Source organism: Lepus europaeus, chromosome 15, assembly GCF_033115175.1.
Source record: "Lepus europaeus isolate LE1 chromosome 15, mLepTim1.pri, whole genome shotgun sequence".
Classification (NCBI taxonomy): Eukaryota; Metazoa; Chordata; class Mammalia; order Lagomorpha; family Leporidae; genus Lepus; species Lepus europaeus.
Window position 1 is genome coordinate 19,318,519 of NC_084841.1, and position 144,179 is coordinate 19,462,697.

Here is a 144,179-nt window from a genome sequence, read left to right on the forward strand (position 1 = left end):
GTGACAAATCTTGATGAATGATTGTCCTGTGACTTTGGGTGTATAACAGTAATTCTCTCACTGAGATGTTACAGGAATTGAATGAGTTCACATCTATTGATAAAAGAATCCTTTGTTCAAAATTCAACAATTAAACAAGGCAATTTTCTACACTAACAGAATATGGAATAAAAACCATACTACCATCTTAATAGATATACTGAAAGCATCTGACAAAAGTCAAAACCCCTTTATGACCTAGGGGTGAAAGGAAATATTATGAGAAAGAACACCCATGAAAACCTATACCAAACTCTGTCTTTGATGGCCCACCAACTCCCAAACATGAGGACAAGGCAAAGATGTCTTCTCCCATTACTTCTGCTTGAGGTTTTAGACAAGGCAAAAAGGAAAAGAGTAACAACTTCATTTATATTAAAGTGAAAGAAGAAAATCTTGATTTCTACAGAAAACTTGCTGGTCTTAAATTAAGCACTAGTGACTAAGAAAACAAACCTAAATACACCAATTAATTAATCTAGTACGAATACAGATTGAAATCCATATTTAAAAGTTTGTTTCTATATAAACTATAAATTATTAAAAATAAAAATTAAAAATACCATTCATTATAATAGCATAAAATTTAGAAAAAAACTTTACAGTAAAAATGATAAACTAATTGCAATAAAAATTAAAATTAAGTAAGGAGGAGTTAAAAGGAAGTCTTAAATAAATGGAATGATAGATCATGTCATGTATTTAAAGATCCAATATTGGCTCTGTTTGCTTGTGTTTTGATTTTTAATAGCAGCTTTCCACCTTCTACTTATTTTCATTTTTTTGAAAGGCAGAGAGGGTTACAGACATACAGAGACAGGCTGAGATCTCCTATCTGCTGGTTCATTTCTCAGATGCCAGCAAAAGCTAGAGCTGGGCCAAGCCCAAGCTAGAAGCCTAGAATTCAATCAGAGTCTCCACCATGAGTAGCAGGGACAAAAAATTTGTGGGAAGACAAGTAAATATCTATTTACTCCAGAAATATATGTAAACCTACACTATCAATTAATTTTTTGTACATGTACAATGCTATCTTTTAAACAAATGTGTATGTGAATGAGGAAAATTAGTCTATATACCTAATTCAAAACATAATGAATTGGAGGGGTTAATAGATCTTGATATAAATGTTTAACTATAATGCTTTAAGAAGCTTTGCAGAGTAATTATATAACCCCTAAGTAGGTAAATATTTCTTAAGCAAGAAACAAAAATCATCAGAAATGAATGAAAAAATTGACAAATTATACTTTGTCAGAATTGTAAATTTCTCTTCAAAATATATTATTGATAAAATGAAAGAGAAAGTCAAAATTGACAGAAAACACTTAACATATATATGACTGTCAAAAGACTTCTATTGAGAATGTGTGTGTATCCTACAATTCAATAATAAAAATAACACAATTTATAAAATGTGCAAAAGACTTCTGAATCACAAGAAAGAATTCACAAAATCATTTCTCACCATGGAATGTTAATTGAAGCATCAAGAAAATTGTTTCCTACTGCCTTTTAAAAATGTTTAAAATTGGGGCCAGCGCTGTGGCGCAGCTGGTTAAAGCCCTGGCCTGAAGCACTGGCATCCCATATGGGCGCCTGTTCTAGTCTCGTCTGCTCCTCTTCTGATCCAGCTCTCTGCTATGGCCTGGAATAGCAGTAAAAGATGGCCCAAATCCTTGGGCCCCTACACCTACATGGGAGACCAGGAAGAAGCCCCTGGCTCCTGGCTTAGGATCTGAGCAGCTCAGGCCGTTATGGCCACCTGGGGAGTAAACCAGTGGATCGAAGACCTCTCTCCCTCTATCTCTACCTCTCTCTCTGTAACTCTTTCAAATAAATAAAACAAATCTTTAAAAAAGTGTTTAAAATTGATTTGATATTTATTTGTAAGCAAAGATTCAGAGAAAGCCCACAAATCCACTTACTGATTTACTTCCCAAATGCTCACAACAGATCAGGCTAGTCTGGGTAATTACAGATGCTGTGAATTCCATCTGTGTGTCCCACATGCGTGGCAGGCGCCCAAGTACTTGAACCATCACCTGCTGCCTTCCATGATGTAGGCTAGCAAGCACCCAGATGGGAAGTTGAGCTTGCTTTCAAACCCAGGCACTCCAGCACATTTGGGATGCGGGTGCACTCAGTGGAGTTTCAACCTGTGCACACTTCTACTGACTTTTATGACAGAAATAAAGTCTTACAGTACAAAAGATACCAAGCTTGTGAGCAATTAGATCTCATGTATGTCTCTGTTGGGGATGAAAAATATTGCAATCACAACAGAACACATTCCGGTAGTTTCTTATAATATTTAAACAAGACCTGTGCCATTACCCATCCATCCCAATCCTCAAATCATATGATGCAGCAATTACTCTCAAAAAACTATTCACTATAAAAGAAGCTTCATTAATCACAATCTAAGGTGGGAAAGGACACTGACATCCAGTAACAGGTAATGGATAAAGATTTTGTCATTCAAAAGTAATTCACATGTATAAATAAAAAATTACAAAAACTGGTATTTGCAATGACATGAATAAATTTCAAAACCTTTATGCTAAGTGAAAGAAACCAGTTATAAGACAGTTATACATGATGCAATTCTATTTATATCAGCTCTAGAAAGGCAAAACTAATTGATGGTTATGGAATCAGAAATGCGTTTTGCACTGGGGAGACCAGGGAGTGTGGATTTACTGAAATGAGACCAGAGGAACATATTGCAGTAATAGACGTGTTCTGTAAGTCAGCTGCAGGGGTGATTACACACTATACATACTTGTCAAAATCCAGCAGATTCTATACTTAAATTATAACTTATTAAAAAATAGTATACCCTAAAGAAAAATAATCTATTAAGTCTATGACTGTGTTGCTATAACAAAAAGCTGGTACAATGAAGTATTATGTGAAAAACTATGTATAAAATATTTATATAGTAGACAGGTATATATTAACATGCATCCATATAAAATTTTTATACATACATATGGTAGCATTGTAAGTATATATTGTGTTATACATATTTGGATTTGCATGTGTGTATATGTGTATTGTTGTGACATGTAAATATTTCTCTCTGGACACACTAATATCTTAAAATATCTTCAAGAACAAGGAAGAAAACAAAATACTTAAATGCATTCTTAAGTCTCATGTGTTTTGCTATTTAACTGCATGTTAAAAAGTTTGATTATTCACATATTCAAACATATGGAAAGGTTCATTAACATATTTAAATGTTATATCCATTATTCTCCCATACCTAAGTCAGTCCTGCCTAATATATATAATTTAAAGCATATTTTTAACATTATGGTGATTTTACTTGTAAAGGTAATTTTCAAAAAGATACATTTGCTTTATCACTCTCAAAATTACTATTTTAAGCATTGATTTTTATGTTCTTCATTATAATAACATAAGAAACCTGTTTTTCTTTCTTGTATGAGGACCCTAAAATAGTCAAAATAATTGTAATCTTAATCATAAAGATATTTAAGTGTATATAACTCTTTACTTATTGTTTTTTCTTCTATTGAAAAGTAAGAATTGACTAATTTTATCATTTATGTTTCTTTTCCTACAATAATCTCCTTTTCTGAGATAGTTGAGAGTTAAGAGCCAAGATATAACACAATGAACTTTAAAGTTAAGACTTGATCCAGCATCCAAGTTGTTGTTCAAATGGCCAGCATACTTCAGCTCCCAAGCTCCTCTCTGAACCTCTAAAACAAAGAGTGAGATTGAAGGAACAGGGCTTAGCAAGTACTACTGAATTCCTAAGACTGTGCAGGAATATACTCCCTGGAGAGCCCATGTGGGAGGAATAAAAGGAATGGAGCTCAACTTTGAACAATCACTTCCTTGGAGTGGGAAAAGACGAAAGGCCACACTAAGAGACAGAGCGTAGGCTAGGGAACTTATATTTTCTGTGCCTCTTTCCTTAGCAAATCGACCAAGAAAGAGATTTGCTTATTCACTGGCTCATTGAAGACAAGAAAACACACCAATGGGAATAACAAAATAAGTGTAGGAGAGCTCTGGAATTCATATGAATAGGAGGGAACCAGTAATGTGCGAAGCACCATACATCACTGTCTTCCCTCTCATTATTCCTGTTGCCTCTCCCAGCACCTTGTATGGGGGGAATGCCAATTGCAATGGAGGGTTATAGGCTAGGGATCAAAAAAGATGTTGAGAAATTATTTTAGGTCATAGAAAAGCAAGGAAAATAGATGTCAAGGCCTTCCTCCCTAACTAAAAAAGTGTTGGTTCAGACTTCAAAACAGCTTATTTGTTGGTTAGAAAACATGGGAGTGAGTTACAATGAGTTATGCCTAAATAAACTGTAAATGATTTGAAAACATCAACATGTGTCACATGAGTGATAATATTTTTTCATAAAATCTTTATAAGTTAAACTTTTCAAATATATACATAAGAATGTAGATTTAGTGTGAATGTTAGCTTTGTGGAAATACACATATCAGTGCTCTGCTTAGTTCTGAAAACCAGAGTCAGATTGCAGCTGGTATCTTACAGACTTTCGATAAGTGTTTTTAAAATTAATACATGGATGTTGAGAATTTTTTCATATATTTTCTGGCAATTATATTTCTTATTTTGAGAACTGTCAGTTGAGGATTTTTGCCTGTTTTTTAACTGGAATTTTTATTGTTGTTATTCTTGAGATTTCTGAGTTGCTGACATATTCTGGATACTTATGCTTTGCCAGATAAGTAGCTTGCAAATATTTTTTCTGTATTCCATTGGATGTCTCTTCAAATTATTGCTTGTTTACTTTGATGTGCAGAAGCTTCTGAGTTGTCTAGCTTTGCTTTTGTTGCCTGTGCTTAACCAAAAAGTCATCACCTACACCAATGCTTTAGATAAAAGCTTGTGTGTATCAGTTTTGCTGCAAATATAGTACTTTACTAAACTTTGCTTTAAATCTTTGTCAAGAAAATTTTTAGGAATGAAATACTATTATAATTTTAATGATCCATGACTATTTTAAAATGTATTGTAAATATGAGTGAGGTTGAACATCTTTTCATTGTCTTATTGTTTATAGTCTTTGCCTATATTCCTGCGGGACCATGGTCTTTTGCGTTTATTTGTTGACTTCTTCATTTAGTGGAGCATTAAATCTTTGACTATAAAGTAAATTAAAAAATAAGCTATCTCACTCTTGGAGGCAACAAATGTTGGTTCAAAAACTTGGGTTCCTGCCACTCATGTGAGAGACTAGGATTGAGTTCCTGACACCTAGCTCTGACCTGGTCCAACTGTAAGTCTTGAGTGCATTTGGGATATTAACCAACCTATCATATATATCTCTCCCATCTCTCTATCCTCTCTCTCCTTCTCACTCTGCCTTTAAAATAAATAATTTAAAAAATATTAATATAGTAAAAGTTTATTTGGGTCAATACTGTTTTATTAAACCACATTATGAAAAATATACTTGCCATTGTAGCTTTAAATAAAACCAGAACTATGGTACGATTTTGGCTACAAGGGATAAAACTGAGGCTTGCACTTTCACTCTTCTTCCAGCCTCAGTTAGATATCAAACGGAGCAAGTTAGGTATCAAATACATCAGACAGAGCAAATAAAACACACACAGACTATCTTTGCCTCTGTACCCATAGGTCTACAGCAGGAAGGGAGAAGTGTTATTTGCAAGTGGTAACATTTTTGTGGCATTCTCCATTTCTCAGTAATGATGATAGTATGGAAATTGTGTAAATGAGACAAAAGTAGACTTCAGAGGTTCCTTAACCCATAGCACCAGCTTCAGAAAGGTAGCTTTAAAGAGAGTAGGAACAGAAGTGAGAGAACTGGAGAAACATTTCCCTGGAGTAAAAGATAATAAATAAGCAAGGGAAAAAGAAATAGAATGGTGGAAGATTAAGTATCCTATAGAAATGAAGCCAAAACAAGACTCATTAACCTCTCATCTTTACCCACTGCAGCCAACATCAGCAAGACCATGATTACATACAATTCAGTGAAATGCTAGATATGCTCTTGAACTTGTAACCCTGTGCAGGCAGGAAAATAGCCCCAAAGACATAAACATTCCACTGTGTGAAGATTGTGCATGTTTCATTACATTACGAAAGAGTTAAAGATTAAGTGAAACTAAGGTTGCAAATCAGTTCAACTTAACTTAAGGAAATTAGTCCAGACTTTCTGTACAAGTTCAGTGTAACTAAAAAGTCCTCAGTAGTGAAAGAGGAAAGCAAAAGAGTAAAGGGAATGTGATGTGAGAGACCCAGTCTGGTCATGGGAGGTGTAAAAATTTGAAGGGGCCAACACTGAAGGAGTTAGGAGGCCTTTGCGGCCTTAAAAAAGCAAGGAACAGACTATCCGTTAGATATCAGAATGTCTGGAGGACTTGTGAACTTTCTCCCAGTGGGACTAGCATCAGATTTCTGAACTACTGCACTGTAAGATAATAAAACATTTCTGTTTCATGCCATTGAGCTTGTGGTAACTTCAAACTAACAGAAAATAATTATATGCAATGTGAATATGATAGATATGACCAACAAATGCTATACAGAGCTCTGATGAAAAAACAGAATGCAAATCAGTATCATTCAGCAATGATTTCTGTACATCCCAAACACACACATACATACATGTACACATCCTTGAACACACATACACACATGCACAAAGCATAAGTAAACTTTATTGCAGTCAATTAAATATGCAAAATAATGCCAGCACCGCTGCTCACTAGGCTAGGTACTCCGGGTTCTAGTCCCGGTTGGGGCGCCGGTTCTGTCCCGGTTGCTCCTTTTCCAGTCCACCTCTCTGCTGTGGCCCAGGAGTGCAGTGGAGGATGGCCCAAGTGCTTGGGCCCTGCACCTGCATGGGAAACCAGGTGGAAGCACCTGGCTCCTGGCTTCGGATCGGTGCAGCACGCTGGCCGTGGCGGCCATTTGGGAGGGTGAACCAGCAGAAGGAAGACCTTTCTCTCTGTCTCTCTCTCTCTCACTGTCTAACTCTGCCTGTCAAAAATAAATAAATAAATGAATATCCAAAATAAGATTTTAAAAGATAACAGAGTCCCTTAGAAACAATTCACAAAAAAATAGGACACATAGATCAAAATTGGAATACATGAACAGAGACTAGACTGGAACCAGGAAGGTAAATAACAAGAAAATAGAACATCAGAATCAATGAAACACAAAGTTTTCAAATGATCATAGAATAGAAATATAATAGATTAAATTTATAAGAAGATAAAACAGTAATGGGAAATCTAAATGAAATAAGGGAAGAAATAAAATGGTTCAAAAGTAAAAGCAGTTGAAATTAAATACAGCCTAAGAAGGTCGGATATTCATATAGGTGGGGACTTTGAAATCAATGAGAATTAGGGAAATGTTTAGCAAAAAATAATAGTAAGATGTAATACATTTAATGATATGACAGAATGAAACAAGATCACAGGCCTAATATATACATTATGCACATCAACTTCCTCCAGGGAAACAGAAATAATGGGTGATATAATATATGAAGACACTTCAAAATAGTTTGTGGAAAAATGGAAATAAAATATAAATTTATTGGGGCTGGTGCTATGGGGTAGTGGGTAAAGAGGCCGCCTGCAGCACAGGCATCCCATATGGGCACCGGTTTGAAACACAGCTACTCCACTTCCGATGCAGTTCCCTGCTAAATGTGCCTGGAAGGCAGCCTAAGATGGCCCGAGTGCTTGGACCACTGAAGCCATATGGGACACCCTGATGAAGCTCATGGCTTTGGCTTGGCCCAGCCAGCCTTGGCCTTTGTAGCCATTTGAGGAGTAAAACAGAGGATGGAAGATGGAAGATCTCTCTCTCTCTCTCTCTCTCTCTCTCTCTCTCCCTCTCCCTCTCCCTCTCCCTCTCTCTCTCTTTGCCTTTGCCTGTCCTTCTCTGTAACTCTGACCTTCAAATAAATAAATAAATCTTTAAAAATTTATTTTGGGATAAGATATTTTGAAAACCATGTATACTTTTATTCATAAAATATATTTTATGAGCTTTAAACTTGTATTTTTTAATTTTAATTTTATTTGAAATTCAGGGTTGGAGGAGAGACAGAGAGAAAGTGTATAGGGATTTGCTCACATGATAATGGAGGCAGAGAAATTTTTACAGTTGGCCATAAACAACGTGGGGAACCAGGAAAGCTGTTGATTTAACTTTAGTTTGAAGGCGTGAGACAGAGAAGGATCAGCGTCTGGGACCAAATAGAAGCGAACTCGTACTTTGTCTGCCTTCTTGTTCTGTTCAGGCCGGTTGTGGATTGAATTCTGCCTGCCCACATGGATGAGGGCAACCTGCTTTACTCAGTCTATCAATACAGATGCTAATCTCTTCCAGAATTCTTTCCCAGACACACTAAGAAATAGTGTTTCATAGCTATCTGTGCATCCAGTTAATTGACCATCAGTGTATTAGCATTATGTTCTGGCAAATATAAAAGATGCACCAAATACGTAGAAGAAATGGGAAAGAAAGATCAAAAGAAAGATCAAATAATTCTTGTATATAAAAATAGATAATGTCCCAAGGGTACTATTAATATTGTTATTTCAGAAAGAAAAACATTATCTAAGAAAAAAAAGTGCTGTATACAATATACAAATACAACAAGATCCATTATAATAAGCTAATAAATATTTCTGAACATTAAACATGATTTAAAATGCAATATAGACATATCAATAAAAGAAATATGGTAAATTAACAAATATATTTGCTATAATCTTAGCAACAATATACCCAATGTAATACTAAGATTATAGCAAATATATTTGCTAATATGTATAGATGTTTATATATCTTTATACATAGTAATTATGACATAAAACAGTACAAGAAGTTTAACTTACCTTCTCAATATTTTGAAAGTGGCACATAACAGATATTAAATACTGTCTTTGCATTAGTCAAAAGTTATATGATTTGGTCAAATGTTGAAAAGAATGACAAGACTCAAAGAGTTTATAGCCACAGAAGAACTTTGTAACAGGCAAAGTATACAATACAGACTTTTCCTCCCATCCTTGGGAGGCCCCTTTGTTGATATCTCAAACAATCACAAGCATGCATGCATGGTAGTTCAGCAACAGGAAATCCAATTTCTCACAATGCAAGTCCCTATGATAAGCTAGTCATACAGAGACTTGGATAGACTTGGATAGATTTGACCTTGAAATTCCCTTCCAGGCCGGCGCCACGGCTCAATAGGCTAATCCTCCGCCTTGCGGCACCGGCACACCGGGTTCTAGTCCCGGTCGGGGCACCAGTCCTGTCCCGGTTGCCCCTCTTCCAGGCCAGCTCTCTGCTGTAGCCAGGGAGTACAGTGGAGGATGGCCCAAGTGCTTGGGCCCTGCACCCCATGGGAGACCAGGAGAAGCACCTGGCCCCTGCCATCGGATCAGCGCAGTGCGCCGGCCGCAGCGTGCCAGCCGTGGTGGCCATTGGAGGGTGAACCAATGGCAAAAAGAAGACCTTTCTCTCTGTCTCTCTCTCACTATCCACTCTGTCTGTCAAAAATAAATAAATAAATTAAAAAAAAAAAGAAATTCCCTTCCAAGCACACATCCTCCCCAGAAACCAGGTGCAAAGCATGAATCCAATTGCTATTCTTTAACAATTCTGATAGACTGCTATACTGAAATAACTCCCCAGCAATGGTTACAAGAACATTTTTTATTTTTAGTTGTTGAATTCTAAGTATTGGTGACAACAGGTTAGTTCTAAGGATACACATAAGGTAAATCTAAAACAACAAATGCTAACCCCATGCATTCAAAAAAACCGCATAAAATGTTTAGTCATGTTCATAAAAGATTTGCTAAATAAATGTAATAAAAAGGCTAACAACAAAGGATGAAAAAAACATGCAAATCAAAATGTTAAGAAAGCAGAAGCCATCTTGATAACAGACAGGTAAATTTATTCATAAAAACATGAAACAAATAAGAAATGATAACAATTCTGAAATAGTTTGTAATAAAAAAGGAACCGTTATGAATGGCTAGGTATATATTATATATACCTATATATTATATATTATATAAACAGAATAATTGTTTATATAATACAGAAAGTGCAGAAGATGCAAACAGAAAGAATCATACTACTGATAGGGGATTTTAATATTCCATTCTAATTACAATACTGTTCAAGTATCACAATAGCAAATAAGAATATAGACAATAGGTGGATAAGGAGAATAAAATTTTTGGAAAATATTAAGTTAGTGTCTATTATAAAGAGCATACAGGAATATATTATTATTCTAATTATTGTAAATTTGACTTATTGCAAGGTAACAATTTACCAAATTTTTCTACCTGTCATCAAAAGGTAGTATTCACTACTCTTTGAACTTAAAAAAGCGTATCATCTTCCCCCACTTTCTGGCTTAAGTCAGATTTATTTAAAGAACTTTACTCTATAAATTAAGATTGAATGGTATCAAAATCAAATTTCATACTTTTTTTTTTTTTTAATTTTTTGACAGGCAGAGTGGACAGTGAGAGAGAGACAGAGAGAAAGGTCTTCCTTTTGCTGTTGATTCACCCTCCAATGGCCGCCGCGGTAGGCGCGGTGAGGCCGGCGCATCGCACTGATGCGATGGCAGGAGCCAGGTGCTTCTCCTGGTCTCCCATGGGGTGCAGGGCCCAAGGACTTGGGCCATCCTCCACTGCACTCCCTGGCCACAGCAGAGAGCTGGCCTGGAAGAGGGGCAACCGGGACAGGACTGGTGCCCCGACCGGGACTAGAACCCGGTGTGCCGGCGCCGCAAGGCGGAGGACTAGCCTGTTGAGCCACGGCGCCGGCCATTTAAAGAACAGATCACTTGGCCGGCCCTGTGGGCCTCTTAACTTACAAGGCCTAAAGCCCAACAGATTATTATCAAGCCCCTTCTATCAGGTTCTATTTGCCTCTCAATCAGAAAAATTACTTGTAGCTTAGACAGCACCTTTCTTAGCTCCTCTAATAATGACTCTGTCCTTTGTTCTAGGCCCTGTCTAGTGCACTTGGGCCTCATTCCTTTGTAATCATAACCTCTACTCTACCACCAATGGCTCTACTCCCAACCTGTGTGTACTGATGGTCCTCTTCCCCACTTCATGCTGTATAATTGTTCAAACCTGGTAAATGCCACTCTTAGGATCATTGGTTACTATCCTCACTCTGTCTTTTATGACCTTATCTAAATATGATCAGAGTCGGCAAACTTGGAAGGCTTCCATAGCCTTGGCAACTCATGACGACAGCCTAGGATGGTTACTAGCGCCATAAACTAGAGTGTCAATTTGTTGGGTCAACAACAGGAGCCACTGTGCACTTGCTCCTCATGTGGGATCTCTGTCCTTAATGTGCTGTACATTTTGATTTAATGCTATAACTAGTACCCGAACAGTATGTTTCACTTTGTGTTTCTATGTGGGTGCAAACTGTTGAAATCTTTATACTAAATTGATCTTCTGTATATAAAGAGAATTGAAAATGAATCTTGATGCAAATGGAAGGGGAGAGGGAGCGGGAGAGGGGAGGGTTGCGGGTGGGAGGGAAGTTATGGGAGGGGGAAGCCATTGTAATCCATAAGGTGTACACTGGAAATTTATATTCATTAAATAAAAGTTAAAAAAAATTTCATACTAAAAATAAATAACTTAAAATCCATAAAGCTGCAGTGTTTGAGTTATAGTATATGTGAGGATAAGAATAAATTATATGCAATCTTCTTTCAGATATTTTATACTGCTTCCTCAAATCTATTCATGTCTGCTGAAGAAGTGCTTCTGTTTTTTTTTTTTCTTTCTTTCTCCTATCTAGTATTTTGTTTAATTTCTCCAAGTTTGTAGCGCCACCAAGCAATATCTTTCCGTCATAAAATATAATCTTTCTGGCTCCTTTTCCCTCATCTCTAATACTTTCATTACATATAACCCAGAGTAGTGGTAGGGAAAATTGTATCATCAGCATTCTTGAACAAAATTATTTTGTTCTGTCAGTTGGAAAAGGAATTCTAACTTTGAAAAGTAGGAAATATGTTAAATTTCTTCCAACTCATTTATAAATATTATAATTTTTTAAAAAAATCCTAGCATGCAAAAGAAAATAAAACAAGGCTATATATTGGTCTTATAAACACAAAGTATCTTTTAAAAATGTCAACAAGTAACCATCCTCCTTGATCTGATTTCAAGTTGGGCTACTCCCACATCCCCTTGTTTTTCTTTTGCATTGATATGGTTGTAGCTATCCATTAAAAAAAAAAAAGTAATCTTAATACCATTAGATTAATTTGTAAAGTTCTTGATTTGAGATGGAATAAAGCTGAGAGCTCCATACTCATAGTTTCAACCTGCCCAAGAAATTCTATCTCCAAATATGTTTTTTGGTGATTTCTTTATCATCATTGCATCATCCTCTACCATTGTAACAAGGTCTGCCCATTAGTCACCATCTTCCCCAAGGTTCTTCTGTCACATAATGGGTTAATTTCCTCGAATGATACAGGGCTGATTAAGACCCTCATTTCTGGGGACAGGTGAACTGTGTTTAACTCAAGCTCTGATTATTATAATAATTGTAATTTCAGAAAAGTAATTTAAATCCATTATATTGTTTCTCCACATGCCAATTTAAAAAATAATAGTATTGATTTATTTTCTCTGGTAGTGGTAGTAGGTATTATCTGCGGAAAAGCTTGTTGTTATTTTTCGTAAATAAAATGAAAATCTCACCAGACAACAGTATTACTCTAGACCTCTTACTGGTTTTGTTCAAGGGCATCTGCAAATCTAATGAAAGTAAACTGTTATTTGCATGGACTTAGCTGGCAGTAGGAACGGAATGAGATTCAAGAGTTACCTTATATTGCAGACAAAATTGGGAACTCAAAGGACTATACAGTGTTTCAGTGTAAACGTGAAATTAAAGCAAGTCTGCTCCTATTTTTCTCCATACCTATGAAAAGATTGCAGGAACGATTCCCTTGATCCTGACAAGGACAGACAATAGGGAAGCAAACAGTCACATTTGAGAAGCGATGGTGTGAGGCTGTTCACATGGATTTACGCCTGAGTTACATCACCTTGATAGTTAATTAAAAAAAAAAAAAAAAAAGTCTTGAGTCCCGAACTAAGCTAAAAGTTTTTTTCTTTTTCTTTTTTTTTTTTTTGACGAATGCAAATTCATGGAAGAAATAAATGGAGAAATGCCTCTTCATTTTAACCCTTAGCCATTCCTATAAATACTCTTTCAAAGGCAATACTTACCCTCATAATCTTAGATAAATCTTAAGAAAACAGAGTTTTGAACAGGAATCAGCAGAAACTACAAAAACAGATTCTAAGAGGCTCTATCTATTGATGTCATGCAAATCCCCCTGTCATGAGAAGTACATAGGTTAGCTGCTGAGTAGTTGTTGATGTCAAAATGAGGAACAGTAAACACAAACTACAATTAAAACAGATGCATGTGTTCTTAAGAGAGTAGTTACTGTATCTCTTATAGATTACTGGGATTTGGAAGTGTTTTATATTATTACAGGCAAAATATAACTCATACTTGTACACTCTCAAACACCTTGACACACTATAAGAGGTGACAAGAAACACTAATAAACATAGGCAGGGAAATCATCACAATCTTTTTTTTAAATGCTTTGAAATTAATTTATATCTACTTATAAGGCAGAGCAAGATACATATACATATATATATATATATATATATATATATATATATATAGAGAGAGAGAGAGAGAGAGAGAGAGAGTTAGAGATAGATTTCCCACTGATTCTTTATTCTCCAAACACCCAAGACAGATGACAGCCAGGGCTGCCCCAGTTCAAAGCAAGCCAGGGCGGGCAGTGCTGTGGTGCAATGGGTTAAATCCCTGGCCTGCAGTTCCAGCATCCCAAATGGGCACCAGTTCAAATTTTGGCTTCTGCACTTCCAATCCAGCTCTCTCTGATATGGCAAGCAGTAGAAGATGGCCCAAGTCCTTGGGGCCCTGCACCTGTGTGAGAGACGCAAAAGAAGCTCCTGACTCCTGGCTTCGGATCAGCTCAGCTCTGGCTTTGGGGCCATTTGGGGAGTGAATCATCAGACGGAAGACCTCTCTGGCTCTACCTTGTTCTGTAACTCTGTCTTTCACATAAATAAAATAAATCTAAATAAATAAATAAATAAATAAAAGCAAGCCAGGAACCAGGAATTCCATGTGGGTCATTCACATGGGTGGCAAGGGCCCAAGCACTTGAGCTATTATATCTTTCCTCCCAGGATGCATTGGCAGGAATCTACATCAGAAGCAGAGCATCAGGATTTGAACCAACACTCCAATATATGATGTTGGGGTCCAGACGACAGCTTAAATCCACAGCACCACAGACCCACCGCATCATAATCCTCAGAAAAATTTGAAGAGGAGTTCAAATAGTTTAAAAGTTAAACAAGCTAAAGGGCCTGCATTGTGGCATAGTGGGTTAAGTCTTGGCTTCAAGCACCACCATTTCATAAGGGCACTAATTTGAGCCCCGGATGATGTTCCACTTCCTATCCAACTCCCTGCTAAGACACCTAGGAAAGCAGCAGAGAATGGTCTAAGTCTTTGGGCCTTTGCGACTAAATGGAGTTCCAGACCCCTGGATTTGGCATGGACCAGCCCCCACCTTTGCAGCCATTTTGGGGGTAAACTAGTAGGTGGGAGATTCTCTCTCTTTTTCTCTCTCTGTCTCCATGGTGTGCATGTGTATGTGTCTGTGTGTATGTGTCTGTGTGCATATGTCTATGCCTCTCTCTAATTCTATCTTTGGAAGAAATAAATAAATAAAGTTTCAAAACAATGGAAAATTCCCTCAAAATATTTTTGACCTAAGAATCAAGTTCACTGCATAGCACTACTATTTTGTTATGATGATGATTAAAATTAAAAAAAAAAAGAAACCTACTTAGTGGACACTCAATTTGGGCAGGGGAATTAAGTTTTCTTTTCTTTTTCTTTTAAAAAATGTATTTATTTGATTGGCAGAGAGAGAGATCCATACACCAAATGGCCAGGACCAAGGCAGTAGCTGGAAGCCAGGAACTGAATCAGGTTTCCCACATGGGTAGTAGGATCTCAGTTACCTTGGCCAACACTAGTGCTTCCCAGGGTCTGTATTAGCAGGAAGCTGGACTCATGTGCCAGAGCTGGATATCAAACCTAGGTGTTCTGATAAAGGATTTGGGCATCTTAACTGCTACCTGCAATGCTAGGCCAAATACCTGTCCAAGGTACCTTCTTAAACACTTTTGTGGCCGGCGCTGTGGCGTAGCAGGTAGAGCAACTGCTTGCAGTGCCAGCATCCCATATGGGCAACAGAAAAAATCTGGCTGCTCCACTTCTGATCCAGCTCCCTGCTATGGCTTGGGAAAGCAGTAGAGGATGGCCCAAGTCCTTGGACCCCTGTACCTGTATGGGAGACCCAGAAGCAACTTCTGGCTCCTGGCTTCAGATCGGTCCAGCTCTGGCTAATGCAGCCATCTGGGGAGTGAACCAGAGGATAGAAGACCTCTCTCTCTGTTTTCTGGCTTTCTATAACACTGCCTTTCAAATAAACAAATACATCTTTTAAAAATAATAAAAAATAAGCATTTTATTTGTACTCATCAGTATATAATTCTAATTCATCAACCAACATAAAGTTCTAAATATGTCCATATGCATTATAATTTTAGCTTTCCCAATTAAAGTAATCTCAAGCTATACTAGAAAAAATTTCCTTGTATGCTAATTATATTTGTCAATCTGTGTTTATCCATAGTCATTGTGAGTGGACATATAATCCTCATCATTAGAAGATATGTAAGTCATTTTTTCCTGTTCTTATTTCTTATTCAGTTAATTTTAATTAGCTGTGACAGCTATATTATTTGCGTGGTACAAATACTATCTTTTTAAAATGAAAAATTTCATTATCCATAACAATACTGCTGATAGATATCTTATTGTTATTATTCTAGGATGTCAAGATTGATTATTTTATTCTTCTCAATATTAGGGTCGCGTCTAAAAATACTGGACTATAACTGAGTCATTTTTCCTTTTTAGCTCCACTGAGTACTCCCAGAAGCACTTGGACGATTTTATTTAAGCTCACTCTTCCTGAAGTCGCTTCATATGTACATTGGAGATAATAATAATACTTACCTCGTAGGGTCATTGTGTCGATAAATGTGTGCCCTCCAAATAATCCAAACATATGTCATACAAATAAATATGTTCCATCACCACCAGCATCATCATCACCACCATCATCTAATTTCTTAATCTTTATTGCTATCATAAATCAGATACTCTTAAGAATCTCTGTATAACTTTTCCAAGCATATATATTAAATGTATGATTCATCATTGACATTGTATATAACTGCCTATCATTAAAATGGTGCATCGTTACATTTTAAGTGATTTGAAGAATAATAACCTTTGTGTTTGTCTTTATTTTTCTTACTATTTCATCAACATTGAAGAATGTATGATAATGAATTTGTCAAGGCACAAAGCAGATTATGTTCAGTATTCCATATTATAAGCAATGCATGGGTATTTTATTATCTTATGCAGCAAAGTTAAAGACATAATAAGTTTTTTCTTTAAATAACTTAAATCATTCACTTGCCAATATAAAAAAACCTGAAATTAAATTTCACTTTTCCTATTCCTGTCTCAAAAACAAAGTTTATAAAAGTACATCAAGATTGTGTTTCCTTCCATCCAGTCATCCCATGCTGTCTGCCCAGGCTATCACTTGTGGGAAGATGATGTAAGAAAATTTCAGTATATAGCTGGCATAATTGTGCATAGCTGCTGTCAAAAATTCCTAGGCAGAGACTGTCATCTTAAAAGGTTACTGTGACATTTCTAGAATATGCTTTTTCAAATATGAATGAAACATGCTGCCTTTTTTGTTGAGGGTGGGGAAGGCATGGAACCTGACATTTTCTGCACTGCCAAAATTAGAAAACAAAGTATTGGAATGCCAAGATTAATCAATCACCCAACGAGTATTTATGTAATACCTACTTAGGTGTCCAGTGCACTGTGGGAACTTGCGCTTTATCAGGTCTTCGTATTTCACCCAGTATAAGCTAAACTCAAGGAGTTACTTTTCATCTAAATTACGTGAACCCTGGAAGAAGGTGTAAATTGTACTTACACTCTGGATGAGTATTTTTTTTTGCTCCATGTTATTACACATGGTATAAAATTCTGACTACATTAAGTTTAACTCTTCATAGATATGGAAGTAAGAAACTTTAATGATGTAGTTAAGTTGTTAAATAATGTCAAACAGATGACTTTGTAATGCCAAAGTCCTATTCTTATACAAGTACATGAAATGTCAGCAGATTTAACTTTTTTTTTAACAAAGGTGCATTGATATTAATATCACTTAGGAAATTAAAATTATTTAGGAAATATTTCTTTAAGCTGTATGAAGAGTGGAAATAAAGACAAAAATGGGATAAAGGCAAATTATAAAGCAATGATAGATTTTAAACATTGTGAAAGAATTTTTTGAAAATCCTTTTGATTACGAGAGGAGAAAGGCCAAGATCATGGCCAGAGTCTTGGGCTGCCTTCTAAATATTTCACATTATGTAGGAGGTTTTCTCAGATAGATTTGGGAGCGAAATTGCTGTACTATCCTTCCTGTGGAGTTGAAAATGTCATGCTCCACATTCAAGATAATTCCACAGCTGGAAAAATTCCACAGTCTGCTTTCCATTTTTCTGTTATGCTCTTGTCCATCTTTAATCCTTTCCTATTTTTGTCATATAACAAGGAATATCTATAGTGATACTTTATGCATACTTTAACATAGTCAATTTTATAATTAAAATAGAAAATAAAATTTAAAACCATCTTTGTCTTTACTTTTTTTTTTTTTTACTTTTGTTAAGAATATCTAAGCAATTTAGATATGTGTTTGGTTGGGGAATCTGTACCAAATCCTCTAGATTTGATAAGTATAAAATGTTATTGTTAAGTATTAGTTATCTTTGGAATTTTTGGAGAAATCCAGAGTTATGTTAGGTGGTCACAAGAATTAAAATGGTAACTAAAATCCTCCTATCAACAAACTAATACTGAGCTGAAGTTCAAGGTGCTGAAGTTGGATGGAGATGCTAACCCTGAAGAGAAATTTGGAAATAACCCTGCAGCCAAGGGGGATTCAAGGATATTACTGACAAATAGAAAACATGATGCTTTTTTTTTTCTGTACAAAGATCATAATCTGGTTTATTGGGAGGTAGGAGGATCAATGGAATTGTAGGTATTTAGTGAGGAAAGAGAAGCTTGGAGATGGTTAACATTGGCAATTGCCCAAGTGAAATATGTAAGATGTTTAATCACAAAAAGAGCACTCCCACACACTGTAGTACTTTGCGCTCTATTGCTTATTAATCCTGGTACTACTGAGATATTAGCACACTGGAAAATCTAGCATTACGACTAAAGAGAATGTCTTTGAAGTTCATGGCAAAAAAACTGACATAGTATGACTCAATGATGGCAACGGAAATTGCAAATCAACAATAGGCAGACTAAAGCATTTACCTTGGAAGATTCTAGAGAAAAAGAAAATTTAACAATAATATGAGCCTATATGTATATTAGTAAACAAGAAAACTAGGACCCCTACTAATTAGTTTTCTTAAAGAGAATTTTAGGGAACCTAATTTGGATGACATTAGTGATTAATGTTATGATCTTTTAATAAAAAAGATAAAACATAAATGATAGAGCACATTAATGTCACTTTAAAATATCTAAATGAATATAATCAAAAACTTTAAGAATTTTAATTTCTAATTTAATATTAATAAAACTTCTTGAAAATTTTAAAACTAACTTGTCACCAAAAGTATATTATATTTTGAATCACAGTATAATATGCATAAGACATACCTTTTCTCTTTTCTGTTGTTCATTGATTTTACTTTTAATAAATAACCTCTAAGATATTGAGAATTGTTCCCTTCTTTGCTTCAACATAGATAATCAAACTCTTCTGATTTCTTACACTTTGTTCTTTTATTAGCCTGTCTTCGGTATACATTAATGGATTCTTAGAAAAAGAGAAGTTAGTAAAACTACAAGTTAATGTACTCAGATGCATCACTTGGCCTTGTAATGTGATTGTACTTTCAACCAGACCACATGGGTCATTTTTCTTTTGTAATTAGGTGAGCCAAAGCATCTGTCCTCAGAATGATGTGGACCGTCAGCCTGGATGTTGGAAAATATTATCATTCAAAAAGAATGAAATATTTAATCTTTCATTAAGAATACATCAATATTGCACCCTGACTTGTTCTGAAGTATGTTTTTTATTTATTTATTTTTGCTAATAAGAGACCACATAAATCTATGGTATTATTTAATACGTATGCAGCAGGGAATGTGACTTCTAGCCCATGCCCAAGGAAGTGCTCCCTTTATAAATAAATCATGCTGTGGAGAAACAAGGAATTAGTGGCAGCTGGCTTTCTTGATTCTCAGGAATTTTTGATAATTAACAGCCAGTAATTTTATTTTTTAACTTTTTTTGCTATCCTTTGAATCATTCATTGACAGAAAAACAGACTTTGTTACAAATAAATAGGTAACGCATTTTCTAAAACTTGACATAATTGCAATGCTGTATCTTAATGGAATATTCAGCATCATTACTGTCATCACTAGGCATTTTCAGAGTCACCACAGGAGGTAAGTGTATTTTCCATTAAAGGATTATTTCTGTCTGAAATCTGTCTGAACTATTATTGCCTATAAGCCTCAATAGCACAAATATCATACAAAAATGAGAAAATGCTTTTTTCTTTCAGATATTATTTTAGTGAACATGAACAAAATGGAATAACAGAATTGCTGGCGTCTTTAGCATAAGAATGTAATGTTTTAAATTTCTTTGAATGATACATTTTTAAAATGTTTGTTTAATTTTATTTGAAAGGCAAAGTGGTAGAGAGCAAGAATAACAAAAGCAGAGAGAAAAGGAAATATTGTCCTCCCCTTGTTCACTCTTCAAAGGCCTGCAATACTGTGGGATGAGTCAGGCTGAAGTTAGGAGCCAGGAACACCTTCTAGGTCTCCCACAAGGATGACAGAGACTTGTGTACCTGATCCTTCATCTGCTGACTCCCAGGGCGCACATCAACAGGAAGTTGGACTAGAAGTAGGGGTACATCTCAAGCATTCTGATAGGGAGGCAGGTGGCCCAAGTGGAGGTCTAACCTGGGGTTCCACAATACCCCCCAAAATAACGTTGAGTGGTGTGGAAATAACTATTTCTTTTAAAATGAATATTTTATGTCACAATCACAGCCTAAGAAGGCTCACAGGAGAAATGATTCTTACATAAATCATACAGACGTGGTTAGAAGTTTCCATATTAATTCTAGTGATTTCAGGTTCTTACTGTATTTAATGTAATTTAATATGAAGATATTTAGGTCATGAAGGGCATTTTTCTTCCTAGAGGGGAATAAAAGAGAAGCTGGAGATAAAGTAGTTGTAAAAACTGGTTTATTTTTAAAAATAAATACAAAAATATAAATATAAAACATTAGCAGATAGAATTTGCTGAAATGAAATTGCACAAACGTTTTTGTATACCAGGTTGCATATCACACCTACTAACACCACATGTACTTTTTTGTTTAATTTAATGTACAGAACAGGATATACCTTAAAATTTGTCTTCACCTTTGTAAAAGCTTTATTCGCAAGGGCAGGGTGTGTATCTAACAGAAGCGGCTTGTTTGTGAGGTTGCTTAAGGGAAAACTATCCTGTTCATGTTTCTGAAATCATCCTTTATTTACTAAGATGGACAACACTGAAATTTCCATAGCTTTGGCTCTTGGAAGTGATTAAATAAAATGTCGTATATATCCCATGAGACATCCTACAGGAAAGAATTAATGGAATTAATGAGCAAATTAAGAAGTCGATGGGAAAAAAAAAATTGTGCTGAGTGGCAGGAAAATTCTCCCGGATATCAAACGCTGTGAAGTGGAGACGGTGTCCTAAGGTTCCTAGCTCGCCTGGGCGGGGACCGGCTCGCGGGGTTAGGAGTCTTTGTCGCTCTCCCCGCCACCGTACATCTCCGCCAGCTTGTTGAACCGGGGGCCCCATTCCCGGAGGTAATCATAGTTCTGGTCTCCTTCGGTGGTCCCTGACTCCAAGGAGCTCAGGGAGTCGGCGATGGAGTCGTTGCCCTCGTAGGCGTAGGTGGCCAGCGAGTCGTAGGGCGGCGCGCTGGGGTCCAGGTCGTGCTCCTTGAGCCGCTCGGTGATGAAATCCCGCACGTCCGTGTTCTCGGGGGCCGTGGGCGTCCTGCGGGGCAGGAAGAGCGACTCCGGGACGATATCCCGCCGCAGCTTCTTGTCCTCGACGGCCGCGGGGTTCCGCAGGGTGCCGATGTCGAAGGCCTGCGTGTCCTCCTCGCCGCCGCCCTCGTCGTTGTAGCTCACGATGTTGTCTCGGATGTCCTCCTTGGACAGGATCAGCGGCTCCTTCTTCCGCTGCCGCTTCAGAGCTGCGAACAGCACGACGATCACTGGGGAAGGAAGACAGGAAGGCGCGTTACCGGGCCGAAGGCTCTGCCCGGCAGGGTCTCGGCAGGGTCTGGCCGGGGTCGGGGAGGGGGATGTGCCGGGTAAGGCGCGCACGCCTGGTGCTCAGGAGCCCCGCTTACAGGATTTTCAAGCAGCGTGGATTCCTTCTCAAACACAAGAACATGTTTTGCCTGTTTTTAAACTGTCTTCAAAGATAGTTACCGGTGATACAGAGGTTAGCTGTCGCGTGCATGACATAATGACATATTATTTAAAAAAATAATAAGAGAGGTTAGGTTCGTCTTCAAGGAAGACCTTAGGAAAGACAAGACTGGGACCAGCATTGTGGTGCAGCGGGTAGAGCCACTGCTGCCCATGCCTGCACCCCACGTGAGCACCAGTTTCGGTCCAAGCTGCTGTACTCCCGTGCAGCTTCCTGCGCCTGTGTCTGGGAAGGCACTGACCATGACCGAGAGCCTGCGACTGTGCCGCCCCCCGGGTGGGAGGCCTGCACGAAGTTCCAGGCTCCTGGTGTTGGCCTGGACCAAGCTTGGCTATTGTGGCCTTTTGGGTGTGAACCAACAGATGGAAAATCCCTCTCTTCCCCCCCCCCCCCCCCCCCGTCTCTCCCTGTTTCTCTCCTTACAAATAAATAAATAAACCTTTTTTTTTTTTTTAAAAGGACAACTATTCCTCATTTTTCACAGATTTATACAATATTAAAAGGCAACATTGTTCACAAGATGTGGAAGGTCAGTTTCCCTTAAATAGCTTTGCTGATGGACTTATATTTTTTTTCTTTTTAAAAATGAGGCCCTAATTACTCAAAAAATACTTGATTATTTAAACATGACATAGGTTTAGAAATTTCTGAGGTTTCCATGGAAATATATACCTTTCATAGACCCTCTAAATTGTTAGATCAGCTGCCAACAGAAATATATTCAAGTTACTCCATTGAATTTATTCCCAAAAGCATTTATTGGCTGAATGCAACTTAATCAAATATGACTATAAGCATAAATGTATATTGTTCAGAAAATTACCAATAAAATTAACAATAATCATAATAAGTGTAATAACTCAAATGATGGGAGTAAGTATAAAATTTATCTCATTGCATTAGGGTTTACCTCCTCTATTCACTATCACCAAAATTTTCATCCTGATCCTTTAAATTGATTTGGAGAAGCAGATGTGAATTCATTTTGATTTAAAAGGCCAGAGGAAAATATTTCTGAGTAGTTCTAGGAAGAAATACCTACATTTAGTTACTTTAGAACAACCCTTTAAAATACAAGAGAATTATCATACTATTATATCATGGGATTTAAGTTATGTTTTCTCTTTTTATTGACTTCCAATGCTCAACCGATTTATATTTAAGCTTATGTGAGATGGCAAATAAGGGACTTTTTTAATTCTTAAAAAAAAAAAAACATAAAGCTTCAGCCCACTAATAAATGTTCTTGATTTTTAAAAAAATAGACTATGACAGAGATAGGAACTCATTTATTCTTGAGGCATTTGGGAAAATATGTCATTTTATCTTGTATAATTTCATATATTCACACATCCGCAAAAATGTGTACCGAAAAGAGTTTAAAACTCAGATTGCTTATTACCTGCCAACCTGCCAAATGATTTTTACCCTGTTTTCAAAAAGCTTCTTGTTAAAACGAAAAATGAAACTTAATGAAGAATGGGATAGGAGAGGGAATAGAAGGTGGGACAGGAGTGGGGGTGGGAAGGCGGGTATGGGGGAAAGAACCACCATATTCCTAAAGTTGTACCTATGAAATTTGCATTCATTAAATAAAATCTTTTAAAAAATAAAAAAAAAGCTTCTTATAATGAGAATAATGAAAATTTACTAAGATTGGCTCCAAATCCGAGTGCATTTCTCTACTTCTTGAAATGTCACATATAGTATTTTTTTTTTTTTATTAAGATCAGAGGGTTACTCACAAAAATAGTTTTAGGTTAATGTAATCATAAGGTTTAGTTAATTTTATTTTTAATTCAAAAGCAGTTAAAAAGCAATTTCATCTAGGTTATTAAATCAACTATCAGTGTTTTGGGACAAGCAAATCAAATAAAAGGCTATTTCAGCATGGTTTCAATGAAGATATAAGATTGTGAGGCCTCCATTGATTCAAAGGGAGAAAAAAGATGGAAAACTTTAGATTGCTCTGGAAAACTGTATACACAGTGACTAGGAAGGAACCTTACTGTAAACAGTTGGAAATAATGTGTCTTGGAATATTTTGAATATTTGGAACTTTCAGCTTCATTATGTAAAAAGTGAAGATAATAATCCTACATACTACATACATTTTTTAAAATGAATGAAAGGGTTTGACAGTAATATGCTAATTAGTTTGACCAATAGTAAGATTTAATAAAAACTTGCTATCATTAATATTATTGATCTTGTTCTTACTGGAGACTTTTATTTTAAATATATACTTTAATGAATATTTTTTTCTGTATAAATATAGGTCCACAAAATAAATTTCTCTTATTTGCATTAGGTTCTATTATTAGCATATTTATTAGCTTTCCTCAAAATATTTTTTTTTGTATTTAAGGCAAATTGAATTATAAAAGTGAACTTTGTCAATTCTCATATATTCTGTTAAATGAGATCAAGTTTATTATTCTTTTGATCTCTGGAAAATTTTTGTCAGGCTTCACATTCCAGAAAAAGAGGATTTGTAATGTGTGCTTTTAAGTTTGCACATTCTCATTGTGTGAACTACATAAAACTCTTATCTACATCTCACCATTTCATTAATTTAATGGCTTATCTTATATGGGTATTTTACCTGTCAGTTATTAAAATAAAGAACTATATATAGGCCGGCGCCTCGGCTCACTAGGCTAATCCTCTGCTTGCGGCGCCAGCACACCGGGTTCTAGTCCTGGTCGGGGCGCCGGATTCTGTCCCGGTTGCTCCTCTTCCAGTCCAGCTCTCTGCTGTGGCCCAGGAAGGCAGTGGAGGATGGCCCAGGTCCTTGGGCCCTGCACCTGCATGGGAGACCAGGAGGAAGCACCTGGCTCCTGGCTTCGGATCGGCGCAGCACGCTGGCCATAGCGGCCATTTGGGGGGCAAACCAACAGAAGGAAGACCTTTCTCTCTCTCTCTCTCTCTTTCTCTCTCACTAACTCTGCCTGTCAAAAAATAAATTAAAAAATTATAAAAAGAACTATATATATATATATTCTATGATACACATAGAAAAATTTGTATAGATGAATTAGGTATAACAAATTATATAAACAGTGATGGAACATTTTAACCGATTTTTTATTATTATTGTAGATCCTAACGTCATATAAAAACTGGTCATTTTTTCAATCATGAAAAACGTTGCTATTATCTATTCTTGTCAGGGTTATTTTAAAATTTGTGATGAGCACTAAGTCATTTTATTTAACTTTATTTTATAAATATGAAAAACTGGCAGTTTTGAGATATGTTGGCTTGAAGTCTCTCTATACTCAGTCAAGTTTTTGAATTGCATTCTAACAAAAGTGACAAATTTAACACCAGGCTCATTGAGATCTGCTAATGTCCAATTTTCAGAGATGGGGCTTGAGATTTATTATGCTCCTCCAATTCTTTTAGCTCCTAGCATTCTGAATAGGCATTTGGCAAATGACCCAGAAAGAAACTGCCACAGTCTATTACCATGCCACTCAGGAAAACATAACAGACCAGCAATAATGTAAATTTGGTCCTACCACTGCTGCTTCTTCCTTCATTTGTTCATGGGGCCTAGGCTTCAAAGAAGGTTGAATCCCATCAGAACATTCATCATTATCAGAAAAAATTCCAACTATCTGTCTCAATATTGCCTGCCCCTACAGAAGTCATTCTGCATTTATTTCTTTATTTTTAAATCTTTATTTACTTATTTGAATGAGTTACTGAGAGAGAGAGGGAGAGGGAGAGGGAGAGGAAGAGGGAGAGAGGGAGAGAGAGAGAGAGAGAGAGAGTTTTCCATCGGATGGTTCACTCCCAAAATGGCCAAAATGGCCAGGGATGGGCCAGGCCGAATCAAGAGACAGAAGCTACATCTGGGTCTCCCATGTGGGTGCAGGGGCCCAAGGACTTGGGTCATATTCTGCTGATTCCCCAGTCACATCAGCAGGGAGCACTGGATCAGAAGTGGAGCAGCTGAAACTTGAACGGGCCCCATAGGGATGCTGGCCCTGCAGGAGGAGGTTTGACCTGCTATGCCACAGCTCCGGCCCAGCATTCATTTCTTACCTGTTCCATTGTTCATTTAAAATTTTGTAGTAACAGATAATTGTGTGTTTTTAATTCAGTTTATTTCTGAATGAATTCTAGGCTGCACTAAGGAAGATCGCGCTACTACTATTATTACTACTGCTGCTGCTGCTAGAAATTTTTTATATATCCTTATGCATTCTGATCAGGTAAATAATTTATTTTTTAAAGATTTATTTTATTTATTTGAAAGACAGAATTCCAGAGAGAGAGAGAGAGAGAGAGAGAGAGAGAGAGGTCCTCCATCCACTGGTTCACTCCCCAGATGGCCACAACGGCTGTAGCTGCGCCTATCCGAAGCCAGGAGCCAGGAGCTTCCTCCGGGTCTCCCACATGGGTTCAGGGGCCCCAAGGACTTGGACCATCCTCCACTACTTTCTCAGGCCATAGCAGAGAGCTGGATCAGAAGAGGAGCAGCCAGGACTAGAACTGACACCCACGTGGGATGCCAGTGCCTCAGGCCAGGGCTTTAACCTGCTGCACCACAGTGCCGACCCCAGGTAAGATATTTTAGTAAATAATATTTCATGGCTGGTTCATGTCTGTCTTAAAACTTGTGGTTAAGTTAGGTGGAGATATTTTTTTTTTTTTTTTGACAGGCAGAGTGGACAGTAGAGAGAGACAGAGAGAAAGGTCTTCCTTTTGCCGTTGGTTCACCCTCCAATGGCCGCCGCAGTAGCGCGCTGCGGCCGGCGCACCGCGCTGATCCGATGGCAGGAGCCAGGTGCTTCTCCTGGTCTCCCATGGGGTGCAGGGCCCAAGGACTTGGGCCATCCTCCACTGCACTCCCTGGCCACAGCAGAGAGCTGGCCTGGAAGAGGGGCAACCGGGACAGGATCGGTGCCCCGACCGGGACTAGAACCCGGTGTGCCGGCGCCGCAAGGCGGAGGATTAGCCTAGTGAGCCGCGGCGCCGGCCAGGTGGAGATATTTTAATAGCAATCTTTCCTTTAATTTCCTCGTAATTTGTATTTATTTATTTGTTTGTTTGAAAGGTGGGAAGACAATGGTATCTTCTAAATGATGGTCTACTCTTCAAAAGCCCACAGTAGCCAGCTTGGACCAGGCCAAACCCAGGAGCTGTTAGGTCAGCCTTAGTCTCTCATATAGAAAAGAGAGAGAGAGAGAGAGAGAGAGGGAGAGAGAGAGAGAGAGTCTTCCATCACCTGCTGCCTCCTGGAAGCTGGAACTGGAGGCAGAGGTAGGTCTAAAACTCAGCTGAAAAGTTACCGGATATAAGTATCCCAAAGGGCATCTTAGTCACAGAGCCAAACACCTTCCCCTATTAAGCAAACTTACTTATTTAAAATCATACTAAAACATGCAGCCTGGAAGATGATACCTTTTCCTTCCAAGTGTCTTACCAAGAAGAATAATGATGCAGAGGAGAATGGCGATCAAAGCCCCAGTGCTGAGGCCGGCAGGGAGGAGCAGGGCCTCGGCGCTGCAGGACTGCATGTTTCCTTGGCTATCGCAGGCACACACTCTAATGGTCAGTGTGCCTGTGCTGCTCTGGATCGGGTAATCATTGTCTGATATCACCACAGGCAAGAGATAGGTACTGATTTCATGTCTGTTGAATCCATTTTTCCTCGTTAAAATTCTGGCAGTATTATCTAAAATAAAGTTAAAATATTACAATGGTTTGGGACAATAAATTTGTTTCATCCTACTAACCATAGCTTGACATAGATATAAAATATTTTATATAAGATTGTTATAGATTTTCCTATAAAATGTATACAATGCAATGAAAATGTAGATAAATTAGCTTGAAGAGACTCATACAATGAGTTGATTATTTTTTGAGTTTTCAGATAATTTCTAAATGATGACACTTCATAAACAAATCATTCAAAATTTTGAATTTAAAAATTTAAGACATAAAATTATACATATTTATAGAGTACTATGTGATATTTCATTACATGTATACTTTGTATGATATCCAATCAGGTTAAATATATTTATCCTTTCATTCATCAGGTGTGCATGTGTAGATAATAACATTTTGTTTTTCAGACATTATATTTCCACATCAGGAAACAAACATACAATACACATTACTCTAATACTCACAAGAAAATAAGCTTGGAAAGATTTAAGTATAGTATTTTTAAAACCCAGAATGCGGTCAAAAACATTCAAGATTTCCAATATATGACCAATAGTAAGCAAGTTAATTATCAAAGTATGTATATAACTCAAAGAATTTAGAGATGTGGAATACCTAACAGAATCCTAACAATTTAATAAAATGTAACCTCCAGTAGTCTCACGCTTTGCTATCAAGTGTTTACTTGATAAACCACTCAGAATGTTTACATGTGGGTTGTAGGATAGAAACCTTCTTCTAGTCCCATGGAACCAATATTTTATAAAAAAGGCAATGGTTGATTATTTCTTATCATCCTTGTTTATTCAGTGAAATCAGTCTTATGTGGCCAGTCTCACAAACATTTTTGAAATACTAATGGGAGAAATATACTGAAGGGAATCAGTTAACTGTGGAACTAAAAAATAAGATAGGAAAAAAGTGAAAATATCTTGAGGGCAAGATGGTTGAACGTAAACCAATAATCTTGCAAATTATTAGTGAAGCATTAACCATATCAAGTAATCATGTAAGCTAGGAAAGTATATTAGCAAAATAGCAAACACACATAAATATGTTTTTAAAATAGCACAGTCTGGATATTTTGAAATTTCAACATATCTTCCAAGAATTATTGTTACAGAAATCTTCCATTCTCAACCCTATAATGAGATAGGAAGTGAAAACATATAGGTATTTCTTAGAATCTTCTTGCCTTTTTTACTTTAACAGACTTCTGAATTCTAGGTTTACTTATAATAGTTTTGAAATATTGAGGAATCAAATGAAGTTTCACCATAAACTGACAACTCTATTTCAAAATATTTATTGAACATTTAAAAGAACAGCAAATGATAATGCTTTTTATCTATAAGTGAAAAGTGTTAAAAAGTAATGAAAAGCTCCTGTATAGGAGTATCCCAGATACAATGAATTAATTTCTAAAAAGGAAAGTTGTAATAAAATTAGATATTTGAGATGAGTGTGTAGATAAACACAAGGTTATTTTCTCAAGCAAAGTTAATACTAATATGAGTTTTATATCTTGGAATCTTCTAAAATTCACTCAATAAGAGATAGTAGTAAATTTATGTGGAAATAGCAAAATATTCCCTGGGACTTTAAACATATGTTATTTAGTGACATATGTTTACCTGAATATGAGTTGATATCTTGCTTTGGATAATTTATATAGTATCAAGAACCCTTTTCAGTATAGAAAAATGTTAAAATTTGTCAAACTTTAATGAAGGTTAGCCTTGAGTAGATTCCCCAGTAACTTTTGAAATTCCTTGCTGAGACAATACTGTTTCAAGTTTCTATTACTTTTTCCCATGTAGCTTGTTGGGATTCAGTGTTCATGTTAAGAGGAACAGAAAACATATTGAAATACAGCTCGAGGGAGGTATTGTTCCTTCAGTAATTTCAATTCAATACTGTCAGTTCAGTACCAAGGACAGCTTCAGTCAGCCCTCTAAATTTAGTAAGCCAAATTCAACAAATTAAAGCTCAAAGTTATTTTAAAACCTGAAATCAGAATTAATTGGACTTTTTTCTATTTTACATACAACTATGTGTTGATTTTTACATTCATTATTATTATAAAGGCCCAGAGCCAGAGAAAACATAGATATTTCAGAAATTTTTACATATTTGCATAATATTAATCCCAATGATATATTATTTACCAAGTAAGAGACATGTTCAACTTCTTAAAAATTGTAACTACTTATATATCTTTTTTCTAAAATGTTTTTCTGTCTTTTATGAGACTACAAGAAACAATTTTATAGACAATATAAAATTCATATATTATATAGAAAAAGAATATAACTTATCTTTGCAATAATAATTTTGCACTGAATCTCCCCACAGGCTAATGTAACTATTTCTCATCCTTCTGTCTCTTTCTCAGTGCCTCTGATTCTTTGGTGAGCCTGCTGCTGCTAAATCTCATCAAAGTTTTCATAAAAATCTCACCGAGTCATTCATTTCTCTGCTCATGTGTCCAATCTATTGTTAAAAGACCTGATTTCCTGCCTTTCTATCTTTTTTCAAGGTTCAATGTTTCTTTAGTATTAAAAAGAGACTTCTTTCACAAATTTTATTATTTTAAATTCATTAAATTGGATACTTTAAAATAAAATTCTATATTAAAGCATTAAATACCTAATGAAAACTAACTTTATAACTCACAACAATAAATTGATACATTGCATGTGTTATAGTGGCTACATTATAGGAAATTTCCAGTAAAGTCATTTAAATATTAATAAATAAGTTCTAAAATTTACCTTCATTATCCTGTACTGTGAAGTTTGGATTGACAGCAGCTAAACTGAAGAAAAATTTCTGTCCACCTAAAGGATCATCTTTGTCTACTGCACTTATCGTCTGTATTAGCTGCAGAAAAGAGAAAATATGTATTCATCAAATTTCCAGATATAATCTCTACAACAGATAATTTTTAACATCATAATTTTTGTCTAGAATTTTTTAGGAAGATGATATATTTTTTGACCTTTTGAAGAGGGAATTATTTCTATCTTTAGTTTTCTTTTTTTTTTCTTTAACTTAAGACATAACTTGGCTCCTGGTGTCTATATTATTCATATCTAGAATTCTCCTTTTAATCTAGTTTTTGCATTTCCAACTACACAAATGACAATACTAATTTTTGTAAATGTGCCATAAAGAGTTATAGTAGAAATCAGAAGTTGGCAAAAAGGAAATGAAACTAGTTCCCCTGGCCCTCTACCTAATCTATTTCATTTCAACTGGAGAAAAATTCATTTTTATCCATTCCCACTAAAATATTTTGCCACAGTTAGGAAACATACGATAAAAATTGAGTAATATCTGTACTCATTTTGAGGATATGAAAATGAAACAAAGGTAAGTCTTTTTTACTTTACCTCTTCATCAAAAATATAATTGACTGATATTTGCTCTTGGCTATTGCAATCTATCATTAACTGGAAGGGTGGTTCAGTGATCATTCTCTTGAAGTATAGAACAATGAATGTATTTTTAAGATATTTAAAGGATGGGAAAACATATCATTAAGATGTAATATGTTTTAGCTTCTTCATACGAGGATTCAGAGTTTCTGTTGATGATTAAAATATCCTTTGTTTTGGTAAAATGCACCTTTATCAGTTGCTCAGAAAGTATCTAAAGATTTTTGTACAGGAAATACAGGATGGGATATTTTTGGTTTGATGAGGGCTTAGTTGTTATTTGGTTCAATATATATTATCAGTTAGTATTTGGGTTAAGTTGGTTAGATATCATTAGGTGATAAATATAAGCAGCACCCCTCCCTACGAAGACTCCTTGGAAAAATCTATGAAATTAAAATATTATTTCCTTCCTATACACTTAAAATTATTTTTTTTGAAGAATTCTTTCTTTCTTTGAAGTCAGAGTGACAGAGGTATCAGAGTGAGAGAGAGAGAGAGAGAGATTCCATTCTCTAGTTCACTCCCCAAATAGCCACAGTGGCTGGGCCTGGTCCAGGCTGAAGCCAGGAGCCAGGAATTCCATCTGGGTCTCCCACATTGGTGGTAGGGGACCAAGTATCTGAGCAATTTCCCACTGCTTTTCCAGTTTCATTAGCAGGAAGAGCAGAGCAGACATGACTCTGATAAAGGAAGCCAGAGACATAGAGCTAAGATTAAAATTATTAAATATATTTTATTGGCTGGAGGAGTAGACATGAGTGAAGTATAATGGAAGAGCAGAAATGCAAATAGGAAAGTCTTCTTCCTTGTTTCTGGTCTCCTGTCCCTCTGAAATAGAAAAGGTTTGCAGTCAAGTAGCCTAGTTCAGCCACAGGTTAGGACTATTCATACTATGTCTTTTGCAGGTTACAAACTTTCCAAAGAGGAAAGTCTTTGGCTTAAGCTTAGGTCAGGGAACAGGAACTAGCAGGGAACAGAAGGAAGAGGGAGTGCAAATTACTTTTATTTCTATCTTCTTATGACATTGACTCACCAAATAAATGGAATTATTCCTTATGTTTCGTTGTAAGAGCTACTTAAAAAGCATTTAATTTGAAGGAGTGTTGGGTGGATTGAAATACTCCATAAAGCACACCCAGAAGTCCTAACATGATTCTGCTTTCCTAGTCAGAGTAGAGACCAAGCTAACAAATGAATTTCATGAAAGTCCAGTGAAGTTTATCCAAATAAGTGCTTTAATTATGTCAGCTATGTAGGATGCCATAACTTAGAATTCCATCAGTTAATATATAAATGTTTGTAAGCAAAAATAATTTTCAGTGAACCAATGGAAGGAAGACCTTTCTTTCTGTCTCTCTCTCTCTCTCTCTCACTGTCTATATCTCTACTTGTCAAATAAAAAAAAAAAAACTTCTATATGAGGCTACTAATATGCAATCAATTATACAAGAATTATTAATCATGTTCTTCTTACCAAGTTGATCAAGACAGACTGTTTAATTTTATAAAACTCATCTTTCATTTTATCATTTTCCTTAAATATTCTAGCTACTTTTTAAATGTCCAGAAAGTATGGAAGCCTTACTGAACCTGCTACAGTTAAAAAAAAAAAAAAAAAAAAGAAGGGTGTCCTATGAAGCAACCAGTTGAGGCCAATGTTGCTGCAGTTGGTGAAAGTTAGAGTGAGCAGAGTTAGAGCAGTGGGCAGGCAGGACGACCAGGGGCTGACTGCTACCGCAGTGCACACTATAATCAGGCACGTATACTTGTAAATGGCAGTCATTTCTTGGTGTTAGGTTTTCCCACAGTCCAACAGGTTTTCCCAGTCAAGTGAGTTGCTTTTCTAGGCGGAGCTGGAGTGTTTGCACTGCCCTTAACTTACGGACTTTCTCAGTCCACTACATACCCTGGAAAGAACCCCTCACAAAAGGGAATAAGAAACTAGGAAGATCTTTTAAAAAATTATAAATATTGAATACGTTTATAAATCATTATTGGTAATGATTTATAAATAATTACTGGTAATGAAAGGGTATCTTTTGAAAATCAAATAGGGGCCCGGCGCTGTGGTTCATTTGGCTAATCCTCCGCCTGTGGCGCCAGCATCCCATATGGGCACCGGGTTCTAGTCCAAGTTGCCCCTCTTCCAGTCCAGCTCTCTGCTGTGGCCGGGGAAGGCAGTGGAGGATGGCCCAGGTGCTTGGGCTCTGCACCCGCCTGGGAGACCAGGAGGAAGCACCTGGCTCCTGGCTTCGGATAGGCACAGTGCCGGCCGTTGCGGCCATTTCGGGGGTGAACCAACGGAAGGAAGACCTTTCTCTCTGTCTCTCTCTCTCACTGTCTGTAACTCTACCTGTCAAATAAATACATAAATCTTTAAAAAAAAAAAGAAAATCAAATAGTATAACCATAGAGGAAGCGATGCATGCAGTATTAGCAAAGTGGGCAATTTATCTCTAAAAAACCCTCAACCTATATGATGCTAAGCCTGCCAGGGAGAGGATTATTTGCAGTAGTATTTTTAGGGCAAGCACTCTTTCATTAAGAAGTAAGTTGAAGCAGCTAAGTCATTTAAATATTCCAAATTAAGCATTTCTGTAACATTTTCAATTGCAGCAGTTTTACCATTTCAAACAATAGACAGACAATTGGATTCTTGCTGGAATCTTTTAAAGGAAGAATTTGAGATATTCCATAATACAATTTACATAAAAATGTAACAATGACATTGATTTTTATAAAGAACACCAAGTGATGTCAAAACACAATACAGTTTCATGATGGCTTTTCTTTCTTTAATAAAACACATTTGATTCCCAATTATTATTTATAACATGCAGCTTCCTTCTGTGAAGATAGCACTCAAGCCAATTAAGAGCATTTCTTTCAGACATATAAGCTGAAGCTTTTCAAACAACAAAATGAGTCCATTGAGGAAAAGACTTAAAGAATTATAAACAAAGTTGATGTCGGAAGAATGTTTTAAAGAACTAAATCATTAAGCACTTTCTGAATTGCTGTACTGATGAAATGCAATGTATAAGTCCAAAGAGCAAATTCTAGTGCCATGCTTCAAAATTGTATTTTCATTTATCTGAACATTTGCTAAATGTTTTGTTGAATCCATACATTTGCTTCCAGGTATCCCCCAAATTTAATTTACCTTATCTTTAACAATTATTAATATTAACCTAGTGTCAACAGCAGGAATTCAGTAACTTGCTTTTGTTTCTTAAAGTTTTAAAGTTATGTCTCTTATTCCTCAACTCTCATAGCAATGATAAAATCTTATCTTTGCAGTAGGACTTTTAAAGGAAATATGAAACCTGGCATTTAGCTATTTAATATATTGTCAATTAAAAAAAAATAAGGCGGGCCAGTGCCTCGGCTCACTAGGCTAATCCTCAGCCTGTGGCACCGACACCCCGGGTTCTAGTCCCAGTCGGGGCGCCGGATTTTGTCTCGGTTGCTCCTCTTCCAGTCCAGCTATCTGCTGTGGCCCAGGAAGGTAGTACAGGATGACCCAAGTGCTTGAGCCCTGCACCCTTGTGGGAGACCAGGAGGAAGTACCTAGCTCCTGGCTTCAGATCAGCGCAGCGCCAGCTGTAGCGGCTATTTGGAGGGTGAACCAACGGAAGGAAGACATTTTTCTCTGTCTCTCTCTCTCACTGTCTATAACTCTCTCTGTCTCTCTCTCTCTCACTGTCTAACTCTGCCTGGCAAAAATATTTTAAAAAAATAAGTCAAGGTTTTCTAAAGTTATTGTATTATTGAGATTACATATGACATTCCTCTCAGGAATATGAAAAAGGAAATATTTAGCACACTGATAAAGTCTTCTCATGTTCAATACAAGTGATGCTCACCTGCCCAGGTCTGGCATTTTCACATACAAAAGTGTCATAAAACACAGCAAACTGTGGGGCATTGTCATTGACATCTAAAATTCTCACAAAAACAGCCACACGAGTCATTTCTTTGGGATTATCTAAGAAAAGAAGAAAAAAATTTGTTGACAAATACATTTGCACACCAGATTTAATTTATATAGGCATCTTGTAGATATTAAGTGCTGACATACAATAAGCACTGCATTCATTCAACTGACATAATGAGCAAATACAATAAAGAAAATTACTACAGAGCCTAATTAGGTAGTCATGAATTCATTTGTTATTAGACGCAAGGGTACCATTATGATTCTGGAAAATCTTTTTAAGAGCACAACACAGTTTAATTGAGTTTGTATTATATTTGTGTCCTTAATGTCCAAATACACAAAATAGGAAAATTTATTTATTAAATTCTTGTTATACGTCACTATGTCATTGACTGTTTATTATTTTGGATAAAACAGACATTTTAAATAAATTTCTAACTTACTCACTAGCTCCTAAGTGTTAGTAGCTGTATTAAAACCTACTCCACTGTCTACTTCTATCACTAAAACATACTCCAACAGCTACTCTGAATTTGCCTTTCAGATATTATTACAAATTGGGGCTGGTGGTTCCTGTTCTGGTTACTCCACTTCTGAGGTCCCTGCTAATGGCCTGTGAAAAGGAGCTGAGGATGGCTCCAGTAGTTTGGGCTTCTCCCACCGACCTGAGACTCCCTGATGAAGCTCCTGGCTCTTGGCTTTGGCATGGCCCAACACTGGCCATGGAAGACATATGGGGAGTGAACCAGGGAATGAGAGATCTCTCTGCCTCTTCCTCTCTCTCTCTAACTCTGATCTCTATGTGACTGACTTTCAAATAAATAAATAAATAAATAAATAAATAAATCTTAAATTAAGGAAATATAGGACACATGACTACTAACTTCACAAACTGATTTGAAAATATACAGTGAAATGAAAGTGTGACTACTATTAATATAGCCATTACTGGTAATATTTCAAGAATACAGGATCAATTTTGCATAAAACTTTCTTATTTCCAAATTAGCATAAAAACAAACACTATAATCATCTTTGTTACAAATGCTAAAGTTACAAGCATGAAAATTTTCACATGAAATATGCCTTTAAAATAGTTTTGAATTGTAACTTTAAAATATAAAGATCTCTTTTTTAGCTTAGCTTTTTTAATAACCCTGCATTTATCATAATTGCATTTTTCTCAATTACGTTTTTTCTGGGACCTTCTTCTGATATCTGAGGGTATTTTGACATTTCAAACTCAGTTTATATTCATCAACCTTCATGATATTAATATCTCAGTCTTTGCACATGGTTAAACCTCTGTATGAACTATGGCAATGTCAAGCTTAAGGGCAATATAAAAGGAGAAAGGAGATAATTAGCTAAAAACAAAACAAGACAAAAAATAGAGGAGCTGAGAGGCATCAGCTGCCTAATTAAATGGATTCTACCAACGTGGGTGAGGGTAGTAGCATTAACCTTTGTGAAATTTATCTGAATTTTAAATTTTACCTAATTTTCTGATACAAATTAAAACATACCATCATATACAAATAAGGAATGTATCAATTTGCAAAATAATTTATTCTCCACCTTTTGTCCATGTAATTGTACTGTTACTGAAGTAATTAAGTCAGTATTTAAAAAAAAAAAACAATATGTAATAACTGATTATCCAACAGGGTCATTTACAAGAGTAAAGCAGTACAAAGGAAGGCAGAGAGCATTTTAAATTCATTTCTAGTGTATTTATCTTGAAAGAGGAAATTTAAATATCTTCAACACTTCTGAAGTTCTACTTCAGTGTTCTTAATTCACATGTACGCAATTGTCTGGATCATATTTCCTAGTTGCTAATAAAATGTTGTATATTGTCCCCTTGCTACTATGTCATGGCAGTAAGCATCCAGGCCTGGATTCCAACTGTGTTGCTTTCATTCTCTTATTTAACAAATTTTGATTGTGTGACTGGTGAATTTACAGCACCTGAACAATATGTACCAAAGTAAGATCTCCAGTCTCACAGAGTTATTTTGGGAAATTAGTTAATTTGTAATTTGATATGTTTTTATTTATTTATTTATTTATTTTTTGACAGGCAGAGTGGATAGTGAGAGAGAGAGACAGAGAGAAAGGTCTTCCTTTTTGCCGTTGGTTCACCCTCCAATGGCCGCTGCGGCCGGCGCATCTCACTGATCCGAAGCCAGGAGCCAGGCGCTTCTCCTGGTCTCCCATGCGGGTGCAGGGCCCAATGAGTTGGGCCATCCTCCACTGCCTTCCCGGGCCATAGCAGAGAGGTGGCCTGGAAGAGGGGCAACCGGGATAGAATCCGGCGCCCTAACCGGGACTAGAACCCGGTGTGCTGGCGCCGCAAGGCAGAGGATTAGCCTGTTAAGCCACGGCGCCAGCCTTATATGTTTTTATTAAAGTGTAAGTTCAGTGATCAGTATGTATCATAATGAAATACACTGGTTGTAAACATAATTATCTTTATTGTGACTGTCATATCTTCTAGACTTCCATAAGAACTTATATATCATCTTCCCCATACAATCATTCATGCAATAAAAATATATTTTGAATGAATAGGATCTTTATTTATTTATTTTAAAATTGTTTTATTGTTTTCCAATTTTTAATTTTCATTTTTCAAAGACTCCATGTGTTTTGTGGATATAATTCTAGAACAAAAGTATATTCCCTTCCTCCCTCTCATGTTCCCTCTCCCTCCCATGTTAACCAGCTTTACCCTAATTCATTTGTGTCTGAAGATGGGTGTATTTGGAGAAAAGTCAAAAGAGGAGGAAAACAAGAGAAAAATGCTGTCCAATTATTTTCTTGCCTCTCCTATTTCTAGACAATTTTTCTAAAATACAAAGGTATGATGTTTATCTACAAATGGATCTTCCACTACCTAATTACTTGTTGCTGTGGAGAAGGGTGGGAATGTAAGTTTCCTCCATATTATACGAATATAGTCTTCAACCTTCCTATATAGTGGATAGACACAAGCACAATATTTTAATCTACTATCGTAACATAAAAATAACTCTTGTTGATAACAATTCACTTTTTAACTATGCCACATTAGCTAGAAGAGACAGAAAAGTTTCATATCTAAGAAAATGGCATTGTCAACCTCTTCCCTAACACAATATACAGATTCTCCAGCTTCTTTAAAAATAACTCAAAGCTCTTCAAATCAAAAGCTAAATTCACAGCAATGCTTGTGCTTTGTAAAGCACCAGGCCTGGAGTCACCTATACAAAATACAGTGCTTACACTAATCTTTTTAGCTGGCAGACGATGCAGCTTATATATAAATAAGAGTATAACACATTCCAAGGAAAAATCATCCTGAATAGCAGCTGGCATGCATTTCACAGCTGAATCTCCCTTGGAGGACTTCAGAGAACCCATAGAGTAGAAAAATATGGCAACAATAAAGAACCTTAAAATGTATGTCCTAAGGTGAGGCCATTCCTATGCAACACAGGCTTGTCCATACCGCCAAAAAAAGGCAACCTTAAAGCATTGTCTAGAAATCCCAGGCTTTGAAGGAAACAATTTTTCTACCTTCTTAGGGTGAGAATTTCCACTAAATAAAGACAATGGACCCCTGTAGTTATGCACTTTGCTCTGTTGTCCTCAGAATATATCACAATGATTGTAGCTAAATTTTCTGATGTGGTTTGACAATTTGCTTTTTATAAAAATGTGCTCTAAATTCCTAGATTTATTATTAAATCATTAATTATGATTAATTTCATATCTTTTATCCTTAAACTGGCAGTGAAAATATTTTAGAGAAGAAACAGTGATAACTTCACTTTCATAGTATATGAATTTTACTTTTTTAGTATAGTGAAGTGTATTATCTGCAGAAGTCTTTGCCATGTGTTGCAATACGTTGCTGTGAAATGTAGAATTAAGCAGTCAGAGCCTGGAAACACATGAGTAGGAAGCACATTTACACTTGATTCTGCCCTGCACATGGCTTAGTGTGTGACACATTTACCTTGAACTAGTGTTTAAAGTCTAATAAAAACATTCCCCTGCAAGAGGTTTCTCTCTTACTCTCAATGCATTTAGTACGCAGAACAACATAATGGGGACCTGCCTGCTTGTGGTGTGGCAGGTAGGCATTCCCGGGCAGTTGTTCCATTGATTGATTCCATTTAAAGGCCAAAAAAAAAAAAAAAATAGGTTTAGTTCTTAAGATGAAGAAGTAATTGGTTTAGCTTTTTACGGAATCGTAATTATTTCAGCTAGCTTTAGATGTTAAATTTCTCAAAGTATCTGAAATAGAAAATTTGATTTTTAGCTCATTGAGCTTGAATGAGGATCTTGAATCAGGTAGGGAGCACAAACAATGAGGATTCTGGAATGGTCAGATTGGGTCCTGCTTGGGTACCTAACCGTGGGGATACAGAGACAGATACATAAAGGAAAGCTTTCCTGAAACGAAAAATCTGTGAATCTTTCAGTTAGTCCTAAAAGGCACAGCCATGTATATGTCACTATGTGAAAACTGGATCATTTGAGGTCAATCTGTATTTCAGAGCTAGATTTAAAGAGAAAGCCCAATGCATTACCTCATCTTGAAGCATACAGTTCATTGTTGATGATCTGCCTCGCCTGACGTTATGCATCTAGAACACTTGGTGAACCAGCCCCAGTCCTTTACCACTTGTTTGTGGATTCAGCTTAATGTTTCAGATCTGGAATTCCTGGGCTTACTTTTATATCATGATTCACATTCAGTATGGGGATCAGAAACCATGAAAAGGTTTGTATATGTGTGGGCATATGACTTGAGCAGTTGTACGGGGCCTCAAACCTGAAGGGACCCACTTAATTTAATTCTGTGATCTTCTCTTCTTAAACTCCTCAGTAATTTTTTATGAACCTGATATTTTCATTTATGTAGCCAGTTTGTGAGCAAGAACTTTTGCTTCTCCTAGAATACTTATAGCTCTACCTCAATGAATAACTATAAGAAATAATGGTAAAATCTATAGCTCTGGAGAAGTTACTTAAAAATTTAAAATGATAATTTGTACATACAATGATCAGGTACATGAAGCATATTTAATGAAATAAATTTAATGAGCAATAAATCATGACATATATTTAATGTTATAAAATCTTTAAATATATGTTGAGAAAGACAAAAAGGATATAGGTACAAGAAATATATAAACATGAACACATATAAATTATATGAATAAAGTTCATCTTACTGATTTCAGCAGCTATAACAGTAAGATTGTGCCACTGAGATAGTTCACGGTCAAGTGGTTTTGATGTATAAAGGGATCCATTTCCAGAATGTATGTTAAAGATCCTGTCAAGGTCAGTATGGCGATCCAAGGAGAATCTGAGCATAGAGGGCAAAGAAAAAAACACGGCAGTATTATGGATGGTTTGCAGGAGGAAATGATGAGGTACAAAGACACACATATCACTAATAATTACAGGAAAGAAAGTAATACTGTTCTAGAGTGTAGACTGTTTCATTGATTTGTCAGATACACACACACACATCCTCTCTAAAGTGTGAACGGCCACTTTGTCTTGCATTCAAATGCTAGTCTTCTGAATGCTGTGGTATCTAAATAATTATCTATTGCCCTACACAGTCAACTAATTTTGATGTATTTGCCCACAAAATGGTTTGTATTACAGGAGATTACATTACCAATTGACTTTATTTAATGATTGAGTGTTCTACTGAAGAATTACCACATGGCTCTATTTGCAAAAGATCATTCCCAGAAGTCTTTCTCACTGAGAAAACTAGAGACAGCATTATTTTTTTTTTCAAAGAAGTAAGACATCAACTTATACTGTTGTATAAGTTATGATACTTCCTGTTATGATACTCATATACCTTTGGTTTCTTAAACATATGGATCATCTTAAAATTGATAAATTTTAACTGGAGATATTTTAAAATAAAAAAGTTTAGAATGAGTTTTATAATACATCTAAAATGCACACCTAAAGCCTATATGCATTTTTTGATATAAAATGTAGGCTGAAAATTTTTCATAGGCATTATGTTGGGTGCTACTCAAAAGGCTAACATTTGATTTATTAATCTCTTTATGTCACTGGGATCAATTACATTTTATCAAACTATATCATACCATTCACAAATAAAATCAATGTATCTCTGTATCTGAAATAATTCCCAAATTTCATTCTAAGTTGAAAAAATTATCTTATTACCAAAACACCCAACTTAGTGAATTTTTCCTCTTCCTTATAGTCAATCTTCCATGATTGTCTAAAATAAAAGCTAGTTGTTTTCTTCTATTGTAAAGTACCTACTGCCACTCATTTATACCATTTATCACATTGTATTTGGAGATTGTTTCATCTCATAATTCAAACAGAAAAAAAAGCATGAATATACCAAGAATCGCACTCTAGTAGGCACTAAGTAAATATTTGACTCTCATATTGAATCTTCTCCATAATAAACAGAAAAATCCTGGAGAAAAACATGTCAATATCCGATATAGTGACCCACAAATACCTATTATTGAAAGAAAAATGATTGAAGTTTTTGATATTTTTGGCATGTAAGTTCCCTTGCTTCTGTAGAATATGGCATAGAGTTGTAATATATAAATTAATACAAAGACACTTGCTGACATGCATCTATGACTTTGCTAAATCCTTTTCACACATGTTCTTTCTTAATTATTTCTTGTCATTCACTTTAAAAAAGTAATGGCAAAACTTGTAAGACTGTATGACATCTTGGAAATACAAAAAGATCATAGTCATTCTTTTTCAAATATAATTCAAAGTGTAATTATACTTCTTAACTCTCTATTGTCAAATATCATGTGTTAACTTTCATTTTCCTTTTTAAGTCATTTCAGTAATATACACTTTAAGTAAAGACCCTTGGTAATCACATTAACTTTTATAATATACAACATAATTTATAACATGTCCAGATTGATCTATTCCATAAATACATTACACTCATAAAGCTAGGCTTCATTATGTATATTTGGTTCATATATTTGAATATTCTAGTAAAAACTAACATCTAAGGGTATTTATGAGCACTTTCTACATCAAGTTATAAAGTCAAATTATACAACAACCTTTGTAGTGTATACTTTGTCATTATAAACGATGAAGTCATTAATTCTGCTTCATATGGTACATTTGAATGAATTCTTTCCTGCTGGTCATTGAAATTGCATCCTGATTAAGCATCTTATTTTATTTATGATTGTTTTTAAATATTCACAGATACAAATATAATTTGACATATAACAAATATGACTATGATTATAAAAATCTCTTTCATTGTATGGGAAATATCTTGATATTATGATTTAATAATGACACTTCATTTCAACATAATTCATGGAAAATATAACACTGAATTTTTTAATACCATTTTAAAATCAGAAGCACTAAATGCAGATTTATTTAGGATCTCTACTGGGGAAATGCTTGGTAAGTATTTAATGGGTAAAATTAAGCATGTTTAATGGCTATTTTAAAACTTCAAAGGAAAAAAATCCAAAGAAAGCAGCAATTTAGATAAATATACATGGGCTGGGGAAAAGGCATTTATGAGGAAGTCATGATGGTGAATTGGAGCTCTGTGTGATTAATACGGACAGATTTCCTATGCAAATATGTAACATCTGATACTGCATGTGTATAAGAAAACATACTCCTGAAAAGTACATGAATAAAATGGTATAAAATATATATGACATCACTTGAAGAAATGGTCTAGAATTTTCTAAGTTTTCCTTTCTTATTTATTTGAAAGGTAGAAAAAACACAGAATGGAAGGAGACAGAGGGCTTTCCAATCCACTGGTTCCCCAGCAGCTGAAGTGGGCGGCAGGGACCCTTCTACTTGAGCTGTCGCCTGCTGTTTCCCAGGGTGCACTCTCTCAGGAACTTGGATTTGGGAGTAGAGCACAGCTGGATCCCAGGCACTTTGATATGTGTCATCTTAATTGCCACTAAATGACCATCCCAGACCCTAGAACTTCTGATTTCATTCTAGCTATTGTTCCAGGGCACTTAAAACTGGAGACTCAGTACTTTAAGCCGCATGAATAGGAGGTCCATGAGAATGCCTTAAGAAATTTCACAAAAACCCCTTGAATGAATTCTTGACTGGATTACATGGAAACAAACCAACCTGCTGAGAATTAGGGAAACATGAAAATCCAAACATGATGGACCTGGATTAAATTAAGCACTCATTTTGATGTTGTCATTGTATACAGATATATGTATTTTTCTGCGGACAGAGCAAATGTCAAGGAAAACTTCAAACTCCCCTTAATTTCTTATGTTTATTGCATCTCATATGTTCTTTAGGCTGCCATAAGAGAAAAAAGTAAGACAAATGTGGTAAAGACTCTGATCTCTCATGAGTAGTCTAATTTTTTTAAAGATTTATGTATTTAGTTGAAAGGCAGAGTTAGAGAGAGAGACACACACACACACACAGAGAGAGAGAGAGAGAGAGAGAGAGATCTTCCATCCTCTGGTTCCTTCCCTAAATGGCCACAGCAGCAGGGATTGGGCCAGGCCAAAGCCAGGAGCCAGGAGCTTTCACCGGGTCTCCCACTTGGGTGCAGGGGCCCTAGGACTTGGACCATTCTCCTCGGGTTTCTCAGGTGCATTATCAGGGAGCTGGATTGGAAGCAGATCAGCAAGCTGGAAAGCGAACCTGCGCCTATATGGGGTGCCAGCTCTACAGACGGCAGCTTAACATGCTGCACCACAGTGCCAACTCCTCTAAATGTTTTTTGAAACAATAACAAAATACCACAGCACAAATAAACTTCCCATGTTTGATAGAGTATAAAAGGAATTTATAATCTAACATATAAGTGTTGCAGCATTATAATTATTAAGTGTTAAAGTGTCTCTCCATCTCACATATTATACAGTAACTTGAAAACACAAGTGACTTGATTGCACTGTAAATGCACAGATGACCTGTGTGTTTGATCTGCACGGGGGTCAGATCAGCAAACACTGTAAGGAGACCAGCAGATGATACAAGCCAGGTGTCTGCCTAAAAGGCATGCCCAGACTGAGCAAATACCAAAGTCTGTGCACACCCTGCCCCAACACATTCAGAGACAATCTCCTCTCAGCATTGAGCCTAGCAAATTTATATTCAACAACTGGAGTGGCTTTTGTGTCTCTCATGGCGTTAATTCATTCAGATAGAATTTCATGATCTCTGTATGTATTTCAACTTCCTTTCTTTTCCTCTTATACACAGGCATAATTACCTAATGGGACTGGAAGCGGAGTCTGGGTCCCTTGCCATTACAGTGCCAATAATGGTGCCCACTTCAATATCTTCATGAACCTCAAATAGATAGGAAGATCTGCTAAACACAGGAGGCTCATCCACATCTTCTATAGAGATTTTCACAATCGTGGTGTCTTTAAAAGGCCCCAGGTAATAAAAACGCGGATCCACATGGGTGTTTTCTGCTTCTACCTTCAGAGTGTAAAGTCTTCGACTTTCATAGTCAAGTGGCTGCATAAATAACAAATCATCCAGTTAGGGTGAGGGGAATGGGAAGACAGGATCCCCTCAAGTTTCAGTGTGATTTTAAATCCTGGTTGTTTCTGTCAGGTTGTTCATTAACTGTGATGCTTAGTGAAATAAGCCAGACCCCAAAAGACAAATATCACAGTTTTCTCTGACTTGTCATAGTTAATATATAGAGTACAAGAAAAAATGTAATGTATGTGAGTGAAATTGGCATCTTGAGATTTGACTATGTTTTATAGCCCTTGTCTATACTCCTGTGGAATAGTAGTCTTTTTACTTATTATTTGTTGAATGTTTTATTTAGTGGAAGTTAAGCCTATGATGACAAAGTAAATATATTATTGCAAACATTAAAAGGGAAAAGAAAGGAAGGAGTAGGGGGGAAGGAAGGGTGGTAAGTATCTTCATATGCTTAAAATTGCATATATGAAATATGTGAAATCTTTTCTTTATATAAATAAATTTTTAATTTTAATTAAAAATTAAATTATATATATATATATATATTCAAAGGTAATGTGAATGATCAAATAATCCTCAAACACCATTTAGGACGCAATGTTTGCCTTTACATAACAACTATGTAACATATAGAATAGGAAAAAATACTTTAATATTTATTTTAATTGACATATAATATGTAGGAAAAATTGGGATGAATATTCAAATATAACTCATAGAATGGTGCTTCATCATGAAAAATGTCCTGATGGACTGTGTTTGTGTTTGTATGCCGAAGTGTTGGCTAATGTTAAATTTTTAAAGCAAAAAATTCTGCTATTCTAAAAATTTTTATGTTGTGGCTTTTTCATTCAATGTAACAGGCTCATGTTATTGCACAAACTTTATGAAACTTGGAATACTAATATAAAACTTTGAAGAATTATATAAACATTCAAGATAAGGAACATTTTATGTAATAAAAAAGGGAAAATGTTCATAGCAATTTGATATAAATGTAGATTATGAGATAAAAAGGGGAATCTTAAATATTGATAAGAATACAGAATGAATCTAAATCAATAAAATTAATATAAAGTTCCCTCATCTCATACCTCAACTAAAAAGTGTGTTTTGTTAACAGAAATACACTGTTGATTCAGATTCCCTCAATTGTCTGTCTTATTCTGAGAAACACTACATTCTATTTGCATCATCATTACTAACAGGTATGAGAAATAAAAAGAAAGCTACTCCCCCTTTCTCGTCACTGATCGTTAAATAGCTGTGTACCTTGTGCCTTGCATCATAATCCCAGAATAGTTTTCTTGTCAACCAGTGCTTCAATCAATGGTTATTTTATGCATGACATTTCATTAGGATCTAAATTTTAATGTGCCTTTTTTTCTCATAATGACAGTACTGACTCTACAATAAAAAAGCTGGTTACCTTTAAATTGTGGCGCTGAACATATGTTAGTAGAAAAGTTTAATTTATTTAGCAGAAGGGAAAATGTGAACAATTAAATTATGTTCCAATCCATTCTGTCTCTTTTCCTAGCAACTCCAATTATTGCTTCACACATCTGGGTGGCATGCTACTTTTATGCTTCCAACTGTGATGCAATATTGCCATTATTAGCTGTTAATTATTTTTTAAAGAAAACAATGTTATTCTGGGGAGCTTTTAAAATTACTCAGAAATATAATCTTGTGTTATCTTGCCTTTTAAATTTTGTAAAACTTCTGATTTTACATTTCATTAAACATGAACAGGTGGTCCAAATAACCAAGGAGCTCTTTAGCTTCATGTCCCTGTCACTTAAGCACAATACAAATTACATGTGAACATGATAGTGATACGTCTTAGTGGATAATGCATGAGTGAATAGGATGCTGTGATATTTCTGCTCTCTGAACATTCAGATGTTTATTATATGGAAACTGAGCACCTTTTTCACAGTTATGATGCCTTCCTGTGTGTCCTTCTCAGTTATGATGTCAAACATATCAGTCCCATCACCATCGATGATGCGGTATTCCACTTCAGCGTTTTTCCCAGTGTCAGCATCCGTAGCCTTGACACTTCCAATGGCTGTGCCAACTGGGGAGGATTCAAGAACCCGAAGATGTATAGTATCTGTAAAAAAATAGATGTAAGAGAGAGAGAGACGTGGATAGAGAGATTTCACAGCAAAATATCCACAAATAAGATGTGCATGAGACAATATTATAAATCTTAAACTCAGGGCTGGCACTGTGGCATAGTAGGCTAACCCTTCACCTGCAGTGCTCGCATTCCATACAGGTGCAGGTTCTAGTCCCGGCTGCTCTTCTTCCGATCCAGCTCTCTGCTATGATCTGGGAAAGCAATGGATGATGGCTTTAGTGCTTGGGTCCCTGCACTTACGTGGGAGACCTGGAGGTTGAGGCCATTTGGGGAGTGAAGCAGTGGATGGAAGCACTTTCTCTGACCATTCCTCTGTAATTACCTCTCAAATAAATAAGCAAAATCTTTATAAAACAAAAAACCAAGCTGTATTTCATTGTCTAGAACTGGATCATGTGACTATATTAAAAAATAAATAAGTAAATAAATCTTAAACTTTACATTAGATGTTAACAGACTGAATATGCATAATATGGCTAAAATTAAATTAAGGTCTAGAAACAGGACAAAAAATGGAGCCTCAGGGAGCTTCAGTCTGTGCGTATTATTCTGAACAGTGAGGACCAACCTCTAACGGTACCAGCATTTCTATTACTAAAAATGAGCATGTTGTCATTATAATTTGTGCAGATATGCACATATGTGCATTTATACAATCACAACAAACTAAAGGATATACAGTTCTTGCTTCTGATTGAATTGTTCTTACTATGTTCTATTTATTTATCTGCTACTCTCACTTATTTCAGCTACTGGGAAAAAATATTTCAAATTCCTATGAAGTCAGCCATAATGTGTAGGAATCCCACTTCTCCTAGTGACAGCAGGAAGAATAGATGGTGTGGGAGAAATATAAAGATGCCCTTCACCGTGTCAGAGTCAAAACACTAAATTCTGGCAAACTCCCTTTCCTTCTAGAGCAAAACAAGAATTTATCGAAGCCCTCCATGTACTTAGATGTGCTTACAGCATGAACAACCTCTACTGCTAATGAGATTTATACTTTAGCACCTCATCATAAACTACATATTTCTGACAGATTAATCGACCTGAAGCACACTTCTGATTATAGCACCTGCTTGCTCATAAACCTTAAGTAATTCTCCTTAATATACATAATAAAGTCCAGACCTTTTAACTACTCCTGCCTGAGTATATCTTTCCTAACATTTTTCCTTTAGTTACTTCCATGACTTTTTCACATCAAATTGGGCTTTCCAGTTTTCTAGTCAAAATCTAATTTACTACATCATTCTATATATTTTTTCATGCCATTTCTTTCACATAGAATACTTTTCTCATTGTCCTCATATAATTATATTGTCCTTTACAGAAACAGTTAGTCATTAGCGCTGTCACGGGCTGAGTGTTTTGGGGACTAAGTCAGCCAAGAGATGCCTCAGAAGAAAGAAGACCAGCAAAACCTTGACCTCAAACATCCAGCCTCTAGAAATGTGAAGCAGTCACTTTCTCTTGTTCAAGACACGCCACCTGTGGGACCTTGTTGTGGCAGCCCTAACAAATCAATGCAAGCGTGTATGTCCATTCAGTTTTGGGAGCTATTTCCTAAGAGACATCATTAAAAGTTCCAGTCACACACCAGTTGGTCTCAGCCTTTAGTGTTCTACATGTTTCTCTCTATTTTTGGTAACACAGTATTGAAAGTAACTCTCAATGCATTTCTTGGCTTTGTCTTTTTGTCTCTCTTTGCCTTTGCTATTGCTTCTCCTTAGAATACCTGTCCCCCAGATGTTCCAATGACTCCTGTACTCAGTTCCTTCAGTCTACTCAACTATGATCCCCTGAAAAGTGTTCACCAGTAACCTAAATGGGAAATAACTTCATTGAAAATTACACTCCCAATCACTCTTCCCACAACTCACCATTGTCAGGCATTATATTATCATTTTATTAATTGTGTGTATGATGAGAAGTTAGTACAACGTAGGTACTTTGCATTTCTTAGCATTTTCTTCCCACCAGGTCACTTTGAGGGCCAAAACCTCTATATAATCTCTATATAATCCCAAAACCTCATATAATCCCAACTAATCTACCAGGTAGTATGCTTGACCAAATCCAATCAGTCCTTAGATACTCTCAGTCTACGCTGCAGCCAGTACATTTGAAAACAGGAATTTTATCAGCGTTACTCAGAAGTGCAAAATTCTTGAGTTGTTCCCATTCTATCCAAAGTGAAATTAAACATCCATAAACTGGCCTTCCATAACTTGGTACCACTGTCAAACTCTACCTTAATTTATACTCTACTACTCTAGGCTCATCCAGCACACTTTTCTTATTTTTACCTAATGCATTTTCCCTCCACATGAAAAATTTTGCTCATAATTCCTTGCTTGACAACTCCATTCTCTTCCATTTTATATAGACCTATTTCAACATGATTCTACCACAAATCATCAACTCTAGCCTGCTTACCATAAGAATTCACTTTATAGGAGTGGACCTTCCGGTAAGTGAGTTAGGTTTCCACTTGTGATGCCCACATGTAGTATCAGTTCTACTACTAGGCATTCTGCTTCCAGCTAATGAGCCTAGGAAGGCAGCAGATGATGGCCCCAAGTGTTTGGGACCCTGCCACCCACACAGAAGACCTGAATGGATTCCAGATTCCTTGCATTGGCCTGGCACAGCCTTAGCTGTCAAAACATTTGGGAAGTGAAGTAACAATGGAAGATCTCTTTTTCTCCACTTGGTGTGTCTCTCTCCCTTTCAAATAAATAAATAAAATAAGTCTTCAAAAAATGAAATCTTATAGAAGCAGTGCCTTAATTCAATGACTTATTACTGTATGATTTTAGTAAATACAAAAAAGGTATGATTGCCTCACTGGAAAAATGTACTGTTGATGGTGAGTAAAATTAATTACCTTGGTTTATAAGGTAATCTTATAAAATATGATCTCTGCTAAAGTCTTCAGGGCCATCATTATTGATTCTCAAATCTAGGGCATATAGGAAATGCAGCCATACTAGTATTTTTCAATGATTGGTTAAACAAACAAAAACGTGAATATATGAATTTTTCATTTATTTTTAACCATTTATTTATTTGAGAGGCAGAGATGCAGACAGAGAGAGGAAGAGACAAAGAGAAAGGTCTTTCATCTGCTGGTTCACTCCCCAAATGGCCAGAGCTGAGCAGATCCAAAGCCAGGAGCCAGGACCTTTCTCCAGGTCTCCCACACATATAGGAACTCAAACACTTGGGTCATCTTCCACTGCTTTCCCAGGCCACTAGCAGGGAGCTGGATTGGAAATGGAACATCTGGGGCACGAACAGGAGCCCATATGTGATGCCAGTGCCATAGGCAGAGGCTCAGCCTACTACACCACAGCACTGGCTCCTATATGAAATGTTCAACAAAACAAATTGAAATGTAAATAAAATCTCCATGTACCATCTGACATGGAGTATAAAAAGTATAAATTCTTTTTAAGCAGAAAAGAAGTATTTAATGCAATGTGATCAAGTACTAAGTTATTAGAAAAGTTTTAATGCATTTTAATAAAACAGTATCTACTAAATACCCAGACCATGCCACAATTAAAGCACATTTTTTTTTTAAAAAAAGGAGATTTATTTATTTGAAAGACAGAACTACACAGAGAGGGAAGGAGAGGCAGTGAGAGGTCTTCCATCCGCTAGTTCACTTCCCAATTGGCCACAACTGCCGGAGCTGAGACGATCCGAAGACAGGAACCAGGAGCTTCTAGCAGGTCTTCCACTCGTTTGCAGGGGCCATCTTCTACTGCTATCTCAAGACATAGCGGAGAGCTGGATCAGAAGTGGGGCAGCTGGGACTTGAACCAGTGCCCAAATGGGATGCTGGCAATGCAGGCGGTGGCTTTACCCACTACGCCACAGCACCAGCCCCAAAGCACATATTAATAGGAAAGAAATAATACCAAACCATCATATGTTTGAGAATTTTAAAAGAAGAAAATAAAAATAAATAATTTTCATATGTTTCAAATAAATAACATTTGAGGGCAAATGAAACAAAACATCTACAACTTAAAAAATACTGAAATAAAAGCATATGGTTTAGAGAAAATGACACTACATAGAGAAGATAATTTATAACCTTCCATAAGTGTATATAAATAAAGAGAAGGTGAAATTAATGTTAAACATTAAACAAATGTAAATGAAAGATATAATAACCCCACTTCCAAAGGAATAGAAGTCAATAACAAAGATAAAAATAGAAATCAATGAAGTACAATATACATTATATACATCAAAAATAAATTGAACAAAATTTTGCTTGTTTTTTAAAGACTGACAAAATAAGTATATATTTATCACAATTGTTCAGGCAAAATTTATTACTAAGAATTTAACAGAATGGAACCAGTGCTGTGGCATAGCGGGTAGAGTTGCTGCTGCAGTGCCAGCATTCCTTATGGACCTGGCTGCTCCACTTCTGATCCAACTCTCTTCTATGGCCTGGGAAAGCAATGGAAGATGGCCCAAGTCCTTGGCGTTTGCACCAACGTGGGAGACCTGGAAGAAGCTCCTGGCTTCTGCTTTCAGATCATCCCAGCTCCAGCTGTTGCTGTCATTTGGGGAATGAACCAGTGGATGGAAGACCTCTCTCTCTCTCTCTGTCTCTCTCTCTCTCTCTGTCTCTCTCTCTCTCTTTCTCTCTCTCTGCTTCTCTGTAACTCTGCTTTTCAAATCAATTAATAAATCTTTAAATAAAAAATATTTTAACAGAAAAGGAAAACAACTGCAGATAATATTGACATTAAGAAGGTGAGAGAATATTATGAACACTTATATATCAGAAAATTAAAATTTAGCTATACCGGAAAATTTCCAAAAAATAACTAAAATATACTAAAACTCACTAAAGAAGTAGTAAAATATGATTTATAATTATCCACCATTGGTGAGCACTTAACCAACAGTTAAGATGCCCGCATCTCACATCTGAATATCTGGGCTTGATTCCCTGCTCCGGCTCGTGACTTCAGGTTCCTGTTAATGCTCACTCTCTATTTCACTTTCAGCGAAGTTCCTTAATTCAGACATAGTAAAATGTTCCAGATTCATCTCATATTCTCCCTGAAGCCACCTTTGGCCTCAGAATATTTATCATTTTCACAAAATTGATCTTTGATTTTATAGCCTCTTAAAGTCAGTAAGACATACATCATTCCTGTTTATCCACACCAAGGCTACAAGTGTGATTGTATTTATAGTCTGTATTTAATACTGTCTAGGATCCACCCACATATTTTCCACACATCTATAGTTCACCACTTTGGTATTGTACTGAAATATGTGACATTTACATATATATAATGCATTATATATAATATATATAATTTATATATAATATATTATGTATGTATATATCTAAAACACTGTGTCTGTATGTGTATTTATAGTCCCCACAATTACCTAGGAACAAACAGCTCTGCACTAGGGTAGGAATGAGCTGAACCTAAGCCACGCCTGAGGACATTTTAGATTCATGGCATGGGCTCAAATAACACTGGCCATTCACATTTCCTACAGATACAGGCAACTTTAACTGCTGGGAAATAGGGATGACACTATGGCATCTGTTACAGATGGGATAAGGGATCATAAGGCAGTTGAAAAATCACTTCAGAAACAATTTATGGACAGGAAAAAAAAACCACTGAATTTATGCTACCTGAGAGAACTTTTCTTGGCTACTTTTTCTTGTATCTTTTTCCCTCGGGTACCTTTTTAAAAAAGTGAACGAAATTAATAGCTCTGCAAAAGTACATTATAGCCCAATGGGAACAGAATTGTTAATATTTGGCTCATAACACCAGAAAGGAAGAAACAATGATGGAGTTGATTGCTTTGAGATATAGAGTAACTTGTCAAATGTCTTTTGAAAAGGATATGTGTGTATATGCGTGTTGACATACATACAAATATGTATATACATGCATACACATTTACACATATACACAGGTGCATATACACATATATACATATTTTGATGTATATGCATGAGTATATAGAAAGATAAATTGGTCATCTTAACAGTTAATTGATGTTTAATATTGATTGGAATATCTCATTCATAAATACACCTGTGAAATTTCACAGTGATTCAGGTTTCCCCTGTGGGTGGCAAGATTCCAATTACTGGATCCATCACACTCCCTCTAGGGACTCTATTGACAGGCTAGAGTCAGGAGCCAGAATGGAGATTCAAATCTAGGTAGGCTAATATAGAATGTGGACATCTCAGCTGCTAGGCTAATGCCCACTCCCTATGTTAATATTTAGTACCTATTGAGACTGAAGCAGGAAAATTATCATGTTTCATTGATTTGCATTATAATGGTCCTAATAGCTTCATTGTTATAATGAAAATGATGCTCTATTTTCATCTATAGTTACTTGTTACAAAATAGAAAATCATAGCACACATACATATATCTACTTATTTTGCATAAACATTAATAAAATGTTTCAAGTATGTTCCAAATTCCTGAGAAACCACCATTAGTACTGACTCCATTCAATAAAATAGCACAGATTCCTTCTGTCAAATAATCCAAGTGACTCGAAAATAAAGTTACATGAATATATGCCATACATACACACATTTATACTTCACTTGATTATGTGGCAACTTTAGGGTTAATTTTCTCAACAAATTTCTATTCCCTGTCCTACATATACTTGCAAAATTTGACAGTGCTTTCACTGCAATTACATTTATGTTCAGAAACCATTTTTAAGATAAGATTTATTGGATGTATTTCAAAATTTAAAAGTTCACGTCTATATTTTAAATGTATGGAAGAGTAATTCACTCAGAATTCATTATTTATTTCCAAATCTTCTATATCGAATGCAAGCGTGCTAATTTTGTCAAAACGAAATTACTTTAATTGAGAGCCAGCACGTCCCTGCTTCAGGCATGTTTATCACGTAGGGCAAGCAACAGAGTGGAACTAGACAGAAGGCATAGATTGCTGAGCATACAATGACAAAGGCAATAGAGCGCCTGTCACCCTTCTTAAGTCTCATTTCTCCTTAAAAACATCTATTTGCATGCTCCTTATTTTTTAGCTTACAGTTGATGGAGCTTTAATTATGTGATATGCTTTCCTATCAATTCCAATTTATGATTGTTTTAAATTCATTCCTAGCTGTCAGATTGAATCACTTGCTTCTCTTTCAATATTTAGGGTGGGTAACTATTTCATACTGGTGAGTATGTTCTTAGCTTGACTATCCACATAAGCACAAAGACAAAATGTGTACAGGAAAGATGGAATTGCCATTTCTGTTTTGTAGTATTGTTCAAGTAAAAAGTAGTATTGTACAAGTAAAAATCCTGAAACATAATATTGCAAAGAAACCTTTCTATGAACAGACTAAAATGCACGGTGACTTAAATGACCGTGTTTTCAGACTGTCATCAATACTGTCACATAACATCTGAACTGTCATTATTAAAGATTTTAAAATTTTTTATGTATTTCTGGCTATCTGATAGTGAGACTGATATTCTATGGCACTGGTTCTATCAAACTTTAATCAATAGGACTTTTGTCATATAATATTAAAAGCATGGCCGGTTCAGGAGCATATAATCTAGTAGTTGACACCAAGTCCCACAGTGAATACTTGGGAGTTCTATTCCCAGTTGTAGCTCCTGACTCCAGCTTCCTGTCATTGCAGACCCTCGGAGGCAGTAGTGATGGCTTAAGTAATTGGGTTTCTGCCACCATGAGTTCCCAACTCCAGATCTATAACTGGCTCAGTCCTAGTTGTTATGGGTTTTTCAGAAGTGTACCACTGGATGGGAGCTATCTGTCTCTCTGCTTCTATAGAGCTTGGTACTAAAACTAGGAATAATAGATGGTTTAATATGAGTAAGAGGCTCCAGTGAAGACACGAGGTAAGCAGGTAGAAATGTGATTGGGAAGACCAGGTGTCTTCCCTAAGAATGAAAAAAGAGATAATACCAAAAATCAACCAGGAGAACACCAAGGACAAACTGCTGATCGGCAGGCATTGAGCTTGGCAACAAATAGCTGCTATTTGGTTTTGTTGGGGGTGGGGAAGAGTTTCAAAGATCTATAATTTCTGTATCCTTTGTTCCCTGCCTTTGTTTCTAGTTACATTCACTCAAGAACTTTCTACTGTTCCAAAGTTGGGGTTAAAAAAGCATCACATATATGAATCAACAAAATAATTTAACATTAGTTTAATTTTTTATTTGCTTTGTGTGTAATCTTATTGTAACATCTCTATGCTGCACATTAATCTCAAATAATACTTGCTTTAAGAAAAATGACACAATTATGCATGTTTATAAACCATTCCATTGTATAATGTTTAAAAGATGCTTTTTAATGAGCTTAACAGGAAGAAATTAAAAACAAGATAAAGCTCCTTGGAGGCAACTGTAGGGTAGTTAAGGAAATTATGCAATGCTAAATGAGCATTTAGGAGAAAGCAGAGGAGAGTTGAAAGTCACACCAGAGACTGACAAACTATCAAGGCTTTGGAATTGAAGACTCTCACCAGAGGAAAGACAGAAACTCAAATTTGAAAGCGGCAGAGACAAGATCACTAACTTAGCTTTGAGCATTTAAGTTAAATTAGAGCAAAACAAGATGCTGCACTGCTCTGCATGCAACATGCTTTAGTTTCCTGTTGATGCCATTGAGGAAGGCAACACAACATAGCCTTCAGAGAAGTCATCACGGTTTTGCAGAATCTAGGGAATCCTTTTTGATAGATTTCTTTGAAATTGTCTCCAACTTAATTGGCATATATATACATAGATACACACACACATAATTGCAATGTGTAGAAACATGAAAAGTACAGAATTGGGTGAAGTTAAGATAAATGTTAGTCATTCATAAATTTTTACACTGTAAATTTTAAAGTAGACATTCATAAAAATGTTACTTTGTACCAGAAACTCAGTCTTTTACAATGTGCTTCTCCTGTAGGTGAACAAAAACTCTGTAAAAACAGCCTCCTCCTGTCTATACATATTTGCATAATTGCATTTCTTTATTTCTATATGTACATCTACTCAGGGGTAATGTTCAAGAGGGTTCCAGAAGACACCACAATACAGAAGGACTTAGAGCCCCATTAGCAAAATGTAAATACATTAGTTAAGCATAGGCAACTTTACACTAGAATAACTAGAGGATTCTAAGTGGTTTTTGTGTTTATTTTGTGCGTTTGTGTTAGTTATTTATTTTAAAGGCAGTGATACAGAGATAGAGGGAGAGGCAGAGAGATACCTTCTGTCTGCTGGTTCACTCTCCAAATGGCCACACTAGCCAGGTAGGTCAGGCAGAAGCCAGTAGCCAGGATCTATATCTGGGGCTCCTACATGGGTTCAAGGGCCTGAGGGCTTGGGCCATCTTCTGCTGCCCTCCTAGATGCATTATCAGGGAGCTGGATCAAAAGGAGAGTAGCTGGGACCTGAATCGGCACCCACGTGGGATGCCAGTGCTGCCAACAAAAATTTCATCTGCTACATCACAGCTCCAGCCCCCAAAGTGGGTTTTTATATGACTTTCATGTACATTTCTCATAGAAAACTAATTTTATCACATATGGGAAATTGTACATTTCTCCAGGTTCTGTCATCAATATTTATCTAAGCTGAGATTTTGCTTGCCTATATTCACATCAAACTATTTGGGTCTTCAATAAGTTCATGGAAAATGTGATAATTAAATAGCTATGATGGAAGTAGAATATTTTACACCAAAGTAAGCATATTGTGAAAAAGTATAAGAGAGAGGAAGAGAGGAGGAGAGAGAGAGAGAGAGAGAGAGAGAGAGAGAGAGAGAATCTTCCATCTACCGGTTCACTAAAAGCTGAGGGTGGGCCGGGCTGGAACTGGGAGCCAAAAATTTAGTGTGGGTCTCCCAAATGGGTGTCAAGGACCCAACTATTGAAGCCACCATCTACTGCCTCCCAGGGGTCCACTTGCAGGAAGCTGCAATGAGAAACAGAACTGAGACTCAAATTGAGACTCTCTGATATGAGATGTAGGTGCCCTAAAGTATGACTGCACCACTGGGCCAAACACCTATCTCTATACTTATCTTTTGATCCTATTTTCCCACAAATATTTTGGAGTATTCCCATATGGTACATAGACCTTTCTGATCTCTCTCTAGCCATGGATATTTACATCTTCCTGCAGGTGTTACAATTCAGAGTGTACAAATTGATTTGAATTGTCTTCAAATAAACTTTAAGGTAGAAGCTCAAATGCATCTTTTAATCTATATTTTTATTTTTATCCTTCAACTCTTTTATCATCCTAGTTATAAGACCTTTGTATCATTCTCTTCAATATACTGCAGTCTCAAGTCTCTCATCTCCTTAGTATTGCTTCATACTGGTCAACTCTCTCCTGTGCAAGCAGTGCGCTTCATTGCTACCAGGATAATTACATATAATAGAGCACTAAATCTAATGCTCTAAGAAAAAAAAAATCTTAGGTAATATATGTAACATTGTATCTTTGGATCCAACCCTCTTCATGAGGCTAATACTACTCATATGTCAGTTCTCATCTCTCAAAATTTCTGCTTTAAACCCTGGGGTCCAACCAAGCCAAATTACACACATTTCACTTAGTGCCATATTTCTCCTTTTGTTCTCTCTGACTGAAATGTTCTTCTACAAGAACTCTTTGCTTTCCTACCAGGAAAACTTTTGTTTACTTTAGATGTAGCTTTAAATAATCTTGCTTTTCATGTTGGTGCCCCTCATTGTCTGTGTGTTTATTTTTCCCTGGACAATTCTGTCATCTGTTCAATCCACCAGCGTCTCCACAGACAGCAACTGCTGATTTCCTTTCTCTTTCCTTTTTTATTTTAAGATTTTATACTACATCTTGTTTAAAGTCCTATGAATAGTGCTATTAAACTGCTTTAGTTTGAAAAAAATCTTGGTTTTTCTGATCCCTTTAAATTAGAGAGTATCATTTTATGATTGGATCCTTATTTGATAATAAGACCACTAATATTGTTCTATTACTCATCAGTTACATCTGTATATACTTTATGAACATAGCACATGCATGCATTATATGCACACATACATATATACAGAGTAAGAAAAAGAGTGCAAGAGACATGAGTACAAAAGAAACTACACAGTAACAACATTTTTGTGTATGCCTATGGGAGACACTGTCTGTATACATGATCAAAATGCAAACTGTTTGCGAGCTTATCCAGTATCATGTGTCATGTTTCTCAAAATCATTACAATTATTGTTTCATAGCATACTTCTTTACACACAGCAGGAGTTTAGTCGAGGTTAAACAAATCAACAAATGTTTTACTAACATCATTTCTTTGTATTTTCCACAATTATAGACATTGTTACAATGAAGAAAAATCCTGAAAATAGTTGAGAGTACTTTGGGGATCACAATAAAAATCATACTGTATTAACCAAATTGAAGAACAGTGCCTCTTAATATATTTTAATTTTGTTCTAGACAATAACAATGGGAAAAAGAGATGTTTTAAATTTCATTTGCTCCTTTCTCATGCTGAACCATCTTCCTTAGGACATACCTGACAGTTGTTTTAGTAGAGAAGTGCTTGATAATTTTAAAATATGCAGATCAGCCTGGGGCATACATTACCTTGGATCCCCTGTAGACAAGAGGTTGACTCTATTTACAAAGTAAAAATCAGCGCTTATTAAATCAACTCTCTCTTGTACCAGGCAGGGATTGTGGTAGTCTCCAAGCTCACACAATGAACGTGTCTTAACACCCCTCCCCCCATATATATTACCTGTTTCCTTGAAAGTTTTTGTCTCATGCAAATTCAATTCATGCATTAACTGCCCAAGCAGCATGGAATGTGGAAAAAGGATTATTCATATTGGATCCTTAAGTAAACCAATAAAGAACAATGAAGTTGAAGCTTTCCTGTCTTTACATGTAATGTAGAAATATTTAAAGAATTGGTGTGCCCTGCCTGAAGTTGGCCCCTATAATCTGCGTGTAGGAAATTATGGGATTAAGTGAAGATGAGATATAGCAAGGAAGGTAGAGTTTTTGATGTAGCGCTTTTTTCTTGGTGCAGTGCCTTTTAGCAGCACGTACTTGAAAGCCAAGTAACTAGGTCCTCAACCTGCCTCTTATTTATTTCCAGCTGTACTGCCATGATCAAGTGACTTAAGTTGACATGTTTCAGGGTTTTCTTATCTAATAAAGATATCTACCTCATAGAGATATTGTGAAGATTAAATTAATATCTGTGCTATATTTTACAATGTTTGGCGCATGCTAGAACAGACTATAACTGTTATTTTCAAACTGTTGCTCTATTTATTTTGGGCCACCAGATAATTCATGTTTGAGTAATTTAGTGGGATAAATTCAGTAATTAATTAAGGACAGTCAGATAAAATAAACAAGCTTGAAGAGGTATGAAAACCCTATTTGGAGCTGTGATTTAAGAGTTGTTTACTGTTGCTTCTAAAATGACTGTAGTTGTGTATAATCCTTAGAAGAAATTGATGGAAAATATAAAGATGTAGCTTTGAAATATCAAGAAATAAAAGCCTTATTTTGTTTGTCTTATTATGTTTATGTTGTCTGATTATGTTTAACACCCAAATGCCTTCTTTTACCAATAATATATCTTAATAAAAATGTTATAAACAAGAAATTTTGTGTTAATTTTCAGAACTATTGAACAGAATATTGAAGAACTTATTTTTGTTACTTTTCTCACTAATTCTTGGGGAAAATATAGCAGAAAGTAATAAATTCATGATTTCAAATGACTTGGAATATATCCAGATGCTTCTAAGTAATACTATATCAAGGGGGCCGGCGCTGTGGCGTACAAGATTAATCCTCCGCCTGTGGCGCCAGCATCCCATATGGGCGCCGGGTTCTAGTCCCGGCTATTCCTCTTCCAGTCCAGCTCTCTGCTGTGGCCCGGGAGGGCAGTGGAGGATGGCCCAAGTGCTTGGGCCCCTGCACCTGCATGGGAGACCAGGAGGAAGCACATGGCTCCTGGCTTCGGATTGATGTAGCTCCGGCCGTTGCAGCCATTTGGGGCATGAACCAATGGAAGGAAGGCCTTTCTCTCTGTCTCTTTCTCTCTCACTAGCTGTAACTCTACCTGTCAAATAAATAAATAAAAATATTTAAAAAAAGAAATACTATTATCACATTTTCATTACTTTGATACTATCTCTCTATATGATATCTGACATACAAATGAGAAAGCCACCTCATCAGCCAATGATCTTGTGTTGGCAGCTCATTTTTTTCCATTCATTCTCTGCTAAGCTGACATTTCATAAATGCATATATGTCTGGCCTCTGAATTTCACTTGTCAACCTAAACTTGGTAGTCAGGGATAAGTATATTAGAGTATGCTTCTATAGAAGCTCTGTTTCCTGGGTGCCCATACCCAAGGTTAAGTAGAATGTTTGTCTCTGTGATAAAATGTCTGGGGAATCACCTGCTTGCATGTAAAGGGCACCCTTAGACAAATATGTTTCAACAAATGAGTATATGATTCCACTCAAGCTATTATTCACATAATATATCTAATAAAGGGCAGCCCATCTGTGGATCAGGATATTTGGCCTAAGCTTCTAAGATGCTAGGTTGCCTTTTTTTATCCTGAGGCCCTGGACTGTCCTACCCCATGGATCTCTTTCAAGAATTACAGGTAAGACCTAGGCTCCAACTAGTTGTGTAGGAACTTGACCACCTGCTTAACTGATTTTGCAAACATCTTATCCAGATCTGTACTCTCTTTCTGTATCTTTATCTCCTGTCTTTCCCTTGAATAGATTTGGGTGTCTTATCACATATCCGTCCTCTGTAATAGTAAGGCAAGGATGCTGGAACTGGCCTGGCCTCTGTAGATTAGACATCCCTAAATCACTGTCTTGGAACCAGGTAAGAACCATTATGGTAGCACATCCTTAGGAATGTTTTTCATGAAAAAGGTCATTGGGAAAAGAATCCTGTTGTTTATCATTGTTTCGCAAAGACCTACAATGATGAGCTGACAGTCATTTAATCTTTTCCTTGACCTTTTCTATGAATTCTGTTTTATTTTTAAGGTTTTAGGGAAAAGAAAGAAGGAAATGAGGTGAAAGAGACTAAAATATTCAATGAGGAAGGTCAAGCAGATAAATGGAATGTGTAGAAGTACTATGTGTCTCTAACACCAGCAAGGTGAAATGTAATTGTTCAAGGACCATTGAATGCTTGACTTGCCAAAACAGGACAATTTGCTCTAGATTCTTCATTCTTAGCTTTTTATCTTTCAAAGCTCATTCTTAGAGAAATATGTTTTTTTGAAATGAATTTATAATTTCACTTGAATTATTCTTCTCATAACATATGTAAGTTTTTTAAACCTAGACACTATTGACATATTGGCCCAGATAGTTCTTTGTCATTTCAGTCATGAGGAAGCTTAGAAGTATCCCTAGCTTCCATCCACTAGCTGCCAGTAATACTCACCAGTTAAGGTGACTGAAATGTTTTAAGACATTGCTAAATACTGACTAGTAGGGGAGTAAACTGCCAAAGAATAATTTTCCCAATAAATAAATAATTATTAATAATAATTATTAAAATAATATGGTTAACACATAAAATTTATATAAATAATTATTAAAATAATTTGAATAAATAAATAACTACACAGCAGTCAGAACAACTGAGTTTGCACTTGCCCCTGTCCTCTCCAAATGAAGGGTTTTGATGAAGCATATTAAAAAAATATTGAATATGGGTTAGTCACCATTAAAAAAAGATTAAATTCTAACCCCATTTTGTAATATTTTTTAATTATAGAGCATCACCAGCACAAATCAATATTACTGATACATAAATAAGTGATACTGATACATACATAAGTGCCAAGCATTGGGTCCATGCTTCATAGACCTTGACTAATTTTTTACTTATATCACTCCATGAGGTAGACATTGTGCCATGATGAATGAGAATGCAGTTTAATTGACTAACACCAGAAAGTTGCTAAGCGAATAAGATCATCACAGCTGTCCAATATGGCAGCCGTTAGCCAAGCCACTAAGCTCATTGAGTAAGGATGGGAAATGTAGTATGAATTGAGATTTGATATAACTCAAAAATGATTAATGTGAATATAATAAAGAAGGAACAAAGAACATTGTATGCTGATGATGTATATAAAGGTAGTATTATGTTAAAGAAAAATATATAATAAAATAAATGTCTCCTGTATCTATAACTTTTTGAATACAGCTAAGAGAAAATTTTAAATTACATATGTGACATACATTTCTTGGTTTTGTAATCTATTTACATTGGGTAGCACTGGTTTGTTTTCCATGTCCACAGTGACCCTCTTTTATTACTCTGTATATTAGTTATAAAAATAAGGAGGAAGAGGAGGAGGAGGAGGAGTAAAAGGAAGAAAATGAGAAGAAGGAAGAAGAGAAGAAGAAGAAGAAGATATATATATATATATAGACTAGTAGTGAGGTTTCCATTCTTTGTCCCATGTGAAGAGCTTCATAAACTGCAGAACTCTCTCTAAACATTGGTTATGTAATTAAATGATAGTAGAAATTAAAAACTAGTTCCCTGGATATTAGATGACTTACACATCAAATAATATTCTAATTTCCGTGACTGTTTCCACTATCAGATATGGTTGTAAATATTCACAACAGAAGGTATAATTTAGAAAACAAAAATATCTAAGTTATGTTTTCATTCATAATTTAAAAAATGAGACAAGAAGCCCTAAAGTTCTTCTACACGTATTATTCTGTGCATCTGGAGTTGGAGACAGATGACCTCCCACCTCTACTATGATAAGATTAACCTTAACATCTTTAACCTTTGCTTTCCCATTTGAAGAGTGTAGATCATAATGCTGACATAAATGAGTAGTTATGATGAAATAAGATGAACAATAGAAATGTTCCTCTTCTTTTTTATCATTGCCATTATTATTACTACAACTTTTATCATGCCAGAGCTCGTGAATAAGCCCAACAGTTGTCAATCACAGATTCCAAGTTAATAAAAGGAAAGAAGATGTTTATTGAATGAATGAATAAGAGTCACAGTAAATGAAGAAATAAGTAAAAGGAACTTTAACTGGCATAATTGTCTTTAAAATGTCCAATTCCCCATTATTTTAGAATATATTCACTTGCTTATGGATTGTTCATTTGTAAATGTACTACATTTTAGACACACATGTATATTCCTGAAAATTAAAAATATTATCACAAAACTACTGTTTTTTCATTTTAATACTTTATCAGGAAGACATTTAAGTCTATAAACAAAAAAGTAAAATTGAGGAATCTAAACTTTAATATTTATCACATTCTGAAAACTAAGGACATAGCAGTATTTATCTTTTAGGCACCATTCCTAATGACATGAAATTCTATCCCATAGGACCTTTTAGAATATAAGGAAATTTGATGAGTCTGGATGTATCTGCTCAGGGGCAATACCACCCTCTCCAGCAGGCAACTAGACATGTAGTCTATCAAATGTGTCAAAGAAAGGAAAATAAATGTATTCTTTCCATGGCCAGAAGATAATGATGCTTAACATATTTTAAACCTATTTCAAGAATGAAAGGTTAGATAAAGAATATAAATATTTTATTGTGGCTGCCATGCCACACAGAATGATAATCAATGGAGGTCTGATTAGTTTGAAAGCGTCACTTGTCCTTTCTTCTCTGGCAGAGTCCTTAATGTTTATCAAATTTTATTTTTAATTGAAAAATTTTACCCTCAGTTTAGGCTCACTTTTATTAAATTCTAAGTATAGACAAACAAATTTATTATAAATTTTTAATTGTGTTTTCCAATAAAAGAATATTTTCTTTTGCTCACTAAAGAAATAGTTTTTATATTATAGATATAGGAAAGGGTTTGGAAATAACAGATCTTTCTATGTTTTCATGAGACATGGCTGCAATATTTAATTTTATCTTTTAATAACAATATATACATGCTCATTCATTTGCATAAGACATTTTATACGTTCTAAATGAAATGATGAATCACTGACTTCTCTTTACATTTGTTTTTAATTCTAAATCTGTTGAGCTGCCCAGTGCCATTAAAGGGATCTTACTCTGCGGGAAGCGAGGAGGGTTGTCATTGACATCAGTCAGAGTGATGTTCACTGTGGTGGTTCCCGATAAGCCTCCCATCTGGCCGCCCATGTCCTTGGCCTGGATGACCACCTGGTATTGCTCCCTGTTTTCTCTGTTCATGTTTGGTAAAGCAGTCCTGATGATACCTTGGAAAAAATGCAAGCACATTTGTTATGTTCACTGAATTCTCAATTACTTGATCAAGAAGCTTACAAATAGTTTTCTTAAACTAGTAATATTTACAATTAATTTTCATCTAAAATTGTAAAGTGATTACATGATTACACGCGATAATTTATATATTATTTTTCTATCTTCAAGTAACCTCATATATCCAGTAGGGTGACCTAAATCTGTACATAAAAACATCAAAGCAGTTATATTAGCTCATTCCATTTAATGTTGAGTTCTAACATCTTTAAGCGTGGCATCATCATTCTTCATGAGTGCTAATGTTAAGGTTTTGTTCTTCTTCTCTCATCTATCCAATTCTAAAGGCCATAACAATGATTAAATTAAAAAACACTGATTCATTATTCCTGACCTGTTTCAGGCTCCACAGAGAAATAGGGCTGCCCTTGAAGTATGCTGTAAATGACTCTGGCGCTGTTCCCATATGAAGGGTCATCGGCATCTGTAGCTGTGACTTGCACCACAGAAGTACCTGAAGTATCCAAATTCAGCTTAGTTCTGCACAGTACCAGAAGGAGGAGCAAAAGCACTGGTTTTCATTGAAGACTATAATGATTTTTGGCTTTAATAATGACCTCTTAAAGAAACTTCTGTATATTATTCTGATGAAAATCTTACATATGAATGACTATTTTTGTAATATTGTTATAAGTAAATTTTTAAATGCAAATATTTGGCCAACAGTTTATTTTTATGCATGCAATAGGTAATGCTGACATAACATAATATCAGAATACAATAAATGCAGTAAGCTTATTAATGCTCATCTTTGATGTTTAAATTCATTTTCACAAAAAGGGCATATCTAGGAGTAAGTATATTCTTCTCTTCCCTTCACCACTAAATAACTCTAAAAATAATTAACATCTGTTCTAAAATAAAATTTTATGAATCGATAGATTCTAAACTTAGAAATAATCCAAGATGATCCCAAGCTCCAGGAACTGTAAAAATCTTTTTAATAAATTCATTATATTTAAAAGGGCTTTATATGTAAGGTGACTGCCAAAAGTCCTTGGGATTTACTGAAGTAAATATTAAATAACAATTTCAGAAAAATGCTTAAGAAACATAGTTTGAGAAGTTGCTATTATATAATGCTAGTCACTTCAGCCGTTTAAACAACTACACACAAATTTGAGAAGTGTTTATTCTACCTCATGCAAATATGCATGTTGAAAAATGCTTACCTTTTTTTATGCTCAAAATTCCCTGCCATTCTCTTTAATAGTAAGAAAAATTTAAAGTAGTTTTAACTTTCTTTGTCTATAAATACACCTTTATTTACATTGAACAAGAAACCCCATTTTATTAAGTATATGAGGATACTTTAAAATTTGTGGAAAAATTGAACTATAAGATAAGTTCATTTTGGCGCAAAAGAATTCTGAAATCCATGCATGTTTTTCCTAATACACATTTCCCATGAATTTTCAGAAGACCCCTTGCATAGCTCTCCTTTTTCATTCCACCTGTTCTATGGCTTCTGAACTAACTGTTTACTTCTATACAGCTTATGATTAACTGTGGGGTTTAAGATGGTTTATTTTAATAGGAGATTTAAATTTGTAGATTTTTGTATATGAAGATATGTACTAATGAATGTTTCTTAACATTGAGTAAAAATTCAGTAATGTGATTAATTCTGTTATTTGAATTACATAAATAATCCCAACAAACACTTTAGGTAAATTATGACTAGGATATATATATATATATATATATACATATATATATATATACATATATATATACATATATATACACAAACACTCTATTATATCTATGATGTTCTAAATGTAGTTATCATGTATTTGGTATCACAATTTTACTCCTATCCAAATCCGTGTAACAAAATTTTTATGTTCATATATTTTCTACTGAAGTTCTATGATATTTTCTTAATTTTTGAAGAAAGTATCTATATATATGTATCATAAGGCTTTATAAATCCATAAGAATTGTAAAATGTAATCATCTATTTTTTCCAACACATTTTTTCCTAAATGTAAAAAAAGTACACTTAGAAGCGAATCAATGCTAATTTCAATTAACTGATCCTAATCTTAATATTGTAAGAATTCTTGATAATTCCTGTTCATTCTTTGAAACCATCATAAGTCAATGGACTTACCAACAACGGACATTTCAGGAACACTAGCTGTATAAATTTCTTCTGGAAACGTTGGCTCATTGTCATTGATATCGTGGATTTTGATCACAAACTCAGACTCCGGTTCTACTGGTCTCAACGTTCTTCTGTTAATAGCTTGTGCACGTAGAGTATAGAAGGCCTTTTCCTCCCTATCAATTCTTCGTGTGGCATGAATATCACCTGTTTTTTCATCAATAATAAAAAGAGTACCAGCTCCATCTCCAGATAAAATATATTTGAGTGATCCATCTCCTTTATCTTGGTCTGAATGGAGCTGGGGAAATAAAAGAATATATATCTGTGATATTGTCTGAAGACACACAATGCCGAAGGAATTCAAAAAAGATCTGTCAAATCCCATCACTGACTGAATAATGGAGTCAGTTATCTTGGTTCTTGAAATGTGAATGGAATAAATTTTAGCACACTAATTTTATACACTTTAAACACTGGGAACAGCCTTTTGCATATTAGGGTGGTTTTTATTTTAAATAGACAAAGTATTGAAAATAAACTAATCTCTCTTCTTTGTTTTGCTTGTAAATAACCATTGTTGAGGGCAAATATCCTCATAAAGACATTTCCTATGCTGGTGTAAATACTAATGGCTCATATCTTTCTGGGTATAGAAAATTATTTTACTCTTGGGAAAGTCATATCCTATAAACCTAGTTTAATCTATTGTGTTTCACGGAATAATTAGTGGTATCTTAAGCAAAGCTATGTGTGACATACTTCCTACTTTAAGAACATCATACACCATTTTTTGTTTCTTAAAAATTATAAGTATTTTACTGAGGAACTCAGCAGGAGTATAGATAGATGTCTATAAAACACATGCCTATATATTTTAAAATTGCAAATAAAATTAGTAAACTATAAAATATGTTATAGCCACCAATGTTGTCAAATCCATCATTAAAAACTTCAAAAGACAAGCTCTGTGTGGGAGCAAAGCAGCACAGGACAAGCCAACTTCTTGGTCTCTTGAATATACCTTTAATACAACCACACTAAATCTTTCAAAATGCACATTCCATCTCAGTGCAAATGGTAGCCAAGAAGCCCAAGTGCTGTAAGTGTAACCCATGTATATTATTTTTCAACAGATGCCCAAGAGGCTAGACTGCTGGCTTATGGGTATATATAGCAGTGATTTTGATCTCTATGTGACTGAACTGGAGAAGAGACTCTCCTAAGACCTAGGAAGAATCCCAAGGATCTCTGATCAGAGAGTAATGAATAGGTTCCAAGTACAATGAGGATATTCTGGAAATAAATAAGTGGTACCAGTTAAACATATTCACCATCTCCCATGAGCTTCTTATCCTGAAGGGAGGGGTTGACCATGTAGGAACAGAGCTTGGCTTTGAAATCCCCCCCAGATTATAAATTCTTCTTTGGTTAATCCACCTAATCAACTTGCATTTTTATATGCTAGGATCACAGTTTTATTATTTACAATATAAAAATATACTTTGGGGGCTGGTATTGGAGGGCAGAAGTTAAACCACCATTTGTAATTAAGTCCCAGCTGCTTTACTTCTAATACAGCTCTCTCGGAATGCACCTTGGAAAAATGCGGAAGATGGCCTACGTGCTTGGGTCCCTGCACCCGCGTAGGAGATTCTGATGGAGTCAAAGACTCCTGGCTTCTGTATGGCCCAGCCTCTGTTTTTGCAGTCAAATTGGGAGTAAATTGGGAGGAAGATCTCTCTCTCTCTCTCTCATTTTCATCTCTGCAACTCTGCCTTTCAAATAAATAAAAAAAATATTTAAAATAACACAATTTTTAGATTTCATCATTTATTGAATGAGAAATATTTAGTATCCTGTAGGTTTTAAACTTCCATGAAGCATTTCTTATACCTGAAACATCATCACAGTCATGTATTATTTATTTAATTTTAATTTGATTTTGCAATTCTTTGCTTAAATTTTTATTTAGGTAGCTTATTTGAAAGGCAGAGAAACAGAGCAATAGAGACAGACAAGAGAGCTTCCACTAGGGCCTAGCTATAGCCAGAACACAATCCATGGGAATGCTAGGAATTTGACCACCTGCTGCCTCCCAGTTAGCACTTTAGCAAGCAACTGGAATGTGGAGTGAAACCAAAACTCAGACCCTATGTACTTTACATGTGATGAGTACATCCCAAGCATTATCTTAAATATTACAACAAATACTCATCACTATATTTAAATATTCATGTAAAATATATATCCAAATCAGAATAGACACATTGAAATGTAGCCTAGAGAATTAAAAATAGGAAACAATATACTCCAATTTTGGGAAACATCACATCTAAATAGCTTTTGTTTGTGTTCTTTAGATTACCTACATCAACACATTTTCATCTAATTAAGTGTAAGAATATCAAGCTAATTACTTCCTATTTAAAGGAGAATTTTATTTCTTTAATTGAAAGATTCTTTTCTTATGGGAACATATGTCAATGAACTTAACTGAAAATATTTTATATAGACATTAAAATATTTAAAATAAATATATTTATATGTTTATAATCTCTTGTGTTACAAATTATCTTTGGTTCTAAAAAGCAGCCTATTTTTGGATTAGTGGTTTGTAATAAACATTCAGCCATCAACTCTGGATAAAACTGTTTTCTGGATAAATAACTCATTATTGGAGATATAAGTGATAAAGAAAATCCCAAATAGAAATGTAGTTTGAGAAAAAGATAAAGAATTCAAATAAGAAACAATTTTACTGTATTTTTAGCTATTCATAAACAGTAAAGTAAGGGTAAGAAACTCAGGAAGTATCTGCCTTTAAGTAAAAAGCCCTCAGAAGTAACATATGGCTGTGTTGTCCAGGGAACCATTCTCAAAAAGTCACAAGATTGATGCTTTGTAGTAATTGAAAATGCTACAGTTGCCTGGAAACTTTCCAATTATATGCAAGTACAACACAGTGGCAATTTTCTAAGTAGTAGATCTAAGTATTATATATTTTTTATTCTGTCAGGGAATCAAAATAATTCAAGAAAAGATTATTGATTTTATCAATCATTTGTTTAGATAATTTTGTGGTTTGTAGAAGACAGTTATAATGTTTATTGTCTACTCGTTCAATAGATTTAATTGAGAAATATCTGTTTACTCTCACAAGAGCCAGGTACTTCTAATAGTAAATCAACAATTTCTTTCTGATTATGTGGAACAGAAACAGTAGGCATAAAAGTCATAAGACAGTCCCTATGCTAACCCAGAGGCATGACTGGGGATTTCTGAAGCATCAGTATCCAACCTGACAGATAAAGAATGCATAAAGTTTTGAACCCAGATAATTTTGATATTTTATGAATTTCACATCTTAGAGCAAACACATAAAATAGATTCGGGGTAGAGAATGATCTAAGGCAAGATCATTAAAACCAGCTACCGATTCTAATCAGTTAGAAAGTTTAAAAAAAAACATTGCTTGGATGGTGAGATTTTAATTTTTATAAAGCTCAGATTTTAGAATATAAATCACAGCAGGATTTTACCTTCACTTATACTGCAGAGAGTGAAAATGAAGTTTTGTAATTGGACCACATACTGTGGGAATTTCTGTTGGCTCAGAAAATTGAACATGGTCATATGGAATCAGAAACAAGGGTAGCAAGTTAGATAGATTGTGGTTTTGAGAATCAGAAAATGAAAGGATTTCTACTTTTCCTAATAGGCATATAATTAAAAGAAGAAAATTGCACCTATGAATCTGTAAGTTTTGCTATTAAGAAGCCAGATTTATCAGATATCTTTCTTGAACTACAGCTTACATTAATGGCCTTTGAAATTGCTTTTTTCTTACTGAGGGAAAGAACTGAACAGCAACATTAGAAAAAAGAGCAAAAATTACCATACTGGGGGCATGACATTAGCCTGCATTTAATGAAAGATTATCTTAAAAATATATTTGAAAAAAAATTTAAAATTAAAGAAGTACATGAAGTATTCATTATAAGGGGTGTGGCAGAAATACCAATTTTCTACATCTCCTGAGATGGAGAATTGTTTCATCCAGTAGATGAAACTGGTGGGTTATGAGAGCTGAATAATAACATTTAAATTGATGCTGATGATTTCCTAACCGTTTTAGAAAGAGACTAATGGACAACATTCTTTAAATATAATCTACTGCCTAGGTTACCTGCTTCTTTTAAAGTTTCTTTTATTTTATTTGAAAGGCAGAAAAACAGGGACTGGGGGGCTGGGCACTGAAAGCTCTCCTATCTTCAGGCTCACTCCCCAAACGTCCAGCATAGCCACCACCACTGGGCTAGGCAGAAGCTCAGAGCCATCAGCTCAGTCCAGGTCTCTACACTGCTGGAAGGGCCCTCACTACTTGAGCTATCTACCACCAATGTGTGCATTAGCAGAAAGCGGGATTGTAATCAGTGGTGGGAGGAGGTTGTGGGGGTTGAGATGGGACTCAAACCCAGGTACTCTGATATAAGATGTAGAATCCCAGTGTCTTTTTTTTTCTTGTTTTTCTTTTGTTCCTATTTATTTACTTATTTTTATAACTTTTATTTATACAAAGTGAACAAATTTCATGTATTTCATATATACAGATTTCGAAGAATAGTGATAGTACCCACTGTATTCTTCCTGCCCACTCTCCCATGTTTGCTCCAACTTCCTTTCTTATTCATTGTTTTAATTTTTACAATGACATACTGTCAGTTTATTTTGTAATCATAAGGCCAGTGTCTTAAGAGGTGGAAAAACTCACCTCTAATGTTTTTGTTTATTATTTTAATCATCTCTTTTTTGTTGTATACTTTCTCCTTTTGGCTTGGTATTATCTCCTTTCCTAATTCTTTGTGTGATACAATTTTATTTTCCATTCCTACTCATTTACTAGGTAATGATCAGAGGAATCATCTTTTTTAAGATTTATTTATTTATTTGACAGATTGAGTTTACAGTGAGAGGGAGAGACAAAGACAAAGGTCTTCCATCCACTGGTTCACTTCCCAGATGGCCGCAAGGTCAGAGCTGCACTAATGGGAAGCTAGGAGCCAGGAGCTTCTTCTGGGTCTCCGATATGGGGACAGGGAGCCAAGCACTTGGGCCATCTTCTACTGTTTTCCCAGGCCATAGCAGAGAGCTGGATTGGAAGTGAAGCAGCTGGGACTCAAGCCAGCGCTCATATGGGTTGCAGGCACTGTAAGCGGCGGATTTACCCACTACATCACAGCGCTGGCCCTAGGAGTCCATTCTTACAACTGTAGCCTCTTATTAAGCCTCCTTTTTAAAAATTTGCATATAAGATATCAGTATTTGGATTTAGTAAACATTTAATTGAACAAAACCAGCAATTTGTATTGCAGGTCATGTACCAAAAATCTTAAAACATTGACTTTGAAAAAAATACTTTTATATTGATTTGTCTTGTGCTATTTTGCTACGTGACACATTAGGTTTCCTTTAAACATAGGAAAAATATTAAATTCTTGTGGCTTTAGTTCCTCAGTAACACCTGTTCTCCGGTGTGAAACATTTGTGCCACAAATCTTTAAGAAGAATTTTATGTTAATACTGACCTTTTCCTTCCTTGAGAAAAGCCTATTAAAAATTCACAACCTTCTGTGTTCCTTGTAAATTCACAAGCAGATAAAGGACATGGCAAGATACATGACAACTAATGAAAACTGAACAACTGGCACTGCGCATTTAAAAGTCATTCTCCTATTACCTAACTTTTTATTCAAATATGTTTAATTATAAGTCATTACTATATTTTCTTATATTGAATAGCTTTAATATTCAATACTAAACAATCCATTGAATTTAAAGCAATACTTTATCCATGAATCATTTAGTGAGTGTCTGGGAATTTCAAGTATGCCTAGTTTCCAATAATTTTGTATTTTTTTTTTTTTGCCAAGCAGTCATCTTCAGGTGTTTGTGTAAAATGAAGTTTATTAAGATAACAGGAATCTTGTGACCTATCTAGTTTAAGACCATCTTCTTTTTAATAGGAAGAAATTTAGATCCATATATCATCCATCTAATGAAAGTTAGATAAGGGTTATGCTTCAGCATTGCTACTGAGCTTGTGGAAGTTTGTTTTTGTGGGCTAGGGCTGCTATAGAACGATACTGCAGATGGGAGTCTTACAATAAGCATGTGTTTATTTCTCCTGGTTCTGGGAGCTGGGAAAGCCTGAGACCAAGGTGCCCACAGATCTGGCATCTGGTGAGGACCCGCTTTCTGATTCATAGAGGCTTCCTTCACATGGCAGCACAGGCAAGGAATCTCCCGTGGGCTTCTCTGACAAGAGCACAGTTCCCATTAGTGGTGGCTCCACATTCAAATTTGCATCACCTAAAACCGTTACCATGGGGATTAGGATTTCATTGTGTGAATTTCGTACAAAGAACATTACACTGCAGCAAATTCTTATTTCACATGATCAGTTCATTTTTCTTTTCCAATTACTCACATTGAATGAAGAAATATTACAAGAAGCAATCAAAGTTCGTCCCTTCAAAGTGCAGAGAGTTTAAGAATTTGCTTCCAAAAGGAAAACAAATATAAAAGATTTTTCTTTATATTTTTACCTCTCACTAGAAGAAAATATGAAGAACAATTTAAAAAGTGTACAATTATATCCATCCATATTGCCAGTACAAAATTAAGATTCAGAAAAACTTATATTGCTTATATTTTTAGATAATTTTCCTCATTCAAAATATTGATACCATTTTATATTAATAATTATTGATATCCGGCTGCATTCCAAAATTGGGAAAACATAGTGGAGAAAATCTGAACTACATTTCAAGAATTATATTAAAGTTTGTATCGATAGAATAATTTCATGAGTGATAAATTTTGAGGAATGAATCACAAAAACCAAAGCATACACTGAGTTTTAACAATTTCTGTTTATTTTTTCATGTATTAATCTAAAATTATCAGAAATTGAGCAGGTTTTCTTACATACCATGATAATTTTATGCCCGATTTTCTTTCAAACAGCCAACATATTTTATAATTATTTAGAAAAATCCAGAATGTGGCAAATATGCTGTTCTCTTCTGTTGGCATCAACATTAGCATGCTGCTCTAATTGCTCCAGTGAGTAATATGATATCAATTGAAAAATAAATCACTAAATCAAATAACTAAATTTGCATCCAATAAAAATACTGGTGAAGACTGCCCAGCAACAGAAAGCAGCTGAAAGCTTGTTAACACCAGCAAAACCAATCTGGTCAGAAATAAATCAGTAGTTACTCATTTGGTGGGAACTGGAAAGCAAAAAAAGCAAGAAAGCTGGGAAAATGAATTGGAGCATGGGAAGTGTGCAGGGTAAGATTGTGAAGAATTCTCCAAGTACAGTTTTCTTCCACCAGGACATAAAACACATAGCAATGCATCTACCAATTTTTTACAAATCCCAGTGGAAAAATTCTTTCAAAAATAGAAATGAAGAGAACCCAAATGCCAACAGATTGTATAAACAATTATAATTAGCTTAAAATATGCCATACATATGATTAAGATGAATATGCACTTTTTGAATTATTCCTTTCTGGGACCAGACACAAGAACAGATGATTTAAATGATGAATGGGGGATCGGCGCTGTAGCACAGCTGGTTAAAGCCCTGGCCTGAAGCGCTGGCATCCCATATAGGCACCAGTTCTAGTCCCTGCTGCTCCTCAGCCAGCAACGTGGATTAACAGGCTAATCCTCTGCCTTGCGGTGCCAGCACACTGGGTTCTAGTCCCAGTTGGGGCGCCGGTTTCTATCCCGGTTGCCCCTCTTCCAGGCCAGCTCTCTGCTATGGCCCAGGAAGGCAGTGGAGGATGGCCCAAGTGCTTGGGCCCTCCACCTGCATGGGAGACCAGGAGAAGCACCTGGCTCCTGGCTTAGGATCAGCGAGATGCGCCAGCTGCAGCGGCCATTGGAGGGTGAACCAGCTGCAAAAAGGAAGACCTTTCTCTCTGTCTCTCTCTCTCTCACTATCCACTCTGCCTGTCAAAAAAAATAAAATAAAAAAAAATGTCAATCTCATCTAAGAAATAGCTTTATAACTACATTGAGACTAAAGTTTGGACAACTGGGCATCATATTTTAACAAGATTATCATGTAAAATTAATGATTACAGGTGATAAGCAGTGATATAACAAACAAAAAGGATAATGAAAAACAACTCATTTTAGAAGATTTATGTCTAATACATGGTGTTTGCTAAAGAATAAAAATTATACATGCAAAAAGGCATGATCATATGACAAATAGTACAGCAGAAAATGGAAATATAGGTAATTAACATAGATTTAGAAGACAAGTATAATATATTTGAGAGTGTAAAAGAAATATTGAAAAATATAAAATGTAAAAAAGAATCAAAAGATCTTTCAAAGATGAAATTCTATGTCTGGAATTCATAATTCAAAATAGTTTTGCAGCAGATTGAATAAAGATCCAAAATTAATCTTTTGAAAAGTAAAAAAGAAATCCCCAGATGCAATCAGATGTATAGAATATATACAAAATAAAACACAAGTAGGAAAAATAATAAATAAATGCTATCACTGGATGCTATAAAGCAGAATAACCAGTTGTAACACACATGAAATTGGATTCCCAGAAGGAAGAAATTGAGAACTTTATTTGAAAGGAAAAATGGCTTTAAATTTTTAAAACTGGCAAAAGCTATCAACCCATAAAAAATAAAGTTTGAAAATTTCCCAAAAATAATAGTAAAAGCAAACCCACAACTAATTATGTTACAGTCCAAATTTTAAAGTCAAAGATGTAGGCCGGCGCCACGGCTCAGTAGGCTAATCCTCCACCTTGCGGCGCCGGCACACCGGGTTCTAGTCCCGGTTGGGGCACCGGATTCTGTCCCGGTTGCCCCTCTTCCAGGCCAGCTCTCTGCTGTGGCCAGGGAGTGCAGTGGAGGATGGCCCAAGTTCTTGGGCCCTGCACCCGCAAGGGAGACCAGGAGAAGCACCTGGCTCCTGGCTTCGGATCAGCACCATGCGCCGGCCGCAGCGGCCATTGGAGGGTGAACCAACGGCAAAAAGGAAGACCTTTCTCTCTGTCTCTCTCTCTCACTGTCCACTCTACCTGTCAAAAAAAAAAAAAAAAAAGGCAAAGATGTAGGAATATTTTTGAGCATACTGAAAAGAAAAAACACTAACATCAAAGCAGCAAGTTTAACATTGTGAATTGTTTCTCAATAGAAATAATGAAAACCAAACACAATTGAATAACAGTGATAGACAATGACTGTGTAAAAATGGATTTTGATAGGAAGGAAATTTTAGTATGATCTTAGACAAAAACTAAGGGAATCTACTCCAAAAGGCTTATAGTAAGAGAAACACCTAAGTTCACAGGCAGAGTAAACATGGAAATGCTGAACACCATAATTCTAAATGGTAAATATAAATCATTACCAAATATCAAAAACATTAAGAGTAATGTCTTTGCTGTAGTACAGGGCAAATATAACATAGAAACTTTTCTAAATTTTCAACAAGTTTGTGAAAATGCATAGAATCCTACTTTTAAAAATATCTCTAGTATGATGCCCAATAGAAAAATTAAATTTTACTTTTAACTGATAAATAATAATCATATATATTTATAAAGTTTGATATCTGGTGGGTCAGAGTGGAAAGACTGTGCAAAGATAAACTGTGTTAAATTGGAACTGTACATTTTGTTATATACCTTTTAAGTATGATTTTATTGTTCAATACAAATTTAGCACAGTTTAGCACAGTTTATCTGTGGCATCTTTCCAGTTCCTCTCTGACTTTACCACCCACACCCTTCATCAACTCCAGACTTGCAAGTATCCCTATAATTCAAAGAAAAAAGACAACTATAATGAAATATAAAAAAATAAACAAAACAAATGGCAGAATCCAATAAATGTAAGTACTTTATTAAATTATACCAATTTTTTAAAGAAATAAAATGCAACTGAAATGAATTGTAGTTCAGGTGAATAAATCTTTGTGTGTCCTTTCACCCCTTTCCATACTTCCTTATGCATGCCACCATCGTGAGGTCAGTGTGTTTCCTTTTCTTCCATATTTTGTATTTTCACAATTTGAAGAACAGCAGTTCTCCTAAACAGAACACCACATTTGAATTACCTGTCCCACCATGAAGTCTTCGCTTTTTGGAAACTGCATGGTTACCAGGCCAGGTGTTCAAACTAATAACCTAGAAGTTATTCGTTCTTTCCCCTAGTCTACCCCTTTATTACATAAGCAAATGCTTATGATTTCAATGTATATCTCTAATCAGTTCTCACAGTGCTCACCACTACCATTAAGGCACAAATCAATGAAAGCTGCCACCTACATCCCCATATAGTCTCTCTGCTTCTGTTCTACAGAATTTAAAATGATATAGCCCCTGCCTTTCACTCTTTTTTAAAAAAAATATTTATATACAAGGGACAAATTTCATATATATACAGTTTTAAGAATATAACGATACTTCCCATAATGATACCCCCTCTCTCCCTCCTTCCCTCCTTCCTTTGTTATTTTTGTTCTAAGTTTTACAATGACATACATTAGATTTACTTTATAATCACAAGCTTAACCCTCCACTGGATAAATAATTTAACTAGTAGTAAGTAGAAAAAACACTGTTCTTCAGGAGTATGGACAAGGGCTGTAAACAACAATCAAATCTCAAAATGCCAAGTTTTCTCATAGATATTACTTTTTTTGTACTCTGTATATTAGTTACGACAAATCAGGGACAGCATGTGAGATTTGTCTTTTGGGAATTGGCTAATTTCACTAAAGCATAATGCCTTCCACCTTGACTTCATGTCTTTCCATTTTTCCTTTAACCACTAAAACCCATGCTGGGTGTCTTAGTCTTGTTTGTGTTGCTATAAAAATAGCTGAGGCTCAGAATTTTATTTTAAAAAGAGGTTTATTTAACTCAAAGTTTTGGAAACTGAAAATCCAAGAGGCAGTGCCATCTGTTCAGTCTCTAATGAAGGCCTTCATTTTCTGTCTACATCATAACATGACAAATAGAATCACATGGCAGGAGCACCACAGTACATGTGGAAGAGAGAACAAGAAAGAAGGGAGGAGCCAGGCTCACTCACTTGTGTGGGCTGGCTCTTGCGAGAATTAATCCACTCCTAACCTGAAGCCCAACCTGAAGAAACAAAACAACGTACAAGAACAAAAACCATGCTAAAACTTTGATTTGGATTGCAATGAGCTTACAAACTTTAATTGTGGAGAATGCCATTTGATCACGTTTTCAATGATCTCCATTTAGTAGAACATCTCAGTGTCCATTAATACTTTCACATTTTTATTTTCAATATTTGCCTCACTTCTACCATTTGAACTTATGAGACTCATGTTTAGGTTTCTAGGTGTTACTGTGAGTGATATTTTTCTAATGCACTGTTTTCAATGGTTATAGTCATGGTCCAGTGTCTAAAACTGCTATTCATTCTAATACTTAAAGAAAATCCACTATATAGGTGTATTACCAACCTTATCAGTTGTAATAAATATAATCAAGAAGTCTCCCACTGAACACCATTTTACAATTTTCTTGTGTTTTTAAATATCACAGAAATACAATATATCTTCAGTAATTATTTTGTATCTTATCATAGTGTTAATTATTTATTTTCTAACTATTTGAGTAGTGTACCATTTTCCATGCACTAATATCAGTGTTACTGTGTTCATGTAATTAAGGTTAACAATTTAAATATGCAGCTGATTTTTGTTTCTGTTCTTCTATCCCCAGAATGATGAATTTTCTTTCTCAATACACAACTTTGTTTCCACTATTACTTTTTAATTTCCTCACACCTATAGTTTCTTGTGTTCTTTTTTTGAACTGATCCAACCACCAACTCTTCAATAACTGCTTACATTTCTCCTCCAGCTGCAGAAGATAAACAGAATTCACCTTTCTGAAGGTAAATCTCTGAGAGCCCTCTGACACAGTGCAAAAGGTACTGTGCAGGAGTCAAACTTTGTACATAGCTGTCATCCTGTGATATTTCCTCATCAGCATCCTTGACCTTTCCAATCTCCAGTATGTTTTCTTCATTTTTTTTGTTGTTTACTCTTTGATTGTGATGTGAATTAAAAATACTGGATATCACATGTACTCTCTCATTGAGCAAAATAAGTCAAGGCTAGATATTATTTATTTTGAGATTATTGAATGTACCACTTCATTATCATCTTCCCCTTGGTTTATATTAAGAAATCTGTAGTCATTCTGATCTCTTATCTTTGTATAAGATTCAGGGATTATTTACTTGTAGATGCTTATAGAATATTTTGTTCAGATTTCTGAAAATTTGTGGTATTGTTCCTGGGTACATCTATATTTCTATCAAAACTGCTGGCATTGTGGTATAGTGACGGTTCATGTTCCAGCTACTCTGATCCAGCTACTTTTGATCCAGCTCCCTGCTAATGGCCTGGAAAGGCAGAGGAAAATGGCCAAATACTTGGGACCCTGTCACCCAACTGGGGAACTTGGATGAAGCTCCTGGCTCCAAGCTTCAGCTTGGCTCAGCCCTGGCCTTTATAGTCACCTGGCTCACTCCCAATTTGGCTACAACAGCCAGGGCTGGGTCCAGCTGAAGCCAAGACCCTGGAGACTTTTCTGGATCTCTCACATGGGTGCAGGGGCCCAAGGACTGGAGCCATCTTCCACTGCTGTCACAGGTGCATTAGCAGAGAGATGGATTGGAAGTGGAGCAGCCAGGTCTTGAACCAGCACCCATATGTGATTCCAGCATTGCAGGTGGTGGTTTCACCCGTTATGCCACAATGCCAGCCCCTACATGGTTTCTTTGTATACTCATGGAAAATTCTGTTTTGGGTTTTTCTTTATTCTCAGTGTTTTCTAACCTCTTCAATAGTTTCATTTTCTTCCAATATTTTTTGTTCTGTGATTTTAATCAGAACTTTCCTCACATGACTTTGTGAATAATTTAGACATAAAACTTCACGTTCCAAATTATCTTTTCAGAAATCTTAGAAATTGAACTATTTTCTTCTAAAACCTGATTTTACTGTTGAAAACTCCAATCAATATCTGATTTTCATTTAGCTATATTGAGAGAGATCATTGTAAGAATATTTAAGAGTGAGATCTTTGTAGCTTTAAAAATCTCACAATAACATTACTAGAAATTCAGCTCTTTTATTTTACATGGTAATATTTCTGGTATTTCAGTCTAAAATTGATGTCTTTGGAAATATATTATGGTCATTAATATTTGATCATCTACATTTTCTCACCATTATTCTCCTCTCTCTATTTTCACTTAGAAATTTATTACATATCAATTTATGCCTGTTTTTTCCAGACCAACTCACATGAAAATGGACTTTAGTATTTGTCATTTAAAAAAAAAGTTTACTTCAAATGATATTTTTTATAAACATGTCTTACATTTTCCCTGACTTCTAAGAGCATGTAATTATTCTGAAGTTTTTTATTCTTCTCTGATTTACTTCATGAGAGAGAGAGAGAGAGAGAGAGAGGAAGAGAGAGAGAAAGGGATTGCATTTGCTAAAGTAGCAGTGACATTCTGTTATTCTTTTAGTTTTATAAAAGATCCATTACAGAATTTTATGACATTTCTCTTTCTTTACACGCCTGACCCTTAAATGAACATAAGGATTTCAAGCTGTCTAAATAGGACTGCCAGCAGCCAGGCAGTCCCTAAGCAGTAGCATGGCAGCAGCTGTGCAGTGGGTTTGCCACACACTCTGTACGTTTGATGACTAAACATACATTGAGGCCAAACAAATTTAGACAGTCTATTGCTTTACCAGCCAAGTTTGCTCCACAAGGTTCCTCTTTTCCCCCAAGTCACAAAGACAGGATGCAGCACCAGAGATCCAGTGGATCTACCATGGGCCTGTATCACGGCTGTGTCACAGCTGAGAGACAGGGAGCTCAGAAAACCCACGAGCGAATTTCTGGCACTGCCTGAATCCCCCTGGCATGGAAGTAAATTTTCATTGGGAATGAAAGGAGCAGGATTTTTCTTTTATCCTGAATTAAAACTGTGGAGCAAAGTATTTTATATTTGTATTCTTCCAGGATGCGCATTAATCTAAATGAACTGTCTGTTGATACCAGGAGGGAAGAAATGGGAGATGTTTATGAGAATTTATTTTCCAGCAAGGTTGGAAAATGTCTATCGGGACTGGAGAACTTCAAGATAAATGGTGCAAGCGGGAAAGATGAAGATAAACTTCCACCCCCACTTTCCTGCACAAAACCAGGCCTGACTCTGGTTAGTCATTCTCAATCTGGGAAGAGATCTTATTGGATGTTTTGCTTATGCAACCAGAAGAGCTGGAAGCTGAGGAGGCAGCAACAGGAAGGTCATTATTGAGAATGAAGTAAAATGAGTAAAGATGAGTTCCATTGAAACAATAGTCCCTTCCACATTAACTTTCTTCTGCACTACTTTTATCAGTGTGTGTATCTACCTATTCTGGGGATGACTGGGGATGGCTAGGAGCGACAAATCCAATTTTAAACTCTGGAAATTCTTCATGATTTTGGTTCATTTGACATTATTATTATCAGTTTGTTCTTTGTGCTTCTAACTTATACTTATTATGCCATTTTCTTCTTTTTTTAGGTGCAAAGGAAATAATCATGATTAAAGAAATAGTAAGAAGAGTAATGAGACCATCACAGTGGCATAGAAGGCTAATCCTCCACCTGCAGTGCCAGCATTCCATATGGTTGCCAATTCCAGTGCTGGCTGCTCCATTTTTGATCCAGCTCTCTGCTAATGGCCTGAAAGAAGCAGTGGAATATGGGCCAAGTGTTTGCACCCATGTAGAAGACCCAGATGAAGCTCCTGGCTCCTGGCTTTCTACTAGCCCAGCCCTGGCTGTTGTGGCCATTTGGAGAGTGAACCAGTGGATGGAAGACCTCTCCTCTTTGTGTATTTCTGCCTTTCAAACAAATGCATAAATCTCAAAAAGAAAAAAAAAATGTGCAATTACACTAAGTTGAATTGAATTTGGTCTCCTATTTCTCTAAAAATAATTGTAAATTGATTTACATTATTAAAAGAAATAGAGCTGTGAAGATTATATTAATTTTGTTTTGTGATAGAATATTCAAAATTTAAGAATATTTAAAATATCTAAAGTACAGTCATTTCATATGATTAGCTCAACCAAGTATTCTTTATAAGATGTAATTAAAATCAAACTTATAGTCATAGCTCCATTCTTAGTGAAAAAATATCTTAAAGGTCTTTCCATTAATAATCATTGAACAAAATTTTTGTTGGAACTAACCATTAAATAGTAATGCTCTGGATGATTTTCAAAAATTTAATGACTAAAAATTATAAGTAATGGAATTAAACTCTAATAAAATTTGATAAACTATTCAATATATTTTATTAAAAATAATCCTATTTATTTCTTATGCTTTTCATTCTATGAAGAAATTAATTGGGAATAATTTTCATAATATTGTAATAATCACTTGATTTCTAGAGTGAATTTCACAACTTTTTTTACTGGCACTTAATTAGATTTTAAACCTAGAGGACAATTTTAGATTTAAAGTTTATCTTTAATTTTTTTCTTTAAACAGAATAACAAGAAAACACATTTGAAGTTATTCTTCCATACATGTTTGCTAGAACAGTTGTTTCATTTACTGCCTTCTTCGACAAGTATTGGTATGCATGTTTGTGGTGAATGGGGGAAGGGCAGAAGAGTGATGATTTTAGATGGCTTTCTATTGTTAAGATTGTATTCTGCAATTTGAACAAAGATAAAAATGAGACTAGCAAAACCCATACATTTGTAATTTTTTATTATTTCCTATGGCTTAATTTAGATGCTTTCCATTTACCACTGATCTTGTAGAAAAAAAATTAAGATGAAATTTGCTGCTTTTTATTCTTTTGTGTTTCTTGTAACTTGCTTTCACAAATAAGCAAGGTATGATATGTTTCTTCTATTTTAACATCTTCAGTTTAAAGAGTCATTCTGATTTCTCATTATTTCGCATTCTGTCCATACTCATTTTTAGTAAAAAAGGACCAACTTGTGGCTTAAAAAAATGCTCAATATATTTCTATACACTTCTAAGCTTAATATCATTTATGATTCCCAGACTCCTTTACTTAAAATTAGAAAACACACCATTAAAATCCCATAGCTTACTTTCACTTTTAAGCTAATTTACCTGCTTCCATCCTCTAGTCACGAGGATGAATTCACAGATGAATTCCAATCAGTTAAGGAAAAAAAAATAAATAAAAGCCCGAGGTTACCAACAAGGATCTGGGTCTAATACAAGAATAAAGAACTATTTCAGCTTTTGCAGAACCTTCCCCACTGCATTTAAAGATTAGTTAAGTTTTGTTGTAGTCACAAAGCAAACTAGGATGAATGCAATGGATTGAAAATGCAACTAATGATGCATATCAGTTCTCTCAAGCAAGAACGAAATTTAATTGTTTAACCCTTTTGAGAAATCATGACAGCAATCTTATGTTTTGTTAAAACCTTTTCACCACCTCCAGTATTCATGTATTTTAAAGATTTATTTATTTATTTCAAAGTCAGAGCTAGACAGAGAGAGAGAGAGAGAGAGAGAGAGAGAGAGAGAGAGAAAGTCTTCTATCTACATGTTCACTCCCCAAATGGCCACTACAACTAGGACTGGGCCAAGCTGAAGGTAGGAGCCAGGAACTTCTGGGTTTCCCACATAGATGCATGGGCCCAAACACTTCGACTGTTCTCTGCTGCTTTCCCAGTTGCACTCACAGGAAACTGGATCAGAAGTGGAGCAGAGGAGACTGAACCAGCACCCATATGGGATGCCAGTGCCACAAGTGGCTTAACCCACTATTCCACAGGGCCGACAGCTTCATGTATTTTAAAACAAGAGGTCAAGTATAAAAATAAGTCATTTCTGTGTTGCTTACAACTTTATGTGAAATTAATAACAAAACAGAAAAAAGAAACAAATCATATATTTTAATTGAAAATTCAAATAAGCACAATGTAAACCAAAAATTATTTAAGTGTTGAAAATCAGTAGGACTTTCACTAATGTAGTGCTAACAATTATGTATATTTGGACAAGCTGTCTGTATATGAGGCTATTTAGTGCGGTGTTTGTATATCTATCATTTCAGAATCTTTGGTTATACGGAAATTGCATCTTTGATAATCGTTCATTATCATAAAGTATGATTAAGATTCCGGGTATTCACAACTTCACATATTCTCCCAAAATAAAATTTGAGTTTAGCAAGTAATGACACTTTGGCAAAGCAATTACAAAAAATTAAGTAAAGTAATGCTAATTGGGATGAAAAATTTAAAAACCATGATTAGTCTAGAGGATTACTATAGATAACTACAATTCATTTATATGATCATTCTTCATGTAGAATGCTCTATTCAGTTGCCAAAGAGAGTAAGCATATAAGCATTCTTGATGATTTAATAAAATTCATGACACATCTCATGGAAACAAAATTGAACTAGGAAAAAACTCAGAGCCAAGAAATGCAGATATCAGCATTATAATTAGAGGTTAAAAATAATATGCCGAAAAAATCAATGACATATTGTAAGAAGAAATATGTCCAGATTATTACAATTTATATGTTCAACCAGGACTCACAAAGCATGTACATCATGTTAGAATCAGGATGTCCAATAATGAAGTCTCAATTTTTACTTTTTTGTGACTTGCCAATATGAATTTTAATGTATGTTAGTCAATACAGGAATCTAATGTTTCAAGATGCAGATTATTTTCTCATGAGGTTACTCTGATATCATTCATCATGTTCCTTTATTCTTAAATTATTTTGATGATTTTTAATATTTTTCCCTTAGAAGCAAGCATTCATTTGGGGTAATGTGATAAATACTATATGTCTATTTTGAATTATTTTAGGTGTTTTTTAAGATCATTCTACTTATAAAACTATGCATCTGAGATCACATTTGTATTACTGGTAAAAACATATAAATATCCTGCTAGGAAATAGGTATCAGAGGAATTATTTTTCCTTAGCTTAGTAAAAGTAAACAGGTAAAGAAAAGTAGGCTGTTAAATTTTACTCTGAGCAAACCATCCCACAAACATATTTTAGTCAAGTTCTATCACACAGCCAATGTTAGAAATAAATTGGTGTCTGTTAAAATTTGCTACTTGGTTCTGTATTAGTTGGCTATAAATCTGAATATATACCTGACCACATTAGAGTAACAGTCTTAATGAATATCCACCCTTATCAACTGAGTGTTTAGCTATGATATGTATTAACTGACGTTAGGTCAATATCCAGTGAACAATACTTACATCAGATTTTTCAATATTTGGCTGTTTCACACTGTATTCTCTTTATACTGAGATATATGTTTATTGAGAAAGAAAACTCAGGTGATTTTTGCTCTATTGAAAATATACTATGGGCAAGAAAAAGAAAAACAGTCTTTTCTGATACAATGATGTTCTGCTTAAAATATTACTAAAACTAGATGCTATTTTGCATGACAATGAAACAGGTGACAACAGTAATTGATGAGTTTGAAAGAAAAAGACTGGTTGCAAATAGATAGCTTGATATCAAAGTCCAAATTCATAAGAACAAAATGTTGCTACCTAGCAAAATTACTATCCCAAAATAGGATTTGAATTATTTCATTTGAAATAGTTTAAATGCTTAAAATGCCAAAAAAAGCAGTTTCTTATTTTATAAGCCAGATTTCAGTTGCTATATTGCTACTGGCCAGAAAACAAATTAAACGTATGGTCATATTTTTTTTTATATTTTAAAGTGTGATTTTCAGATTTTTTGCTTTTATATCACCACTCTTAATTGATTATCAGTTTTCATCAATTTTGAATCTGTGAACATCCGATTATTTGTGTCTTGCCTTTAAATTAACATTTTGGGTAGTTTTACTTTAGTAATCTGTGATTCCAGCTCCTCCACCTGAGGCAAGATTTTTCTTTACCTTCTTCTGATTAAATTAAAATATGGTACAGAGATGTTGTTTTCACTTGGAACTACTTCCAGTTGTGTGTCTGTGAGTGTGTGCAGGCTTCGGTATTCTCACATTCCCTTTGGCTTGCATGTTTCCAGCATATTTAACAAGCCAGCAGGAAAATATGCTGGGAAATAGGCCCACCCACCAACACAAAACATGGCCAGTATGCAATTAATACTTCTGCTGCCACTTCCATTTATGACTATTTCCTTCAGAATCCTCTTTTCATTTCTACAAATACAAGAGCACTGAATTAAATATGCTCTTTGATAGAAGCTATTGTGCTATTTCATTGATGTGTGCCCTAAGTTTTAATGACGCTGGGCATTTTAGTGAGGCTTGATAGATTTTTAAAGAGTTTGCATATTCATCATCTAATTTTGATTTCTAAAATTACAACTTACAAGACTACATGCTATTATTTCATTTAAGAATATAAAAACTGAGACTCTGGGAGATTTGGTCATTTTTTTCAAGAAATTTTGGATGCTTATCCATGCTGGAGTTGAAACTTCATTGTTTTCTCTACAAATGGTTGTGTATTTTTAGAGTAAAGCAATTTGTGCCTAACAATTTATGGCTAATAGATTTATGCATTCAACCAGAATCCTGTCCATAAAAATTTAAAAAAATATAATTACCCTGATATGTAGATATAGCTACAGCTACAGCTATAGCTATAGATATAGATATAGATATTTCCTAGTACATATCGTGGAATAATCAACTTTCTTGGTTACCCGAATTGTAACTTTTTAATATATTACCTAAATAGCTAGATTTGATCATCAATGTCTTTAGGTTTCAGTTTCCTTTTGTTGAACTGAGGATGACCATGGTCACTAGCAGTAAGTCCATGGACATAAGGGAACTCACATTTAACCTAATGTTAAGATGTCTCTTGGGATGTCCACCCTCCCCATGGGAGTGCCTGAGTTTGAGTCCAGGCTCTGTCCCTGATTCCACCTTCCTGCTAATGTGTACCCTGAGAGACAGTGATGAGACAGAGATGATAGCCCAGGCAACTGGAACCCTACAAGTGTATGGGAGTCCAAGATTGTTTTCCTTGCTCCTGGCCTCAGACTGGCCATGTCTTAGCTACACTTGGGGAATGAACCACCAGGTGGAAATTGTCTCTAACTCTCTGTGTCTCTCTCTGCCTGACTGTCAAATAAATAAAAATAAATACCTCTCAAATAAATAAAAATAAATGCAAATTTTATAAATAAATATGATATCAAAACTGTAAGCAATAACATTAGAACCATGTCCTCAAGAAGTGATAACTAGCATTATTTTAAAACGTTTCACATTTTAAATTATTACATATATTTCATTTTAGGAAACATACAGCTAATATGTCAGTATATGTTACATGTAGGAAAATATGACTAGAAAAGAATATTAAAGGGTTTAAAAGCAGTGATCTCTGGAAGATTATCATAAATTTTATACTCTATTTTAGTCACTTCAGAAATACATGTTGGTATAAATTTGAATGCATTTCATAATCAAAAAAGAATTATAAAAATAATTCTATGAAGAAATTATGAGGACAACTTTAGTAAGAGAAGACAAAAGAATACAATACACATTTCTAACCATCTTACAGTTAATTTACTCTGCACTTAATTTAAGGGTAATTTTCCTGGTGATTAGCTCCAAAGGAGCCATCATTAGTGAACCTATTGACTTCTTCAATTCCCTTATCCCTCCGTGTAGTAATTCCATAACGCTTCTCCCACTTTGGAGTCATCCCTTCTCTCTCCCACAATTATATGAAAATGAAAGTACACACCTATTTTTAAAGAACAAAGTCACTGTGGTATATTGGAACAAAAACTATAAAATGTCTTAAAAACTCCATATTAAATGCAAATTATTTGCAATGTTGGTAAATGAAAGCAAAGTAAAATCTCATCATAAAATAACTGAACGATCCGTTAATCTCTAGGACACCCTGAAATTCAAGCTTAGAGCAACAAATCATAATTATGTAATGAACTCATGGGACAATGACCAGAGTAATAGCTTAAAGACAGAAATTCAAAACATGAGGGGATTAGGCTCATGTCCTTTCCTCGGTGGACCATGTACAGGAATTAAATCAAAAACAAAAACAGAAGTAAAAGCAAAACAAAGAGGCTATCTGAAGCTTACTTGAGTCCAATTCCATCATAATCTGCTGCGTTTAGCTGATTAATAGTTTATTTTGTTTTCTAATTTGGGAGCTGTATATAAAGATATACTGCATAGTAGTTAGATGTAATAATATATATAGAGAGAAATTATACTATACCATTAAGTATATTCACCATTGAAAATAGGGAGTAAAATGAGAACAATGAAAACTGAGAAAAAGTAACAAAGTACCATTCACATTATGTTAAAAAAATATGCTTACATAACTGTACTTACTATTTTATATGACCGTGTTCTATGCAATTCTTCCTTCACCTCACTAGTTTGGAAATATTTCTCTTTAGATTTCTGTTAAAAGTTCAAGTAAGTCAGGAGGTATTATCTCCCCTTCCTGTATTCATGAATATATTTTTCCTTTTATTTTATCAGATATGGGATATGGAATTACATAATCTGACTATGTATAAAATTTCAATTCATCTAACTAGTCCATTTTCATTTTTAATCAAACCAGATACCAAAAGAATTCAATGATGTGCCCCTAATCTTACTGATAATTTGTAGCAGGGTATGGAGTTCACAATATCTTATTACATGTCTTACAGGAAGTAAAATCTACAAGGCTACCCACATTAATTTTGTATTTCTATCTTGTATTTTACAGTAAGCCATTCTAACACCCAATTTTCTATTTATTCTACAAAATTTATTGTAGCTAACATCCTATATGATATAGAAAACCAAAATGATTTATCCCTAAAATGAAACATGGCAAGAAAGTCCATTCTCAACATTTCCATTTAATATAATACTAGAGAGTCTAGGCAAAGCATTGCAATCATTATGTAGACATATGCATGCAATCATTGGTGTATTAACTGAAAAAAAAGAGAAAAAAATTTTGAAAGTTATTTGAAATACAGATGTCTGAAATGCTGAAAACTAAAATATAACATTTATTTTTGTTTCAGCATTTGGCAGTCTCAGTGAGACCAGAACACTTTGTTGGTCTTCTCTTAACTTGAAGATCCAGATAACTCTAACAATTACGTATGAGTTGTGTTGCATATCTGCCTCCATTAAGCATCTGTGGTTTCCTCACGTTTAGATTTAGATTAGGCATTTTTGGTACACTTACCATGGAGGTGGTGCTCCTTTCTTTTTACATCTTGCCAACAAGCACAAAATTTTAACAAATCTTTACCAATGATACTTATTTAATCAATTAAGTTTTCTCCTCTAGCGAAGTTTACATTTCCCTTGTCCACTTCTAACCCAGCTCGCCACTAATGCTCCTGGGAAAGCACAGGAAGGTGGTCCAAGTACCTGGGCTGCTGCCACTCGTGTGGGAGACCAGGATGGAGTTCCTGGCTCCTGGCTTCTGTCTGGACCAGCCATGCTCACTGTGGCCATTTGGGGAATGAACCCGCAGATGGAAGATACCACTCTCTAGTGTCTCCCTCTCTCTGTAACTCTGCCTTTCAAATAAAATAAACAATAATAAAAACCTCTGAGGGAGAGAGAGAGAGAGAGAGAGCGAGAGAGCGAGCTAACGCACACACTGGATTGGAAGTGGGGCAGTTGAGAATGAATCCAGCACCCATATGGGATGCTGGCATTATAGGTGGTGGCTTAACTTGCTTATTCCATAGCACCAGCCCCTCTCCTTCTCTTTATAACTCTTTCAAATAAATAAGACAGAAGTCTCATGATCTCTCCAGAAAAAGTATCTTCAATATTTCTTACCTTAACCATTTTTCTTTTTAATTTTAGTTTGTATTAAAGCACTTAAGTCTTAAGGTAGATTTGTGTTCAAATAATAAAAACACACAATATAAAACAGAGGGATCCCTGTTGCCCCTCTTCCAGGCCAGCTCTCTGCTGTGGCCAGGGAGTGCAGTGGAGGATGGCCCAAGTTCTTGAGCCCTGCACCCCATGGGAGACCAGGAGAAGCACCTGGCTCCTGCCATCGGATCAGCGCGGTGCACTGGCTGCAGCGCGCCAACCGCGGCGGCCATTGGAGGGTGAACCAACGGCAAAGAAAGACCTTTCTCTCTCTCTCTCTCTCACTGTCCACTCTGCCTGTCCAAAATAAAATAAATAAATAAAACAGAGGGAAGAACTTAATATAGAATCTATCTTACATTCATTAAACATGAGCATAGAGAATATAACATTAACACCCATAAAATAATTCAAATGAAATAATTTATATAAACACCCCAATTAAAATGAGTTCATTATCTGGACAGATATTTCTCCAAAGTAGACATGCAAAGGGCTAATAAATACACGAAAATCTGCTCAACAGCACTGGGCACTAGAACGCTAATCAAACTACAATGAGACATCACTTCATATGCAGTAGGAAGGTAATTATCCACAAAGCAGAAAAAATAAAGTAAGGGTTGATGAAAATGAGGAGAAATTGGAACCCTTGAACATTGCTGGTAGAATTTTGCAACCAATGGGAAAACCACTATAATAGTTTAAAAAAATTAAATATAGAATTATAGGGGCCGGCATTGTGACATAACAAGTTAAGCTACCGTCTGAGAAGTAGACATCCCATATGGGCATCAGTTCAAATGCGAGTTGCTCCACTTCTGATGCAACTCCTTGATGATAGTCTAGGAAAAACAACTGAAGATGACTCAAATGCTTGAGCCCTTGATATCCATATGGGAGATCTGGATGAAGCTCCTGCCTACTGGCTTTGGCCTGGCTCAGAACTGGTTGTTCTGGCCATCTGGTGAGTGAACCAGTGGATGAAAGATCTTTCTCTCTCTATTTCTCCCTCTCTGTCTGCAACTCTGACTTTCAAATAAATAAATAAATCTCTTTTAAAAATCAATATAAAATTACAGTGTGACCCAACAATTCCATTACTGGGTATATGCAGAAGAAAACTGAAAGCAAGGACTTGAAAAAATATTTGAGTAGCATATTTGTTATTTGCCTGGATTAACCGTACACTATTCAGAAGAGTTACAGGGTTAGAACAACCTCAATGTTGACAGATGAAAGGATGAACAAAGATTGTTTTTATATACACAAAAAAATATTATTTGGCATTAAAATAGAATGGATTTCTGAAGACATGCTACCACATGAAAAACCTTGGAAACATAGTAAGTGAAACTGGAGTTTGTGCTGTGGCACAGCAGGTAAAACCTCTACCTGCACTTCCTGCATCCATATGGACGCCGGTACAAATCCCGGATGCTGCACTTCTGATCCAGCTCTCTGCTATGGCCTGGGAAAGCAGAAGAAGATGGTCCTAGTCCTTGGGCCCCTGCACCCATGTGGGAGACCTGGAAGAAACTCCTGGCTCTTGAATTCGGATCTGCACAGCTCTGGCCATTGCAGCCATCTGGAGAGTGAACCAGCAGATGGAAGACCTCTCTCTCTATGCCTTGGCCTCTCTGTAACTCTGCCTTTCAAAACATTTTTTTTTTTTTAAAAAAGAACAGCTGTTATACAATTTTACTGTTCTAAGATACCTACAATAGGTAAGTTCACAGTCAGAGAACAACGTAGTGCTCATTAGGGTCTCTGGAGAGAGTAAAGAGGAGATATTGTTTAAGAGGTACAGATTTTGCCTCAGATGATAAAAATATCCTGGAAATAAATGTGGTGATGCTTTCATAATACTATGAATGTAATTAACATCACTGAATGACACACTTAAAATGGTGGTAGTTTATGTATATTTTGTCACAATTATAAAAGAAAGAATTTTAAGAATTTATGGCTGGCGCCTTGGCTCCCTAGGCTAATCCTCCGCCTTGCGGCGCCGGCACACCGGGTTCTAGTCCCGGTCGGGGCACCGGATTCTGTCCTGGATGCCCCTTTTCCAGGCCAGCTCTCTACTGTGGCCAGGGAGTGCAGTGGAGGATGGCCCAAGTGCTTGGGCCCTGCACCCCATGGGAGACCAGGAGAAGCACCTGGCTCCTGGCTTCGGATCAGCGCGGTGCGCCGGCCGCAGCGCGCCAACCGCGGCGGCCATTGGAGGGTGAACCAACGGCAAAGGAAGACCTTTCTCTCTGTCTCTCTCTCTCACTGTCCACTCTGCCTGTCAAAAAAAAAAAAAAGAAAAAAAAAAGAAGAATTTTATTGTTACACAAATTTTAATAAACTTTGATGTGTGCTCGCTTTTATACAGGTGCTAAAAGTAAAGCTATATATATATATATATATATATATATACATATATATGTGTGTGTGTGTGTTTCTATTCTTAGAACTTTACCTAGAAACTACATTGAATCTGTTCTTTTTGTATCAATATCACATTAACATGAGAATTGTGTTATACTAACTATGCATTTGCCTTGACCCTAAGAATCTAACATATTAAATTCCTTAAAAAAGAAAAAATAATTCACTGAGATATTTTGAAAATAATTTAGTAAAAAATGTAGGTTTTCCTCAAACCTTTAGTGCCATTTCTAAAATAATTTGTACAAAATTATATTATTTAAAATTACTCCTTAGATTTCCTTCACTCAAATAACATTTTTATTACAAAATTCAGGAGACTTAGTCAACTTACTTCATATTATGTATTTTTTCAAATGTTGACTCTATTGAGAGGATTCATTCCCATTTATGTGCATGTTTCTGTGAGCAATGTGTGCCTTCTGGGAGGTTTATTTTTGCCTGAAATTGTTCCCATTTCTTGTGTTGGGGTTTTATTATTCTCTTAGAAATTAATGTTTAGATACTTTTGCATGACTTTAACACTGATAATGTTTTCTACTTAACTTTGCATACTGAAAACAATAAGGCAAACATATCTGTCTGTGGGTTGTGCATACTTGGCAGCGCAGTTCTGCCTTGAAGGTAGAATGCTACTTCAGCTGCGAGAAGCCCTATTCAGGGCGGCTTCCGCTTCAAGGGGCTGACTAGCCCGGGTCAACAATTCTGGGGTAACCAAATCCAGGGTCTGGTGGATGTAGGGTGTAAAGGACTGGCCATTTCCATTTAGTGAAGGAAGACTCTGAAAGGCTGTTTAAGGTTTAGAGACCCTGATGGGTGGGCAGAAGTTGTAGGGACTACAATACTGCCTAGCAGCTCGCTGTCCAGTCCTGTCAGATATATCTCCCTTCCACGACGTTTCCAGCAAGAGCTCTCCCTATTACACATTCTGAAAGTCGCCTCATGGGACACACACAAAACATGCACTGTTTGCTTGTTATCTATCGTAAATAATTTGTATTAGCAAAACAGTCTCTGCATTTCTATCTAATCAGATCTCAAGATTGAAAAGCTGTCTCTGTAGAATATATAGAAGATGCCTGCTTATCTTAGTTTCCTGCTTCACATTTTCAATATAATTTGCTTCGGCACCATTTAAAACTTAGTCTTCAGAACTAATCTCTTTGTGAATGATACAGAATCATTTGTTGTTGTTGTTGTTGCTTCTGCTTCCAAAGGCATTTATGACCTGGCTAGACTCACTGTCCTGTGTAAAGTGAACTACAGCCTCTGGCTCTGAAGCCCTGCTGACTTATTACCTGTTTTAATAAGAACTAGTATCTAAAGGCCTGTTTTTAAATTTTGATCTGAATAAAAAAGACAAACAGTCTCTGTTAACTTAAGAAGGTGCATGCTATTCAAAATGGAATTCTGTGTCAGTGAAGATCTACGTTAAATGTTGGAGGGAGAGCCAGTCCTCTTCTGCTACGGAACCCATCACAATCAGCATCTGGGTAGTCAGCGGACTGTATAAAGAGCAAATACATTAATAATTGATTTGCCTCTGTATATTTTAATAGTTTGTTTCATGATGAGCCCTGAGGAATTGTAAGAAAAAAAGGAAAGTTTTTTTTTTTTTAAGATGCTAGAAAAACATCGAAATACACACATATATATATACACACACACACAGGATGTAGAAAATAATAAGAATAGCTTCAATTAAACTAAGAAGAAATTGATTAATGCTAAAAACCACAGGGGTCAGAAGTAAGAAAATGCTTCACAGAAAGGAATAATTGAGGAGTTATGTGACAGGAAAATAAATTTAGAAGGCAGGGAAGCATTATTATCCAGTTTTGAGTCAAGGTCAATATAAGAACAATGAAGCAATTAAAAAAGAAATTCCATTTTGGTTGTGAGAACAAGTTAAGACAGTGGCTAGAAAGGAACCATAGGGGCTAGCATGGTGGCAAAGTGGGTTAAGCTGCTGCCTACAACACCAGCACCCATTAACAGCACCCTTGGTTGATGGCCCAGTTGTTTTACTTCTGTTCCAGCTCCTTACTAATATGCCTGGGAAAGCAGCAGATGACTGCCCAAGTACTTGGGTCCCAATCACCCATGTGGAAGACTCCTTGGAGTTCCAGTTTCCCAGCTTGTTGCAGCCATTTGTGGAGTGAAACAGTGGATGGAAGGTCTCTTTCTCTCTTTCTGTCACTCTGTCTTTCGAATAGATAAAATAAATCTTTCAGAAAAGGAGAATAGAACAATAAGAAGGCAAGAAAAAGGAGGACATTTATAGTATGCCAGAAAACATACTTCATATAGTCCATGAATGATTATCTTCAATCCCAGTAACAATTCTGTGGAATGAACATTGTAATTCAGCTGGCAAATTTTTAACAATTAGCTAACTGGAGGCCTGATTTGTAGTTTTCACCCATGTCTGTGGAATAAACACCTTAACATATGCATTTAACCCCATCTTGTGCCCGCCATGGAATCAATTGGCATGTAAAAGTCCTGAAAAATTAACAATGGCGTCCTGCAAGTAGGTATGAGCTGACTTATGTGTATATTTACAAAATTTACAATGTAGATATGAAATGAATATTTAGAAATCAAAATATTATTTTAAATCATATGTCCACAGAAGGGTAGACTCAAATTTTTTATGTAAAATGCTTCTGACCCAGAAATCCATTATTTTATCCTATCAATATTCAAGAAACATAAAAAATGACAACCAAATCAAAAACTTGTTAACGTGGGCATTTGATCTCGTGTTGCAGACAGGGCTAGGGACACTCACAGAGCGCCAGGGTTCAAGTCTTGGTTCCGTTCACAATTCCAGCTTCTGTTAATGCGTACCCTGAAAGGCAGCTGATGTGGGAGACCCAGATGGAGTTGCAGGTTTCTGTCTTTGGCCTGGCTCTGCACTGGCTGATGTGGGCATGTGAGGAGTAAATTAGTGGATGAGAGAGCTCTCTCTCTCCCCTTCTCTCCCTCTCTGTCACTCTGCCTTTAAAGTAAATAAACAGCTATATCTTTTAAAATTGTACATACTGATGAATCAGATGAACTATATAAAGAAATTATAAAGAAAATGTGCTACATATACACAATGGAATAATATTCAATTACTAAAAGAAAAGAAATCTTGTCATTTGCAGCAAAATGTATGGAACTTGAGGACATGATATTTAGTGAAATAGTTCAGACATAGAAATAAGAATACCACATGTTCTCATTCATATATGAGATTTAAAAAAATTCATCAATCCAATCCCAGAATCATGATTACCAGAGGTTGGAAGGAGTGGGAGGATAGAGACGCTTTGGATAGTGAATTCCAAATTCATGTTTTGATCAGCATGCATTTATACATGTGTTGAAATAGCACACTGTAGCCCATAAACATGTACAGTTATTGTAATAAAATTATTTTAGATGAAAATACAATTATTTTATACTGGGATACTGGGCTAACATGCTGTCTTTTTTATTTATTTATTTATTTGACAGATAGAGTTAGACAGTGAGGGAGAGAGGCAGAGAGAAAGGAGGATTAACCAAGTAACGTGCTGTCTTTTAAATTTACCCCACAACTAAAGTTTATCAACTCTTGCATTGAGGAAACAGAGTTAAAGTCAATATGCAGTAATACAAGGCAATAATATGAAACTATGAAAATTTCAACTGGTTCAAAAGATGGTACCTGAAACAGGAAAGGGGGATTAAAAGCAGATTAAACAAAAATAAATCAGATAGGAAGATGATAGATTTTAAGCATAACAATAATTAAATAAATACCTCACTATATAATTTAGAAGTGAAACTAATAATTACTACAAAACTGGGGCCGGTGCCATGGCTCTCTTGGTTAATCCTCCGTCTGCGGCACCGAAATCCCATATGGGCTCCTGGTTCTAGTCCTGGTTGTTCCTCTTCCAGTCCAGCTCTCTGCTGTGCCCAGGAGGGCAATGGAGGATGGACAAGTGCTTGGGCCCCTGCACCCACATGGGAGACCAGGAGAAGCACCTGGTTCCTGGCTTCGGATCGGCGCAGTGCCAGCTGTGGCTGCCATTTTGGGAGTGAACCAATTAGAAGGAAGACCTTTCTCTCTGTCTCTCACTGTCTACAACTCTACCTGTCCAAATAAAAATAATTACTACAAAACAATGTTTTCAGATAAATTTTTCATATTCATTCAAGCTGATCAAAGACAAAGAGGTTAACTTTTCCTTCAAAATGTCTCCTGCTTCCTGACTGAAATTTAAATTTTTCATGAAAGATTTTACCTAAAAGTGAGCATAATGAACTTTTGAATTTGTTTATATTTTTTGAAATTGGGCCTTTATCAAAATATAATTTTTGAAGGGCATCATTACATATAGATTATCATACTGCTATTTGTTGCTTTATTTGTTTAAACTAATATTTAATAAGTGTCAATAATTCAGCTTACTAAGGCAGAGAGGAAAGACAACTTGAATTTCTCTCTAGCCATTAAAAAAAAAAACGAGACAACAGGTAAAATTTTTCTACAATTAAACTGTAATACCATCAGGTATCCTTAGTGAATTCTGTCCAACTTACATCAAAACTATACTTAAGAGAATAAAGCATGTCTACTTCATTTTGTGTGGTTAGTAAAAGTTTGATACTAAGTCCAGTAAAAATAGTTAAAGAAAAATCATTTCATAGGGTGATAATTGTATAAAAATGAGTGATTTTTATAAAATCAGATATAGAAAGCAAAATATGAGGAAAAGAAGGCATAATATATAGACATTACATTATCACTGTGTTTCCAGATCTCCCAAGTTTAGTTCAAACATCAAGAGTTATTTAAGGTAATCTCTCAGATTAATTTAATAAAAGGCAAACAACAGCTCAATAGATGTATAAATGTATCTGATAAGATTTGGTTTTTCTTTATGAGCAAACACAGAGCATTAGGATTAAAGGTTAGTTTCTTATTTTGCTAAAACTATCTTCAAAGATAGTCTTAAGGAACTTCATAATCAATGATAAAAACCAAGACAAAACTAGGTGTCACTCACTAATTGTGACAAGGATACTAATAACAGATGTTAATAGGGGAAATGTGATATGAAGTGTATGGGAACTCTATGTTACTACGTCACATATTTTGTTTTGTAAATTTAAAACTATTCTTAGATAAAGATATTTTAAAAAGAAAGAAATGAGAATCCTTATTTTCTATTAAATACTGTAAAGAGGTCCTTATCATTGCTGAAAGATAATTGTTTTCTCTTATTCTTCCTAACACTGCTTTCTGCCAGAAACATTGCTATTGTATGTAGGAGTATTCACTTCCTTTTAACAAAACTCTCCAAGTGTGCATGCATATGCTTTCTCCAGTTTCCCTCTTTGCATCCTATGAATTCTGGATCCACCATATCATTGAATTTTTAATGGTTAAATTTGCCTATAATCTCTATGAAACTAAAGTTAACAGTCAATTCAAAACTCCCATCACAGTTGATTTAGTAGCAGGTTTAGTAAGTTGACACAGTTCTCCACACACTTATGTAATCTGTCTTCTAGAACATTCCAGGATCTTAGTTTTCCTTGAAACTTATTAAATATTTACCCCATTTTAGATACTGGATTTTCTTCTTTGTCTACCCCCTGCTCTATCAAAAATATCTCTTAATGCAAGCTTGGCCATGAAGGCAGACCTAGTTCCCTTTTTCTTTTCACACTCACCAGATGGACACCATGTGGCCCCCTGTTGTGGGATTGACAGGGGGTTTTATCAACAACCTGTCCCTTGATCCTTTTGCTATTCAGCCACACTCACCTCCTTGCTCTCCCTGAACACTTACAAGGATCCTCCAGATCCTTGTTGCAGTAACTATTTGTCTTCATGCTGAATATGCCCCTCACCATGTCTTGTTTATCTCCTTCTGTTCCTTCAAGTAATTTGCTCAAGCATCACTTACTAATTGAGGAATGTTTGACCACCACCACCTGCTCTATTCCACCCCCTGATAGCTCCTATCTTGCTTTATTTTTCCTTATAATATCACTTTCTAACATACCATAAGAATAAAATATTACAAATATATTTAATTTACTTTATATCTCTCAAAAAATAGGAGTACAAGAGGATTGAATGTGTTGTCAACTACTGAGTGATATGAGACAATGACATGGAGAATGCTTAGAAAATCATCATACCCCACATCTATTACAGATTTGAGAATGAAACAATTCAGCAGAAAACAACAGATAATCTGAAAGAATAATCAGTAAACACCTGGAAAACTCCTGGACAAATATACAAGGACATTGTTATCAAGGAACGTCAAATGTCAGCCATAAAAAAGAATGAACTCTTATCTTTAGCAACAAAGTGGATACAGCAGGAAACCATTATGCTTAGTGAAATAAACTAGTCTCAAAAAGAAAAAAAAATATTATGTTTTCTCTGATATGTGGCAGTTAGTACAGAATGCAAAAAAATGTATAGGAATGAAATGGGCATTTTGGAGGCTGGAGGCGGATTCTGAGACTCCAAACAAGCTGACGCAGGTGGTACCTGAGAGCCATCCCAAAGTACTGAATACAATAGAAGTGGCTGGAAAAAGTCCATAGGAACCTATAGGAGGACAGCTAAACACAGAACCAACAACATTTTAGTTTTATGAGCAGCAAATCATATATAACCCCCTCAAAGGCTAGCAAGACAAAGAGCAGGCGCCATTTTGGACATACGTCATAAGCAGGGCGACCTCAGGTCTGCACCAGCCCTGAGCCTAGCAGAAAAACCTGACTCTGGGGGGAGGGGTGAAATAACAGGAGATTAGCATCTAACTTGGCAACCCAGTGGGAGACTGCAGGAGAATTAGAGCCCACACTGAGGGCAGCACAGATTCCCTGTGTGGTCCTTGGGAAAGAGCTTCCAATCTCTGGCTCCTGTGGGTATATCATTACCCTGCTAACTACCTCCAATTCCGTTCAGCTGTGAGGAATTACTTCCCTTTTGAATCAAAAAAAAAAAAAAAAAAAAAGAAAGGAAGAGAGATTTACCATGCCTAACCTGGGAGTGTCATCTTTGACACACCCTCAACCCTGAGGAACCAAACAGAGCTCTCAGTCCACACCCTAAGGCTCCATCAAAAGCAGACAGTCCAATTATTCTAGAGTCATAGTATAACAAGAAAAAACACCACAGTGAAGAAACCAAATATCTCCAACATGCCAAACAACAAACACAAAAACTGAGGTAACAAGAACAAGGAAGACACTATGACGCCCCCAAATGAAAAAGACACCCCAATTCAAGATTATGAAGATGATGAGATAGAAGAAATGCAAGAAGCGGATCTCAAAAAATTGATAAGAACATTAAGAAGTTCTCAAAAACAAATTCTTGAACTACAGAAATCCTTAATGGACAAGATAGAAAATCTCTCTCGTGAAAATGAAATATTAAGGAGGAATCAAAATGAAATGAAACAACAAGTAGAACAAGAAACTGTGATAGTGATGAGAAATCATAATGAAATGAAGAATTCAATAGATCAAATGACAAACACATTAGAGAGCCTTAAAAACAGAATGGGCAAAGCAGAAGAGAGAATATCAGACTTAGAAGACAGAGAACAGGAAAGGAAACAGGCAAACCAAAGAAAAGAAGAAGAAATTAGAAATCTAAAAAATATTGTCGGGAATCTACAGGATACTATTAAAAAACCTAACATTCGGGTTCTAGGAGTTCCTGAAGGCATGGAGAGGGAGAAAGGATTAGAAGGCATTTTCAGTGAGATACTAGCAGAAAATTTCCCAGGTTTGGAGAAGGACAGAGGCATCTTAGTACAGGAAGCTCATAGAACCCCTAATAAACATGACCAAAAGAGATCCTCACCACGACATGTTGTAATCAAACTCACCTCAGTGAAACATAAAGAAAAGATTCTAAAAGGTGCAAGAGAGAAACGTCAGATTACTCTTAGAGGATCTCTAATTAGACTCACAGCAGACTTCTCATCAGAAACCCTACAAGCTAGAAGGGAATGGTGAGACATAGCCCAGGTACTAAGAGAGGAAAACTGCCAGCCCAGAATATTATATCCTGCAAAGCTCTCATTTGTGAATGAAGGTGAAATTAAGACTTTTCATAGCAAACAGAAACTGAAAGAATTTGTTGCCACTCATCCTGCCCTGCAAAAGATGCTTAAAGATGTGTTACACACAGAAACACAGAAACATGGTCACCAATATGACAGAAGGTAAAGAAAGGAAACCTCACAGCAAAAGATCACAGGAAGCTCAATTTCTCTTTGACATAGAATTAAACTCTGATTCTCTGTTAAAGCAATGTGTTAAAGTAATCGATTATGTTCTCTTGATGTCTGTTAAATTCTAATTGCTCAAAAACAGCTGAATTTTTATTAAGAGCTATGGGTTATTTAAATATGTGCTTATTTTCAAAGATTTGAATAATCATCTTGTAACAATGATCAAATTTGGTCTATGTTATGTCATGATTTTAAGGAACCTTATTTCAACCAGATATTTTGGATTTTGAGCCTTCTTGGCATTCTTGACAGGCATTCAAAAAATCAAAGTTTCAAACAATCTGGACTCTAAAATTTCCAGTAAATCCTGGTCTTTGGTTTTTCCAGTTTGGGCCCAACTGAAAAAATCAAAGGACCTATGTCTCTCATCTTATAGAGACACCAACTAATCAGGCTATTTGGATTATATTAGAAGTACTGTCAAGATGTGATGTGGTACCAAACTTTAAGTTTCTATAATGGAAAATGCTATTAATACAAATGTTTGAGAATTAAAAAGTCTAATGATTTTGTGTTACTAGACATGATAGTTATCTTAATGAGAAAGCCCCAGAGGCCTAAAGGATTAAATACTTGTAAAATCCTACAGGTGATTTCAAAAATACTGTGAAGTAAGCTAGTGCCTCTTGTTGGTTGATGAGTTTATAATTTTAAACATGGCAACTTAAAGTCTTTTGTCATCCACAGTTATATATGAGATCTCTGTCTTTTATGTCTCTCTGTCTCTCTGAAACTCTTTCAAATAAATAAATGAATCTTTAAAAAATAAAAAAAAATTAAAAAAAAGAAATGGGCATTTTGGAGTATTATTGTCATTTTTAGCCCTTGTTTATACTACTGTGGAACTGCAGGCATCCTACATTGTTCTTGTTAAATATTACAATTAGTGGTGAATTAAGCCTATGAACATAGAGTGGATTACAATTACATCTGGAAAAACTGCTGAAGGGGCGAAGGTTGAGGGGGATGGATAGTGAGGGAAGTGTGGTTGTCTTCTTGGAACTGTACCTATGGAATGCATGACATCTGTTCTCTTTATATTAATATTTTTTAGAAGATTTATTTTATTTATTTGAAAGACAAAGTTACAGAGAAAGGTAGAGACAGAGAGAGAGGTCTTCCATCCACTGGTTCACTCTCCAATTGGCTGCAACGGTCGGAGCTGTGCCAATCCGAAGCCAGGAGCCAGGAGATTCTTCCAAGTCTCCCACATGGGTGCAGGAGCCCAAGGACTTGGGCTATCTTCTACTGCTATCCCAGGCCATAGCAGAGAGCTGGATTGGAAGAGGAGCAGCTGGGACTAGAACCGGCACAGCGAGCCTGTGGTGAAAACATCTGCAGCCACCAGCCCTCAGAGTGAAAGGACAGGGGAGCCAACACAGCTGTCAGAGGCTACAGGCACTTGTCTGAGTGAACGGCTGAAGCACCTGGACCGGCTGATCCAGAGTTCAAGGGAAGAGGAAGTTGCCTCCCAGCTGCATCTCTCTGCACTATTGGACATGGTGGACATTTGAGCACGCTGACCTGAGGGCTGGGGGCGCTCTAGAAGTTTCTCCTTTTACTCAAAATAATGTCATTCTCAGACGCCTGATGCACTCTTAGAAATGTGATTATTAATCATGTAATAAATCATTTAAATGTCTAATGAGATCGCTCCCAGTTTTCAGAATAAAAGTCTCCTTCCTCCTATGACATCCAAAAAAAAAAAAAAAACCGGCGCTGGGATGCCAGCGCTTCAGGCCAGGGCTTTAACCAGCTGCACCACAGTGCATGCCCCAAATTAATACATTTTTTAAAACCCCACAGGGTTGAAAACATTTCTAAAACTAAAACGTGGGTGTTGACGTAGAATAACAGGAACTCATATACTGCTGGTACGAGTACAGTAGTCTCTTGAAAATACAGAACCAGATATACACTATAGATCAGCATTTTTATTCCAAACTACATACTTGCCTCCCAATGTGATTCAATATATGTAAGCATCAGGATACACTTACAAAGATCTTCATAGTCATAGAGAAAGCTAAAGGGGGGGCAACTTCACCTATACATTATTCAAAGGTTATATAAATAAATTCTAACATTTATATAAAGAGATATTATATATAACTATTTGGAAAAGAAAAAAGACAAAAAATATTCAAAGAATACTTACACCCACAAATTTCAAAGACAGGCAAAACTCTAGTGTTTTATTTTTGAATAGATACACAGATATTCAATTTATAGAAACATAAATGCTATTATCACAAAATGAAGCTATTCTCATCTCTAGGTAGAGAAATCGTGTTTTTATTTTTATACACAGAAAGGGATTCTCAAGTCTACCAAATATCTGCTTCCTTAATGGGTGGTAATCACTCCATTTGCCTTATAGCTATGCAGTAAAAAGAGTATATGAGGGTACTTTTAAAAGTTCATAGAAATGATATTAAATACTAGTTTATTTAGCTGCAAACCGTTTTGAATTCCATGCATATTTTCATAATACACATTTCCGACGAAGTTTTTGAAGGCCTCTTGTATGCACGGATTTTGACAGTGTTTGTACCAAACATTTTTTTTTTTTTTTGACAGGCAGAGTGGATAGTGAGAGAGAGAGAGAAAAGTCTTCCTTTTTGCCGTTGGTTCACCCTCCAGTGGCTGCCGCCGCTGGCACACTGTGGCCGACGCACCACACTGATCCAAAGCCAGGAGCCAGGTGCTTATCCTGGTCTCCCATGGGGTGCAGGGCCCAAGCACTTGGGCCATCCTCCACTGCACTCCCAGGCCACAGCAGAGAGCTGGCCTGGAAGAGGGTCAACCGGGACAGAATCTGGCACCCCGACGGGACTAGAACCTGGGGTGCCAGTGCCATAAGGTGGAGGATTAGCCTGTTGAGCCGCGTGACCGGCCCTGTACCAAATATTTTTAGAGGGTGTATTTCTTTTATTTCAAATGCAAAGTGACAGAAAGAGGAAAACAGAGCAAGAGAGATCTCCTACCTACTGGTTCACTCTCTGACTACAGTCTACAACTGGGGCTGGAGTCAGAGAAACTGATCAAGGTCTCCCATGTTTGTGACAGGGACTCAAGTGCTTGAATCATTATTTAATGCCTTCTAGGTGCATTAAAAGGAAGCAGAATCAGAATAGGAGTAGCTGGGACTAAAACCTCACATTTTCATTTGAGAAGTGAGTGTCCCAAGTAGCAGTTTAACCCACTGTGCCATCATTTTGCCTAAACTTACCTTTTATTTCCATTTTCCATGAACTTTTGACATATCTTCATATATTTTATGCAAATTTTAATATATATTTCTTTAAGAATAATAAATAATTGTCTTTTAAAGGACAATTGTAGATCAAGAGAAAAAATATACTATGTCAATAGAAAAACTAACAAAGGACATAGACACATTTTTAAAACACAAAATGGGATCAACCTTGTGGCACAGCAGTTTAAGCTATAGCTTGAGGTGCCAGAATTCCATATTGGAGTTTTTTTTTTTTTTTTTTTTTTTTTTTTGACAGGCAGAGTGGACAGTGAGAGACAGAGACAGAGAGAAAGGTCTTCCTTTTGCCGTTGGTTCACCCTCCAATGGCCGCCGCGGTAGCGCGCTGCGGCCGGCGCACCGCGCTGATCCGATGGCTGGAGCCAGGTGTTTATCCTGGTCTCCCATGGGGTGCAGGGCCCAAGGGCTTGGGCCATCCTCGACTGCACTCCCTGGCCACAGCAGAGAGCTGGCCTGGAAGAGGGGCAACCGGGACAGGATCGGTGCCCCGACCGGGACTAGAACCCGGTGTGCCGGCGCCGCTAGGCGGAGGATTAGCCTATTGAGCCGCGGCGCCGGCCCCATATTGGAGTTCTTAGTTGGGTATCTGCTACTCTGCTTCCTATAAGGCTCCCGGCAAATCTTTCTGGGAAGACAGTAGAAGATAGTGTAGTCCAAGTCTTTGGGCCACTGCCACCCATGTTGGAGACCAGAATGGAGTTCCTGACTCCTGGCTTTAGCCTGGTCCCAACGCAGCTGGTCCCAACCATTTGGAAAGTGAACCAGTGATGGAAGATCTTTCTCTCTCTCTCTCTCTCTGGCTTCCAAATCAATAAAATTAAAATTAAAATGCAACCAAGTCTTTGGTCCCCTGCACCCGCATGGGAGACCTGGCTTCAGATTGACGCAGTTCTAGGTGTTGTGACCAACTGGGGAGTGAACCATCAGATGGAAGACCTCTCTCTCTCTCTCTCTCTCTCCTCTCTCTGTGTAACTCTGACTTTCAACTAAAGTAAATAAATCTTTAAAAAAATTAAAATGTAAATGTACTTTGTACATGTAAATAGGTGCATGTTTTTGGGAAAATATAACTGTCCCAATTATATATATATATATTGGAATTATATATATATATGCATATATATATATAAAAATCACGCTCTGTATTGTTATTTTCCAAAGATTTACTTATTTATTTGAAGTTCAGAGTTACAGAGGGAGAGAAAGGGAGGGAAAGGAGATGAGGGAGAGAAAGAGAGGAGGAGGACAGCAGGGCGTGGGGGAGGAGAGAGAAAAAGGGCAGAGGAGAGGAACAGAGAAAGAGAGAAGTAGAGAGATATCTCTCATCCACTAATTCACTCCCCAAATGACTGCAATGGCCAAATCTGGGCCAAGCTGAAATCAAAACCAAGAATTCCATTCAGGTTTCCCACATGGGTGCAGGTGCCTCTGCACCTGCTTTCCTAGGCCCATTAGCAGGCAGCAGGATGTCAAGTGGAGCAGCTGGGACAGGTGCCTGCATAATAGGTGGCAGCTTAAATTGATGTGCCACAATGCCAGCCCCTTAAATTATATTTTCTAACAAAAAAAAATTATGGAAATTAAATAATTCTGCAAAAAGGATATTGTATATTGTAAAATCAAGATCATACACACATTTACATAGTTATGGGATGTATCTTGAATCATATTCAAAAATAGTATATGCATACGACTTTTAGCTAGAGAACTATGGTTTCCCATGGAGTGCAGTTGGAATTGTAGTCTGAACTGTGTATCTTATTTGCCTTTAAAAGTTTCTAAACAGTGCACTCATTGTTTTTCAAAATACAAATTAAGCAATAAAAATATAAAAACTAAAAATTGCTTAATAGGCTAATCCTCCGCCTTGCGGCGCCGGCACACCGGGTTCTAGTCCTGGTCAGGGTGCCAGATTCTGTCCCGGTTGCCCCTCTTCCAGGCCAGCTCTCTGCTGTGGCCAGGGAGTGCAGTGGAGGATGGCCCAAGTGCTTGGGCCCTGCACCCCATGGGAGACCAGGATAAGCACCTGGCTCCTGGCTTCGGATCAGCGCGGTGCGCAGGCCACAGCGCGCCAGCGGCGGCCATTGGAGGGTGAACCAACGGCAAAAAGGAAGACTTTTCTCTCTGTCTCTCTCTCTCACTGTCCACTCTAGCCTGTCAAAACAAACAAACAAACAAACAAAAAACAAAAAAACCAAAACCAACAACAACAACAACAACAAAAACCTAAAAATTAATTGGAATTTTCTATGAAGTAGAAAAAATGTGTCTATTATCTATACAAGGTCCTAGTTATTGCACTAATATCATTCAGAAAAAAAATGTAGGTAATTTACTCATCATTGCAATGCTTAAATAAGACCATAATTGTTAGGGCGGGTGCCATGGCGAAGTAGGTTAATTCTCCGCCTGTGGCGCCAGCATCCCATATGGGTGCCAGTTCTAGTCCTGTCTGCCCCTCTTCCAATCCAGCTCTCTGCTATGGCCTGGGAAAGCAGTAGAAGATGGACAAGTGCTCGGGCCCCTGCACCCGCATGGGAGACTGGGAAGAACCACCTCGCTCATGGCTTCGGATCTGCACAGCTCTGGCTGTTGCAGACATCTGAGGAGTAAACCAATGGAAGGAAGACCTTTCTCTCTGTCTCTCCCTCTCACTGTCTGTAACTCTACCTCTCAAATAAATAAATAAAATCTTTAAAACAAAAGAACATAATTTCTTTACGAGGTAATGTCCATATAGTATTAATAGCAATAAAAATATTATGATTAATAATGGTGCAAAATGAGGTATAGTATTGAATTAGTCCACTGTGTGGAGTCATACCTTCTGAGTTAGACTCTCAACAACTTATTAGAATTTTTCTGTTAGAAAACTTACCTAGGACATGAGAACATCCATATTTTTTACTTGCTAATAAGAGACAATAGTAAAAAATACTTTATGGGGTTTTTGGATTATGAAGTAAAATCACAAGTAAACTAAACTTTAAATATAGCATTATTGGGGCCCTGGTACTGTGGCGTAGTGGGTTAAGAAGCCTCCTGCAATGCCAGCACCCCATATGGGCCCCAGTTCGAGACTCGGCTGCTCCACTTCCAATCTAGCTCTCTGCTGTGGCTTGGGAAAGCAGTGGAGGATAGCCCAAGTCCTTGGGCCTCTGAACCCATATGGGAGACCTGGAAGAAGCTCCTGGCTCCTGGCTTCAGATTGGCTCAGCTCTGGCTGTTGCAGCCATCTGCAGAGTGATTCAGTGGATGGAAGACCTCTCTCTCTTTCTGCCTCTCCTTCTCTGTGTAACTTTGACTTTCAAATAAATAAATAAATATTTTTTTAAAAAAAGAATAGCATTATCAGGATGCATTCATAATTTTGGAAATTATAAATCTCATTTAATTCTCATGAAATTATGTGTGGTAGTGTTTACACTAGGACTTTGTTTCCAGAATAGTATTAAATGTTAGTGATGGGAAGTCTTTTTTTTTCCTCATTGCTTTAATTTGTTGGTGATTGAAATGAGAACACATTTTGTATCCTGATTCTACAAGCTAAATATAGACACTTCCAACTCCTCATGAATTAAATCAAGCTCACCTGATGTTCACAGCCACATCCTCTTCCTATCCACATTATATCATACCTATAGCTCATCATTTCAAAATATTACTTTCTCCTCATTAAATTTATCTTCCTAATAATATGCTTAATAATATGTAGCCGAGTGGCACGATATCACTTGTGGTACCCACATTCCATATCAGAGTGCCTGGATTTAAATGCCAATTCCACTTCTGAGTCCAGCTTTGTAAAAATGGGTACCCTGTGAAGCATCAAGTGATGGCTTGAGTCTCTGAGTTCCTGTCAGCCACGTGGGAGACCCAGATTGAATTCTGAGATCCTGCGTTAGTCTTGACACAGATCTATCTGTTGTGGGCATTTGGGGAGTGAACCAGCTGATATTTCTATCTGTGTCTCTGTGGCTCTCAAATAAATAAATGGAGATAGCTGGGACTTGAACTGGTGCCCATGTGGGATACTGGCCATATTGATGAGTTTTTAGCATACAAAACAAGAGAAATCAGTTGTTTTGAGATTTTTTTTCTCCTTTGGTCTCTAGAAATATCTTAGTTTCCTATCCCCATATCCCCCAAAACATCTCCTCCTTTGATGTTCTCTACCACTAGGACTAAACTTAAAGACATATCCTTGATTTCTACTTTGTAGATCTTGTGTATTCCTTTAGAAGCTCAACTATCATAAGCTTAGAAACTCAGCCCATTCATGATTTGTAACTGCATTCTGTTTGGTTGCTTTTAAATAGTGACAGAAAAGTGTCAAGAGGGGCTAATGTGGTGCAGCCAGTTAAACCGCTGCTTGTGACCCCAGCGTCCCATATCAGAGTGCCAGTTCGAGTTCCGGCTACTCTACTTCTGATCCAACTTCCTGCTAATGTGCATGGGAAGACAGTGTATGATGGCCTATGACGTCCTTGCTCTCATACCACCCATGAGGGAGACCAGGATGGAGTTCCCGGCTCCTGGCTTAACCTGACCCAAACCTGGCTGCTGCAGCTACTGGGGAATAAACCAGTGGACGAAAGATTTTCTCAATCTCTCTCTCTCTCTCTCTCTCTCTCTCTCTCTCTCTCTCCTTCTCCCTCTTTCTGTCATCCTGCCTGTCAAAGAAATAAATGAAAAACTTTTGTTTAGCTGTCAAAAAATCTGGAGCTTTAATATTATTTTTAAGATTTATTTATTTATTTGAAAGGCAGAATTACAGAGAGGCACATGCAGAGAGAGAGAGAGAGAGACAGAGACAGAGACAGAGACAGAGAGAGAGATGTCTTCCATCCTCTGGTTCACTCCCCAAATGGTCACAAAGTCCAGAGCTGAGCCTATCCAAAGCCAGGAACCAGGAGCTTCTTCTGGGTCTCCCACATGGGTGTAAGAGCCCAAGCACTTGGGCCATCTTCTACTGCTTTCCCAGGCCATAGCAGAGAGCTGTATCAGAAGTGGAGCAGCCGGTACTTGAACTGGCACTGCAGGCGGCAGCTTTATCTGCTATGCCATAGTGCTGGACCCAATTTGGAGCTTTGATGTGGTATTTGAAATACCACTTTGACAAATTCAGTGATAAAATTTAAACTAAACATTATCCCAAATTTAAAAAAAAAAAAACAGTTGCTTTAGAAAATCTGATGTGAGAGGACATTTTTTAATAGTTCAAATTCCTATTTGATAATATAATTCTAATTTGAGATTGGGACCCAGTATTTGAACTTAAAGATCTAAGTAAAATTTTTATAACCTATAAATGTAAAAAATTTACTTTATAAAGTATACTACTAAAAATGGATCTGAAATTTTCATAAAATACCTTCTGTGAGTTGTGGATTAGGATTATTTTTTAATGTTTATTTTTAATTTATTTTCATCGGTGTATAATGCTAAGTGACAGAAAAAGAAAGAGGGAGAAAGAGAGAGAGAGAGAGAGAGAGAGAGAGTTTTCCATCTACTGATCTACTCCCCACATGGCTGCAGAAGCCAGGTCTGGGTCAGGTTAAGCCAGGAGCCAGGAACTCAGTCCATGTCTCCAAAAAATCAGAGACCCAAGTGTTTGATTCATTATCAGCTACCTTCCAGGATGCTTTAGGAGAAAGCTAGACCCAAAGCAGAGCATTTGGGAATGCAAATGTCACTTCAATATGAAATAAGGACATTGCAAAGGACAGCTTATCCCACATGGAAATTGCATGGTTTGTTTAACTTGCAGTTAAAATTACCAGGAGACATGGAACACAGTTACATCATTATCATCATCATCATCATCATCATCAAAAAATAAAACATTAAGATTGAATAATATTGCTTAATAAAAATGACATAGAAAATTAACTGTTAAGTGAGTGATTGAATTTTTTAAAGTGCTCCTTCCTGTTTATGTTTTCATATCATGTAACTGAGAATTTAAATGCATAAATAAATATCAAGTTTGAGAGAGTTATGAGCTGGCTCAATAATTTTAATCCCCTTTTTATTTGATGAGAAGAACAATGGGGACAAAATAATTGAATATATAATTATATATATCGTTTCCCAGAAAATCAATGTACACTTTGGTAGACATTCATAACAATAATAAATCCCCATGCTCCATGGCCATTACACATGCACCTGTTATTAAGATACTTTCTTCAGAGCAAATTTATGAGATTTAACACATTTTTCATTTACAGAGTTTTCTCCTGAGTTTTAGCTGAAAGCCATTGATTTAATTTTCATATAATGTTCATTATTAGACGAATAGAGTTTTACAAAATTTAGTGAGTTTAATGTTTAAATATTATTGGAGGGGGCCGGCACTGTGGTGAGGTGGGTTAAAGCCCTGGTCTGCAGTGCCAGCATCCCTTATGGATGCCAGTCTGAGTCCATGTTGCTCCGGTTCAGATCCAGCTCTCTGCTGTGGCCTGGGAAAGCAGTGAAGATGGCCCAACTGTTGAGAGCCTGCATCCTTGTGGAAGACCTGAAAGAAGCTCCGGGCTCCTGGCTTTGGATCAGCTCAGCTCTGGCCATTTCAGCCATCTGGGGAGTGAACCAGCAGATGGAAGATCTCTCTCTATCTCTCTGTAACTCTGTCTTTCAAATAAATAAATAAATCTTTAAAAATTGGATAAACTGTAAATCTAAATGTATTATTTTAATTTGAAAATCTTCAAATAGGCAAGATAATCCAAACTTTAAGTTGGCAAAGAAAATTTTTGAGTCTTTTTTTCTTTTCTTTTTTTTTAAGAATTAAAACACAATGTAACTTTTGTTTATTTATTTATTTGAAAGTCACAGTTACACGGAGAGAGAAGGAGAAACAGAGAGAGAGAGAGAGAGAGAGAGAGAGAGAGATTCCATCAGCTGGTTCACTCCCCAATTGGCCACAACAGCTGGAGCTTCGCCTATCCGAAGCCAGGAGCCAGGAGCTTCTTGCACATCTCTCATATGGGTGCAGGGGCCCAAGGACTTGGGCCATCTTCCACTGCTTTCCTAGGCCATAGTGGAGAGCTGATTTGAAGTGGAGCAGCTGGGACTTGAACCAGAGCCCATATGGGATGCGGACACGGTGGGCAGCAGCTTTACCAGCTACGCGACAGCACCAGCCCTGTCTTTTTCATTATTATCAAAGTCATTTTCCATCTACTTCCAAGTGTCAACAGATCTGAAATCACTGGCCTAACTAGTTCTAAAGAATATGTTTTAGAAAGCAAATTCATACTTAGCTCTCATCTAAAACATGTCCTGATGTAAATAAATTCAAGGGAGAAGTACATTTTAAAAGATACTAAGCAAGTAACTGAAGAACAGGAAAAAGATGCTTTGTGGAAGAGTCAGGAAAGCAGTAAACACAGGAGATGAATATGAAGAAAATCAATCTTTAGGGGGGAAGAAAAAGTGAGAAAACTTAACATCTCTAGGTTATCTCAAGGGGAGAAAAGAACAGTGGAGAAAGACGGACTTCCCAGGAATTCCTAGAGTAGGCATTGGGAGATGGAGTGGAGTGAATATGTGGAGTGTTGGCGAGTTGTTGCTGTCTGAAGGTCCTAAAGTCAACTTACAACACACATGCTTGGATTACCCCAATGTTAGATGACATGTTATGTAACTAATTTTGGAGAAGAGTATAGGAAACATATGTAGTAACTATTACCAGAAAGAACAAAATGAGGGGCCGACACGGTGGTGTAGTGATCAAGCTGCGGCCTGCAGTGCCAGCATCCCATGTGGGCGCCGGTTCAAATCCCGGCTGGGAGACCTGGAAGAAGTTCCTCATCCTGGCTTAGGATCACCTCAGTTCAGGCTATTGTGGCCATTGAGGGAGTAAACCAGCAGATGGATGACCTCTCTGTCTGCCTCTCCTTCTCTCTCTGTGTAACTCTTTCAAAAAATAAAAAATAATAAATCTTTTAAAAAAAGAATAACATGGGAGTTAAGAGGAAAAGTGAGGTGAGTGGTTTATGGAAACTGCTTGTATTATTCCTTCAAACTTAACTAAAATGTTTTTAAAAAGGAAATATTTAACAGGGATCACTTTTCAGTTAAATTTAAACAGCTAAGGATAATTGTGTGTTAATCAAAGAGTTCGACCAATGGTATTAGGTAGAACAAAAAAATACTGAAAGGAATAAAGTAGTGAGTTGTTCCTCGATAGTCAGGACAAGGGCTGATCAAGTCATTGTTTCTCATGGTGTCCATTTCACTTCAACAGGTTTCTCAAACAGTACTTTATACTTTGTGTTTCTCTGTGGGTGCAAACTGTTGAAATCTTTACTTAGTATATACTAAATTGATCTACTGTATATAAAGATAATTGAAAATGAATCTTGATGTGAATGGGATGGGAGAGGGAGTGGGAGATGGGATGGTGTTGGGGGTGGGAGGAAGATTATGGGGGAAAAAGCCGCTATAATCAAAAAGTTGTACTTTGGAAATTTATATCTATTAAATAAAAGTTAAAAAAAGAAAATTAAAAAAGAGGATGATTGTGGTCACTATTTATACATGGATATCTCATACTGAATGTCATTTATCTTGGCTTTTTAAATTTTTATTTTATTTTTAAAAGATTTTATATTTGTTTATTTGAAAGACAGAATGACGGAGAGAGAGGGAGAGAGACTTAGAGATCTTGCATCTGTTGGTTTATTCCCAAATGTCTCCAACAGCTAGGGCTGGACCAGGTGAAGCCAGGAGCCAGAAACTCCATCCAGGTCACTGACCTGGAAGGCAGGGACTTAAGCACCCAAGCCCTCATTTTCTGTTTCCCCATTGCATTAGCAGAGAATTGTTTTGAAAGCAAAATAGTACTCTGAAATGGGATGCTGGTATCACAAGTGGTGGCTTAACCCATTGTGCCACAACATCCAACCCTAAATTTTATTTTTAGTTGACAAATAATAATTGCATATTTATTGGATACAATGTAATATTTTGATACATGTTTACATCAGCTCACAAACTTATCTTTTTCTATTTTTTAAAGATTTGTTTTCTTTTTATTTGAAAGGTAGAGAGAGAGAGAGAGGGAGAGACAGAAAGTGGGAGAGAGATTTTTCCATTCACTGGTTCACTCCTTAAATAGCTGCAATGGCCAGAGCTGCACCAGACTGAAGCCAGAAACCAGCAGCTTCCTCTAGGAAGCTAGTAGAAACCACTACTAGGTTTTATGGATTCAGGCACTCAAGCACTTGGGCCATTCTCTGCTGCCTTTCCAGGTGCACTAGCAGGGAGCTGGATAAGTGGAGGACCTGGGACTTGAACCAGCCCTGACATGGGATGCCAACACCAGCACTACAGGTGGCAGCTCCACCTGCCACACCAAGTGCCGATCCCACAAATTAGACTTCTTTGTGATAAAGCAATTAAGATTATTTAAGTCATTTAAAAATACATAATGCATGATTAATTATTGTATTTACCATTCAGTGTAATAGATCACAAAAGTTTATTCTTCCAGTCCAAGTAAACCTTTGTATTCTTTGATTAATATCACCCTTTATTTTTTAAATTTTTTAAATTTATTTGAAAGTCAGAGTTACACCGAGAGAGAGAGAGAGAGAGAGGCAGAGAGAGAGAGAGACAAAGTCTTCCATCTGCTGGTCCCCTCCCCAGATGGCCACAACGGCCGGTCAGAGCTGTGCTGATCTGAAGCTCAGAGCCAGGAGCTTCCTCCAGGTCTCCCAGGCCATAGCAGAGAGCTGGATCAGAAGTGGGCAGCTGGGACTCGAACTGGCACCCAAATGATATGCCGGCACAGCTGATGGCGGCCTTACCCGCTACGCCACAGCGCTGGCCACAAATATCACCCATTTCTCCATTTGGTCCTTTCCTTCACCCTCTAGTAACCGTCATCCTACTTTATATCTATGAGCTCAACTATTCTTTATATGATCTAGTTGACGCTGGGTATTTTTCTAATCTTTCTTCCTTTCTATACACGTTTTTTCTTGCGTTGTGAACATCCCATCAGTGTAATTCATTCATATTTTCCCTGTTGGTGCCTTGTCCTTTCACTCTTTTTTTTTTTTTTTTTTTTTTTTTTTTTTTTTTTTTTTTTTTTTGACAGGCAGAGTGGATAGAGAGAGAGAGACAGAGGGAAAGGTCTTCCTTTTTGCCGTTGGTTCACCCTCCAATGGCCGCTGCGGCCAGCGCATCTAGCTGATCTGAAGCCAGGAGCCAGGTGCTTCTCCTGGTCTCTCTTGTGGGTACAGGGCCCAAGGACTTGGGCCATCCTCCACTGCCTTCCCGGGCCATAGCAGAGAGCTGGCCTGGAAGAGGGGTCACCGGGATAGAGTCTGGCGCCCCAACCGGGACTAGAACCCGGTGTGCCGGCGCTGCAAGGTGGAGGATTAGCCTGTTAAGCCATGGCGCCAGCCAATTGTCTCTTCACTCTTAATTGTTTAGCTGTGTGCATAACATTTTTATGTTGATGCAATCCCAATAGTTAACTTTGGCTTTTGTTGCCTGTTTTTTTCAGGGTCAGAACAAAAAAGTTTTTCCCAAACCAACATCTTACAGCATTTTCCTTATGTTGCCTTCTGGTTGTTTTGTAATTTCAGGACTTTTATTTAAATCTTTAGTTCATTTTGGGTTGATTTTTGTTAGTGGTTTAAAAGTGGGCCAATTTCATTTTTCTGCTTGTGGATATCCAGTTTTCCCAGCACAAATTATTGAAGTAACTATCTTTTCTCTATTCAACTTTGTTGAGAAACAATTCATCATGAATATATGGGTTTACTTCTGGGTTGTTTATATGATTCCACAGGTCAGTGTGTTTGTTTTTATGCCAATATTATGCTGTTTTGATTATTATATCTTTGAAGTCAAGAAGTGTGATTCCTCCAGCTTTGTTCTTTTTGCACAAGATTGTTTGGAATATTTGAGGTATTTTGTGGTCATATTAAAGATGTTAAGATTGCATTTCAATTTCTATGAAAATGACTGGAAATTTTATACAGATTTATTTTAATTTGTAGATTAATATAGATAGTAAGGATATTCTTTCAATATTAATTCTTTTAACCCATGAATATATTTTCATTTATCCATGTCACCTATAATTTATCAGTTTTATAAATTTTCAGAATATAGAACTGTAAGCTACTTGGTTAAATTTACTCCTAACAGGGCTGGTGCTGTGGCTTAGCTGGTAAAACTGCCGCATGCAGTTTCCCATATGGGTGCCAGTTTGAATCCTGGCTGCTCCACTTCTGATCCAGCTCTCTGCTATGGCCTGGAAAGCAGTGGAAGATGGCCCAGGTCCGTTGGCCCCTGCACACTTGTGGGAGATCTGGAAGAAACTCCTGGCTCCTTCAGCGTTGCGGCCAATTGGGGAGTGAATCAGCGGATGGAAGACCTCTCTCTGTCTCTCTGCCACTCCTTTTCTCTCTGTGTAACTCTGATTCTCAAATGAATACATTTATTAAAAAAAAAAATCACTCCTTGCAATTTTATTGTAAAAACATTATTGTGAATGTGATTGCTTTCTTTTTTATTTATGAGATTGTTCTGCTAGTGTAAAGAAATCCTACTGATTTTTGCATGCTGACTTTTTAACCTACACCTTCACTCAATTCCTTAATGAGTTCTAACTTTTTTGTGTATTATAGATTTTCTACATATAAGATCATGTCATCAGCAAGTAGAAGCAGTTTTTCTTCTCTGCTATTTGAATCCTTTTTTTATTTCCTTTTCTATTCTAACGAATCTGGCTAGATCTAGAACTATGTTGAAAACAAACGGTGAGAAAGGGCATCCTTGCCTTATTTGTGATCTTAGAGTGAAAGCTTTCAAATTTAATGAATGAAAGTAACATTAGCTATTGGATTTTCACATGTCAGTCATATTAACTTGAAGGGCATTTCCTCTATATTTAATTTATTGCTAGCTTTCTATCACAAAATGATGCTTAATTTTCCCAAAGGATTTTTATGTCTACATTGAGATGATCAGATGTACTACCCTTCACTCTGTTAATATGGCATATCACATCTGTTGATTTATATATGTTGAACCATACTTGAATCTCAAGGATAAATCACAACTGATTATGGTGAAAGAAAGAAGGAAAAATAAAGGGAGGGAGGAAGGAAGGAAGGGAGGAAGGGAGGAAGGGAGGCAGGGAGTGAGGGAGGGAAAGAAAAAAGAGAAGAGAAGAGAAGAGAAGAGAAGGAAGGAAGAAGAAAGAAAGAAAGAAAGAAAGAAAGAAAGAAAGAAAGAAAGAAAGAAAGAAAGAAAGAAAGAAAGAAAAGAAAAGAAGAAAGGAAGGAAGGAAAGTAGGAAGAGGGAAGGAAGGAAGGAAGGAAGGAAGGAAGGAAGGAAGGAAGTTAGTTTAATTTCTGAAACCCTTTCTTTAGAAGATGAACAAATAGGAAAGTCCTATGTATGTGTTTTTCATTACACTTCTTAAATTCCTGTATATAGGAAATTTCTGAAAGGTCAGTGTTATGATTAGCTCACTGAAAAGAAAAAAAAAACTATATATAAACTACCTTCTTTTAGAATCTCTGTGCTTGGGTGATTTAGAGGAATATGCTTCTTAGTCATTGAGAATTGAAGAAAAACTTTGAGTTCATTATGTTTGACTTTGTTTTGTAATGAAATAAAGGCATCTTGGCAATGAAACTTCATCACTGGGCATAGGACCTAAATAATTCATTGATATTCTCTCTCTCTCTCATTCCATCTCTCTCTCTCTCACATACACACACACACATGCACACATAAACACCCATTTAGTTTTATATTTTTCCACATAAGATTCAAAATACAACCTATTTTGCATTCATAACATAATAATATTTTAAATACACAGACAGATGAGAGTTTTTTGAAAAGTTCATAAAAATGGACTTAAAAGATGAATTGATTTTTATACAAAAATCTTTTGAAATCCAAGCATAGTTTTTTTCATAACACATATTTCCATGGCCTCTTTTTGAAGACTATCATGCTGTTTGATTTCATAGATTAAAAAGGAAAGCCATAATAAGTTTGCTAACTTGAAAGAGAAATAGTGGCAGACACAGTTTTGCATCCTAGGTCTTCAGATCTTCAGATATTTGCTTTACCTTAGCTTTTCTCTGCTCTGACCTCATGAGCAGCGGTGGGTTTTCTCTCAGAAAATCCACACAGCTATTCTTTATATGATCTAGTTGACGCTGGGTATTTTTCTAATCTTTCTTCCTTTCTATACACGTTTTTTCTTGCGTTGTGAACATCCCATCAGTGTAATTCATTCATTTGCTATTCGGAGCTCCCAAAATATTACCCACCACAGTGAGATGTTGGTCTCTCTGTTTCCGTCTGGCTATTTTAAAGCACATATTCCTCCTATGTATAAACCAACCTGGAGACCTTAAAACAAGCAGCATCAATATCATTGCCTTTTTTAAAGAAACTAAAAAGTGAGACAGACATTTCTGAAAGTAAGTATGATTATGTAATAAATACATTATAGATAATTTTGGAGGGAATATGTGGGAGATTTTAAGTTTTTATATCTCATGAGGAAAATATAATTTAACCACAACTTAGGTTCGATATGATGAATGCTTATTAAAATATTATACTAGGATACCTCAAAGAGTTAATGATTATGGAAATAAAAACCAAGTTTTTTGACATAAAAAATAAATTCATTACACAAATGATCTTCAAAAAATTCAGAACAGGGGTTGGCATTGTGGAGTAATGGGGTAAGCCATTGCCTGCAATACCAGCACCCATATGGGTGCTGGTTCCAGTCCTGGTTGCTCCACTTATGATTCAATCCCCTGCTAGCACCACATGGGGGATAGGATGAAGCTCCTGGCTCCTGGCTTAGGCCATTTGGGAAGTGAATAGGCACATGAAAGCATTCTCTCACTGTCTCCCCCCTCTCTCTTTCTAACTCTGCCTTTCAAATAAATAACAATACATCTTTTAAAAATCTCTCAGGAGAATGTAAATAATGAAAGGCTATGCAAAGATTCCCAATTTGGCACTAAATCAATTTTATTTTTTAATTCCATTTTTCCATGAACTTTTGAATTCCACACATATGTTGAGCTTGCCTTTTGTCATATATAAACCTGCACATTTATATATAAAATAACGCTTTAATGGTGTAAGTAATCAATGCAATATAAATATATATGAGAAATTAGTAGAATACAATGTTACAGGCAAAAAATTCTTTAAATATCTATTTTACAGGTCATGGCATAAAAAAATACAGAAACTACAAAATGGACTTGAAAAAATCAACACACTGGCCATTCAAATTAGATTCTATTAACTGTTTAGCCAAAGAGTTAATACTCCCACATTGTACAACAGAGTTCCTGAGTCTGATACTCAGCTCTGCTTCTTGACTCCAGCTTCTTGTCAGTGCAGATACTGAACGTCAGCAGTGATGGCTCAAGTAATTGGGTTCCTGCCACCTATGTGGAAGAGTAGATTGAGTACTGGCTCTTAGCCATTGTAGGCATTTGAGGAAAGAGCCAGTGGATGGGAGTTCACATTCTCTCCCCTCCCCCTCCCCCTCTTCCTCCCTCTCCCTCTCACTACCTCTCATGTTCCCTCCTTCCATCTCTCTCTCTCTCTCTCAATGAATAAATAATTTTTTAAAAGTAGATTCAGGGAGGTGTGAATGCTGTAAGTATCTAGTAAAATTCTGTTTTTCTTGTTAGATGTGCACATATTACATGGAAAGCAACTGGTGGATACATTCCAAAAGTCCTTAACCTATCTTAAAGATTTCCTGATTAGCTTTTACAGCACACAATAGCAAAAATAAAATTTGAGGTATAAATCAAGAAGTATGCAAAAGCACTTCAAAAAGTCTTGGGAAATGGAATCATAAGTTTGTTTTGGTGCAGAAAATATTTTTATGCTTATTTTTCAAAATGGACTGTTTCCATGAAATTTTAAGGATTTTCATGTATCTTTTTTTTTGTATTTTTTTATTAAACTTTTATTTAATGAATATAAATTTCCAAAGTATAGCTTATGGGTTACAATGGCTTCCCCCCTCCCATAACTTCCCTCCCGCCCGCAACCCTCCCCCCTCCCGCTCCCTTTCCCCTTCCATTCATGTAAAGATTCATTTTCAATTCTCTTTGTATACAGAAGATCAGTTTAGTATATATTAGGTAAAGATTTCAACATTTTGCCCATATAGCAACATCAAGTGAAAAAACTACCATTGGATTACTAATTATAGCATTAAATAGCAATGTACAGCACATTAAAGACAGAGATCCTACATAATTTTTTTTTCAAAATAATTAATTTTCTATGCCATTTCCATTTTAACACCAGGTTGTTTTTTTTTTTTTCATTTCCTATTCTCTTTATATACAGAAGATCACTTCAGTATATAATTAGCAAAGACCTCATCAGTCTGCGCCCACACAGAAACGCAAAGTATAAAAATACTGTTTTCAGTACCTAATGTGTCGTCTAAAGCCAAGTGATTTTCATGTATCTTAACTACAAGCTTTGTTCACAGTGATTTAAAATTTTAGATTACTTTTCTCCAAGAGCTGTGTGGCACCAAGTGACTGAGGGAATTCAATTGACTAAGACTCATGTTAACATAGTCAGCTAGTGTTTAAGCTCTAATAGTTATAGACAAGGAGAGATAAGAAGTACAGATCTTGATTTCAGGGTATTGATATTCTAAGGGAAAAGAAAACAGGAAAAGCAAGTAAAAAGTGGCTTGACTATCACAACAGAATATATGATGTAATCATAGCTCAATTTACCAACACTTATTAAATACTCATGGAAGACTAGGTGAAAAAAAATAGATGCAAATCAATCTACCAATTGTTCTGTCCTGGAAAAATAAAAGAAAACTCCTTTCAGTTTTATGGCCTAGATTTCTACTATATTTTTATTTGGTTGGTTTCATAAACCAAACGTTTCCTTTAGCAGCATCCATAAAATCTACCTGCTCCCTCTGTTCTTAGGAATTCAATTAGAGATACTTGTGCTGAGTCTGCTGCTTTGTGTTTCCTGGTGAGATTGCTTTGGTTGCCCCCTCCTTCTACCCAGTATGATTTTTAACCTTTGATATCATCTTCTCCTTCTTGCAAGTATGGAAGTGCTGAAATAATTAGAATATGACTAAAGATAACAAAGTGTTTTAAATTAAATGAAAATTCATTCTCTCAAAAGGTTTTCATAAAATAAAAGCTCATAAAATAAAAGCTCATCTTCTGTCATGTCACAATAAGTAAGCTATTTTTAACCTCTTAATCTTATTTGTTTTTCCTTTACATAAACTCATCCATACTATGATTAAAGAAAAAGTATTTGGCATTACTGTTATTATAAATAAGAACTGTTTTTACCCTTGGTTCTTATTTTAATGACTTGATTTCTTATTCTCTCTGTGGAATATCAATCTTTTTTAAAGACTCATTTATTCATTTGAAAGGCTGCCTGATGACAGAGGAAAAAAATCAGAGACATCTTCCATTCACTAGTTCCCTTCCTAAATGACCACAACAGCTAGGGCTGGCCCAGGCCAAAGCCAGCAGCCCGACATTCCACCTGAATCTCCTTCTGGGAGGCAGGAACTCAAGTACTTGAGCATCATCTGCTGCTTCCCAGACACATTAGCACGGAGCTGAATTAGAAGCAAAGCAGCTGAGACTTGAACCAGCACTCCAATATGGGACGTGGATGTTGCAAGTAGTGGCTTACCATATTGCGCCACAATGCCCTGCCCTTTAAATAAGTATTTCTCCATTATTGAACAGTACCAGTGTTTGTGTATGTGTGTGTGTGCATTTCATGACAGTATCAACATATGTATATATGTAATTCAAATATTATCATGAAAATAGCAATATTGATAAATAATTTTCTACCACTTTCAATATAATTTATCAAATTACAACTTTTAGCATCTCTTTATTCTATGCGTTTTTGACAGAATTAATTCTAGCCAATGTATTTTTGGATTTATCATTTATGTTCATTCCATAGTTTATCAGAGTAGAATCTGTGTTTCATAAATAATGGTGTGTTACGGATAATTCAAGAATAGAATCAATAAGATCATCATGATGATGGACTTCAACCTGCTTCAGTAGGACATACAAAGAATTTAAACACTTCCCATTTCAGTAATACTTACCTTGCCTACATATTGATAATCAGATCCCGTATATTCCTCCAGTAAGAAAAACTGATTCCACATCCAACCACGTTTTTGACGATGCAGGATTTTGCCATCGCTCCTCGGTAGCCGTGTACCTAAAATTCTTTGCTGCGGCACAGGAGTCCTTCTAAACGTTATCTCCGGAGAACATAAATGTGGCAGGCATTCCCAGAGTAGAAACAGTAGCAAAAATTGATGTATTGTCATAGTTCACTTCTTGATAAATCCCAAGTGGATGAAGAGAAAGCAGTCTTAATTTACTGGGTTGAATTTCACTGTGTTTCAACTGGTTTCCAACATTTCATTGATGATTTGTTCATGTTTCCAAAAGCTTCAAACAAGCAAATAAAAATAGTCAGTTGATAATACTGTGAACGCTACTTGTTACTTTAAGTGGAAAGTGACTTAATATTAGCAACCAAAATATTTATTTTTCTTTACTTCTTATAAAATAATGATGCTGCAGAAACATGAGTTGTCTATTGAGATGTTTATAATTTAAGAGAGCAGAATTGTAGACACTCTATTTCAAATATTTTTCAAGGGATACTGTTATCTTTTTTACCTTTCAGTTATTGTAATTCCATATATCATGGAGATGTATCCCATTTAAATTAACTATATAAATCATGTATTTTGTTCCACAATGCAATGATTTTTAAATTAAAAAAAAAAAAATCACTGGGGGTGGGGGCCGGCGCCATGGCTCACTTGGCTAATCCTCCGCCTGAGGCGCCGGCATCCCATGTAGTCTCCAGGTTCTAGTCCTGGTTGCTCCTCTTCCAGTCCAGCTTTCTGCTGTGGCCCGGGAAGGCAGTGGAGGATGGCCCAAGTTCTTGGGCGCCTGCACCCCCGTGGGAGACCAAGAGGAAGCACCTGGCTCCCAGTTTCTGATTGGCGCAGTGCACCAGCCATAGCAACTATTTGCGGGGTGAACCAACAGAAGGAAGTCCTTTCTGTCTCTCTCTCACTGTCTAACTCTGCCTGTCTAATTAAAAAAAAAAAATCACTGGGATAAATTCTCCTTTTTAATCCTACTCAGTGTTTCAAGTAAAGGCAAGAATAAAATAAGAAAAATAAAAACAGGAGCAATTCAATTGAAGACCTGTTAGTTTGGTCTGTGGAATTCCATATCCTAGAGTAGAAAACACCACTACAAGAGTGAGTCTATTTGTAATATGATTAATAGTATGGGGTAGGAAGATGTGTGGTGGTGTCAGCTACACCTGTGATACCTTTGCACATTCTATGCTCTTGGAAACGTCGCTACCGTCTTTGACTGCTGTAGCATGTCATAATGCTTCACTCTGACTCTAAAACATCCTATTGACTGCTCTCCATCCTTCTCTCTACCACTGTTTTCTCAACAAAATTTCTAAGTAATCCAATGAAAATGCAAGTCAGTTCATGCCACTCAGCGAGTACTAATGCGCCAGGGAAGGCAGTGAAAGATGACCCAATTACAGGAGTCCTGGAACCTCATGTGGGAGACCCCGATGGAGTTCCTGATTTCTGGCTTCAGCCTAGCTCAGTCCTGGTTGTTGAGGCTAAATGAGGAGTGAACTAGTAGATGGAATATTTCTCTCTCTCAAATCAATCAATTAATCAATAAATAAATCTTTTTAAAAAAACAAATAGTGCCTGCTTTTATGCATGTATTAGGGCATTCTCCAGGATCTTGCACTGTTCTCAGGGGCGGGGGAGAGTTCAGCCATTGGTTTATTCTCTCTTCCACAAAAGCTTCAAAATTTACTAAGACCACACTCACCTTCATTTCATCTCTCTGTTTTTTTCTTTAATTAAAAAAATGCCAGCAACTGTATTCTATATTGATTATCATTGTCAGTATAATTATAATTTCATCAGTAATGTTAAAAAGACAAGTCACCAATATTTTGGGAAAGAGTAGTTGAAGACTATCTGCGACAGTTTTAGTAAATAATTGGAATTCCACCTAAAGAATCAGATCTTTTTTCATTATTCTATTTTTCAGTTATTAGAGAAAAAACCTGAAAGACTCATTAATATCATGTATTACTTAAATCTCATTTAATACAATAAAGATATATTTTACCTAAAAAGTATTTGACAAAATTACTTCAAGTAGTGATAAGAGTAAACAAAAATAAGAAATTATAAGAAACATCAAAATTTAATTTTCCTGAACTTAATTCTCCCTTAAGCATGTTCTCTGTACCTTATATGTTAGACATTTCACAGCACTGTAATAAATACCATGGATAATCATTCTCCCGGTAACCTGATTCAAACTAGAAAGTATCTTTGATATTTTTCCTTTAACCAATTACACATCTTATATGGTCACTAAATATAATACATTTTTTCTTTATAATGCTCAGCTCTTTTCATTTTCACATTCAATATACTACTACACTACATTAGATGATCATCATTGCATGCAAAATAGCTTGCAATATATCCTAACATGTTTTCATAACCTCAATCTTTCTTATTTAAAATATATCCTACAGGGTGTTAGTTAAATTAATTTTCCAAAACCCACTTCACCAAGGCTGAAATCAATTAAATTCTGAACATGACTTCTACTGGGAAGATAACATCTGAACTTCATATTTCATTCCAATATCTGGAACCATATAATTGTTTTAAATCGATTTCACATATTTTCCATTTTTATTCAACTTTGATGTGCACCTTTCTGTGTGTATAAACTACTTCCTTAATAATGTATAATTTGGAATAAGGCTCAGAAGACTTCACCTTATTAAACTGCCCTCACTAGAGAATAGCACGTTGTTAGGTATGTGCAGATCTATCAGTAACTGTTTCTTGAATTATGTAATTGATATGCTTATTAAAGAGCCTTTCTGAATAGGTAGGACTATTTATGATAAAAAGAAAATCTAAATTTTATAATATAAGATACATAAGGCAATTCCATGTGTTTGAGATTATAAACAAATACAATTAAAAGGATTTAAGCAAATTGAGACCAAAGCTAGCTATCACTTGGAATGAAAATATTAAAAATCAACAAAAATTCCATAGTGTAGTTTTCAGTTGATAAGTTTAATTTTAAGAAATGTTTTTAAAATCACATTTCTTTATTCCAATCTCAAATATAATTTACTTCAAATATCATATCACAATTGAAGAATTATTAAATCATCCATTAACTCTCTGAATCCCCAGTTTTCCTTTAGATCAATGGTTCTTAGTTTTATTGTACATTCAGAACTCTAAATATCTTGTGATCATTCAGCAGGTCAGGGGAGGAGAGAAAGATTCTGTCCTTGTGAAAAGCAGTGAGCAACAAACTCGTAGGCCTCCCTCAAACCTACACTCATCCTCAGAATGTGTTTACAACTGTTTCTTGTTTCATGCGTCAGAGCCTGGAGAGGTTGCCCAACTACCAGGATGGGTAAATGGAATACAAGGGTACTGCAATGGAAAGATCAGAACATGCCTTCTTATTATTCTCACTCTTTCTCTGGATTTTTTTTTTTTTACCAGAGAAGATATTTTATTCAAAGTGACACACACTAGAACATTTTTTTTTCCTGATCATGGTATCAGTTTTGTTTTTCCTTACACACAGATTTTGAAGCACTTCTCTTTATTGAATTTTATTTCATTTTTACCATCGTAGGGTTTTCATTATTCTGAAATCCTTTTAATAAACACCATTTCCTCAATAACCTGCTAACTTTATTATACAGGCAGCCAAGAACAGCAGATCACAGCATACAATATAATAGGCATCTTGGCACATCTCAGTTACTAATTAAGTCTCCATACATCACAGCTGATCAATTAAGCTACAATCCATTTTAAGCTAATAAAAAGAATTAGTCATTCTTCAGTCAATTGATTATGTTGATTAGGATCTTAATGCACCAGCAATTTTTAAAACAAGAAATTTTACCATTTATAACGGTCATAGACAATGCAAAAGATTTTTGAGACCAAAACTAAGCCCTGTACGGAGAACAGTTTTCATCCTTTTAGTTTTGTACAACCAATAGAGTGTAATGAAATTTCAACATGGAGAAGTAAAGGGATACTTTTCAGGTGTGTTTATGTGATTAAAATGAGTCAATGCATACTAAATAGTTCCTTTACATTCAGCTGCTATCATTTGATGCATCTAATATAAAGTACGATGTGAGATAACTGAATCAAAGCATTACACTAAAGACTCAAATAATGAGTCCATATGTTTCATCTTATTTTTCCAAGAGTTCATTATACATTATCCACTGTGCTCTAATGTCTTAGAAAATATATAATTCTATATTGAATATTTATAACTATATTTTAAGTATTTTACATACATTTTGCTATTTAGGCAATAAGTTTAAAACAGGGTCTTTACATCCTGCATGTGAAGTTAGCAATATAGTGATGCACACAGTGCTTAATCAATATTTTTGAATTTGATAGAATATTATTCTTTCTAAATTTTTTTCAGTATGAAGGAACTATGTTCTTTTTCCTTAAAATAAACAGACATGTCAAAGACCATTTAAACCATGTTTTACTTATATCCTACTTGTATTTAACATGACAAAACTCACATTAAGACATTAACCAAAGAAATAATCAATTTATCATTGTTGAAAGAGTTATTCAGCATAAAGATTTGCTAGTCCCAGGTAAGTTATCAGACATTGCTAGGATTGTCACTAACTGAAAGAATTTGAAGAAGCTCTGGTCTTTTTTATTCTTCTCAGATTAAAATTCCCCTTCAAGCAAAACTGCTTGAAATTAGTTTTAGTCTCTAGGAATGTGACCTGCACACAAACTGGTAATGCACTTTTACAGTTGCACCAGACATTAGCGTTCTCACATGAGAATTTGCATAAACAGACATAACCCATATAAATTTACAGCAGTGAGTGGGTGAAGCATATGGCAGGGGTAAAGAGACACATTGGTTAATGAGGCACAAACTTGGTGTGGCCATTATCTCTAAGATTCCTGCTAATAGGCTGAAGAGCAGCATCCAAGAGTTCTTGCTGCTCTCTCAATAACCTTTTTAACTCAATAGCAAATGTGACAGTCCCAGATGTAACCTGATCCACAACCAAGTTAGCAATGCCAGTGCAGCTGTGACATTACACCTGCTGATTCCTGGAAGTCTCATTCCACTGCAGTGAGGATTTATTTCATTATTTGGAAATCGGTAGCAAGAATGCTCTCAGGGTAACATAAAGATGTTCAGATAAAAACCATCTGGTACCCAATTTTCTTTGATCCAGGACTTGAACTGCTTCTGTAATACAATGAGTGAAGAGATGGGAGGGAGAGTTTGGGAATTTGTTTGGAATTGTCACTCAAGACAGTTTGTCATTTTTCTCTAAATTCATTATTAGGACATCAGAGGAAAAAAGCTGAAAGAATCCATTAAAGATAATTTGTCCTCTAAGTTATTTCTATGAAGGCCTTCTGTGCAGTTACTAATAAATAGTGTGTAGTGTGTAGAATAAATCAAGACAGTTTAGTATGTTCTAGTATATTTATGTGCATACTATGCACTAAACTGAAACTAATTGTATTATGAAGTAATTTTGCTGTTACACCTGAAAATGCAAAAATTGTGACATTATATTTTGCAAACATAAGAAGATGTAAAATTGGCCATTAAAAATCTCTGTAAAGGGCAGGAATTTGGTCCAGTGGTTAAACCACCAGTTGGGATGTCTGTATCCTATATCAGTGCCTGAGTTTGAGTACTGGCTTTGCTCCCATTTTGAACTTTCTGCTAATGCATACTCTGGGAGGCAGCAGGTGGCTCAAGTGGATAGGTTCCTGGTACCCATGAAAGAGACCTGGACTGAGTTCTTGAAACCCAAATTTAGCCTGCTTCAGGCCTGGTTATTGGGAGAATTTAAAGAGTGATCCAGTGGATGACGGCTCTTTCTGTCTGCCTCTCTATGGCTCTCTGTCTCTCTCTCTCCCTCCCTGCCCTCAAAAATAATCTAAGATCAAAGTATACATATAGTTATCTACATGAAGACAAGCACAGTAATTATAAGACATATCTTTGTGGCATCTATTTGTGAGATAGGCATAAGTAAAAGAAGCAGAAAAAATATCAGCATTAATTTTTAATTCTAATTATACTTCAATATTTGCACCATACTAAAAATCTCACTTATAGATAGCCTGTCTTATCATATATGGAGGCCCATCCATAGAATTTGATTTTCTTTTTTTTTTTTTTTTTGACAGACAGAGTTAGACAGTGAGAGAGAGAGAGACAGAGAGAAAGGTCTTCCTTCATTGGTTCACCCCACAAATGGTTGCTATGGCCAGCACGCTGCACCAATCAGAAGCCAGGAGCCAGGTGCTTCCTCCTGGTCTCCCATGCGGGTGCAGGGCCCAAGGACTTGGGCCATCCTCCACTGCACTCCTGGGCTGCAGCAGAGAGCTGGACTGGAAGAGGAGCAACGGGTACAGAACCTGGGATGGTGGTGCCGCAGGTGGAGGATTAGCCTAGTGAGCCAAAGCACCGGCCTAGAATATAATTTCCTATTAAATTGTATATCACAGTTGAACTATAAAATTGGAATAATATTACACTCGTTGCAATTTCATTTCCTTGAAAGGGACTAGATAGCAATTTATTTTCTATTTATTATAATGCTTGGCTGAATACTAAATTGTACTCTTATTCTAGTTTTCACCCAAATAAAAAGACAATATGACTTTTATTTCATCATTTTGAATACTTATTTTAATTTTTAAAGGTATAAATATCAATGTATACACTTTATACTCCAAAAACTTCTATTATGTTAATACTTGAAGTATTAGGCTATAAAACAGTGAGTACCTCAATGATCCAGTTGCAGAGCAAAACTTTGTTTTATTTGTGCTTCTTAAAGGAGCATGCTTAGACTTTTCATTCTATAAATGAAGTTACTGAGGCTCAGAATTACTCTTTCAACAATGTCTGTGAGGCACTACCTCTGTGCAATAAATTCTGCTGTATGAAAACTGTCAAACTGGTCAAAACTGAAATCGATCTCACCATCTAAGCACTGACGATGGGAATACATGAAAAGAGTCCCTAATCCAAACACAGGTGTTCTGAGCCATCTCACGGAGAAAATCATGACTGAATGGAAGAGTGGAATATCCATACGCTGGGCCGGCGCAGTGGCTCACTTGCTAATCCTCTGCCTGTGGCGCTGGCATCCCATATGGGCACCAGTTCTAGTCCTGGCTGTTCCTCTTCCAGTCCAGCTCTCTGCTGTGGCCTGGGAGGGCAGTAGAGGATGGCCCAAGTGCTTGGGCCCCTGTACCTGCGTGGGAGACCAGGAGGAAGCACCTGGCTCCTGGCTTCGGATAGGCGCAGCTCTGGCTGTGACAGCCATTTGGGGGGTGAACCAATGGAAGGAAGACCTTTCTCTCTGTCTCTCTCTCTCACTGTCTAAATCTATCTGTCAAATAAATAAATAAATAAAAAGGAATATCCATATGAGTGAGTACTGTATGTGCAAACACACACACGTTTACCAGAAAATGCAAGGGTTGTGACAACACAACAAAGTAGAATTATGTTCCATAAATTGCAACAAATAAGTCATGAATGTGTAATTAGAAAAGAATGTGTCAAATTCCAGAAGAGGGGGAGGAGCATATGTATTAAAGAAATTAATTTCACTTTGTATGACAACCTTAAGATGACAAAGTTCAAACCTAAATTTAGGCACAGACCCGTTTGAAATATCAGATAATGTTCCAGTCACAACTTTGTCTATCTTTTTTTTTGTGTGTGTGTTGTTTTTTTTTTTAATTTTTTTCCAACTTTCATTTAATGAATACAAATTTCCAGTGTACAGCTTATGGACCACAATGGCTTCCCCCTGCCACAACTTCCCTCCCACCCACAACCCTCCCCTCTCCCGCTCCCTCCCCCCCTCCACTCACACCAAGATCCATCCTCAACTCTCCCCATACACAGAAGATCAATCCAGTACAAAGATTTCAACAGTCTGCACCCACATAGAAACACAAAGTGAAACACACCGTCTGAGCACCAGTCACAGCACCAAATCAAAATGCACAGCACATTAAGGACAGAGATCCCACATGAGGAGCAAGTGCACAGTGGCTCCCGTTGTTGTTTTCTGGGGCTTAACAGTTTGCCTTAATGAGCTTTTTCCTCAATAGATAGGAAGGAAAGAAGGAAGGAAGGAAGGAAGGAAGGAAGGAAGGAAGGAAGGAAGGAAGGAAGGAAGGAAGGAAGATTTTACAACTGCATTCATATAAAAACACATATAGCAAAAATATATATTAAAGTTCATCGCCTTAAAAAAGTGTCCATTGTTTTCTCTGATCCTAAAAGAGATTAAAACATTTTAATTGGTCCCTAAAAGCAGAAAGGGCCCTCAGTTCTGTGCCTACTGTCATGGATACAGAAGTTACTTGGTCCAGACCTTAGCAGCAAACATGATCATGGACTTTTGAACCCACTTCAGAAATAGATTTTCTTCTCCTATGAGTTAATCTGACAGGTATGGAAATCATTTCAACAGTAATATTATGTGAGTTGTTCAGTCTCAAACACTTAGTGTCACAGGCAGCAATAACTTGGGTGACCAGATTCCCTTTGAACTGTTCTGAAATCTGCATAATTTAGTAATGAATAGATGTTATTATGATTAAAATTTACACTTCAATGTTCTTATCCAGGAGACATCTCTGTTAGCTTACAGTTTGCTGAGTACAAAGAAAGACTCATGAGGAGTGGGAGAGTTCTGATGTCATGGGAAGTGTTACAAACTGCAGACCAAGGAAATATCTGAATAAATACACTATACTAAAATTCTATGTAAAGAAGTTTTGCTCAAAATGCTTTTGAAATTTCCTTTGGACATCTACATTCCCCAGATTGGATTTGGTCTGAAACACAGTATAAATTTGCTATTCAAATCATGTCGAAAACAAAGATTTCATGTTTTTTTTTCTTTTAAAATAATGTATCAGTATAAAAAAGTTTGAATCAGTAAATGATTTTTAGTTCCCTTTAAAAGAACAGAGACAGCACTTTCTTCCACCCAACATCCTTTACTTCAAACTGTGATCCTGAGTTGACTAGTCATACTCCTGCTATCCATTTGTAACTCCAACTGAAATACAGCCTCCTGCGCTTCACTTAATGATCACTCACTTTAACAAACTCTGGTATCTGTACATGTATGACTGGAAATTTTCATTATGCATACACCAACAGGGAAACCATTCCTTTTAATTATTTTAACCATTAGCGTTTACAAATAAAGTGAAATATTTGGTGCCTGAATGCAATGTAGCAGTAAACAAATCACCACAACAAAAACCTACACTTACTGAAGGCAATGAAATTTATGAGCTTTCAGACATTACCAGAGATCATGCACTGGCCCAGCAATAATTAGATACTTGACCTATACTGTGTCACAATTACTGTGGAAACCAGAGACTCATCATTTCAGTAAGAATTTAGTAGGCTGCCGTTGGTGCCAGGAACAAAGCAGCACATCTAAATTCTGGACTATCAAACCACAGTTCATTCAGTTAATTACAAAATACTATTTCAAGCAGAGTGCTCCTCAGCATGTCCCAGCTCCTTTGGATAGCTGGTATGCTTTTAATTGTCATTTACCTCTGTCTATGTTTAAGTGATACCTTCTGAATTTTCTAATTACAGGGGATCTCAGGTTTTATCTATCCCTTGGAACAGACACTGTACACCTTGGGGAAAGATATCATTTATCGCTGTTGTTGCTATTGTGTGTGTGTGTGCCGACCTTTACTGGACTGAGTTAAACAAAGGAAACACTCCCTTTTGAGCTCATTTTAACCTGCTCTCCTGACTCCCACCACAATCTAGGGATATATATATATATATATATATATATATATATATATATATATATATATATAGTAGCACATTATAGGAAATGGAGAGGTGGGAGAGAGAAACAGAAAACACGTTGTAACTTTCCTTTGACTGAATTTTCTACTTTATGCTCCCACAAATCCGGTGTGGAATTAGAATGAGACATCAAAGGGAAGAAAATGCCACAAGGCCTAATTTTATATAATGAAGGCCTCCTGTATTCATTCAATATTGCTCCCAACGTCTTCTGTAAACACATACAGTCACTTTATAAAAGTATATGCTGTTGATGAAGCCCCCATTACATCTTGTGTTATAGTAGTTTGATCTGATAACGAAACTCTAAAATCTATAAGATCTTAATTTTTATAGAGGAGCAGGATAGGACAACTATCACAGGTAAAAATGAAACACCTGTAGAATGAAAACCAGACAAAACAGTGTGATGAGGAAGCACAGGACTCTGCATTCTTTAGCTTTAGTTATAAAGAGCACTCTATTCAATCCACCCCTTTTATCTTTGGATTCTAACACAAACCAAGCAGAGTCCCTTCCATCCATTTCTCTACACCATAAACACTTCCCTGCCCGTTTTATAAAGGCACATAACCTTGACATCAGTTTAATAAAACATAATTATAAGAAGGATGCGGCTAGTGTTGTGGCACAGAGGGTTAAGCTGCCACCTACAACTCCAGCACCCCATATGAGCACCAGTTCAAGTCCAAGATGCTCCACTTAGTACAATCCAGCTCCCTGGTAAAGTGTCTGGGAAAGCAGCGAAGATGACCCAAGTGCTCAGATTCCTACGACCCACAAGAGAGACCTGGGTGAACTTCCAGGCTCCTGGCATTGGCACAAAGCTGGAGCCAGGATTTGAACCTAGGTACTTCAGTATGGGAGCTGAGCATCTTAACCAGTAGGCTAAAAGTCTGCTGCAATGTTTCTCAATATATATTTAGTGAGAAGATTTTAGTGTCTTTAATTAAAACACCGTATATGCTAAAAAATGATATCATAGGAGACAATTTTTCAGTTGGCAAATATTTCTAATAGCTCATAATAAAATCAAAATTCATAGATTTGATAATAGCAAAAGCCCTTCAAAAGGTGACATTAATAAAATAGTAAGTCGGGGCTGGCGCCGTGGCACACTATGTTAATCCTCCGCCTGCTGCGCCGGCATCCCATATGGGTGCTGGTTCTAGTCCCGGTTGCTCCTATTCCAGTCCAGCTCTCTGCTGTGGCCTGGGATAGCAGTGGAGGATGGTCCAAGTGTTTGGGCCCCTGAACTTGCATGGGAGACCAGGAAGAAAGTCCTGGCTCCTGGCTTCGGATTGGCGCAGCTCTGGCCGTTGCGGCCATTTGGGGAGTGAACCAACAGAAGGAAGACCTTTTTCTCTCTCTCTCTCTCTCTCTCTCTCTCTCTCTCTCTCACTGTCTGTAACTCTACCTGTCAAATAAATAAATAAATAAATAATAAAATAAAATAGCAAGTCATAAAATTAGAGAAGTAATTGTAAAATACTTATGTGATAAAACATTTACCTATACTACAGCAAGAAATGTAAGTGGGCCTTCAGCCTACTGGTTAAGATGCCCATATTCCACATTAGAGTCCTTGGGTTTGATTCTTAGCTCCAGCAACTGACTGCAGCTTCTTGCTATTGCAGACCCTTGGAGGCAGTGGTGATGGCTGAAGTAAATGGATCTCTGCCACCCGGTGGGAGAAATAGATGGAGTTCCAAGCTCCTGGTTTCATCCTTGGCCCAGCCCTAACCTTTGTACACATTTGGGAGTTTCTGTCTCTCTCTCTCTCTCTCTCTCTCTGTCTCTCTCTCAAATATTTTTAATTAAAAACATAAAACAGTAATTGAAAACCAACCATCCAATTAAAAATAGCCAAAGACTTGAACAGACAAAACAGGGAAAATGCACTGAGGACAATCACATAAAAAGATTCTCAGCATCATTCTTCTTTGCGTAATGAAAATTTGAAAATTAAAACCTCAATGGCCATTTTCCATTCAATTATTATACACAACTGTTGCCTATATTCCCACTTTACTAAAATCTTTTTGCTTTTCTCTTGTTAAACTTCTTATTTGGTGGAATAATATGCCTTTTTACTATAATGTAAATTTAAAATATGCTATCTCAAAAACTAAAAAAAAATAAATAAATAAGGAGGAAGAGTAGAAGGGAGAGGGGGTAGGGAAGGAGGCAGGGAGGAAGTTAATATCATTATATTCTTTGAATTGCATCTATGAACTATATTGTATCTGTTAAAAGTTAATTTAAAATTTTAAAAAGGCACAAAGCGTATCACTACAGTAAATGAAAATAGCTAGAATACTGTTTCTAGAAGACATTATTAAGCATTCCAAGAATGTAGAGACATTGGAATTACTATACTTTACTGATTAGAATACAAAATGTCATAGCATCTTTAGAAAATACGCTTATGTTTTCTTATATTGATAAACGTACACTCATCATTTGATACATCCTTCATATCCTATGTATATGTGTAGGAAAACTAAAAGCATTCATTCACATAAAACTTTGTCAAAATGGGTATAACTGATTTATTCATAATCATCAAAAACCGAAAGCAACCAAAATTTTGAATGGGTAAGTCGATATAATGACAGAGTATATTGTCAGCAAAATGGAATGAACTATTGCTATATGCAAAATGTGAATAAATATCAAATGCTACGGGGAAGTAATTAGACTCAGAATAATGTATAGCATATTATGAAATTTCTATGATATGCTTGAGGAAATAAAGGTGTAAAGTTAGAAGACAGATCAGTGACTACCAAGATCTACTCACTACAAAGTGACATAAAAAAGAGAGACAAAAATGTTCTCTGTAGGCATTTGTCAAATTACCTAGAATTTTACCCTAGAGAAGATGCATGTTACTAAATGAAAATTTTCTCCATAAAAAAGGCCAATGGGCACGTGCAGAGATGTTCAACATCACTGACCATCAGGGAAATGTAAGTCAAACCCACAATGAGGTATCCTCTCACACATTTTAGGATGACTTGTCTATGAAAGAATAAATGCAATTCTTAAAAAGGATGCTTAGCTTCCTCCATTGCATTTTCTTTATCAAATAAAAATATTTTTATAATAAAAACTTTCAAGAGTGTATGATTTTATAAATTAGACAGGAAATAAAAAATCTACTACATACTAATTATATACCTAAATAAGCAGTATACAGGACAGTCAGCATTTGAAAATTTTATTTAGACCAGTGATTCTTTCATTCTATTGTAAGATGTTGGTATTCCAAACAAAAAAGATACTCTAAACTGTACATCCTGTCTTGTTCCCTGAGATTTATTCTTTGATTCTAGCTAGTTATCAGTTGTCAAAATAACAGACTAACCCTCACAACCTAACAGCATGCCAAACATCTTCTAAAATATATATCTCCATAACCTCATTAGGACATTGTGTCTTCAGCTTTTCCTGGACAACCTCAGCTTCAGTAAACAGGGAGTCAATGCAATAGTGCATAAAATATGAAAGCCTGTGCCTGCTTAGGGGAGTGTGTAATTTAATAAAGTGTTCATTGATGTCAGCACGCTGGCTCATCAGACTTGTGTTGATGTCGACGCCTGCAGCACAGAGACTCCTGCCCCTAATTAGATGACTGAACTAAGATTACATTTCCCTTGGAGACAGACATGGGTGGGAGAGTTATTCCCACCGGGATTTAGATTTACAAATATCTGAACGAACAGAACAAAAACAGGGAAAGGCAAACTTTAAGGAAAGCCAACTAGGGAAACGAACTTGACAGAGTTGTATTATTTATGAGAAAGAAAGCATGAAAGACACCACTAGGCTTCCATGGTTTCTATTTTATCCACACACCAATTTCTAACATACATTATAAATAAAGAAAATATTTATACCTTATATGCTAAGCTTTCTTACAGTATCTTGAAATTCCAGAGAAAGTTAAGTTATAGGAATTAGAATTCCATGTATTGCCTTATACATTTTATTGTCTAGGGATGCCCATTAATTGTATTTTTTAAAATTATATATGAAAAGGTCAAATTAATAATTTCTCAAAAGAGGTTAAACTTGAATTATACATCATTTACAGAGCTAGGCAAGACTTTTCATCTGAGAACATACTAATGAAACTTTGTTCATATGAAAGAAAAAGCAAATATTATATGGTTTATGGGAAAGTGTTTTATTAATACCTTAAATATTCTATATTCCAGCCTGACCTAAATCTGGCCATAAAAATGTATCACCTCAGTCTTGTTATAAAGATAATTTTATATTTTAATCAGGATCTCTGTTTTTTGTTTATCTGACAGCATCAATAGGGATATTTTAAGTTGCCTGACACATTTGAACCCTTACACATTGCTACTGATATACTTTAGACAAGAAAAGTCAGCATTAGTAAAAGGTCCACTACATAGTATATGTGAGGCTATATTTTAGATATTTAATAGTATAGCCATATTCTTATGAAATACAACAGATTGCTAATTACAAACAGAATCAAGCTGTTTTAAACCAGCAGTAATGAGTAAGAATACGGAGCAGTAATGAGTTCTGTTGGCAAACTTAGCCATGGTCCTTGAGTTTTCATACTTTGTCTGTCAATACAATATGTGCCATTCCTCATGGTTTACTGAAAGCCAAGACACTGTGACAAAAAATGATCTACATGAAAGATCTCTGTGAGTGAGATACTGGTGGAAAGAAGGGCCCAGCAAAGGAGGTACTTTTTTCTGAAGGGAGAAGAGAACTTTCACTTTGATTATGGCCTTGTCTAAATAAAGTCAGAGTTTGTGGACTCAAGAGGCTTCCATAGCCTTGGCAGCTCATGACAAGAGCCTCGAGTGATCACTGACATCATAAATAAGAGTGTCAATTGTTCAACCAACAACAGGAGTCACTCTGCACTTGCTTCCCATGTAGGACCTCTGCCCTTAATGTTTTATACTATGAGAATTAATGGTAAAGCTAGTCTTCAAACAGTACTTTATACTTTGTGTGTCTGTGTGGGTGCAAACTGTTGAAATCTTTACTTAGTAAAGAGCTGATCTTCTGTATGTAAAGACAATTAAAAATGAATCTTCATGAAAAATGGGATGGGAGAGGGAGTAGGAGGTGGGATGATTTAGGGATGAGAGGAAGGGTATTGAAGGGAAAACCTCTATAATCCAAAAGTTGTACTTATGAAATTTATATTTATTAAATAAAAGCTTTCTATAAAAAATACAATGAAGTAGCAAAAATTACACTGTTCTGAAATTTCAGTAAAAACAAATTTTAAAATGTTTACCATCCAATTATTTAATTATTTCAATGAGCAATTATTTAATACTTTGTAGGAAACAGATACTGGTTCAGCAGAGTGAAACAGATATAAAAAAATACCAAAAGAATGAGCAGCATTTTAAAACTTATTAAAATTTATATTTTTAAATATTTCCAGTAATACATATTGCATATGGCTGCAATGGAACCATTGACCTGACATTTTTATGAGCTGTTAGCTTTTGGTGATAGGCTGCCAGGATGTGGACAAAATGAAGATATGAGAAAGTACTGAGTTTCAAGTTGTGTTTTCTTAAGTGCATTTATAGAATACATTCCTTGAAAGTGGTTACGGTTTAATTTGTAGCCTGTATTAAAAACTCATTATGGAGAAAACAGAATAAAATGGTTCTCTCCCCATTGGGTCAGAGGAGATCATTATGGATTCTGAAGAACAGCTTTCAGGAAAAGAAATGGAATGCAGATGTTCAAGAAGCTAGCATACTGGGTTCTGACTCCCTTTTCTTCTATGCCTCTAATCATTGTCCCAGAAGGTCGGCTGAAGCATGAGGGGGAAAAGCTAGAAGCCCAGACAAGATGGTACTTAAGACATGGCTGATGAAAGTATATTGGTAGCTAAGTTGGAAGGCAGCCTCATGGATCCACAGACAATTCAACATGTGTTCAGGAAGTAACTCATGAACAGGAACACAAACTGTGAGAGACAAAAAGACAACAAAGCTGGGAGCAGAGACAGCAGCAGCGGATTATGGCAGGACACTACTAGAAAGCATTAAGACAACTGCATTATTCCAGAGACTCACACAACCCCAGGTATATCTTACAACATAAAGCATCAAGAGACCAACAGGAATCCAGGAGACCATGTACCATCACAGCAAGGCTGTATAAGTTCCCTGTGATGTTTCCATGTTTGCTCATCTACATTAGAACCCTCCTGGCATATAAAGTGTGAGTCCAGAGGCTAGCTGTGTGGCCTACAGGGTAAAGCTGCTTCATGCAATATCAACATTCCATGTAGCTGCTGGTTTGAGACCTGGCTGCTCCACTTCTGATCCAGCTCCTTGTTAGTGTGCCTGGGAAAGCAGTGGAAGATAGACCAAGGGCTTGGGCCCCTGTATCCACATGAGATATCCACAGGAAGCTTCTGACTCCTGGCTTTGGCCTGGCCCAACACTGGCTGTTGCAGTCATTTGGGGAATGAATCAGCAGATGGAAGATTTTTTTTTTCCTCTGTGTCTCTTCCTTTCTCTGTGTGGCTCTTACTTTCAAATAAATAAACAAACGTTAAAAAAAAAATGCCCATTGTGGTTTGAGTTATCTTCACCACCTCTGACAGTCTCCTAATCTCCTGTCTCTTACTTTTCCTCAATGGTTAGGAGTCCATTAGAATTACTGTCCATGCTGTTCCCTACCTTTCGGATGTCCATCCACTCCTTACCTCACCATTTCCAGGATCCAGGCTACAACAGCTGGCAGCCCGGCAGCCCTGATAATGCAAGTCAGGCTACAGAGCAGACAAACAGGGAGGAGACTCCACTGAAAATCAGTCAGCAGCACATTCTATGTTTTTTGTTTTTTGTTTTTTTTTTATTTGACAGATAGAATTACTGACAGTGAGAGAGAGAGAGATACAGAGATAAAGGTCTTCCTTCCGTTGATTCACTCCCCAAATGGCCACGATGGATGGAGCTGTGCCGATCTGAAGCTAGGAGCCAGGTGCTTTTTCCTGGTCTCCCACGTGGGTGCAGGGGCCCAAGGACTTGAGCCATCCTCCACTGCTGTCCCAGGCCACAGCAGAGAGCTGGACAGGAAGAGGAGCAACCAGAACTAGAACCGGCACCTATATGGGATGCCTGCACTGCAGGCGGAGGATTAACCTAGTGAGCCACAGCGCTGGCCCCATCAGCAGCACATTCTATGGAGCCCTCAGACACAGAACTATGCTACATAAATTGGGAGATTTCTAGCTAGCTAGTTGATCTTTTTTGTGGATGATGTAATTTTATCTTATGACACTTCTGGAAAATAATCTTTCATATATGACCAATTATGCCAACCACTGAGTAAGGTACTTTCACAAATATTGTGAAGTAGATGCCTAAATAAAAAGGTGGACAGTAAGAAAAAAAATCCCAAAGACACACACGCTTGTCTATAGAAAGACCATTACATCAAATAGCTTCTTAAATATAAAGTTTTTTTTCATCTGAATTCCAATAAACAGCAGTTTTAGAGTCCGCTTAAAAATGGTATTGCTAAAATTATCTGTATTTTTGCTTCCATTTTGCTAATTGTATTTGAATAAATCTAGAGGTAGATATTTAAATGTTGATGTGAGTGTTTTTCATATTATAAATTTGAATATTTAGCCTTTATTTCTCAAAACATGAATAAAATATTAGGTTTCCTCCAAATGGCAATGTTAAACAGCTCAAGTAAATGGAATTATGATCCCTAAATATAGAGATTTATATATTGATTTGCTGTATGTACAGAAAAAATCTTCTTGCTAACATCAATAAATATTTTCCGGCAATATTCTCAATCCTCAGTATTGTATTCTTCGGATTCAAACTTTTAAGAAAACTTCAAATGCTCTTGGGTGATAAAAAAGAAGGTTCATAAATGGGAGGAGGTGGAGAAATGTTATCCAGTGAGTTAGAGTTCTTTAAATCACCAATTCCTAAGACTACAACAATCATCCCTTGGCAATTCACTGGTGAATACAAGGTATGATGTATTATAAGGCTCAGTGATCAGAGAAAAAGAACAGAAGTCCTCTTTAGGGTCATTATTTTTGGAATGTCTTTTTAGGCCAGATATATTTCTGTAGACTTTTAAACATTGTAAGTAACACTGCATGCTTAAAATTGAATATACAAAATACATGGAATGTGTTCTATTTATTTAAGTAAAAAAAAAAAAGAACTCTAAAACACCACATTAGCTCTCATTTTAGATAATTCACTGTTCTAGGAAAGAATTGGATCTAGCATATTTCTAGATATTTCCTCAATAAACTCCTGGAAAGAAACATACTATTGTTTTTCACTTATAAGATGCCCACAGCCAAGTTATATTAAATATGGATCATATTTCATTGATAAATCAAACAAGGCTGACAGAATAAGGAACATGGTTTATGTCACACAGCTAGTAAATGGCCAACCTGGGATTTCATTAGTGTTTCTCTTCCCTCTTTACTATGATCTTTTTAAACAAGACTCTCATAACTTGCAAAACACCAAAACCAAGTATCTTTAGGGTAGGTGGTAAAACAGGATCACTATAAGGGTTGTTAAAGAATTCCTGTCTCCTACTTTTCAGAACAGATTTTATTAATATTCAACTTCTAACAGGGAAACAATGATTTCCTTCTCCTGGTTTGTACTTTCTGTAGAATATTGTCCTGTTGAGCATGCAGTAGTCTTATGACTCACTTCTAACCAAGAAAACATAGTGAAAGTGAAGCATTGTTACTCTCATGGTCCTATTACAAACTATGGAAACCCACATGTTGGTAGTCTCTACAATCCTCATGGCTCTCATGCTTGGATGAACAAACAGCCATGTTGGAGTGGATCATGTGGCAACAAATTGATTGTGACCAAAGCCAACAACCATAAAGGAATTGAGGACCTAGTTCCAACAATCTGAAAAAACTTAAAGCCATTAAAAAAAATTCTTGGGATCAGACATTTATTCTAGTGGTTAAGATGTCTGCATCCCAAAATAGAGTACTTGGGCTCAGTTCTCAGCACTGTCTCCTGATTTCAGTTTCCTGCTAATCTGCAAATGGGAGGCAGAAGTTGATAGTTCAAGTAATTTGGTCACTGCCATCTATAATGGGAGACGTAGATTGGGACACCAGTTCCTGGCTTAGTCCCAATTAAGCCTTAGATATTGAGGGCATTTAAGCAGCCATCCCTCTGTCCATAGCTGCCTGCTCAATCCCCTTTAAGAATTATATCTTGATTGTAATCCATATGAGAAACCAAAGCAGGGAATATGGTACAAAAATTGATAATTAATTCTGTGATGTTGCACATTATTATATCCCTAATATAATAGCAAGCAAAGTATTTCTTAAGACTTACGGGGCGGGGGAGCCATGCTGTGGTATAGTGGGTAAAGCTGCCGCCTGCTGTGCCAACATCCCACATGGGTGCCGGTTCAAGTCTTGGCTGCTCTACTTCTGATACAGCTCTCTGCTTGGACTGGGAAAGCAGTAGAAGATGGCCCAAGTGCTTGGGCCCTTACACCCGTGTGGAAGACCCAGAAGAAGCTCCTGGCTCCTGGCTTTGGATAGGCACAGCTCCAACCATTGTGGCCACCTGGGAGTGAACCAACGGATGGAGGACCTCTCTCTCTCTCTCTTTCTCTCTCTCTCTGCCTTTGCCTCTCTGTAACTCTGCCTTTCAAATAAATAAATAAATCTTTAGAAAAAAATAATTATAGGGGTGGATGTCATAGCTCAAGTTAAGCTACTCTCGGGATGTTCACAACCGCTATTGGAATGTAGGATCAAGACCAGACTCCACTTCCAGATTCCAGTTTCCTACAAAAGTATCCTCAAGAGGCAAAAGTGACGACCCAGTTACTTGGATCCCTGCCACCTGAGAAGGAGACCTGGATTGATTTCTATACTGCTGACTTTAGTCTGATCCAGTCCCAGGTGTTGCTGGCATTTGGGGAGTGAACCAGCACACAGAAGATCTCCCTTTGTGCCCTTCTTGGGTCTCTTCCGTTTAATATTCTTTAACTCCTGGGACCAATCTCTCTTCCTTTCATATAAAATGAAGAGAAATAAATTCAAAAACATTAGAAATAATATTTTAGTGGAAATGACATTGCTTATGATATTATCTCAACAAGAAACTCTTTTTAGATTTTATCATCTGTGAGTAAAGAAAATATCATTCAATTGATGATACAGTTGAGCTGAAAATAATTTACTCTCTCAGTGTCACAAAATAATGGTGCTTGTACAGTTGATAAATAACTGATAAATGTTTTAATAGAATAAATAATGTTCTTTTTGGGTCGTCATTATTGAAAAATTCAAGCTACATAAAAACACTGGTGTTCAGAAAATTGGAACTCAACAGAAATTATACAGTACTTAGCTTAATGAACATGTTTCTTATAGCAATTTTAGTTTTTTTCATTAATTCAAATTAACTGATGTGCCCCCTATTAATCAATAAACTGAAACTGATATGATAATTGAACTCTGAGAGCATAAGGTAGTTTTTAAGCCATTTTAAAACACATGTGGTAATCACTGCTTTTGATGGAGTTAGTACTATTATACCCTTGAATCATGTTTTAAGGATGAATTGACTTCTTCACCAAGATTGAGCAGTACCATATTTGCAAAGCATAAAGACAGTGTCCTCTGAGAGTGTATCCACATCTACTTCTCTGGACATAAACTGCTAGTAAGATACTTTGGGGTATTATTGTCATAATTTAGCAAAATCCTGGAACACTTCCATACAGAAATGTGAAAGTATGCAATGTTATGATTTTCATTGTACCCTGATTGTGTGTATCTTTTCCTAAGAGTGGAAAGGAATAACACAGCTGCAAATCAGCAATGGAAAGTGTCCTAGGTATGGACAAGGAGCACTGAACTCCTAATATTCCATACTTTGTTCGACTATAGCTGTAGAAAGTAAAAATACCTTGAAAAAAAAACAAGAAAAATAATGCATTTGTACTCCGTGTTAACATACCTGTGAGCAAGTACAAATGAGTGGTTAGATAATTCATTTTCACTGCAGTACAATTCACTTCCATAGTCATCTTATGAAAAGAGAGATTAAATCATCTTTATTTTTGATATGTTCTTTCTTGTATAGTAGTTTCAAAATTTTGCTCATTGTATTCTTTGCTCTATTGTTTGACTTGCAAGCATCCTCTTTGCTGGGGAAAAAAAAAAACAGAGGAAATGACAACTTTCTTTTTTTTTTTTTTTGACAGGCAGAGTGGACAGTGAGAGAGAGAGAGACAGAGAGAAAGGTCTTCCTTTTGCCGTTGGTTCACCCTCCAATGGCCGCCGCGGTAGGCGCGCTGCGGCCGGCGCACCACGCTGATCCGATGGCAGGAGCCAGGTACTTATCCTGGTCTCCCATGGGGTGCAGGGCCCAAGGACTTGGGCCATCCTCCACTGCACTCCCTGGCCACAGCAGAGAGCTGGCCTGGAAGAGGGGCAACCGGGACAGGATCGGTGCCCCGACCAGGACTAGAACCCGGTGTGCCGGCGCCGCAAGGCGGAGGATTAGCCTAGTGAGCCGCGGCGCCGGCCATGACAACTTTCATTTCCCATAAAAGTGAAAGAATATTTGGGACAGCTGCTGAAGATGTGCTCAGTAAGTACTAATGCGGACAGTCTGGCAAATGTTTCAAATCTTATTATTTATTTTATTATTGTTAAGATTTATTTCTTTATTTGAGAGGCAGAGTTAGAGGGAGAGAAAGAGGCAGAGACACAGAGACAGCTTCCATCCGTTGGTTTATTTCCCAAATGGCCACAATGTATGGAGCTCTGGCAGTTGAAGCCAGGAGCCAGAAGCTTCTTCTAGGTCTCCCACATGGGTACAGAGGTCCAAGTACTTAGGCCATCCTCCACTGCTTTCCCAGGAGCATTAGCAGGGAGCTGAATGGGAAGTGGAGCAGCTGGGATTTGAGCCACCACTTATAACCACTGCCCCCACAACGCTGGCCCCTCAAATTTTAAATAAACTTATTTGGGACACATGATTGGTCATTAAAGAATCAACCTCTGAAGTAAAAATTTACCTGATACAGATGAAATAGTCTCACTAATTTTTGAACAGAAATATTTATGACAGAAAGGCCTTTTTTGAACAAGGGAGGTGCTTATTGTTGGCAGCAGCCCCACCCCCGTCTATACATGCTGAAACACCTGGAATAAACTAAAATGAGAAATTCATCTCTGATTCTGAGTGATCCAGATACCCAAACACCAAAGTGATTTTGTGTGTAAAAATATGCATTACAGACCAGTGGTCTAAAGTCAGAGCAAACATCTAAGAAACATAGTCTGATAAGAATTTTGATAAGCATGTTTTCTGGTTATACTGTATGATCAGTGCTGTAACGCATTTATAATACAACCATTGTGGATCTGAAAGTGTCAAAAATAATAATTGCTTGCTAATGTTTAGACAAATTTTGAGAGCTCTGTGAGTTTTAAAGAATGGCTATATCATTGCTGTGGACATTCATGTAGGAGGAAAATGTAAACAAGTAAGGAAAAAGGCCTATTTGAATAATGGGATCTAGCTTTAACACAGAATGTCATGTATTATCTGTATTTCCAACAAAACCAAAGATAAATAGGAAAATGTCTCTTTTATTTTTTTAAAGATTCATTTATTTATTTGAAAGGCAGAATCAGAGGCAGAGGCAGAGACAGAGAGAGAGAGGTCTTCCATCTACTGGTTCACTCCCCAGATGGCCAAAATGGCCAGAGCTGGGCTGATCTGAAGCCAGGATCCAGGAGCTTCTTCTAGGTCTCCCACAGAGGTACAGGAGCCCAAGGACTTGGGCCATCTTCTACTGCCTCTGCCTCTCTGTAATTCTGCCTTTCAAATAAATAAGTAAATCTTCCTTTAAAAAACATATTATAGATTTGTTCACTATACTATTTTTTATAAATTCTATTTAATTGTTATAACACGCCATTTTTATAATGAAGAACCACTATTTACTTGAATGTCTTTCATTATGAGTAGTAGTAGTTGACTTTATTTTTAGATACTATTTGCACACAGAAGACTTTTAATTATCTAATGAGAATTATTACATTCTTAATGTTGTATAGGCAACATGAAAGCAACATTGAGATCCAAACACCAGGCAGTCATTTTTGTTCACTCATGAACTAATTCTACTATCTCAGTTTGCTCATACTTCGAATTTATAAATTACTACATATTATACTGCTATTTTGATTTTTCAAAAAATAATTCAAATAATGGATGATAAAGCAATCAAATTGTTCTGGTAATACAAAGCATCATATTCCTAGGAGAGACACTATTAAAAAGGATTTTGTATGTGATAAAAAAATCAGAGTGCTTCCCTAAAACATCCTATACTTCTGAAAGAAGGATCTCAATGCCTGCTGAACAAAATGTCCCAGATATTAGAATATAATAATGTAAACAGAGCTGTTCAATCTATAGTTGATTTCCAAGTAACTTGATTTCTCACCATCTTGCTTCCCTGTTAGACTGACCCTCTTTATACAACTTTACTGATATTTGTAATTCAGCATAGTGATCAAGGATAAGTATGTCAAGCAGCATGGAAAATATAACTTGAGGCACGAGATGTTACATATTGTGTTCACCCTTGATGGATACTTACTGCTCAAATATTTGGGCAAATTAGAGCCTATGACCTTAACCATAGAGTGTTCATTTGTCTTCCCACATTGCCAAGAAATTAGCCTGCCATTCTCTGCCAATATGCCAAATCACATCAATGTATTT

General features: G+C 36.3%; 1 protein-coding gene across 2 annotated transcripts; it reads right to left on the reverse strand.

The window, feature by feature from the left end:
• Nucleotides 1-21,213: 21,213 nt before the first annotated feature.
• LOC133774145 (cadherin-10) lies at nucleotides 21,214-120,650 on the reverse strand. Of its 2 annotated transcripts, XM_062211765.1 has the most exons (12): nucleotides 120,420-120,650; nucleotides 66,194-66,488; nucleotides 64,412-64,531; nucleotides 63,846-64,013; nucleotides 46,450-46,637; nucleotides 44,286-44,539; nucleotides 40,225-40,361; nucleotides 34,882-35,044; nucleotides 32,772-32,784; nucleotides 30,388-30,487; nucleotides 27,363-27,614; nucleotides 21,214-21,704 (listed from the first exon to the last, which is right to left on the reverse strand). In XM_062211765.1, exons 1-12 carry the CDS (start codon nucleotides 120,648-120,650, stop codon nucleotides 21,214-21,216), a joined length of 2,412 nt encoding a protein of 803 aa, XP_062067749.1. The 2 variants fall into 2 exon arrangements, with proteins under 2 accessions (XP_062067749.1, XP_062067750.1); XM_062211766.1 differs by lacking the exon at nucleotides 32,772-32,784 and having other exon boundaries at nucleotides 30,388-30,496; nucleotides 34,923-35,044.
• Between the last annotated feature and the right edge of the window lie 23,529 nt (nucleotides 120,651-144,179).

Coding starts and splice junctions, on each gene's coding strand:
- LOC133774145 (XM_062211765.1), bottom strand. CDS start 120,650: ATGACAATACATCAATTTTTGCTACTGTTTCTACTCTGGGAATGCCTG. Junction 40,362..44,285: donor TCCGCTTCCAGTCCCATTAG/GTAATTATGCCT, acceptor CTCTATGCTCAG/ATTCTCCTTGGATCGCCATA. Junction 21,705..27,362: donor CTGCATCATTATTCTTCTTG/GTAAGACACTTG, acceptor TTCCTTCCCCAG/TGATCGTCGTGCTGTTCGCA.